Below are 132,478 nucleotides of genomic sequence, written 5' to 3'. Positions count from 1 at the left end.
AGGTGTTCAGGTTCTTTCCATGTTACAGATGATTCAAACTCAAGAGTGACTTCTTTAAAAAAAAGTGGGTTTGTCAAGTTAAAAAGAGGTCAAACTTCTTGTCTTTTCTCATATTCACTTGAATATATATTAGAAGAAATGAGTCTGCCAGGCATAAAGACACACTTTATGTCTCAGACATATTGATAATGCTATTGAGACTTAATGTGAATTTGTATTTTGAGCTTATTTAGCTCTTGCTGAGTTGAAAGACTTGGTCCTTAATTTAAATTGGTTATTTACTTTTAAAATCATTTTAGTCACTCTGAAGAAAACTTCCATAAGGGAAGCGCTATCAGTCTTTTTTAACTAAAGTGGAGCAAGTAGTATCTTTTTAATGTGGTGCCTATTGTACTTAAGGCTTGAGCTACAATAAGCACAATGCTCTTTCCAATTGCTCATCGAAAAGAAAGGTGATTTTCTTTATTCAAACCTCTTGATCCAAGAAAGAAAGGGAGAGGAGATAAATACAGCTCTTTGTAGTACTGCTTAGAAGTAAAGGTTAATCATGAAGTGCAGAGCTGTTTTTAGATGTTTCAAAATGTAAAACAGATGAATTCACACCTTCTTCATAAATGGGCTGCTCTAGTTAAAACTTTGAGAAATGAATTCCTGGCTCTGCTTCTTTTTACAGAGAAAAATAACATAGTGGCCTTCTGGGGCAAGATCTTTAAAGATTTTCGATGAGATTTATGTGGCAGAAAGAGCTCTCAGAGACAAATCGATATAACTAAGTACAGCACTCTCATACAATCACGCTGATCAGGAAAACTGGCTGCATCATCACAGGGCTGTCATTTTCTCACTTGCACTGTGTGAGATTGCCTAAGGTTTCTTACAGCATTGAAATCAAACCCTCCAGTTGACAGCAACCAGTGACAGCAGGGGGTTCAGGGCAAAGGAACTCTATCTTCTCGAGCTTGTGCCTTGTTAAACACATTTCTTTTTCTGACAAACTCGAGATTCCCATTCCTTAGCACCGTATTACCTGCACAGACACATTCTCAGGTTGCATCTCTCTGTCTATTAGATAATTTTTATAAACAAATGTGAGGCCAAAGATTTCAAGGAAAAATACATTCTAACACTTTTTATACATCCAACACCTTTCCTTGTTTGTGGTATTTTTAATCAGTCTGTTTGCAAAGAACAGAAAGACAGTACCTCATCTTGAAGTGCTAAGATATTTCTGATCCTCATTTCTTCACTCCCTCATCATCAGATGAACCTGTTCTGTGGTGTGCTTTTACTTGGCTCCTTCTAGTTCATGCTAATTCCCACTGCACGTACCCTGGGCACTGTTCTGGTTTTGCTTTGCTGTTGTTAAGTACAGTCACGTTGGTGCTGCTGAGGAACTGGTTACAGCAGGACTCTACTGTTTTCAGTATTGCATGGAGAAAATGGCAGTTTCCACCCCAGCAAACTACGGATAGCAAACATATGAAGGAATTCAGGTGCAAACCAGAAAAAATCAGCAAATGAGGAGCTCAGCCTGCCTAGTCACTTCTGAAAATCCTGTTAGACGTCTGTATGCAGGGCTTACATACACTTACATACTGTATGTATGTAAACCTGTAAACCCGGACGGGCATCCCAGAAGCATCTGAAGGAGGACATTCCCACTGAATGCCATTCCAGTCTTTCCTAGCCGAGCACAGACTCCACTTGTTCAAATGCATGCACCGGTCTCATGTATGTACATGAGTTATGCAGAACCTGTTCAGGTCTGGGCAGTTTGAATATAAGATATGCACCAGTGAGCTGTTAAAGAAATGGGAACAGAAAGTCCTACTTGCAAAAAATGAAGGCTAAAGATATGTATTTGTGTATGTGTGTGTAACTGTAGCTTAACAATTCAAGCTTGCCACTGATGGACATTAAAACCACGAAGCTGTGTGGAAAAGAGACACTATTTGGTATATTTTATAGAAATGTCCCTCACAGATTCTTAAGGTCAGTTCTGCTACTTAGCTATTAATCTTAAATACATGAAAAAAAAATCACATGAAAAAATTAGTCAAAATGTTAGCTGTGCTGGTAATAAGAGGTGGAGAGCATACAAATTAGGGAGAGGGAAGGAAGAAGAAAGGAACTGAAGGGATCGACACAGGGGAAAAGAGAAACCTCAAGAAGAAAATGAACATTCCCTGTAAATATCTTCAAGGTAACAATGTAAATGAAGGAAGGAAATTACACCAAGTCTCAGAAGACAACAGAAAAAGAAGTAATGGCCATAAGCAAAGAAAGAAAAAGTTCAGCCTAAACATGAGCAAAACTCTAAGAGTAATTAGGCTAGTGAAAAATTCAAAGGTAGCTGAGGTGCAATTAATGCACATATTCAAGAAGAGTGGACTAAAAATAAAAAGATGAAGAGAACACATCCATTAAAGTTGAGAGGAAACAAATTTGAATTTTTGTTTGAGAGGAAACAAAGAAGAAAGTGTTCTCTGGCACTCTGTTGGTGATTTTTCTCCACAATGACCTGGTAAACTTCAGATCAGCACAGTGATTAAATTGCGTTATTTGCAACATACCTGTTTTGTCATGGAGCCTGCTTGTTCATTATTTAATATTTTCTTTTTTTTTTTTCTTTTGTGACAGCTGACATCAGAGCTATTCTTTTTTTCTTATTTGACTTCTCAGCAGTTTTAAATCAGCCACAGCATCTCCTTCTCTCATCGTTTTGTTCCCTTTCCATCCAGCTCCTTCAATCATTCTGCAGACACAGATGCTGCTTTTGCAGTGAGCACCGATTTTGCAGTGAGCGAGCACAGAATGCATGCTCCTTCATTTGCACTTGCCTCAAATGTTTTGAATTCTGCCTTGTTCTGAGAGAGCCTGTAGCTGTCCAGGTGTGGATGACTGTTAAGAGCTGTTCAAATGAATGACCCTAGTTTGAAAACATGGTTTTCAACAGGCATTTTCCTTCTAGAGACATCTGTGTTTCACTAAGTACATTATGATTTAGTATGTAGCATAGATGCTGTTTCTTCAGCAGTATCTCCTTGATGTTTTGTCAAACTGTAAATTCATGTTTTTAAAATCTGAGTTACCTGGATGCCAAGGCTTCATTTCAAGGTTCGACTTTCAGCTCAATATAGATGCTCATTAAAGTCAAGGGAAGGACCCTACTGACTCAGATGAGTTAAGAAAGAGATCTTATACTTCTATTCAAGCTTAAGTAACCCTGAACTTAAATTTGCCATTTGGATCCTTCACTGTGCAGTCAGTACAACAGCTTCCACTTCTGCTGTCACAGATGGTATTCAAATTCCACAGTCTGTTTTAAGTCCTCACACAACTCTCCATACCTTTGTATGCGAGTGCTCAAAAACCCATAACAGACTTACCCTTCCAATTCCCAAAGTCAAGGAGTGCTTCTTTCTGCCTTTCCAGATGGGTGATAGACTCTCATTTAAAAAAGGAGTTGGGCAGCTACATAACGTTGGTGACCTGTGCCAAAAGAATTTTGTGGTGTCCTAGAAGCTCTTGAGATTTTCCTGGAAAAAGTGTTTCCTACAGTGTAACAAAGAGAAATAAGGATAGAGCCACAGCCCTGCCCTGGCTGCAAGGGCAGGCAGGCTAGGCAGTAAGGAGCTTGTGCCTGCCCAGGGACACTGACAGGAGACAAAGGGGAGAGAAAGAAAAGACAAAGTTCATAATCCCTTAACATTTTTCTCCTCATTTTGCCATTCTAAAGTTGCCCTTGCTGGGGTTAATTAACAACTATGAATGCCAGTGCTACAGGAACAAAGTAGATTGCAGTTTTTACCCCTCTCCCACATTTTCCATCACTGTGACTGGACCTCAGGATGTGACCTCTGTAAATGCTCTCTCATTACTTTCCTACTAATTAGTCTCATTTCATTTATGAGTTATATTAGCTGGGGAATTTATATGGTTTAACACATTAAAAAATAAAGCTTCTTGACATTTGAAAATACTCTCACTTTGGAGAAACTGTCAGTCCTCTTCACATCTGCACATAAGGGGATGGTTGAAAGAGTCATCTGGGGATAAAGAAGCGCTCTCCTCACACCAATGGCTATGCAAAGTGTTAAGGAGGCCATGCCATGCTGGCTTAATGTGAGCACTTGTGTCTTATAGCTATATGCCACAAATGTTTAAAACCTAGATTCAAGCTCATATAACTATGGGCATTAGACTGTTCAGACAGATAAAAGAGGTGTCACCCTTTGCTTCTCAGACAAGAGGGGGTGATTCATCCTGCCTAAGCCATGAACTAGTCTCTGGAGATGTGGCTTTCTCTCTGCACTTATCACAGCAGGGGCCTGGGGGGGGGGGGGGGGTGCATAGCTATGACTTCAGTGTCTGCTGCTTGGTAGGATGTGATTCAACCTTAGAGTTTAGTATGATAAAAGAACTTACTAGAAGTTCTTGATTTCAGAGCATTCTGTTTTTTCTACAGGTGCAACTGACTGCAAGTTCTAGCTTCAAACATGGTCTCTAACAGCTGGTTGTGCTCTCCACCCCTCTGTGTGCATACATGCATGTTAGCTGAGGGAAAATATCACTGAAAATTCATCCTAGAGCAGCAGAAGCCAAATCAGCACATTTCCTCCCCTATGCTGGCTAAAGCACTTAAAAAAACAGAGGCCATTCTGAAGAGCCAGGTACACTCACAGCTTGCTGGTATTCACCTTTAGCAGAATAACAGCCTTCCATCTGTTCTCCAATATCAACTCCTCAGAAATTTGACTGGGATTAAGAAGGATTAAACTTCTGATAGTGCCATGCCAGAAGTCAAAAGAGGAGCTTCTTTGTCTCTGTTCACTGGAACATCTTCTGAAGGGGTGTCTCCTTCAGACTTGCCTTCTCTACACATGCCTCCTTGTACGGAAAAATTGCTGAACAAAAGAAACTGAGTTAAGGTGAACAACTTCAGTTGTATTACAAGTTTTAAGACATAAGGATGTGATCTATTCTGAAAGTCCCTGATGATTTATTTAGTGGGAATATTTCTACATTGTTTCCTTCAACATCAGAGAAAATGTGCCTTTGGAGAGGCACAGCTTTTATCTCATCCCTTTTAAAATCACACCACTGATCTCAAAAGAAAGGCTATGCCATGTCAGAATTTAAAACATTCACCTTATGGCTGTCACCCAAAGTAGATGAAATATATGCCATTGAGTTTTAAATGACTGCTTATGCTGCCAGTCACAGTCAGATCCTGAACTGAATGATGTAAATTCCCTCTGTTTCCCCAAAAGTGATGAAGCTGAATCTTTTTATACAGGAAAAGGACCTGGCCCTTAAGTTTCAGAGTCTTCCAAATCCAAAGTAATTTTATCCACTTGAATAATTTATCATCATAACCTATTTTTCATTAATTTGACTCTGCTCTTGTTCCTCTCGGGCTTGGTACTTACAGCATAGCTCTACTGCGAAAAACAACAATGTGAAATTAGCACTTTCTTACTCAGCAGATCCCTTTCCTGTGAGAAGTCAGAAAGAGTGCTGCTTAACTTACCATGAAAAGTACTAAAATCTCTCTTTTGCCCCTTCCTTGCTTTCCTCCCAAAAGGACCAGTGGAGCCAGGGGGAAGCAAATGGGTCAGGATTTTTGGCTCTTTTATTTATGTGACAGTCAACCAAGCTCCGGGGCCACCTGGGCAGCCTGTGAGTCTCTGGGTTGTGACCGGCATGACCCTCCTGCTGCCTACAGTGAAGCTGTAGCTGCCAGCAGAGCTTGCAGAGCTGCTGCCACTGATGGCAAGTGAAAACAGCATGATTTCCCACTTCCAGCTGATGTGCTCAGCTCAACAGAGACAGACAGTCATGTGTTTAAAATTAATCCTAGGCATAAGGATTGCAGGACAATGACCACTAAAATTCAAGGGACTGGAAAGCAGATGAAGCTGTTGGTTGATGTGCTGTAAAACATGTCAAGTGTGAACACTTCTGTACTAATCCTGAGGAATTTGTTTAGCTAAAATATATTCTGGAATCAGATTGGGGGGGGCAAAATCAAGTAAGATTTGGGGACAATTTCTGAAGAAATTGGTTTTCATGCAGAGACTAATAAAGTAATATTGGCATAAGATCTCTCAAGGATGACAATACATTTTGAGGCAATATTTCCCCCAGTGTATCCTTCTCCAGATAAGTCCTCTCTAAAACTCACACTGAAAATTCAAGATTAGTATTCCCCAAGAAAGCATATCAATACATTGTAAAAATAGGAACTTTCAAAAGAACTTTGAATTTTTCTTTGCCATAGGACATCATTTATTATAAGGATGTTCTTCAAATTTAGACAGTCTCTAACATATGACTAAGTCTGAAGTCACTTTGTCTGTCAAAAGGTAAAGGGCAAATGAGTTATCAGGGCAGCTGGGTCATCAGAATTCATTCTCTTTGGACCCGATGTGGTAAAAAATATCCTCAGTCTTCCAAACAACTGAAGTCCCAAAAGGCCACAAATCCTAGCCTTGCAACAGGCCAACTTATCCAACAAAAAGGTCAGCATCATTAAACAGAATAAACAAACCAATCAGAGAGCCAGAAATGACAGATCTGCCTGGGAGGGAAAGGAGTCATGCAGCTGTCTCCCTGGGCCTCTTTCATTACCCCACTTGCACAGTCTCAAACTTCTTTTCACACACCCACCCACCCACCCACAGTTGCTCTTCTGTACAGTGTGCACACATAAGCCTGTACAATGGGTGCACGCATGGGACCAGACAAAAATCCCCTCAAAACATGGGAATCCATGAGATAGGCCATTACCAAACAGTATGGAAACAGCAGCAGATGGAACTGAGCCCTTCTGATCATGTACAGACCTCTGTCTCCCTAGCCTTACTCCTCACTGCCTTGCAGGAAATAGTGTTTTGGTCAGGAGTTAACAACAGCTTGTAGAGTGGAGAACCTGTTTCTACTTCCAGCTCTCACTACCATCTCACCAGTTTCTGCTAGTCAAGGCCGAGCTAAAACCCATTCTCATTCCTCTGCTTGCCTTCTCACAGCTGAAAAGGCACAGGATGTGTTGCCACCAGCCCTGGTACTGGCACACAATACTCCCAGCCCAGGATCATGCTCCAGCCACACCTCCATCTTATCTTACTGTCCTGGAGCCAGCAGCCACCAATCCTCCTGAAGCAATCAGCAGACATGGCAGCACAAGACTAAGAAGAGAGGATGCTTCTCTTTTTTTGTGATGTTTACTCACAGCCCTCTCTACCTATCTACAACCCAAAAATCTCTCAAACAAATAATTTTCAAGGAACCAAGGAAATAATTTAGGCACTTTGCAACCAAGTACTTTACACAGACGAGAGCACAGCTGTTTGCATGCTTATTTCCTCTGTCACCACACAGGAAATACATCCTGTGCTTAGAGTCATACTAACCTCTAATGAATTTGGTGAGGATACAGCCTTTAAAAAACTACAGGCATTAGCAGCAGGCTGTGAATCCAGAAGGGAGACCTGCTTTCTCCTGTGTGTATGTATAATAGGGCCAAACTTCAGTTCCAACGCAACATAACAATGCTGCTTGTTCCTACCTGAGTGACGCCTGTCACACACTGTCCCGAGGTGCTGAGCAGTGGCCTTGGAGCTATGAGCTCGAGCTGCCACAGCAGGAGCTCAGCAGCAAATGTGAGCATGCTGGCTGCAGAGAGAAGCTCCCACCATGCTGGACCAACCACCTGAGTTTTCTTTCATTTTTTAAAATTGCTTTCATAAGCTTTCAGTATGAAAGAGATTAGGTAAGGCCCCATTCTAGGCTGCTGTGCATGAAATTTAAAATACCCATATTAATGCAGAAATAAACCAACTACAACATCTAAAGCTAAATGCTGTAAATAAGTAGCTGTGCAGTACGAGGAGAGGACAAATCTCAGCTGGGACTTGACAGATTCAGGTTTTGTTCTCATTTCTACCCTTGACCTGTTCAGTGACTTTGAGTAAGTCATTGCTTCCTTTCTATTTCTTTCTGGGTCAGGGACTGCCTGTCATTTTGTGTTCATAGCAGCTGGCATGAAAGGCCCCAGTCGCAGTGAAGATCTCTGGACACTACTTCAATAAAACCAATATCTAAATACCTGTTAAAAATAGACTATAGGGAGATCTTTTTCCTTCCTTGGTAAAAAGGTGGCATGTTGCAATGAGTGAAAATTTCAGATGTATCATTAAGTAAATAAATATATACGTGCATACCTGCATTTACACCAAACACACACATATTCAACTATGTTCCTAATTAAAATCTAGAAAACTATCACAACTTTACTAGATTACTTCCCACTTCTGTATCTCTAAGATACTGAAGTTTTATCGTCTCACTTCTCATAGATTTGCTATATCTTACCAATAAGATTTATTTTCTAGCTTTGCATAAAACTCAACTCTGAATGCATTTTTAAAGCCATCATTATCCCAAGCACATGGCACAGAATTGTATTTATGTTACAATGAAACCTCATATTTTTCAGTCCGTATTTGAAAGTAGTTAACATTTTTCTATCCAAATCAATCTGCTTCTCAGCAGTCAGTGCTGAAATAAGCTTTTTTTCTAGTGTTTTCGGCATCTTTTCTGCCTTTTTTTACCTCTCTCTCCTTACTTACACATATAAATGTCCATTTATAAGCTTCCAGCTGAAACAGATGCCAAACTTTATCCAACTGCATAAATTCACAACATAAGTGAATTTAGTGCAAAAAGTACATCACTGCATGCCTCAAGAATTCACAGCCTCTCTCAAAACCTCTGACAGAATGCCTGAAATTGTACTGGAAAGATTCAGTACTTTTGTTTCCACGGATGTGCAGCAAGGTTTTTGTTTTTGCTGTGGGCGCTTGATTTCTGATATAAGTGCTGAGGTGTGACTTGCAAGAGCAAAGAGTTCAAGGTCATTTATTTTCTAGTCTCAGTGAGCAAGGCATTGATGCCCTATGCTAAGCAGAAGTAAGGATCAGGGAACCTTGAAACAGAAGATAGTAGTGCTACAGATCACATTAAGAACAAATAAACAATGAAAACAGTGAAAAATAGTAATAATAAAAATAAAAGTAATGGGAGCAAAGGTAATGGGAAACTTTGAAAACCTGTTTTTGGCTAAAACCATTAAGTTCTCTGAAAGTTTTGAGGTCTTACAAGGTAGGAAGTGCCACACTATTTTGGATGTCTGGTCAAGTCCTGGTTCAAAAACTAGAAAGCAATAACTTACAGATTGATTTTCATTATTGATGTACAGACATCAACTGAGATGGGATATTGGTTGTAAAATCTGACACATTCTGACAGGTGGAACACACATTTAAAATGTTTGGGTTTTGGAAGAAGGAAGCAGACAGCAGCATTGAATGACAGAAATTTTAAACATCAAGGATAAAGAATTTTTTTTTCCTTCAGATGGTATATTTATTTTTTCCTAATGATAAAGTTTAAAGACACATGTATTTTGACAATGTTTTTCATCAGAAGAACAAAAGGTAAGAGCAGCAAATGACTTATTCAATGAGATCATTAAAAATTCTTACCTTACAGAATTTAATTTTTTTTAATTTAAAAAAGAAATTTATAATTGGATACAGAATAGTATTAGCATTTTCAAATGCTGCTGGATTGAGAAATGGCTGCTTTTTGTTTGTCAGTTCAAGTATCCCTCTGGAAACAGCTGCAGTACTTGAATCGTAATTCTAGTTGGCAGCAAAAACTGGTCACCATGTCAGAACTGCTCTGACAGAGTAAATGACTGAAGGCGGAAACCTGCAGGGAAGTAACTTTATTTTTTTTTTTTTTTTTTTAGAAAGAAGTAACTTTATCTTTTTTTTTAGAAATGTTGGCTGAGCTTGCATCAGTGGGTCTCATGGGTTCCCCTGACCACCAACCCCCTCTTTAGCTACCTCCAGTGACAAACACTTACTCACCCATCACTGCAGCAGCACTTGTGGACCACTGATGCTGCTGCCACCAGCAAAAGTTCACAATTTGTCAGCTCAAGAGCCTGTCCTTTGCTAATGGATGACTTTTGAAATGTCTGTGCAAAGTGGAAGGTTTTATTTATTTAAAGAGGTGTACAAGCAACACACTGTTTGGACTCTGGTTTCTTGTAGTAGAGCCCCCAATCTTCTTGATGATTGCTTTCCAAGTCTCCACAGGAAAAGGCGATGAGGGTGTCAGTGCCCAGCCTGCATAGCCAAGTTCTTTTTTCTCCCTTGAAGACCTTCTCAGGTGTGGCAAGAGAAGGCTTGCAAGGACAATACTAAAGCCACAGACTAAGTCATCCACTGGATGAGGCATCACTGCCCTCCCACAGACATCCTGAGCCGTGGCCCCCAGTAACAATTTCATCCTTTTCATCGCTTAGTAACAGAATAAACAGTCCCTCCACAAAGGTGCTGTGAAGACACGACTGACACTTCCAGGCACGATTGTATTCTAAGTCAAGTCACAGGCAAATCACTTCTACCCTTATTCAGGAAAGGCTTTCAAATCCTTTTGAGGAATGCAGTGATGACTGAGGCAAAAGGAAATACACTTAGTTAGCAAGACTCTGGGTGCAAGTTGGTGCTCCCTTTGTCACCTGTGGCAGGCAGGTGAAGAAAAGGGCCTCTAAGGTAAGCCTGCTCCCTGATGGATAGAGAAATATGCACAGCTGGAGCATGCAGCTGATTTAATCTTAGTGCCCCAGAAAGAATTTGAATCTGTGATGTGGGGAGTGGGTAAGAAGGAGGAGAAACAGGGTGGATGTATGGGTCACAGAAATTTCCGTTGCAACACCATCCTCTTCAAAGACAATGCACAGAGGTAAATGATGCAGATGAACAACTCCCTGAGCTCTTACAGGGCTTTACAAACTTCCACCAAAAAGAAACTTTTTACAAGTGATCCACTTATTTCATTTAAATATGTAGCCTGTATAATCAGAGTCTTTGAAGTAGGGAGACAGATGATCAGGATTTGCCTTTTGATCTTTCCAAATTGTTTTAGCAAGTAACAACTATGCCTGAAGTCTTTTCTGGGAAACTTTATTAGCAACGATGTTCACAACAATCTTAGAGACCAAGGTTCTCTTAGTACTGCTGTTAAATAATCTTCCAGAAACTGAAATCTTACAAAGCCAACTTAGGGTCTACAAATAACATAATGAATTTTATGTAAATTCAGTTGAAATCCCCAATCAAAACAGCTACAATTCTATTCAGTGTTCTGTACATATTCACATTACAAATATTCACAGGATCTGTTGGATTCACACAGATCCCAGTTTTGTTCTCTATTCATCTACTTGTACCCAGCTCAAGTCAATTGATCTTGCAAGATAACTTCTAGCTCAGAGAACAGAGGACAGGCTCTGAATCAAAAAAAGGACTGACTTTATCAGTAAACCAGAGACCCCCCCCCCCACACACACACCTACAAAGGAGCAGCACAAGCTGACTAGTTATAAGCTACAGCTGTTCCACTGATCAGCATGAGTGCAATAATTCTTACCAAGGCAACTTGAAGAGGCTTCCCCTCCTTGGTGGCCGTTGTAAAGGACTGTGCTCATATTTCACATTCTACACAACTCCTGAAATCACAGCCACTGCTTTTAGACAGTCCACACACAGAAAGACACTGCGGTTTGAAAAAAGGAAACAGGAATTTTTTTTGCCTTCTGTTTTTTGTTCTGAAGACAAGGAAAACAAAATTGCTTCAGGTAATCTTCCTAGCCCACACCTATGCAGCGAAAAAAGAAAATAGCCCCCTTGTAAAAACACAGTTACCACCAACACTTTATGGAGGAAAGCCTAAAACTCATTAACTGCAGTAACTGGAATGCAGGAATTATTTTAAAAGTTTGTTTTTTCCAAGGAATTTCTGGGTCAAAGAAGAAAAAAAGAACAGTCCTAGGTTCCTCCCCCAAAACAGGCTATCTGATAAATTCAATCTAATTTAATGAAAATATTTATGAGTAAGACTGCAGTCTTACAGCTGAAAAGTGAAATTGTATATAGGAATAATGAAAGTAATGTTAAAACTATGAACTAACAATTCCACTGGGGTTCTTTGGTGATGTCAAATACGCTGAAATTCGCTAAGCAATCATTCATTATTATTCATTATCACTATTCATTAAACATATGAAACTGGTCACAATTAAGAGGGAAAAATAAAATAATGGTTTACACAATCACACTTGACCCTCTAGCACCGCACCATTTCATCTTACTGCTAGAAGCAGATGGGCAATTATACAAAATTATTTGAAATACAAAAGTCTTGTGGACAGGACTTGCTGGTGCTTTTCAAGCTTCCTGTTCTTGAGAAGCATTTCAGCTTTTTAGTTACCAACTGAAGCTAAAAGAAGTAACAATCACTTCTCAAAAGTCAAATGGCAGCAGCATTCAGCAGAGAGCAGCTCCTCGCCTTTACCTTGATTTTGTTCCCTCCATTATTACCACTCTCTAAATTAGAGAATGTGTTTGTTTTTTTCCTCTCATCCTCTGAAATGGATTTTAAGCATCAATCCATTAGGAAAAGGCAAATTATAGAGCTGGAAGAAGTGAGGTAGTATTGTGGGCTAAAGTGTAAAACGCCCCCTCCCCCCCTTAGTTAAGTGCATCTCACATTGCAAGTGTAGAAAGGTATGCTTCTGAAAATACACATATTGATTATCTCAGAAGTGAAACTCTGGGAAGACATTTGTGTAGCCTCAATTTTTCAGCTTCATTTGGTGTCTACTTTGGCACCTGCAATGAAGTGCTTCTCCTGATGTCCATCCCACACCTATAGAGAGGTGCTTCAGACAATCGCTGAAGAAGCTGCTCAGTGCTCAGTGCAGAGTGGCTGTCAGGCAGAAGTTTTCTTCTGTGAGTTGGCACGAATTCCTTGGGCAAGATTTGTGCATCCATGCTGCCCCATACTTTAACACATACAACTGTGGGACATGCTTAAATAATTGGCCAAAAAGGATCTTTTCTTCTTTCAGGATGAAAATGCGTGGCTAAGGAAAATAAGGGTTCAATCTGTTTTGCTTATCAGAAAAGAAAGATGAAAAATGACGACACAATACCTACCAAGGGATTGTATTAACTGAGAACTAGCTTAATGGAAATTAATGGCTTGAAGCAGCAAAATTAAAAGAACAAACAACACTGATAACCAGTGGGAAAAAATACCAACACACACAGTGGACTTTTAATTTCTGGTGCTGTTCAGAGCTTTTATAGAAGAAACATCTGTCTGCCTAATACAAGCCACAGACACCAAAAAAACCCACGGAAACTGGGTGACTTAAAACTGCACACCACATTGGGGATAAATTCTGCCCTTCTTTTGACAAAAACTGTTTTCAATGAACCTCTCTGGAACAGCACCCATATAGAGTTTCTAATACACCATTTCACAGTAATGGCCACACTGGTATCTTCCTGTCAAAGAAATCCATTAAAGCAGACACCAGCCTGACAGAACAAAAAGCTCAGAAAGAAACTAAACTTGTTAATGTAAACTACGTGTACATTCTCTACAAAAACTGCCATTCTCTTCCTTCATAATTATCTTCTCCTTCAAGTCTTATAACAGTGATTTAAAAAAAAAAACTACTCAATCTTCCACACACATCTGCACCACATTTCAGATGTGACATCCACTGTCCATAGGAAAACTGAGTGTCTCCTTTTAATTACTGCACCATTTTCTGTAAAAAGGGCCTGAACTTTAAAGCTCTGGTTTAGCAGACTCAAGAAGTAAATTTAGCTGCAAAACTTAAGTCAGGTACATGCTTAAGTGATCAGCTGAGTCAGTTTTTCATTATGCTTTCTTTCCCCTCACAGCAGAGTTCATGCAATAATTTGGCTGGTCACTGACAACACAGCACTTAGACATAGGAGACAACTGTTAAACAGCTTTTCCTCCTATTAGCTTTGGAAATTAATACTTTATTACTTCATACAAGACAGTAAAAAGAATAAAAATAATCAACAACTTTTCATAAAAATTAAAAGTATTTAAACCCAAGTCTTATTAAAAAGCCAAACTTAAAATCAAGCTAAAGAAATACTGTATTTGCACACACTTTTAAAGGAAGATATTACAATTTTCTTTTTGATATCAACAGGCACTCTTCATTCATCTGCAAGAAACTAGGTTAGGTCTCCATGGGCCATAGTCAGAGTTATTAAGTAAGTAAATATGCCACTGCTTCTGTGCCCTCCTTTTATTTCCTTGCTTCTTCAGTCTCCTCTGACTCTCTCTCTTGATGCTCTCTTTCCCACCTCAATTCTTTCAACTCTTGTCTGTACTTCCGTTCAATGAACCGTTTCTGATGGGCCATCTGGGGAAAGTTATCTGACACAAGAAGAAATATTTTACATTAATAAACAAACTGGTAACAGAGAAAGCTTCAGCTTGTTTTGTTTTAAACTTTGATGCTATTAGAGGTAGGGGGGAAAAATGTTGTTCCTATTTTTACTCATTTATTTCTTATAATATATAGTAAACCAGGACTGTTTCATAAGACTTTGGTTTCTTCATGATTTCTTTACATCTGTTTCTCCTGCTACAAAGCACCACCAAATCTAATATACTCACGAAAACAAAATACAAAATCCTGGTATAGCAACATGGCCAGGTATTACCTGGATTTTACATTCTGTTCCCTTAGCAACAGGTGGTTGATACTGAAAAATGAATGTGAAACTACTGTCAATGCTGTCAGGGCTTTCTGTCTTGCTCTGACTCTGAAAAGTACGAGCCACTGGTTTCAAGCATTGCACAGATGTTTCCATTATTTTTATTACTGTTTTAGACCATGCAGAATCAACTGTATGCCCCACACTAAGGCGGGGATCCTAATGGGAAAGTAATAGTGTAGCAAGATGGAATGCAGTTGAGTTTGTTCCTGAAAAAGTAAATGCTTGCCTATGTACCAGAAGGCTGCCTTAGCGTAATCTGAGAGCATGGATGAGGGAAGACTGCCTGAAACAGACTGAACAAGGCTGAGGTGATGGAGAAATAGCTGGGGAGATGGATGCTTCTGCTTTTAGGCATTTGTCCATTGGCTGATGTGTAGGTACACATCAGTACTGAGACTGCAAGAACAGCTTATGTAAGTGAACAGAATTGCTCTCACTTTAGTGCACGGCTCACAGAATGTGATGTTTTCTGCATGACCAGGGTGCTGACATCCACACGTGTCTTGTGCTGTGGAGACCTGCACCCTCCAGCCAGTCAGAAAGCAAAGGGGTGGCAGAGGATGTGACAGGCTGCAGCTGATGGTGAATCCTGCTGGGATCACAGAGAGCTCTGGGATCAGCACTGGCTACCTGATCAGTCTGAGATGAATGCAAAAGGTTACTACACTGATCTTTAAAGCCATAAATTTGGTAGATGTCTCAGCAAAGGACTGCTCTCTCTCTTGCTGGCTATTGAGGGAGAATTCAGCTGAGGCTTCTCAGGGAGGAGTACGTTGGCATCAAGCTTTTTTCTCCTTGGCACCAAGCTTCTTCCTCCTTTTTCTTGGTCCCAGGCAGCACAGATTCTCAGCTAGAGAATGTGGTGCAGAAGCCACATAAACTGCAGGAGTTTGTAGTAGAGCAGAATAACTTTCTACTGCTTTGCTTTATTGGCCAGTGAAATTTGTGCCCTTTATTATATATACTACAGGAATAAAAGGTTTATTCATCAGTTATTTACAACTTGAGCATAGGAGAGTATATTTATTTAAACCAGAAAGCAATCTAAACAAAATTGGTTTTAAATTGCTGTTGTTTTAAAAAGCACTAGTGCTTTGTTTAATGGAGTTCTGGGATATTTTGTTGCTCATGTGCTCCATAAAATGAAAATCAGATTTTCAGCACTGCCTGTAACATGATTCTTTAAGAACTCAGCTTGGTAGCAACCTGTTCTAATATGTTTAGAATGGCAAGAAGGAAACTCATATAATAAATTCATCATGGCTATCATATAACTAGGTGTATGAAAACTACTTTCACTTGAAGTTAACTACTCATGCATTAAAAAACCCAACAAACAAACCAAACCAAACAACTCTACTGCACCACCATATACATAATACAACAGGGCCCTTAAGGGGCCCTTAAGGGTTGTGTAACCTCCATGCTGAAAGACAATTAAAACTTGACTGGCAAGGCACAGAGAAACTAACTTGAAAGAGGGCTCTGTTTTGAATTGAAGGGCATCAGGAGCACAGACCTCTAGAGTTCTATGGTATTTAAACAAATATATATGTCAGAAGATAGCTGTGAAGTCCTTGGATTGATAGGCCATGAAACTCACAGCTCTCTTGAGTGGTGATACTGTCACAAGAAAATTCACTCAAAGAAAACTTCAGTAACATCTCGCAGATACTCAGCGGAGAAGGGAAGTTACATTTTTCTACTTGTCAAATTTACTGGTGGTGAGAAGTATATGCTTAGCAGATGGATATAAAAACATATCTGAACTACACAGATTCATTGCCTTCTGAAATATTTAAGCTCTTGAATTTCCAGATGCAGAGATAACAGATTAAAAACCTTTGACATCTGAGGAACTGCATGTGTTTCCTTTGAATGAAATGCAAAAACTGGACTTCCCATGTTCTTCTCAATAGAGAATTTCTGATGCACAAAACGCTCGTAATCTATTTGCTTGCAGGTCACCCACACCTGGTACTTTAACCCAACTGACCAAAGTTACTTAACAGAAGAAGCTTGCCCACACTCATTCATATCTGGGACTACATTTCAATGAAGGACTGCTCCCATGCTGGCTATGCAGCATGTAGTTTAGAGAGATGTATACACAGCTCCCTGGATCTGCAGCTGATATTAGCCCTTCTTGAGAGATAAATATCAATTTAAATTGTTGGGGATCTGCCTCTTAGATTTTAATCTAGTCTACTGATAATCTGGGATCAAATTTTATTTTCTAAGGTCACATTTGGCTCCTCCCCTGAATTAAAGGGCAAGCATCAGAGACTATGCAGTCTCATCCCACTGCATGCATAAGCACAGAAAACCTCAATGAAACTTTACTGTACAGAGTTCCCTTGAAGTTGCAGCCTCTGCAGCTGATCAGCTCCCGCTAACAAATACCTGTTGGGATTGTATTAACTTCAACTGCTACAAAACTGTCTTGAATGTACTAAGAGAAAAACCTGCTGCTTAGAAGCTGACAGCACTTAACATATGTGTTCTGTTCAAAACTTATCCCCCACAAAATCTGCACCTTGCCTTGCCTCACTAAAGAACACGGAAATAAACTATGAATTCTCAGTTGCCCAAATATCTTACATTTTTCAAGTGCGTCCATTGCAGCTCCCATTTCTGCTTGCTGAATACTGTAAAAGCCAAACAAAAACATGTTACATGAGATCTAAGCTGTACAGAATAAACTAAAGTTCCTGACAAAATGGACTAGTTACACTTTTGTAATGAAACTTTTTGGAAAACCAGCAGCTTCTAAGTCCCAGAGTGTATGATAGACCAGCCATTCCATAAATATGTAAGCAATAGTACTACAGCTCCAGTAGAATTTTTCTTAACTTAGACCATTAATATTAACAAAATATTCCAGTCCATTCTTCACTAAAGCATTTGCTTTTACCGGAAAGGAAAAAAGGAACAAGATCACAGATGCATGAATGATAAAAAAACAATGATATTTTTATAACTACCACCAGATTTGATAGCATAAAATGAGGTTTTTGGGGTTCATGGTTGAAGTCTTTGAATTCTTAGAACCATTCCAAAATGCCTAGAAGTAGTAACCTCAGGAAAAAAAAGTGTAATAGTGTGGCACTCTTAACTTGCTACTGTAAGTTGCATAGTAATCCAATAGCAAATACCAAGATAAAGACACTATTTCCTGGAAGCTGTTCTGCAGTTACTACTCCAAAAGCCACAAATAGTTAGCATTGCCAGCCACCTTGAAGGCAAGTTCACCAAAAAAGTTTAAGATCCAAAATTATACCAACATTGAACCCTTCAGATATTCCTAAAGCAGAGACGTTTGAAGAAGGCTCTACAGCTTTCCTTTCCTATGGCAAACCATGCAACAATCTATCTCCCACGGCAAGTTATTTTGGACACCACCACACTCTAACACCATATGATTAATTTTTTACTATACCTTGGACCTTTACCACATCCTATTCTTTCCCCTTTGAAGTAGACAGCTACTGTGTATGTCCTGGCATGAGAAGGTCCCACTGTCTGCAGGGTCCTGAAAGAAGAAATATTTTAGTCAAGCAGGGAGTATTAAAATACAGAATCTGTTTGTGGCACATAGCTCACCAAGCTTTCAGTCTGGTCAATACATAGAGTACAATTAATGCAAAATGTAGAGTGAGGGTTGAAGGATGTCTGTATAGATCACATTAACCCAGAGATCACTGGAACAGTATTTATATTGATCTCTTTTATTACTCCAGGCTCACTCAGGAGCACCACATGAAAACTAAAACTTTATTTAACTTAAAGGCAAAAATGCAAACTGTAACATGAAGTGTTCAAACGCTGTGAAAGCACTTGTAACAAATTAATAAATTATGCCCAGCTGTGCAATTGCAAGCAAACAGACCCATACAATTTTGTGTGCACTAGAAGTTTAGTCCCTGAGAGTTTTGCAGGTAGCAAGGTTTTATAAGGATTTTGTATTAGACATGGTAGTTCTCTACACTGAAATATCACAGTACAAAGAAATTTTCCATCAGCTTTGAAAAGTTAGTTTGTCACAAAACAAACTTTCCATTTGACCTTAAGTCTAGGACATTCATCAACAACCATCTAAAAGGGAAAAGGTAATTCCCCAGATGTGCAATGAATTGCTTCTTTTGCAGTTTCTTACCGCTGTCCCAAATCTCTCCCCACTTTCAGATCAAGTTTTGTCTGCTACCTTGTTTCTTTTTAGAGGGAGCACAAATTTCACATCAATTTTTAAAGTATCTAACTAAAGTACTCTATCTCTCCATGCACTGCGACAAGAGCAAATAAAACCTATCCTAAATTTAAAAGCAATAGTACTGACTGCAGTGAAACAGATAACCCCAAGAAAAGGAATTTAACAAGATAATAGGAAGATAACAGCGTATTACTAGGTCTGAGCTGTACTATAAAAATCAATTTATCATCACAGCAAAACAAAACAAACATTTGGTACTTGATATTAAGTGGTTTTTACAAAAATGGGAAATTGCTTTTTATTGAATTTATCCCCCTCAGCCAAGACAAAGCCCTGAACCCTTACACAGACAGACAGAAGAGTCAGACCTGCAGAGCACTGGCTGCAGTGTTAAGGGGATGGCACTTCTGAAGCGCACTGTGTGTCACTGAACTGCAGCACTGCATTGGAAGCCTTACTTCACTACCTGTGACAGATGCACTTATACTTTCATTCTTCATATCTTTTTGATATAACAATCCCAACAACACAAGCCTTGAATAGCGTTTATCTCTTCTTTTGGGGATAATATTGCACCCTTTCCTACATTAATTGAATGGATATGGATGCAATATACAGCCTAAGGTTTATTATTTATTATCTTTTTGAAGCAGCTATTACACTATTTAGCAACTGGAAGTGAAATGGGAGATCTATCCTGTCTAGCTTCAGGTACGTAACCAAGGTGTACAAGTTACAAGGTTCACTGCCCTGAGCTCTTTCTCACTGAACACGGGAACATTTGTGAGCTGAACCACACAGCAAAAATGTCCAAAACTTGTGGTGGCCTTCAGTGCCTGACTGTGGATGAGAAACAGTGCCTATAATTGGCAGGTGTAACATAAGGCATTATTATTTTTGCATAATAATATCAAGAAACTCCATATGTTAGTGAGACTAGAATGAAGATATCTTGACCTCATAGCAAAACAGCCATTTCTTTAACTCTTTTCACTTAATACTGCCATTCCTTACATTAAAAGAAAAACAAATACAGAATTATGCCCATTTAATACTCCACTCCAAAATAAAAACTCTATTTTCCCCCTACAACTGTACAGGTAAAATGCTTAGTAACTTTTCCTTGTAATGGCTTAAAACACCTAAGGCTTAGAAAATAGTATTTTCCATCTTCAGGCAAAGAAAGACTATAGGGCTTGGATAACGACAAGAAAAGCAAACTATGGGGAAAATGCATGGTGACTGATCACATCTTGCTCCATGTACAAGGAAGATTTATAATTAGCTGGTATCCATAAGGAGCCTGTTCTTACTTGTAGAGAGGAATGTCCGGCTCTTTTCCTTCTGTCCTGAGAGTCAAGCAGCACTGCTGAAGCTGAGATTTAGGATCATTCCAATCTTGATTTAAAATAAACTCCTGCAGGAAGTCCACAAAGATGCTTTTATGATTGAGAGATTGTAGTAGGGGTTTCAAATGCCACAATGTGTTAAAACACAGAGGCAGGAAAGTAGGAAATTGACTGATCTTACCTTTAGCCGTGGAAAAAAGCAAACATTCATGAAAGTGTGAACATATTCCAAATCTTTATCAATGTACAGGGCAGCAATAAAGGCTGGGGGGAAAAAAAGGTACTGTCACTCTTCCAGGGAGAGACTTATTGGCTTGCATGTTTAGAAACAAGTATCTCTGAGTACTTTAAAGCCATATTCAATGATGTTTCAGGGCAGTGATCTGATGAGGCTATTATCCGGCATACTCGGGAAAAAAAAAATCAGGTTGACCAAGAGATTAAGTGATTTACCCAAATCCATCCAGTCATTTAAAGCGCTAGAAACAACACTCTGCTTCTAATCTCATATTTTAACTGGGAGACCGTGAATACCTACAAACACATCACTACTGGGTACCATAAAATAATTTAGATATAAATCACTCCTGTTTGTGTGCTATTTCCATTTGTTTACAGGATTTTGCAAAAGACAAGTGGTCTGAATGGCTTGCAAAATACATCAAAATATACAAGACAGGGATTAACTTGCTTTGCAGAATATTTATCACTGTTTCTGTTTCATGGGAAAGAAGGCAGCACAAACTTCCAAAAATTGACTAAAAGAAATTTCATTTTCATGTAGCCTTTCCTCTTGTGGAGTGACCATTTTAAAACCTCCTCAAATGCAGACAAACGAACCACAGAAATATTCACCTGCTGAAGGAACTATCTGGTCTTCCAACAGTGTCAAGAGGATACTAATTAAACACTGAAACTGCTGTTAAATAGCTCAACTCAGAGTATGAGCTTTAACTTTGAAGACGTGCTTTTGACCTGGTCAATTTCGACCCCTTAAATTTCTAAGCCTTCAACTTTCTATCTGCAATTATGCCTCCTTTATGCTTTTATACAGACTTCAGAAATCTGGGTTAGTCTTCAAAAATCTGGCTTTCAGAGGTATGGGCATAAATCATTTGGAAACCTGAACATACATTTTTAACAGCAATTTAGGAGCTTTCCAATGGCTTTCTTAAACAAGCCCTAAGGAAAAGGAAGTCATTAAGTACGAAGTTATTATAACCAAATTAACTCACATTCCAAGAGATCAGCCAAAGTCTTAGTTCGAAGAGTCACAGGTCTTTTTGTCTTGTCGTTAGTGATGGCAAACTCTTGCATGCCCAGCTCTTCTGCCACCTTGGCCTGTGTCCTGTTGTTCACCAAAGAACTTCTTAACAGCTGCAAAAGAAAGAAGTTCCATTCCTTAGTAACAATTACCAATAAGAAACTACAAAACCTAGGAGAGCTGGGGAGAAAAAATTACTTTTATCCTTGAAGTTTCTCACTTCTTTCAGTTTACTGCCATTTTGATTCAGAACATCAAGTAATTTATATAGAGACACACTCTGTCACTCTTTCTACTGGTGATTTTTATTTCTGTTTCCTCTCACCAATCTTTACTTATTCTACCGACACATTACTTCTGTATATATGTCATGCATTTAAAATGCTTGTTTGTGAGCTTCCTTGAAATTAGGTACCATGTCTTCATGAGGCCTGTACTTTCTCAGCTAATCTGAAGTTTTCTAGTTTAGGTAATACACAGTTGTATACATTTTCCCATATAAAGTGTAAGTAAACAATATTCTGGAGTTCATGGAACAGCCCCCAGTGTCCACCAAATAATAAATAAATAGGTGGTGACTGAAACAAATATACATTAAAGCAAGATAGTTCAGTATTTCAGAAACAGCAGATGAGGAAGCTGCTCCATTCCTTTGGCCAAAGAAAAAAACACACAGATGGACAGCCTGTATGCACTATTTGCTCTGCTAGAAGGCAGCACAGCTGAGCCAATGCATCCTGGACGCAGATCTGCCCTAACATGTTCCATATATGCCAATGTCAAGGATGTGTAATGAAAATACCTAACCTTGGCTCCACACAGGACACAGAGCTCGCATACAGCTTAAAGGAGTATTTTAGAATTTTAGGGAGAATTTCTGAACCTTTGGAGAGGTCAGTATTTTTCCTGCTTGTTTGTTTTTTTGCTTTAAATGGAACAGCACTAAAGAAGTTACAGCTACTATAGGAGGTAGGAGTGAGAAGTAAAGAATGTCTCTCTTTTCCACAGTTTATGTGCAATCTAGAGTTGAGATGCTGCATACACATTTTTTTTTCCTTTTTTTGTCTTCCATATCACATTTTCTCAGTTTATTAGATACCAGTTATATGCTACCTAGCTCCAGCACGTCAACTGATCTTATGAAAAATCAAGATTTATTTGCTGCACTTGATACTTCATCTCTCACAACAGATAAACAAAGAACAGTATGTTCATAATTTGTTTGTCAATGATGTATGAAGCAGATACTCATAACCTGATCTTCGTAAACTACGCAAACTGCACATAGTATTATTACCTCTCTACCTAACCTTTGTTTAAACTCATTTACTACTTGTTCCTTTTCAAAATTCTTTCCTTTTATTCCTTAAGATAAATAAACTATACTTTCCCCAACAATATCCTCAGTACAGTATCCGAATATGTAACCTGTGAGACAGAAGTGCAGCGTCCCATGACAGAAATCTGTTTCTTGTAATGGGAGAAGAATGACTTCTTTTGTTTTGTTTGCAGACTATTTATTTTGATAGAATCCATAATCATGATTAGTAGTATCATAAAACAAAGAGCAACACATACACTACCCAGTGAATTAGAGACAGAAGAAAAAGCCCAGCTATCCTTTTAGCACTGTGTTATCAACTTGCTCTGTATTACAATTTGCCTCCTCTACAAGTGTGATCAGACAAGAAACTCAATTCCTCTTAATGATACAGAGAAGACACAGCCCCTGTGCCTTTCCAGCAGCTTTTTTAGAGTTAGTCTCTACACCAGTAACACACAGCCTGCATCACTGCAGATGCAGTGATACATGATATGCTCAACTGGAGCTTGGCTTTAATTACAAAGCAGTTTTTTTCCTAATTCTTCCATCTTCACCCAACATACCACTACTCACAACTGTACCAGAAGAATGTATCCATAACTCAGTACTGGAGAAGCTGTATCTTCCAACATTCAACAAAATGTCAAATTCTCTTCTGGTACATTATTTGGCTATCTCAAAGTATGTAGATGAGACTATGCTCGTCTTTCTTTTTCTCAAGTATAGTTATTTTACAGACATCTCTCCACAAGCAATCCCTCCACACTGGGAAGCCACTGCATTGCCAGTCAAGTAGAATCCTTGACCAAAATTGCCCTCAACACACCAGACACCATTTAGTTATTATTACTTCAAATTTAGATATATTCCCAGATGACAGGAGAAAGAGCTTAGTGTTTGCAGTTTTTCTTCAGATTCCATTTAATCAGCCTCCTTTCTCAGATGTCTCATTTCATTTGTCATCAAATTTAAAAACATTTTATGATTTTCTTTTTCTCTACACATGAACACATCTCCACAGTTCAAATTTTATTTTAGGCATTGCTTGCTTCTTTCTATTTTTATGTGTTTTAAGCATCCACTCCACTCTAACTTTGCAGTTTTGCCTAAAAACTGAAGTGTGCAACTTGTACTTTCCAACTCACTAATCATTACATTAAGCAACAAAAAGACATTGTAATCATTGTTCTGAGCATTTACACCCATTAACAGCAACATCCCATATTCTTCTGGCCAAATAGTTCTTGCAGGAGTTATAAGACCACAGATGCCTACATTCTTAAAAGTCATGTAGAAAGCAAAAAACCCCACCAGGCTTTATATCCTGTCTCCTCAATGGTGCAGAAGAATCCATACAAATATAACTGAAACTTAAGAAATGGTGAAGAAAAACTCAAGTAACTTTTAGTCACAGCATGTACTTTTTTCTTCCTCTTGTATACAGCTTTAGCCCAAAAGATTCAAGAACCATATTCTTGATAACACATTGCCTGCTAGAGACTCAGCATTGTCATGCCTTGATTGATCTGAGGGAACCACTCTAAAATAAGGCTACTTCCTAACTTTAACTAGAAAACTTGACTAACCTTCCTGATATATGTTTTGCTTTGTTGATCAAGTAAACTAAGAAAATTTAGTAAGCCAAAGAAAATCTGTTACTTTCAAACAAAGCCACAACTCTCCAGCTGCAGAGCTAAATGCATCAATCAGGAAAAATCTACTTATACTATCATGCTGTGTTTAAAGTACTGTAAACTGTTGAAAGGTAAAAGCCCACATAAGAGAGGCTAAAAGCCTATAGCAATCAACAGATTACTATAACTATATTAAAATTAAATTCAAAAGCTACCTCTGGAAGTCCAGATTGAGACAAGAGGAAAACCAGACTAAAATAAATTGTAAAAATCTTTTATCAGGATGTATAACTCTGCCTGTATGCATGTTCAACAGACTAGAAGACGAATAAAAAAAAGTCATGTGATACATCTATTTAAATAAATGGTTTAAGACACCCATCTTTAAACAAGAACTAGTCTTAGCCCTCAATTTCATCACTGACATCTTTAAAATTTTTGATCCATTTCACAGACTGAACAGAAATTATTGCAGTGGGCTCATAAATCACCATTTTCTATTCATTGCAGTTCTCATGACTTAAAATTAACAAAGACTTATTAAGAGCAGTGGTTGCTGAGGCTTCTTTTATTAATCAAACTCAGAATAATTCACTGGCTGTTCCAATAATTTCGGTCTCCATCCCACTCTTGCTCTTATGGAGAATATGATTGATGGCAGTCTCACCGTTAAGTGCCCTTCATGATGATCGGGGAAATGTATGAATAAATACTCTGTGGCTACCAACTGCATTATGGAGTCACCCAGGAATTCCATCCTCTGGTTGTGGCCTCTGAAAAATGAGACATCAGTGCAGCAAAATCAATAAGCACTCATGAGGAAAAAACCAAAACCAGCATGCACACACAAATTAAAATGAAGAATGATCTGAAAGTGAGCCTTGCTCATTTCCAAACACATTTAAGACAATTTTTCAGTGTTAATCAGGTGAGATGAAAACACAGCTCATTACTGTAGTAACACCAACTTACAGGCAAAAAGCAAATAGGGATAGCTACAAATAAATGCAATCATTAGATTACAGATCACAGACTAAATGAAGGAGAAGAGCAGTTAACATCAAATCTGTATTGGGATAAGATCTCTATCTCAAACTTGTTTTAAGAAAATGAACTAATGAATGCAACACTTCAACAAAGAAAGTGTCCATTCACAAGAAGGAAAAGGATCAGGATCATTAAACTCATACAAGATCCTGGAGAAGGTAAGTGCTGATATGAAGTTTAACAAGGGCAAGTGCCAGATTCTCTGTCTGGGACAACCCCAGCTGTGTGTATAAAGTGGGGAATGAGATGCTGGAGAGCTGCACTGTGGAAATGGACCTGGGGGTCCTGGTCAATGGCAAACTGAACATGAGGCAGCAGTGCCCTGACAGCCAGGAGGGCCAAGTGTGTCCTGGGGGACATCACACACAGCACTGCCAGCTGGACAAGGGAGGGGATTGTCCTGCTCTGCTCTGAGCTGGGGTGGCCTCACCTCCAGTGCTGGGGGCAGTTTTGGGTGCCACAATATAAAGACAACATTAAGCTGTTGGAGAGTGTCCAAAGGTGAGCAACTGTGATAGTGAAAGGTCCTGAGGGGAAGCCATATGAGGAGCAGCTGAGGTCACTTCGTTCAGCCTGGAGGGGACTGAGGGGAGACCTCACTGCAGAGGGGAATGGAAGGGCGGGTACCGATCTCTTCACTTTCATGACCAGAGACAGGGCTCAAGGAAACAGCATAAAGCTGAGTCAGGAGAGGTTTAGCTTGGATATCAGGAAGAGGTTTTTCACCCAGAGGGTGGTTTAACACTGGAAAGGCTCCCCAGGGAAGTGGTCACAGCACCAAGCCTGTCTGAGTTCAGGAAGTGTGTGGACAACACTCTCAGGCACATGGTGTAATTCCTGGGGTGTTCTATGCAGGGCCAGCAGCTGGACTTGATGATCCCAATGGGTCCCTTCCAACTCAGTATATTCTATAATATTGTTTGCTTGAAAACAGTATTTGCTTGCAGCTTTGCAAGCAACAGGACACAAGGGCTGTCCTTGGACCAAAGAGCATAATTTTACTTCTTTTCTCTGCCCAAATGTACCTTCAAGTATGTCTCAGGAGTGATGTGTAAGTATCAGTCATGCAGAAAGCTCAAAATAAACACCAGGATCGGTCTCTAACAACTTCTACAGTCTTTCCCAAGGTATTTGCTACTGACTACTGTCAGAGGTGGCATACTGAGCCAGGTGGCCTTGTGAAAATAGCTGCTCTATTCTAGGAAATAAATGTAACATAGTTTGTTTACAAACTAGGCAATCTGGGATAACTCCTAACAGAAGGGCCAACAGAGCTACATGAGGACTCTTGCTGTGTACTCACAGAGTCAGATGGTTAAAGCCTACTGTCCTCAGAGTGAATGCACGTGCTAGAAGGCGGACATGAGTAAAGATGACTCCAATTGCCTCCTCAAACTCTGTAAGCTTTTGAAGAACTGGAGAAGTCTCAATGAGTTGTCTGTCAGTATTGGACTCCTGCAGCTGCAAGAAAAATGAAGTGTAAGTAATGACAAACTCAGACTGCTGCAGAAACTTTCAGCGAAAAGCAAGCATTCTTTAAATCAAGGGCAAAGAAGACAATGAACAAGTTCCATGGACAGGTGAACTGAGAAAACCACATTTCCTCTGCCTTTTGGTCTTGAATAATTACCACTCAAGGAAGAGATGAGCTCTGATGTATGCTTCTTTAACAGCTGAGGCATTTAAACACATCACTTGCATGTCTCTATATGTGGATGAATTGTAGCATAATACAAACTTTCTCAAAACATGTACAATTGTATATTTCTGAATTTTCTAACATTATCACATTGTTTGCAACTGAATAACAGATTCAAAAATTACTAGAATAGGGTTGGCAGACTGAAAGCATGTCAAGATGAGACAAAACCGAAATCAATTTCTCCCACTTTCCTTAGTATTAAAAATCAAGAATAAATACTTTAAATATGAAATTCAAAAGGGCACACTAACACAAGAAAATTAAAATTATTGCTTTGGGGCAATATCTTTTCTTATCAGTTTCTTGTCTGATATCCTTATTGTGATGACTCTGGTAAATGCCTTTGTGGAACTGGGAAATGGCTTAAGCCTTTCCTCCACACATTCTGAGCATCTCTTTGGTATAGTAATGCCTTAGAGGAGGAATTATCCAGAAGGATGCCTAAAAGAAAAGTAAGAATAACCACAGCTTTTTCAACTGGCATTGAGATAATTTTTGGTTTGTTGTCTGCCTCTTTTCTATTAATTAATTACATTCAATTTGTCTTTTTTGCTGTACAGAGCGTTCAGTTCACACTTTCATAGAGGTACATACCCTTGCACCACAATTCCACACTTGGGTGATAACTGTCATTTCGGAGTTCAGCTGCATGTGGAGCTGAGACTGCTTTTTGCTTCATCATGCACAGCCCTTTCTATTTACCTACACTGCTTTTTAAAACTCCACAGTGAGTCACCCTCGCATTCTCACAACCAGAGTGCAATTCTTCAGTCTGCTGTTGTCCCTGCTACCTGAAATAATTTGGTACTGTCAACAAACTGCCACCTCACTGCTCATCCTCTTCCCTAGGCTGTCAGTGAGAACAGCGTGTACTTCAGCAAAGATCCCGAGGGAAATCTGCCAGTGATCACCATTCCTTGCAAGATGTGGTCGTTTCACTCCTGTTCTCCATTTCTTATGTTTCAGCCATTCCTTTTAATCTGGTAGGGACTAACATTTTTTATTGCAGTTGCTTTTTTTTTATTGCTTCTTAAAAAAAAGATAAAAATTTTAAAAGCCTTTCCTGACCGTCCTTCCAACAGCACCTCAGGAAACCCAGCAGACAGTATCATCTGCATTAGTACATGCTGTTTTGCCTCCTAAAAATTCCTACACATCTGTAAGGCAGGACTTGTCTTTACATGTTGACTCTTTCTAGAGTCCATATGTATCCAGATGACCACTAATTATTTTTCAGACCATTTCTACAGCCTTGGCTACTGCCAAATACACAGAACTACAAATACATGGAACTGTTATCTTACCCAGAGGTTTTTTTCATTGATTGGGATTTCATTTGGCATATCATTACAGTGTTTTTTAGTAATTTTTAAAAATGCCATTTTTCAGGCTAGCTGTGCCAAAAGGCCAGCCTGAGCTGCCTGTGTTTCACCTACTGGCAAAACCCCTAGGATGGTTTTCGGATGTGGAAGAAAAAAATTTTCATCACACAAGTCAAAGTAGTAGTAAGAAATTATAAGCTTCCTACACTGACTTGCTAATTTCTAAGCAGAGTGCAAGTATGTGTGAAAGCAGGGATGAAAAGGTTAAAATAAAGTAAGAGAAAAGAAAGAAATTCACAGTAAAAACAATCTTCTTTGGAGCTGCATGTGCCACAGCACAGGACAGCTAGTGCTGAATCTCAAAATGTTATCTTCCAGTACTACTTCCAAAGTACTTAAGAGTACTTTGTATTTATACTCAGAGGGATGTGGTTACAAAAATTCTTCACATGCACTGATTTGTTACTGAAGATTTTGTCTGTGCATTCACGGCTCTTCTTCCAGAACCCTTGCACACTCCTGCTTGCACTGAAGACAAGGACAGAGTGCAGAGAGGCTCTGAGACTTGCTCTATGTCTGCCCAAGAATTCAGTAAGGGAGAATGAACTGGGACATCAATCTCCCAACTTCCAGCCTCATAAACAGCCTGTGGGCTTGTATCCTTCAATACATGGAGGATAAGTTAGCCTTCAGGCACCTTCATAATTTTAGTGTTTACATGGTATTAAAGTTACTGGAATCACTGAAAAAAACACACTATCTTTGCATGGGCACAAAAACACAAAACCAAAATAGAATCAAAACTTCTATGGCATTGAATTAATGCGCCTTCCTACTATTAAGGCTTCAGTCCTAATTTCAGGTTAAGAAAATATGTTCATAGATTGTTTCTGCATCCTTTTCCTCCAACTTTGAGAAAACAAACAAGAAGCTGTCAAAACATTACCTCTCATTGGATTTACTGTATAGGCACAGTTATACAACAAACATGGGCCAAGGAAAGGTGAATGATTAATTCTCAGAGAGGCAAAAACTCACTACTTATTTAAAAAACCAACCAAACAAATCACAAGCCAAACACAAAGGAAAACATATATATATTCCTTTGACTACCCTTTAGCACAATTTCTGAGATGTCATCACAATGGAAACCCATGGAAAAGCATCCCTGAAAATAAAACAGAACTGTAAAATTTATTACAGAAAGGGATACACTTACTTGGAGTGGGTGTAGTGGATAATTAAGCCATACATCCCGCAGGTCCTGCAAACATTGAGAGATGCCTTTAATGCTCAAGGGAGTCATTTAACAAATTCCACAGTACTAAATAAAATGTCATTACTTGAAATACTGAACTATTTCAGATGCTGACTCTGCTTATTGCAAATTCAATAGTGCTGGCAAACTAATTTTTAAAATCATGTATTTGCTGTTCAAACTGCCTGTAGTTCTCCCAATTAGCTTGTGTCAAAGAGGTGGAAAAATCCTTGAACCACATAAAAAGTGGTTAAAGGAAGAAAAAGATTTGTTTAAGCCTCAGGACTAACTTTATTTGCAAGTACTCCTCAGTAGCAAGTTTGACTTCTCCAAAGGAAAGGACTGAAAAAGGAAAAAAAAAATCCCACTTATTTTCTTCTACTTCATAAAGGCTTCCTTCACTACAGCCACCGAGCTACAGCAAATAAACAGTGAGTTACAATGGGCTTCCAAATACTTTTATTTCTAATAAGCTTTGTCATTTGACAGACTTAAAGGAAGGAAAATAATACACAATTCATCCTCTCACCACTACCATGTGTGCTGTCCCAGCAGTGGGTACTTCCCTTCACCTTTATACAGAACATGTTGTAACTAACAGCCATCTAAGATACAGCCTGATCTATTCTTGCACACTGTAATTGTGCAATTGGGTAAATGCTGAATGAAACACCCTTCTTTTTTTTTTTTTTTCTCCAAATATATGTTTAAAGCTTTTAGGGTAGGATGATTTAATTGATGAAACAGAATAGTTGCTCAACATGAGCATCATTCCTTCAGAGTCAAACACCTGGATCTGCAGCGCCCTTTTATGTTTTCAGAGCAACACTCTGAATGGAAGCTGTCAGGTTTCCCACACCAGCCACCCTTTCCCTACCTAGGCCAAGCAACCCAAAGCACACCTGAGAAACTACCATAATTTTTTTGCCTGGATCAGTACAGCTTGCTGTCCTAATTCAATTTCCAGGAACTGCATAAAACAGTTTTTCTGTTCATTTGTGATCCTTAAGTAAAACAATGGAGACGAAAGCACATCAAGTTATTTTTGAACTGGAAATCAAATCATGTAAGTACATAAATACCTTTTCATTGAAGAGCAAACGTCCAAATAATTGTTTTGCTTCTTCTAGGCTTCCCTCTAGATAAACAGCTCCTACATGAGGGGACCAATATGTCAAAGGTCAATAATGCAATTAGCACTTAGAAAATTACTAAGCATGAGAAAGTCAAAGATCTTGGACTTCTTCAGCTCCAACACATTCATTTTTAAAAGCATGCTTTCTAAAGCAACACATTTTTTGGAGAAATTTAAAGCACATTGAACACCAGTGTAAATCAACAGTCATAAAATGCAAAGAAAAACCTGAAATAACTAGATCAGTGATAGAAAATGATACATCCAAAGAGCAAAATTTATACAAATTAACCTATACTTACAGAAGTACTTTCCAGTAAATAGCTAACTAGACAATTGTGCTAGGGATAGAGTTCATTTTCTTTGCAGTGACTAACTAATACGGGGATATGTTTTCCATTTTTTCTGGACAGAGGTTCATAAAACAGAGATGTTTTTGTTATTGCTGAGTAGGGCTCACATAGAGCCTTTTCTGTTTTTGGTATTGCCACACTGGAGAGGAGACTAAGGGGTGCTTGTGACGTTGGGAGGAGACACAGTCAGGACAGGTGACACAAACTGACCAAAAAAATATTCCAGACTGTATGACACCATGCTCAGTATTTAAATTCCAGGGAAGAAGGAGGAAAGGGGTATGTTGGGAGTGATGGTGTTTGTCTTCCCAAGTCACCATGATGTGTGACAGGGCTCTGCTTTCCTGGAGATGGCTGAACATCTGCCTGCCCATGAGAAGCAGTGAAATGATTTCTTGTTTTGCTTTGCTTGTGTGCACAGCTTTTGTTTTCCCTATGAAACCGTCTTTATCTCATCCCATGACTTTTCCAGCTTTTATCCTTCTGATTCTCTTCTCAATCCCACTGGTGGAAGAGTGAGCAAGCGCTGCATGGGGCTTTGCTGCTGGCTGGGGATAAACCACAACACCACTTGCAGATAGGGAAACCCATAAAATACATTTCAATAACTAGCAAACAATTACCATTTATTCTATACTTGCAACAAGATTACATTCTGCATATAAACGATGTGCCGGGACTATTGCAAAGCTCAAGGTCTTCCTCGAGCCTCCTTCCTTAGTGGTGTCACAATAATATATTGTCTGAACTGGAAAGGGCATCAGTGCACGTCTCAGTTTCTCAAGATCATGTTTGTTTTTTTTTAAACTTCACACACAGCCCTCATTAGCTCTCTCCACATGTCCATCAGTAACAAGCTCTGCAAAACTTTACATATTTTTGGGTGTACCCTATATACTCTATATCTGCACAGGCACTTCTTAAATTACTATCAACATTTTGTCCTCTAGTATGTTTTACAGCAGAACTTCTGAAAATCTCAAACTTGTTATTGCAAGCATGAAAGCAAATGGAATACACAGCTACATCAAGAACACAGAGAAAGGGAGTGCACGTTCCCACACACAGGAAGAACATGATTTGCCTTGCCTTTCCCTTGCCCTTTGATTCCTCAATAGGTCAACTACCTACTTTGGACTCTTCAAAGAACAGTTTGGGCATTTATAAGACTAATCTTGAAGAGGAATATTATGAGAGCACAAATTTTTAAACAATTCCCAGGCAGCCTGCTCATACTTCTGTTTTTTATGTTCATTACAGGGACTTTGTAATGAAGCACCAGACTTTGTAAAGAGCTTCAAGGAGGAGCTCCAGACCCTACATATACTTTTATAGCCCTTAACAAGCACCCACATTTTAGCTACAGCACTGACAAAATCTTATTGCTCAATTAACTTGCTGAACAGCTTTGTATTGGAGGTTAAACAGCAAGCCTGCTCTCTCAGCAAATCTCAGTGCTTGCCAAATAGTTCTCATCACTACATCCTAAAGAAGCTGAAGCCTATGAACAAAGACACAGATACATATCTAGTGTTCCTCTTCTGTTTGCTTTTTATTTTTAAATTAAAGATCAAAGCGTACATGGAAAGCAAAACAGAGTTAAAAAGAAACTCTTATTTCTTGATAAGAGGAAATGCAATCTGGCCCAAGGCAGAATGCACAGAACTATTGACAACTAAGCCAACTATGATCTATTTTTCAAAGCAGGACAAAATGCTTTAGGAGCTCGTGTAGTACATCAAGACCTGTATCAGGGCTAAACCATTCCCATAGCTAGTAACTTGTACAGTACATCTCAATGAATATGAAGTCAAACCAGTGAGACTAACTCGCTTTGTGTACTCAAAGCAAGTAAAGGTTCATAAAAATTTGCTATTCAAAATAGAGCTTGTGCAGATATAACCAATGAGATTTTCACCCTTCTGGCTTGGTAACTGTGGTCAGGCCCTGATTTCCTCTGCAATATAAACCTATATGCCAATGCAGCCAGTTACTAATCTCCATCTTAGTGCCCACAAGCAAATTTGACACAACTCTCCTTCACCTTCAGCTAGAGGGTAGCTTTATTACACCAGCCATGGCATATTGCCATACTTTTTTACCTGTAGGAAAAATGCAAATACTAAAAGGTGTTTACTTTGCAAATTCACAGAAGGCTAGCAGGGCACAGAGGAAGTAGTCTGGTGACACAGCTGGGAGTGCCTGATACATTCAGAAAGCAAGCAGCAGTTTAAAATGCAGGGTTGAGCCTGCAGGTCTGTTCAAGCACTACTGGAAGCAGTGAACCTGCTTATCTTCTGCCAGGCCACAGTGACTGAACTGCTCCTCTCAGACAGGGGGCAGGTGTCATGCCATGTTGGCACAGGAGAGGGGGAGTTCTGCAGTGACATGAAACGGCTTCACCTGCAGTGTGTGGGAGCCAGGATATGGAGGATGAGATTTTCATTGTTGTACTACACAGTCACTGTGTTTATACTCGTGGCCTATGTGCAGGAGAGGGGAAGGGACAAAGATGATGCAAGAAGCTTTACTACTGCCTACTCCTTCTAGCACTACTCAACAGGCCCACAGCTCCTCCACCACAGACAGCACAGCACACAGACATGTATAAAATGTACCAGCCTGCACACACAAATGCAAACACGTTACCTATTAGGGCTTCAAAGCAGTTGGCCATGGCATGGCGGAGATCTGACTCCCTGCAAAGGTCTGGACCATGAGCATAGAGCATGAATCGTTCTAGTTCCAGCTTCTGCAAAATACGTAGAAAGTTAAAACCATGGCTTTAGAAGTACAAGAGTAGCAGTTTAGTCACTAAAGTTCAATTACATTGTCATCATGCAGCTACTAGGTTTGAAGGAACTATGAAGCTTTTCCCTATAGTTTCAGTTTAGACACAGGCTAAAATTAAAAAATTTCCATTGTTTATCAGAGGTAAACAACTGGAGTGTGATACCATGAAGAAACTAGAATTATCACACTAAAAGAAGCTAAAGCAGAACAGTGAGGAATAGGATTTCTGGTAGACACAATCCATTGAACATCTGGCTTTTTCCTCTAAGACCATCAACAGGTGGTAGCCTCTGGGCACTGCAAGAGAAAGCTCATATTTTAATCTGCAGTGCCACCTAGCTTCCTTCTTCTTTTCAAAAGTGCATCATTAACACTCATCTGTTGCCTGAACTAGAGTTCTGTTTGCCAGTCAAAATCTCAGACAGAAAGTCAGATATTTTCTATAATATATGATAATTTTGCTGTAGAAATGCAGGCAAGAGCCCCTAGGTTCTCTTTACATATTTGTCTTTTTGACACAAAACCATTATTGGGAATTTTAAAGAAGAGATTTATGCATCTTGCAAAGTTTGTACAAGAAAAGGCTCTTCCCAGCTGGGTGTTAAGTTTCTACTGATTAATTTCTTGTTAACTTTTAACTTCATCCTACCAGAGTATATTTAAGAGGTAAAGCTGGAGACTAAGTTGTTTGAGATGCATGGTTTAGACATGTCTAAATTGCCAAAAAGTTTTCCATTTTCAATGAATGGCAGCCTGTTCACTGCTCCAGAACACTGTGAATTACGACTGACATTGTTCCATCAGATTTCATAATGCACAGTGAGCACTTGCTAGAGTCAATGTAAGAGTAGAATATCAATTATTTTATATAAAATTTCAACTTCTTATACTCATCATTTGTTTCTTAGTTATGAACAGCATTCCACAAGTTCAAGAGACATTGAGAGGCTGAGAATTACATTAAGTGAACTGAATGCAACATGACACTGCAGGGGAAGAAACCAGGAACATCATATAAGACACATGAGAGGAAAATTTGGAATACACAGATATCTAATATTTACAAATGCATCTACAGTTTTTAAAATATTGCAATAAAAATTTTTCAAAAATTGTTTTTGTACAATGATAAAGGCTATGAACAGACTTGAAGAATATATGAGATTGCCTGCTGCAGGTTTAAAAATAGTATCATTAATTCAAATATCAGGCAATACCATATTTGTAAACATGGCCCTGATAAGAAATGTTTCAATCAATTCATGCTTATCCAAATTAATAAAGACATGGAAGAAAATTATTCTGTTCACTGCCTACCCCATGCCTCTCCTGAGAGCTGAGCAAAAAGATGGTATGTTAGAAATCCTGTAGTTTTTACCAAAATCCCAAGATTGGATAAGCTTGTTTAGGGCACTGTGTGATTACAGAGGGGAAAGATTAAAAGAGCCTCTTGAAAACTATCAGCAGTACACAGTGGACAGCATGTGAACATGTGTGGCATAATCAATTACATCAGTAAGTCTTAGACTGTTTCTTAAAAAAAAAAGCTAACAAAATCAAGAATGAATAAGGGAATACCTACCTATTTATGAATAGATTAAATCAACTTTATGTATCATAATACCACGCACCAGTATCATATACAGAAATACAAAAAGCTCTGTCATTCACAGAACTAAATTAAATAAAATTCTAAGGCATCTTAATTTTTCCTAGGAGGTAACACAACTCTTCTCCAAAACCCTGTATAATATACTGCTGACTATTGTGACAGTCTACAGTGGACCTGAAAATAACTGTATAGGTTATGGAGCAGATGTCATTTTCCCTCCCATATTTTCTACCTCCTGTTGCCACATTCTCCCTACATATTCTATTGGAAAGTTCTCTTATAAACAACATGTTTATAAGTTTGATTATTTTTATTTACTGAAGTTCTACTGTCATCTTCATTACTTGTGCAAATTATAGGCACACCTTCAACAAAGGCTAAAAACTTATCTTTATGCCTGCAAAAATCACTTTTCCCAAAAGCATGCTTTGGAGAAAACACAAAGTTTTCCTTTATCTTTAAAATCCACTTTCAAACTGAAAAGGTTTCCTGCATCCCTAATCTTGTACACAAAACACAGCAAAGAAAGTGATGTTCAAAGCAGGCAGCTCCCTCAAGAAGTAGTCCAGACACACAGTATTCTACCCATGGATGTCACACACAGAGACACAGAGAGCTGTACCTTAGCCAGCATGGCCAGGTGTTGGTTCTGTACAATGGCAGTGCGGTACGTAGCTAATCCTCCTTCCTCCAGAGTGGGAAACAGGTAGTATAAGTGGACACTGGCAAAACAAAAAGCAAAGCAGATGCTGTTAGCATTTGATTAAAGAGGAACCACATACACCTGTAAAGAACTGTGCCCTTCCCTCAGACCCTAGTGGGTAATACAGCTGGGTCCCTTCCCAAAGTGGAACTCAGCTTGAAGTAAGGTAAAGATACAAACATTCAAACAATGCCCAATCCCATCTGACGGGATAGCATTGGCAGCAGAGCAGGAAGAGTGCTGCTTCTCTGCTGGGCAGAACATAATGTCTAAATCCCTGCCCCAGCCTGCAGTTCCCTCATCTCAGGTTTCTGTCTATCAGCAGCAGCGGCAGAGGGTTCAGCAGAGCTGACACCTAGAGGGTGCTGAGGAATAAAGCACAAGGGAAGCCTCAGCCGTGAGAAACGCTGTGCTGTGTGCTGTGGGCACTCAGTGCTTTCAGGCGCTGCTGCTGCTGCCAACAGTTTCTTAAAGTACTTTAACAGATTCTGATGGAAACAAAGAACAGAACTCAACAGCCTGGATTTATCAAATGTGTGAAGTCATTATTCCACAAACAACCCCCCCCCCCCCCCCCCCCCCCGAAAAAAAGAAGTAAGAAATCACAGGCTTTTAACATCCTTTAATGGTATTTGTCATCATGCTAGCAAGGTACTTCATAAAACAGAAACAAAACAAAACAAGTAATTCACTGATCCCTTCAAGATCTGAGTAATGAATAAATGATTTTGGATACTTTCATGTATGACTATCTAAACCATGTCGAAAAAGGTTAACACATAGAGGGTTTTCAACATTCTCCAATTAAGGCACTGTATGGCACTAATTATTAAAATATTTTATTAAGCCAGTGCACAGGGAGAAAAATGCAGATGGATGCAAGATTATTTAAGGAGAAAAACTGCTATAAAACTTAGAGGCAATCCAATCAAGCATCATAATTCACAACAGCAGACACCTGAAGACAAGTAGAAAAGAAAAGAGAGGTAGAAAAAAAATCAAACTTAAATAGGTGCTTACATGCTCTATTGAACAAAAATGGAGCTCATTTTTTTCTGAATCGAGACAAAAGTTAGCTCAGAAAGTGAACTGATGGTTGATGAACAATGACAATGAAAAATGCAAGACATTTTAATCAGCAAGTCTTCCATCTTATCAGCCTGTACTGTTGTATGAGAGAAAAGGCCATGAGTTTTAAGGGCAGTGGAGACCTTTATAGGCTAATAGTTGTTACTATCACATAGCTAATGGCTAGTAGAGAACAGAAATATAAAGGCACTTTTGTTGTTCATGTAACAAACTGGCTTAAAGAGCGAATTAGCAGTAAACAAGACTACACCTCTATTAAAAACAGTAGAACAAAGCAGGTGAAAATAGATTATAATCTTTACATTGTGCAACCTGTTTGCCTCTAGTAAGGAAAGTAGAACAATAGAGGTAACTAATAATATGCCTGTATTGTTCACTGATTTCAGAACACTCAGGCCAGAACTGGAGAAATTTTGGATGAACCATGGAGTTTTTTTCATTATTTTTCAACAGATTGCATTTGTGCTTAACTATTTAAATTGTTATGGAAGCTACAGCCCTAATTACTGGAAATACAAGAACTGCAACACACTCAACATTACCCATAAATGCTTCTCGCTTGCAACTAGACAAAAAGAACCCATGGAAACAAAATAGCATGCTAGGAAAAATATCTTTCCTTTAAAAAAAAAGGGTGTAAAGTTCAACTTGTCTATAGCTGAATAATCTCTAACCCAGATCAACTGCACTCCATAAAACAGAAACTCTAACTTTCTATTTTGTAATCTTTCTTGTTTTATCATGACCACTGGAAGAATTATCAAGAGAGTTGTCTGCAGGTGTGCAGGTCTAAATATCAGGCAGGACTGCAAACATTCACAGTAAAAAGTAGACACTGGAAAGTTCAATAAACACAACACTATAATAATAACATACAAAGGTGAGAACTGTTGAAGAATTCCCCATTTACCTTGTTAAGAACTCCACCACAGCATCTCCCAGAAATTCTAAACGCTCATTGTGGTTAATCCTGAAAAAGGCATTTTAAAGTTCACCACAACCTAAGTAACACATACTGGTTATTTACACAACACAATTAAAACAGAAAAAAATCAGAGTTGATTGCTAATCAGTCATGATACTGATTTTTGCAGCCTCCCACACTCTCTCTGGATTACAATCCTTTCCAAAACAGAGTAATAACTATGTGAATGATGAAACTCAGGACTGACACCACCACCTTCGAATTTTCTGTATGTTCTGTTCTGAGCTATTATCAAAGCTTCACAAAATGGGAAAAGGAAACAGAACTGCTGGCTGGCACCGAAGTCAGGTTTCTCTGTCCATCAGAGGGCACCAGATGATTGAAACAAACAGCCTGTTACAAGCCTTGTGCATGACACTAGGGAGCTCTACCTAATTAACATCAACACCATGCGGGGCAGGATGACCCTGCAGCAGATCGTTGCTGTGGCAGAGAGAATAGGAACTTGGATTTTTCATAGCACCTTTAAATGCCTTGTTTTCTGAAACTTCCTCTGAGCTCAAAAGAAAAAATGGCTGTACCAGGAGATGCATCCAAAGATGCCACTAAGTCATTAGAATCTTTTATTTCCTGTTTTCTTTCATCACTGCTCCTGATTTACCTTTGTTTTACATAAAGTTTCATTTCCTTCAAGCTGTCTGCCTGCTTATATTCAAAGGACTAAAAGGGCAAGCAGCTGAGGAAGAATGTGAGTTTGTCTTTGAATACATACAAATTTCTGCTCCAGACACCAAAACAAGTAAGCAGCACCATTTTTGATTTCACACACGATTGTAACAGAATCAAGGCAATTGCCACAGGATTTTTTTTTTAATCCAGAAGATCCTCGTCAAGTATTTGGCAGCTTTTATTGTAATTTTCACTCCTCCAACAATTATATAATTAGTGTAATTTCTGAAATAGCAGGCCTTTGTTATGGGCTGAAAGAATTCAAGTACTTCTGCTGTATAAAACAGGAATATGTGAGCAAATCTACAACACTCTGTGTGGCAACATTACCAAAAAAATATCTCTCTCAGAAATGGGACTTTACATTTTTGTGTTATTTCATAAGAATTAATGCAATTTAGCCTTATGTTATCTTTAGAGGACTCAAATAAGCTTGAAGAGAAAAGGGCATGGTCTAGCTGAAACAGCATTTAGGGAACAGTGCAGAATAATTTATGCAGAATTAAATTTCTCCTATTCCCAAGCTTCTTTGGAAATGATCGCTCTTGAACGGTCCAGCTACAGCACTAGCTGACTAAAATACACACTGCCATCTAGTTCATGCGTTTAAGAGATTTCACATGCAACTGTTTCTTGCATTAGCCTTGTGAGCTTTGTGTATTCAACTTCAGCTCAATATGGTGCCTGTGGCTGTAAACCACACCTTAAACTATATTTATACACACAGAATTCTTAGTGGTCATTTACGGATTATTGCATTAAAACATTAATGGGTTTTACATCTGTCTTTAAATTGGAGCAGTAAATCAGCAAAGCCCATGCTCAGCACCACACTCCTGTTAACAAGGTGCCAGCCAGGAAAGTGCTACTGTGAGAAAACATGATGAAGAATCCAATTTATAGCACTGATAACAACAACAACAAATCTTATTTTTTTATTCTGCAGAAAGCAAAAAGGTAGCCTTTTAGTCCTCCTCACTTCAAGGATCAACAAAAATGATAGAATTATCTGTTAAAACCTTCCTCAGATGTTTTCCGCAGGCATGACCAAACATTTACTATGTCACTGCTAATGGAGGTTCAGCACACCTTCATAATATAAAAGTCAATTCAAAATGACTTTTTAGTTCAACTATTTGCCAAAGCTGTTGCTGACAATAAGTTGGTTGTTTCTATTAAATATCTCCCTTTCAAGCAGCTTCCCTACTTGCAAACAACTATTTTCATTACCTGGAAGGAGCTGGATCATCCTGTCCCAAACGGGACATAATATTTATCAGGGTGTTTATCCCTAAAAACATAAACAATGCACTATTAAGTAAACAGCCACTAATTCACTTTGAATTAAATGTAGAAAACAATTACTCAAATGTTACTTTGTAATTGCTGTACACAAGATTATCCCGTTATTTACAGGGCTCATTACATAAAGTATAATCCTTACCAATGCTCTCTGCCTAACTGACCGCAGTGCCATTACAACAGTATTGAATTTTTGCATTCAGGGAGCCAGATAAATACCACCTTTGCATGAAAAGGACATTCTAAACATTACATAAGCAACAATTCACTTCACTATCACTGAATATACTTTAAAGGGGTTAGGAATATTTTGCAGCAGACAGATCACATGATCACATTAGTAAGACACATTTACAAAATATATTCCAGTTCGTTCACCATGTTGAGCAGCAAATTAAGAAAACAGTACTTGCCAAAAATCTAAGCAAATACATCCTCCCATTTATTATCCTTGCTTGCTCTCAGCTCTTTACTTATTGACTAATTTGCAAAACCCAGTCTTTTAGAAAGACCTCACCAGTGTCTACATATAATCATTGAAATCCTCTACTGAAGGCATCTCTCAAAAGAAAAATGGCCAAGGAAATGATAATGGAACAAAAGGGTGTTCTTACTGATTAAATGTGAGGTAAGAGAAAAATGTTAGAGGTGTAAATAGCATACCTTTTTTTCTCATATGTATATGGTGAACTTTTCTATCTCCATACTTGGGCTGTCGAATCCCACAGTTGGATAAGGAATTTCTGGCATGATCCGGATTCATCCCAAAATTTAAATGATGGCTTGGGTGAGTCATGGCAAGCTATAGTGTAACACATACAGGGGAAAAAAAGGGTTAAAAGTATTTTTGCAAATGAAAGAAAACATTATCTTAGACCGGTAGCTAGCATATTTATTTTTCAATTTGAAGAAAGGTTACAAAGTGATGCAGTCAATCAGAAACTTGGTTTCAGCAATTTAAATATAGGGTGAGCTATTTCAGATGTCAGAAAGAGGCAACATTTATGCTCAATCATCAATTTAACTAATTAACTTTCATCATTTTTTTCTTAAAAGAAAAATTAGTTTAGAAGAGAAAAAGCATGAACTGTCAATTTGCCTTAAGACTTTTGCTTACCAGCTTTGCTGACCTGATTTCAATACATTTGCTTATTTAAAAATATATTCACTCTAACACTGAACTATATTAATATTCATATTAAAAATAAGCAATTAAAAGAGCTTCTCAACCATCCATATTTACATTATTTAAATATCTATAAAACTCTCGTAGCTCAAAAAATGAAACAAGTACATTATTCCTGGCAGAGTTAATCACAGAAGAACTCTTTCCCTCATGACTACAGAGGACTTATTCTTCAAATGGAAGAGGAATGACAGGATTGGTCCTCTGTTTTACCTTTGTACCACCAAGGATTACCAAAAGCTTATTCTGCTGCTGTCATCACCACTGCAGAAATGGCAGCAGTAAATAGAACTACAGTTTGCTTTTCAGAACTCCATCCTGCAAACTCACACATTTTCTCCTTCTTTACACATACACAGATAAAAATATTGTGCATGTATAAAAAAAGAGGAAACACGGAAAATGCAAGCTGCAGAAAGTTACTTCTGACACGTGCAGGACTGGTGCTGCAGACTGTGAGCAAAAACATTCAGTAATTCATTCAAACATTGTCTGTTGCTTTCTAAGCACAAAACTTAAAGAGTAAATTACATTTAATCAAAAATAAGAGCCTTCTCCAAGTCCTTTTTAATTCCTTGATAGTATTACTAAGTTTGTTGTAATTGCACATTCTCAAATTCTGCTCCATCTGGACTAGATGACACATCACAGCTTTTCTGAATAGATAATTCACTGTAATCTTTTTTAACCTGCCTGTACTTTAAAAAGAATATACTATGATAGAATAGGTAACAATCAGAATTATGCATCTAACATTGCCTATGCTCAAGCAAATTACTGACACTATATACATTTTTAAAAAGCTCTTCCTGTTATGGAAGATGCTTTTAGGTTTTAAATAAATGAGTATAGGGACAAAGCATTAAAAGCACATTTGTTATAACCAAACATGACTAACATTTGATTTTTATGTTCTCATCTCTTTTTGATTAGAATTTACTTGTTGGTTTGTGTGTTTGGCCTCAACATTTTGAAAGTTTCCATCACTGCATTTTTATCTTCAAAATGCAGTGATGGAAACTTTATCTGTATCTTCATCATTTTTATCTGACATTAAAACAAAGACAACCTGCCAACAACCAAAATCTAGAAAACGCTCAATGTTTAATGTAACTTGCAGTAGGAAAAGGCCTGGAAAACAAATCCTAGAAACCAGAAAAGCTGTGAGAAAAGACATTTCCTCAAAATAATTTGGGAATAAAATATGTAAAGAAATACAAAAACTGCCATGTTTTGAATTCAGTCCAGTCATTGCAGAGAGATGACACTTACTTTAGAAGGAAGTTCTGAACAGAAGTCCCCATTTTCCTTCAGTAAATTCAGAAAAAGTCTAAGAGGAAAGGGGCCACCATGCAAAGAATCAGCCTCAGAGGTTATCAGTTCCAAATATGCACTAACATAAAAGGCTGGTTATGTGACATGGATGCATCTAAAACACGTAAGAACTTCTCCTCTCCAGTTCCTGCTCTTGCTTGTTAATAAAAAAAAATTCATCATGTGCTTGCAGAAATCAAGAGCTAAACAGAAGTTTGCAAATTTCTATTCACTGGCTACAAATGAAAAAAAAGGGCAATGTTTTAACTATTCTCTTTTGGAACAACTGGCTATAAAAACAAGAAGCAGGGCACATCCACTCATCCCCAGAATAACATGGTATTCTCTATAAACACCTGAAAAAAAGGAACTTACCCAGAAATAAGTACTTGACAGTCTTTTCAGTAACTGCATTTTAGTCTTCCTACACATTACAAGCAAATCCAGATCTACCATGGGAGCAAAGGTAGGTGTAATATCTATGTGAACAACAGATATCTCTATTTAGAAGTCCCTTGGGAAAACTGAAACTTTCTAAAGATCTGCAGTACAAGTAACCAGGTCCATCCAAGCTGTGGCAATGCCATGCATTTCAGCACTATGGATGAGCTCAGTAATATCACAGAGAGAAACCAGCAAGATGTTGGGGTTTTCTTTTCATATCCTACCTGCAGTAAGCACCTATCTCGAAAAGTGTAGCCTATCAATTTGTCCAAGTGCATCAGACACTGATGGTAGCGGACGTGGTGGGTGAGGACAGGAAGCATCATTGCATGCTGAAAAAAAAAAATGCAATAAGCAAAATCAATCAACTTTAGTGTACAGAGAGTTCAGCTGACTGAGCTAAAAATACAAACACTTCCCAATTATTACTCTAGTTTATTGTTTTGGTTTAAATGAGGAAAAAAAAAATCATAGTTTCCCATCCTTCACTTATCAAAGCACTTAATTCATCATATGTTTCTATCTCCACAGCCCCAACCAGACTAAAGACATAAATAGATAAAACCAGTCTTCAACTTAACCAACTTCAATGAAGTAAAAAATATCTGGTCACCAGCAACAGCAAATTTCAAGAAGCTATGATTGAATACAATACTGTATGTTTGTACCTTTTCATTTAACACCCTGCTTTAAAAACGAAGAAACACAGCTTCCCCTCTGCCTCATTACATTAAGGAAGAAACACTTTACACCACTTTAGCCAGCTTTCACCAAACAACAGTAGGTACTCAATTTTCAAGCACAGTTGTGCCTTGCTTCACTTCCTTTTGAGGAAGAATTATGGGATTTTTGAAATGCTGTAGTCTGGCACATTTAATATGCTAAAAAATATCAGAAAGGTTCCTGTTTGTCTAAGAAACAGACAATGTTTTTCTGTTGGGGAAAATGTCAATAAAATTGATAAAAACAACAACTCTATTTTGTAACAATGGCAGTCCCCCTCTCTCAGTGTTTCTAAGGAATTCTCCACTAATAGTGACATCAGATGCATCTGGGTTGAAATAAGCAATTAATTGTATAGTTTATCAGTAGAGTACTATATCAAGTATGATATCAACATCACTATTCTTGCACAAGAATGAAGAGAGAAATAGGAGAAATGCAGGATTTGAAGACTTTTATACCTATGACCATTTGTGAACTAGTTTTTTCTAATTTTTCCTATTACTAACATGACATGAATATATTTAAAATAAAGGTGTGTTTTAAGGGCATTAAAATCTGAGGGCTATCATTATTAATTCAGGAAAAGGATTATGTGTGATTAGAGGAAATGAGTGTATAGCATGACAAGAAGCAAGGAAAACAAGCACATGAAGTAGAAGATGTACAATTTACAGAATAAAAGCTGTTAAAGATTTCTGCAGGTCACTAATGACAGAACAGCAGAAAATACAAACTGATGAATGTTACAAGATCAAAAATAAAGACTAACTAATGGCAAGACTTTCTGTTAAAGTAAAAGACCATGAAATTTCTGAGAACTGAACACAGGGCTGGAAGGTAATCCCAGAATCATTAAGATTGGAAAAGACCCTTTAAGATGATTGAGTCCAACTGCAACAGTAAATTCCACCAACTAAACCATGTCCCACAGACCTTTATAAATACCTTCAGGGATAGTGACTTCACCACTTTCCTGGGCAACCTGTTACAATGCTTGATCACCTTATCTGCAAAGAAATTATTCCTAATATCCAATCTTAAACCCCCTTGGTACAACTTGAGACCATTTCTTTAGTCCTGTCACTTGCTGCCTGGGAGAATACACAATCTGCCACCTGACTACACCCTCCTTTCAGGCAGCTGTAGAGAGTGATAAAGTCTCCCCTGAGCCTCCTTTTCTCCCAGCTCCTTCAGCCACTTCTCATCAGACTTGTGCTCCAGACCCTTCACCAGCCCCAGTGCCCTTCTCTGGACATGCTCCAGGTCGTTCAATGTCCTTCTTGTATTGAGGAGCCCAAAACTGGACACAGGATGCAAGGTGCAACCTCACCAGTCCTGCAGAGGACAATCCCTACCCTGCTCCTGCTGGCCACACTATTGCTGATACAGGCCAGGATGCCCTTGGCCTTTCTGGCCACTTGGGCACATGCTGGCTCATGAACAGCTGGCTGTTGACTAGGAAGTTTTTCTCTCAGATGAAATAACCAGCTAAAATGCAAGAAAAAGACTCCCTGGATCTCCAAATAGTGGAGAAATATAAAACCACTGCAAACAGAATTAGGAAATGTTATTAGGAAGTTTTATTTTGTCACCATGTCACTCATTTACAGGTTTTTTTTTCGGGGAATTTTTAAGAACATCCCTTTTATCACCATATAAACTGTACAGGTGTGCTACCTATGTGTTCCTTCATGGAAGGAATTAATTGAAAAACACCAAAACAACCAAACCTGAAACTGTTTCACAGGACAACTGTGCTTCCCTGCCTCCACGCTCCATCATACTAGACAGAAATAGAGTCTCCTCAAGCAACATTTAACACTCTTTACACCAATACACGTGTCCCTGCATTTGAAGACTGAGATACCAAGTTTCAGACTTTTATCAGCTGTGGGGCAGTGAAAAAAGAATTGACAGACTCCTGGGAGCACACAGAAAGATTTTAATTCGACTCTTGAAGTTATACTGACAAAATGCTCCTTTCCTGGAACTAACTATTTGATTGATTGATTGATTCAATCAACATCTGTCATCTTGGACTATGGCTATTCAATGTTTCTGATATTTTATGTATTTATCTTTGTAGAAGAGATGTTTTTAAAATATGTATGATTTCAAATATTTTGCATGTCCTTTTCTTGCTGCAGGCTAGCACGGCAAGGCAGAGACTCTCTCAAGTGCCCTCAGACAGTGCCCGCATCCCCCAGGACAGCAGGTGCTCCTGACCTGAAGCTACTAAGGGGAAGCAGGTGAGCTGAAATATTTTGGAATGCATGAAATGCTGAACACTCTACACTGCTGTTGAGGGCTCACCAGCAGCAATGGTGTGGGTGGAGAAGAGGAATAGAGGTGGTGCTTCTCAGCATGGCCAGATCCTGCCCCGCTGCTTACTACGTGCTGCCCAGCTCAGTGGCCAAGTACTGCACTTGATATACTGGGTAACCTCAAGTGAGCCTGTCAGAACTCAGATATTTTACACTATTTTTGAACATTCCAACCACTATTCTTCCCCCCCTTTCAAGCAGTTCATTTCTGAGACAGCAAAGACCAGTGTCATTAAGGCTACGTGAAACTCAGAGCAAGTATAAGCTATCACAAGTGACTTAAAAGAGTTTCAATCTTCTAAACTGCAATGCTTTTAAAAGCAGTAATTTTAAATTACTGCACTTGAGCTCTGCCCCCAGAGCTGATTTATGCGTATTTAGTTTTAGTCTTCTTTAATCTGGGAAAAACCATGTAGCAACAGCAGCAATCTTTCATTTTACAGACATACAGTTGCCTATTCTTGGCCTCTCAAAGAAATTAAATCAAAGGACCTTCATACCAGAACTGGCTGATTTAGATGTTACAGCTGCAGACGGGCACAAAAATTGTGAAATAGCTTTACTTTTATCATTCTTTGGTGTTTTGCTGTCCTTCAACAAAATGAAACAGGAATATTCAAGACATTAGGAGATGAATCACAAAAGGTATTATGAATAACACAGAACAGTTTCAAAGTGCCTACACTGGAAATTTACACTGTTTACTTAAGCTGTAAAAATATATACAGTTCACAACAAAAAAATTAGGAAAGGGCTGTGATGCTCCTGAGCTATGTGAGGAGATATTGTGCCACTATTCTCCTTCTACTTCAGAAGCAACAGTAGAATCACAAGAAATGTTTCAGATGGAAGAAAAGCAATTTTAGTTACTAGCATTTCTCTCACTCTACAATTTCCCCTTTTGGCCTCACCAGACTTCTATGATTATAATGGAATTTCTACCTATACCCTTGCCTAGCAACCCCCCTAATTTATACTTCCCATTGTTAAGCTAATATTAAGTTGCATGCATTTAACTCTTAACATCACCAAATCAACAGTTAAAAATAATGCAAGTATATCTCTAGCATAATTATTTGGCTGTTACTACTACTCAAATTTTTTTTATTACAAAATTAAATAAAAATTGCATTTATTCTTATCATATCACAAAGCTGGTTGCTGTCAATTGCTTCAGAATAGGATCTGACAGAGATATATTCCTTGGAGATGTCATGCATATGAAACAGAATATCTGAAAGACACCCTTCCACTGAGGCTCACCTCAAAAGGTAATTGTGGTGGGGTTTTAGGTTTTTTTTACTTTCTTTTAAGTAAAAAGATATTTCTTCATGCTTTACTGTAAAACTTGGGGTGTTTTTAAAAGCTATCTAAATAGAAAAATATAATAAAATTAAAATATATAAAACCAAGCCAGCTGATGGATTAAGAGTTCCACACTAGACTCAACATTTGGCAACCCTCCAGCTGCAAACTGGCCATTCCTAACCTCTCTCCCTTGCACTAATCAACCCCTGGCAGAAAATTTTAAATTACCTTTTTTTGTGTGTATAGAAGAGGTGGACAGAAGACTAGAATAGTTTCCCTAGATCAAAAGATATTACTGAGGTATTCATTTCCATTTGGTTCCTCAGTCTAGAAGAAACCCCTGCAAAGGTAAATGGCAGCTACCAAGAAAGAAAATATGGTTCAGTCACCTGGCAGACATCAGAGCGTATCCCTGTTTTCCAGAAGCCCTGGCTGCTCAACTCCACAGTCACTTCACGTCTCATTGTGTTCTTCTGGCGAATTTTCTGCAGTGCTTCCTAAGCAGGGAGAGAACAGAGCTCCTGTGAAGAGCTTGCTACAACAAAGCACAGCAGTGCACACACCAGCGCGTTCACAATAGCCATGTGAGGTTCAGTTTTGGCCAGCAGTTTCTAAGGCTGGTACAGATCTGATAACTCCCAGACACAGAGGGGCAGATGTGTTGGAATATAGTGTAGACAGGGGATTTTGGTAGACCAAGGAGAGAAGAGAGGTGACTACGTTTTCTTTGCTGCAAATGACAAAACAAACCAGTCCAACTCATACATGCAAGATGATACATGAGTAAGAAAGGTAAAGTCCTTATAATGAAAGCACTTTCTTGACCAAATGTACAAAACAACCTCTTCATTCATGTTCATCACTGTGAGTACTCCTGGTCTGAACGTTCAGGAGGAGCAGAACAGGCTTTGCTTTGTCATCTTGACTACTTTGCAACAGTTCCTGTTCAACTATGTCACTCTGCACAGCCTGGGAAAGGGGTCAGCATTCACCAGGCCTAGAGACTATGCTGATTGAAATCCACCAATTTTATTTCAATAAAAATTATTAAAAATATGTTTTACCTTGACTACTGGCAATTTTGGTGGGGTGCAAACAATGTGTCTCTAGAAACCATGATAGGGTCAGAATCATTAAAAGATTTTGACAGTATCATTGAAAGAAAATATTTTCTGTAAAAATGAAATGAAAGAAAAACAGATAAAATAAATCACCCCTGGATTAGAATCTCTTGGTTCCAATACTATAAAGCCCTGGGTTGTGCAAGCTCCCCATGCAGCATGAACTAACCCCTCAGTGCTCTGCCTTCTTCAGAACACAAAGCTCTTCAAAGCTGCAACTTATCCTGCCTCTCCTTCTCCTTTTCATCTCAGGGCACTTGTTCAAAGCTGTCTCTTCCCAGCTCCCAGTCTGAAGCCTGTGAACACACCTGGGCAGAACAGGCTCTGTTTTCTGATTTGCAGAGACTTACAGAGTAGTTCCAACAGGTGCATCTGTCCAGACACAGATTCATCAAACCTCAGACACCTCAGCAAAGAGATGTCTAGAGTAGGATGCTAGATAGCCCTGGCTCCTTTTATATTCAGTGAAGGGGATAAATGGCTTCAAAAATGCATTTCTCCCTCCACTGACTTCAAAGTGAGCCTTCAGGTCCTAATTTATGCACCTGCTGTAAATGCTCAAAGTTAGGTTAGAGGAGCAAAGCCCCAGGCGTGACCTTGTCACAAATAATATCATTTTACAGCCTCACAGTGGTGGATGACTGATGGCAGAGGGAACAGAGATGCTGCCAGCACTGCACCCCTTGTGCATTGTCAAAGGTGTGTCATTGAGTTTTCCTGAGAAAGGTGCTACAGTGTTTGCCAGACCTGGCTGTATTTCAGTCCGACTGGCTCAGAAACACTGCTTAATATATGATTCATAATCTTTAAAAGCCCATGTACCAGTCAGGTACAGTCCTACAGCTCCTTCTACTGACACCTCTACTGGCAAATACATAGATTATCCTCACATAAAGCTTCTGCTTCAGCCCTGTATGCCTCCCTCTTGGCAACCTACTTGTAAAACTCGTTATCCTGCATAAACAGTCTAGAAACAAAAATCAGCAGTCCACAGCAAGTGCTAAATTATAAAGGAACATTTTATCTTCTGGAGCAAAATATGATCACCCCCTAACAAACAATCCACTACAATGTTACAAATGAGCTATCCATCACCCCCTAATGAAAATATGCCCATAAAACAATGATCTTCTACTTGCTCTGTGTGTAGTTGTGGCAAACAACATCACCTCTGTAAGGGCAAATAATCTTTTTCCTTTACAACTGTGGCACAGTTCAGTCACAATGTTGTGGGGTTTTTTGGCTTTTTTTTTCCATTTACAAGTAAGGAAGCCAAGGGCTTATTTAATATCAGCATAAATAAAATGTTTACTAACACTCTTGCTCACACAACAGCATACTATGCTTTGCAACAATGAAAAAAATCAGGTGCAGTGTCATATGTATCAAACACTTTCTGTAACCAAAAGTAATTCCAAAAGTGCAATTTCTGAGACTTCCCCAATAAACTGGGGAGGTCTCAGGAATCACACTCCATGATTCTCAAGCATCCTTCCCAAGGTAGTCTATGATTTTATAAATAATTAGTGTTTCTAATGAATAAATAAAAATACAATACCTCTTAATTAAATACCATCATGTACTCGATAAGTTAATCTCTCCTCTGTGTATTCTTTAGACAGGTTGTCAAATTAAGAGTGCCCGATAGACAGGCACCAGACAAATTCAAAGCTTCAGTCCATGGGTTTGTAGAAATGGGTTGGTTTAGGCTATATTTAGGAGTCTTTGTTTTTCTGCTTTTAATTCCCAATTGGTTGAGCATTTGCATTTAGGAAATGCTTATTGCTCATCACTTTGCAGGGAAAAAAATAAAATGAGAAAAATATCTTGTCTATCATATAACAACCAGATGATTTCAAGTCAAAGATCCTAAGCAATGTCACTATACCACCTAATAAATTATGGTTTACACACACAAGTGTGGCAGTTTTTATTTCAGAAGAGAAATGTTTAAAATTATGAGCCATTTTAAAGTACATCATGAAATAAAAAGTCCTTCTCTATGCTAATTCTTGAAACCATTAATGGCAACAGCTATAAAGAAGTTATGGTTCCATAACAATAATTTCTATAATTGGGTAAAGAACTTGCAGAAGTTTGACAGCTGAAAAAAGGAAAAAACCTCCATTTAATAACAACATAGATAAAAATAAAATCTGTGTTAAGAGCTGGGAAAGAAAATCTTTTGTAAAGGATTTCTATTGTTTCCATAAACAGGGCAGTCATATGCCTGTATTCCATCCCGAATTACAATGCTCAGTTATCAGTCACAGGAAGGTCCAGAATACCTCTCTTTGTGATAATTTCTGTTTATCAGCCTGTTTGACTTTGGGACTATTAGCCAGTAGGTGACGCAGCTTCACATAACTCTTCCACAGCTTTTGGTATCTGAAGGACAAAACCAGAAAACAAGTATTTTGGTCAGTGAACAGAAGTGTCTCCCTGTTTGTCATTAGGAACACACCAGGTGCTAATAATGCACACAACGTACACAAAGAATGTCTACAAACACCTCTTTGCTGCAGAAATAAAATAATCTCAATGCACTTTCCGAGAGGTCACAGTGCCTGGTTAGCTGCTCCAGCAGGGTGGGCCAGGTAGCAGAGAGGAGGCATTGGTGCTCAGAGTGAGGTAAAGAACAGCAAAGATCCAGGCAGACCCCAGGCCTCCCAGATACCCACCCATCCTCTTCAAAGGGCCACCTCTGCATGCTGAAAAGACGTGCCTGCCCTTTAACTCAATTCAGGCAGGTGAAAACTCCTCCACACGGTTTACCTATCACTCACTGCAAAAGGGGAACACCCTTCCCCAGGAAGCGTCTGTCCTTACACCAGCTCAAACATTTCAGTGAAGCACATGAGGAAGAGCTCTACAAGTCACATGCAAGTTACTCTGTGAAAAGTGAAATGAAAGTTTTGTTCCCTATGGATTTGTGCTGAATGGAAAGAACAATTCAAGTTATTTCTGTGATTGGCACATACTTAAGTTTTCTGGTTTTCTCCAACCATCTAGCCTTTTCTTATTTTGGCACTGTCTAATTACACATGAACCCCAATTACAATGGTTTCCTTGGTGGGAGTCCCTCTAGCACAAACTTTCACCAGATTTGTAAGAACTTACTCCATTTGAAGACAACATCCCAACATTATATTCAGCTGCAATTGACCGACAGGTTCAAAAGTCACAATGGGAGGAGCAACAAAGAGAATCGTGACAGGGACCCTGTGTCCTTAGGAAACAATGCTACCTACCTTCAAAATGTAACCTTTGTATTCAGGACAACCATAAATCAGACACAGGAAGCAGGGAATTAAGAGGCCAGAGGAAAGAAGTTTATCCAAGTTAATTTTTACTCATATTTACATTAGAAAAGACCATCTCCCCCAGCAACAACTTAGAGCAGTGGTTTTATTAGGAAGTTGCCATGTTATTGGCTTAGCAGCCAATGAAGCAGCAGCTCTTTTAGTATTTCATAATCTTCCCAGCATCCCACATTCACAGACACATAAACAAATCCTTTCTTATTGGCATTTCTTCCCTAGCTATTTCTCTGCGGCCTTCTTGAATGTATACTCTCTGCCTCTGGAGATACTGATATTTTTCAGTCTACAAACACATCTGAAATGGTCAATCCATAGATTTTTCTCAGGCTCCATTCAACGCACTTTTGCAATCTGCAGAATAGCACATCTATTTTTGATAAATCACCATCCGAAAAAGAAAAATTACTTAATGAACAAATCAACCAAAACAAAAAGAACAAATGCTGTGAGGAAGTTTCAACCCAAAGCCAAGAACCTAAAACTGTGATCTACAATACACATTCTTCTGCAAGCTTTGAGAAGGGTGAAAAAAGCTTTGTTATTGCAATTAAGTTTGAGAATTAATAAACATAATACCATTACAAAATTTCTGTGTTGGAACATCACATAGAAAAGACACATTAGAGGAAAATCTCTTCTGGGTGCACATCCACCAGAGTTAAGCCTGACATTTATGACAGCACCACAGAGGTCTTTCACAAAAAATGCTTTGTTACTTTGATAAAACAAAACATACCTACATTCTGTAGGCAGCTCCAAGGTTAAAACCCAAAACAAAAACCATACCCATGAGTAGATTTTAAAGAAAAAAAAAGTGTGGTAAGAATAACTTTTGTCCCTTTATATTATTTTCAATTGAAATACTAGAACTTTACAAATACTAATAAATTCAGCATCAAAGTAGAGATAATTCCTATATTTTTGGGTGTAGTTATTTCCTTTTTATGGACAAGAAAACTAAATGATAAAGAGATATGTTTTAAAGATAAAACTAATGATCAAAGCCAAAAACCCCCATTTTTTTATCTGGATTAGCACTTAATATTCCTACTTTCTGCCATGTTGGATTAAAAATTCTCAGCAAGCAGTTGCAAAAGAATACAACTGTCATACATGCATGTGAGTGTTTGGGCCTCAAAACTGCAGATCTGTTAAGCATTTTGCACAAATCATCCTCTTTTTCTACATTTTTGATTTTAGTATTGTTGCTGTTACTGTTTATTTTCTTGTCTCATTGCTGTTTCCAGTAAATAATTTTTCTCTCAAGCTGTGATCTCTGCTTTTCTGTGTCTCTCAGTGGAAGGGCAAGGGAGTGGCTTGTGGTACTCTCATTAGTTGGAGTACTAAATTGGGGAATATAATTTTTAAACTACTGCATTGAGGAAAAAGACAACCTTAAATACACATACAGCAGGGGCAGGCTTTATACTGTCATCATGCAGAAAGCAGATGTCCCAATCACTGGAAGAATTCCCTGAAACAGTCAGAGGTTAAGAAAAGAACTGGGAAGAAAATCCAATCATCACTTTTGCCTCCCTTCATCAATCCACAGTGAAACAATATTTCTTGGTCTGCCTGAAGTCCTGATTCCCTCTCCACTCCTTCTCTATATTCCTCTCAAACTCTAACAGGATATAAAAAGCACAGAAAAGAGCTTCCAAGAGCCTCCAAGCTAGGAAACACTATGTAGACATGATCCTTCAAAGCACAGAAAGAGATGATTAAGCAGGATATAGCAGTATGCAAGAAACAAACATCATGAAGTAATCAAACAGAAAATGGCTATATTATTCCTTATTACATGTGAGACCTGAAGAACATCTAATTAAACAATCAAGCAGCAGCTCTGAAATAAAAACCACTACTTTTGCATATGATGCACAGTAGTACTGGTGAAGTGATTAACTGAAATTTCCTCCCTGCCAGTACCATAAGAAGACTCAAACAGTGATTTGAGAAATTTTAAAACATTCATTCGGGGCTGTTTAACAAAATGACCTAAATGCATCCTCAGATGTCAGAAGTCTATATGCTACAGAGATAAGGAAGCTTGGGTAACAACTTCTCCTTCTCTGCCTTCCTGTTACGCTATTCTCTCTCTGAAAACTGGCCTCTCAGAGAAATAATGTGGAGCTTGAGAAACCACCTTTTGCTGGAACCAAAAGAGCTGTTGTCAGCTTAAGTAGTTTCATACTGCACACGCATGCGTGTTTACTTCAGCACATCCTGAATGATTCCAGAGAGAAAGTTATTCCTCATATTTTCTAACTTGCAGGAGCTTGTGTCCGATACCATAAGTGCTGTGCTTTATACCAGACTCAACTAAGCACATAACCAAGCCCTATTTAAGGCACAAATGACAACAGTAATGAGTTCCTGAACAAAAGAAAGAAAGAAAAGCATCTTACTGAGGATCTCCAGCATAACTGAGTTGAGCAGGTCGTATCCCAAAGTGCACAATAATAGGGAAAGTAATTACATCAGGATTGAATTGTTCACGGTCTAGTTGATCAATACGAACTGAGCTGGGCTTCTAGGAGAAAAAAAAAAAAACAAAATACAACTAAATTGACAGCAGCTCCATGGAAAATTTACTGCCTCAAGCCCACACTATCGAGGAAACAAGAAGCAACAACATTCCAAACTTATTAAGATGCACATTAAACTAATCATTAATACTATTATAAACATTTGGCAACAACAATAACTGAAACAAAGTTAACTGACCTAACACTCAAAGAAAAAAAAAACAAAAGGGCCTTTTAATTTTAAACATCTGGAAATTTACTTTTACTATTTCCAAGAACTGAGAACAACTTTCTCTGGTCAAGCATCACACCAGAAATAAAAATTAGGATTAGCATTCTGGCATCCAAAAACCCACATGCCCAAACAGTTTGCTAAGATCAGGTCACCTCTCTAATTTTAGTTCATGATTTCCCAAAGCAAATGAAGGCGTTATTAGATCCATTCAATCACACTGACTAAACAGCATTAAAAAAAAAATCTGTCACACTACTCTCAGAAAAGGCTCCTAGGCTGATGTGTACAAGGAGAATACAGTCTTGTATAATGAGGAGACTTTTGCCCTTTTAACAGTTCAAAACAGAAGTTCTTTTCATTGTTAAAAAGGACAGTGCAAAAGAAGGCAACTTTTGCTTCAGCTCTATGAACGCAGAGAGTAAGTAATTGCACATCACTGTAGCAGACATGCTGCTCACAGAGCTTTTGATCACTTACCCAGCATATTTAAAAACTCAGCTGAAGGTGCACAGTTTGTCTCCAAGTAAACAACTTCTCCATTACCTGTCAAGCTGCTTTGTAAAGTGCCTGCTTTCTCCCCCCTTTGGAATCAGCTGGATGAGGCCAATATATTTTGCTTGTCTTAGGTTTCAGAAAAAGGGCATTACTTCTAGTTACCTGCACCTCAGAACTTCTCATTTAGCACTGTAAAGATGCACTCAAAGATGAGTTTCAGTGTTACTGAAACAGCTCCCACCATTCTCTTCACAAAACAATAAAAACTGTGTCAAGAACAAAGCTTTTACCCTCCAAACCACCTTGGTATAACTGTTCACAGGAATAATTTTCTGCACGGAAAAGCAAAGTCAATTCTATATATGGCCACAGTGCAATCTATTCTAAAAAAAACCAAAACAACTTACTTAAATGCTTGACTTTCAGATAAAGAAATATTTTCCAAGAGAAAAATGTTTATCAGCTTCCCTTTAGACAAGATGACTGAACATAAAGTTACATCTCCCCAGCCAAAAAAAAAAAAGAGGAAAAAATATTTATGTTAGTTAATAGTTAATTTACTATTACTATTTACTTAATAGTTAAAGCTGATGGTTTCACAAAAAAAAAAAAAAAAAAAAAAAAAAAAAGAGAGAAAAAAAGGTCTTCCCCACAGCACTTTTTATAAAAAAGGATTAGAACAAAAAAAGCCCTAAAGAAAATAATGGGCAAGATTTGTACCAGACAGAATGTTGTTCCCTAAACAAGAGCTAAAAAGTCCTGATTTTTAAGGATTAAGTTTATTTTTTAGGGGGTTGTTTTTCTTTTTTTTTTGGAGATTGCACAAAACCAGCTTGAGAAGTTTTTGTCTCTGCATAAGTTTTTGTTGAGGTTCTACCCACTCTTAATAATAACCTGAGGAACTTCTCCCATCTCTGTACCCCTTAAAAAAGCAGCCTTGACACACCACTCCTCTGAGAACCAGGTCAGCAAAATACAATTAACAGAATATTAAACAATAATTGTACTCAACATACCAATTATAATCAATTCAATTAAAAAAATAGAGACACAATTTAGATACTTCAACAGAGGCAATGAAATACTCATAACTGCAAAAAGGACATCTTTCACTATGCATCTAGCAGGGTCTGTGTTAAATGCGTGACCTCAAGACTACTCAAAACCAGACCCCTCTTCATTTCCATGACACTGCCTTGCAGTTGCCAATCAGTTCCACAGCCGTTCACAGACAGCTGACAGCAACCAGGACAAAAGAACTTCTCCAAGACCTAATCACAACTGCTCCCTCACTGACAGTTATGAGAGGGGTGTAGCTGGGTTATGCTTTTTTATTTCATCATGAACACCAGCCTTCTCTCCAGTCCCCTTTCTGAAGGTTAAATGAACAAACAGCAACATACAGAAACATCGAGTATAAATTGCACAGCAGCAGACAGGATGCAAGCAAATTAGATGTTATTCTTCCAGAGCTTTATCCCTGTGCTCTTTAAAAAGTACTTTGATAGACTATCCAATAATCACAACCTTGCCTTTAAAGTCACATCAAAACCAAAGAAATTCTAACAGAACAGAGGCCTGTTATTTTTGTTTCCTACTCCAAATCTCATCAATCAAGGCTCTGCTAACATTAGAACAAAGTATGAAATAGCATGCAGATGCAGTTTAAAAGTATATTAATATATACATATATCTATGTAGTAGCGAGAAAACCATCCATATCTTAGGAAGAGTGAAGTATGAAAGATGACTAAAATTTGTCAATCACTTCTATTCCAATACAAAGTTTCATAGAACTAATGAAACACCATGAATAAGCAAAATAATTTTAAATAATGCTGAAATACTGTTAATTGTTTAAGTGGGATTCATATCCTATTATAAGTTTTTTCCCTTCTCCATATTGCACATATATACACCTCACACTGAAAAAAAAATGAAACACACACATAAAATCTAGATTTGATCACGAGAGGAATTATTATTTCTGAAGAGCTGCTGTGCAACAAAACAAAATTCAGTGTTTCTACTTTGTTGTTTCAAGTGGATATAATTGAAGAGCTGTCATTTTCTACAACAGTTTCATACTGTCTCTCCAACAGAACTATTTTATCTTCTAATGTTGTAAAATGCATAGGTAATAGTTTCATACTCTGTTTTTCACTTACATTCATAATCAGTCCAGTATGCTACAATGTACAGGAAAAATCCACAAACTAAGAAGAATGTCATTGCAATCTTGAGAGAAAAAACGCATTCTAATGATGCCGTTACAACATGACATTTCAAAGCGCTACAGATTTCTTTTATGCTTACATATTTTGATGTCCCCACGTCTCTAAAGACGCTGCCTTGTAGAATGCAAGGTTTGCCAGTAAAAAATCACACAAGATCTCAGAATTAACGCTACGGCTCACAAATCACACTGCTTTGTACTTACAGACATTTAGAGTTCAGTGACACAAGCAAGGAACACATGTGCGTTCCTCCATGCTAAACAAAAAAGGGGAGTTTTCAGCTAGCTGAAATCAGCATATCTTCAGCAAAATAACTGAAGTTATGTCAGTGCATAGCATTCAAACGCTGACAACTTGTGGACAGGCTTGTACCTTCTATCACAGAAACCACAGGCAAGTTAAGGCTGTCCAGGTTTTCTAACAATTTCTATTATGGGATTCTGGTTTAGCAATCATTTAAAGCAGCTGAGGTAGAATTTTCCATAGTAAGAGTTTATGTGTACTTTTGTATTTCATGTTTCCAGAAACCACCTAATTTTCTTGTTGTTTCAAAAGTTTTACTTCACTTAGAATGAAATCAAAGGGAAAAAATTCTGACCCAAGTTATTATTAGCTTATTAAGTAGTTTATTAATGTTATGCTTCCATACTTAAAAATATGAACAGGAAAAATGTATTTAGCAGGTCACCCTGGCTGCAGTTTGGGGACAGGTTTTTCAGCTGAAAAACTAGATTCCTTCTTAGGCATGGTACCAAGTTACACTTTTTCTTCAGAAACTAAGAATTTGAGTTATAAGAAAATGAGGTAAATAAAGTCAGAAAAAGAAAGGTATTACTACTGATAAAGCTGCGTGTCAGTCTCAAATATTAGGTCCAAAATCTGCCTCTAAAATGCCCTTTTGCAAACTATACAAATACAATCCTGCAGTTTTTAGTGGACATTCATCTATTCTTGTGACCCACATTTCTTAAAAGGGGAAGTCAGAATAATGGGCTGAATTCACATACACAAAGGAGCTGTGTTCAGAGAACGTGTGCTTTAAAATACCAATTGTTTCAAAAATAATAGGGCCACAGGGGTTTCAAACTCGGCACTGAAAATTACTACATGCGTTAATTAATGAACACAAAATACCTAAGTGTGAGTGAGAGCAACACAGAAACAACGTGAAAAAAACTACATAGGCAGAAAGCACCTTTTCCATACTCAAGCCAGTGTTAGCACAGCACACATTAAATACAGCTGTCAACAGGGGGTCAAAAGAGGAAGAGGAAAGCAAATAGCAAATAGTTACTATTTCTCTGGTTCTGTGTCTGTGAAAAGAGAATGAGATCATGCATATAAAGATTGTCTGAGAAAACAGGAAAGTTTTACATCCATAAAATATAGCTCTTCTTTCTAACATGCACATTGAAACAGTGCCCATCTGAAAACACACCCTTTAGTACAGCAGCAGAGGGGAGAATTCAGAGTTGAAACCAGTCAATAAACTGTTCCTGTTGCAATCTGCAACTGCCGCTGGTCACCTTTTCCTGCTCTAATTTAGCCTGTAACAAACTCTCAGAAAGAAAACATGTACATGTCACTGCATTGCTCAAAAAACCAAAAAATTATTTATTTGTTCTACCATGCCAGGGCTGGTAACGATCATCCCTTTGCATTCTTCTGCATATTTCTGCCATTCCAGTTCTTCCCACTGAAGCATGTTGGCAATCTCCTCCTCAGGCACGAGAGCTTTACTGCATCGTAACAAGTAGAGAAGAATCTGATGCATTGAGAGTACTTCTTTTCCTCCATCTTAAAACCATAAATAAAAAAAAAGCATTTCAGAGATGCACTCCTAAAGCATGAGCATAAAAGAAAATATGCAGAACACAAAGCATTTGTATGAGCAAAATAAAATGCAAAATACTTACATGATTTGACAAATATGAAGGCAAATGTTTTACTGATGAATACTGCTCACGCATAAACATAATTGCTAAACTAAAGCAGTAACAGAAATGGTGGCAAGAGTATCAGTTCTATCGTGCTGTAAACTTGAAGTTTCTAACTTGCTTGAATAAACTTTAAAATGAGTAAGCAGAACAATCAGTTATGCTGTCCAGTTATATCTTCTTTTTCACAATTTTAACATTCTTTTCACAACAGCAGTTAAAAAGCCTTTAGGTGTTATGCAGCTTTTTTTAAGTATACTCAAAGTTTTACAGATACTTCTGGATGAATGCAGTAAGCTATCCCAGCACTTTAAACTCATCTGTAGTTTACATGCCATAACTGCAGTAATGAAGACTAAAGAGCCTCATGCTGTCTTCTGTCACTAAATTAATCAAAGGCATGTGAAAATTACTAAACACCTCTGAGATCCCAGGAAAAAAGCACAGCAAAGGTAGCTTGTAACAAAAGAAAACACCATAATCTGACTGGCTTCAGGTAGCCAGGTTCAGATGTGAATATGCAAACAGGGAAGGTGAGTGATGGTCCTGACAAATCACCACTCAGTGATCACTCAGATCACTGCCTATTCAAATCCAGTAAGTCTGCTCATGTCAGTAAAAAGTCACTGCATGTTCCCACAATGCTTTGATTTTGACATACATCTCTCTAATTCCCTCCTTTAATAACAGTGCTAATTTGCAGGTATGGAGGAAGCTTCGAGTTTCAGCCCCACAGAACACAAACGCTGATTTCCTTCCCTCAAGGAGCAGAAACAATCTAGTCCAGCCACTGAGTATGTACTCTCTATCACTACATCCACAAAAGAGAAACAGTGATAAACCAGAAGTAAAACCTGAGAGCAATATCGGGGACGACACCACAGCACAAAGAGTGTGATCCCAGGCATGATGGAAAAGCCTTGCAGAGCTGCTGCACAACAGCAGCACTGTGTAAGATGATGTTCTCCACAAGGTATCTGAGGAACCAAGCCCTTCTCTTACTTCTGCTGGGATTACAGCACTACTGCACAGAAATGATGACAGGCAATGGTGTAACTTGGCCTCTCAGAAGAGCTAACTCACTGCAACTCCAGGACGGAATCTTAAGCGGGGAAAATACACCCCAAACCTCACTGGAAATAGAAAATACTTCTAAATAGCTACAGGGACAGATTTTTACACATGTAAAGTTTTCCTTCAACTTAAAGGGGTACTCCACTTACAAGACTTTGTCAACAACTGGATTATATTCTTATGCAAGAGGTAGCCCCCACCCACCAACCACTAAAATGTAAGTGTATCCTGACCTATGGAAGATTATGTACAGGTTGCTACAGATGGTTGTGCTAAGTGAAAGTCAGAGACCCTTTCTAAATCAGAATATGCAGTACTTGGGACCTCAAATGTGTTTTTTCAAGGCTTTTACTCTCTGAATATACTTATCATCATAAAAACCTATGAAAATGAATACAATACATCAACTGTTCTGCATGCTATGCATCTCAGTAAACCGGATATGACTAGGTCAGAGCTACTCCAAGGCCTGTCCCTAAGTAAATCCACATAATCCACATCCCAAACCTCATTATTTTTAGACAATGTTAGGAAAGTAAGAAAGAAACAGTAGAAGGGATAGGAAATCAGCAATTCATTCCTATCTTTAAAGAGAGAGCTGATGAATGTGTGGAGATCTGATGCACCAACCTCTTCTTTGATTAGACTTAAGAAGTGTTCTGCAAACATACCTGAAGGAAATAGATTTCCACTCTCTGAAAATTAAAAATCTTCAAGGATACGTCAAAAAATAATAAATAAAAAATGAAAGCTTGATTAAAAAAAAAAAACTGTCAAAAAGATGCTAAAAGGCAAGTACATATGCAGAAATATCAGGAAAAAGACATTTTTAAAAAAGAGTTAGAAGGCTGGGGACCTTAAAGAAGAAGCAGCACACAGGAATATGTATTACAGAGACTTATCTCTCCCTATCAGTAAACAACCCAACAGTACAGAAAGAGCTAACTTCTAATTTAAAATTAAAAAAAAAAAAATCAGACTATAAAAACCCTGAACAGGAAAGCACCTTCAAGCTATACAAACTAGGCAAGACAAACTTGTTCTCATTTTGTGATGAGGTCAAGTTAATCAGCCACATGTGGCTTGATGGCTTATTTTGTAAATTGCTTCAGCAAAACCAAATCAATGTTTGCTAGCAAGCCTCAGAGCTCTGCTTCTGATTGAGTACTGTGTATCCAGGAAGGAACAACAATTAGAAATACAGTCATCTCGCCATCAGTACTCTCCACAGTAACAAGCCAAAACTCATTTCACACCAGCTATAATTAATATCCCAATAAAATTTCAAAGCCCAGACCAGAAAGCACCTCCAGGTCACAGCCCTCTTGATGAGGGTTGTTCCATGTTTCATCTGCACCCTAAATCCCACAGCTGAAACACATCCTTCTGTCCACACAACCCTCCTGGAGCAATCACTGGCAGGATCTTAGCAGGACACATTTTCAATGGAGCCGTGACATTTACATCAACTGAAAGTCTGTCCTGGAGTCTTAGGATGCGTTAAATGCCTTCATAAACTGTTCACTCAAAATGAGTGCAATGCTCCACATGGAATCTTCCTTGGCTGGCAGGCCAGGATTGAACTGCATTGGAATGATGGCTTTTGTCTTTCACTATTTGCTAAAAGGTCTAAACTTGCATCAGGATAAAGAAACTATCAGAAAAAACATGTGCTCGGGGGTGCTAGTGATGCTGACCCTTGCACATCAAGAATTGCGATCTAACCAGATGGTACCCTGAAGAGCTGGGCGCACATGGAGCGTGCGAGATTAGATAACAGCACTCCTCAAATGTCACTGCTCCACCACAGAGCAGGCCAAGGAGGACCCAGCACTGCCTAAAATGACTACAGACACAAAAACTGTGGAAGTGAGACTTAGCCTCTCCATCTGAATTCCAGGTCTGAGTAAAACATCCATACTGCCAGCAAGCACTAAAGACTTCAGGTAGAAGCTTTAGATCCCTGAACTGATTGAACAATTTACATTGAAAATAAAGGTTTCCTTGTGGAGGTTTTTTTCTGGGGTATAGGTTGTTTTCTGTTTTGGTTTTAGGTTTTTTTATAAGATTTTTAGACCTAATTTGTATAAAGCTATATAATACAAACATTACCTGGAAGAAATCTCACAAACCGCGGCATGAAGTGGTATCTGGGACAGGAAATAGAATCATTTTCAAGTGAAGGACCTTAAATATGAAAAAAATACAGAAAACTTATGAACAGCAATATATTTGCAAAAGGAGAACAGATGCAACTTTGCTGCACATAAAATCAATGAATAGTGATTAAATTTGATAGGGCTTAAGTTTCAATCCAAAACGTAACAAAAAAAGAACAGAGAAACAACTTGTAGTGAAAGCTTTCACACAGACAATTTAAAAGAAATCTAAAATAATTTAAAAATAATAAGAACCTAACAAAAAACCCCACTACTTTTAAATAAAACAGTAATAGAAAAAGATTTGTTTATATAATTAATTAATTAATTATTACACTTAAGCCTTACAGGTAGAAGCACAAGTTTATCTCCTCCCAATTAATGGGGTGGTTGTTGTTCACCATAACAAAGAGAACATGGAAATTTCCACAGTACTGTTCTGTGGGTCTTTTTTTTTATTTTCCCATTCATCATATAAAGCTTTGTAAGAAAATAAAAAATTAAATCTGTAAGTACCTGGTGTTAAAAAAAAGAAAGAACAATCAGAAGCAGTGACAGGAGAGACAATACTGATATTGGAATATATTTAGTATCAAACCAAAGGCTGCACAAAATGTATTAAACTTGTGTGCTTCTGTTTAACTGCATAAAGTGCAAAGTGCAACTCTACAGACAAACTCAAGACACCCTATAGATGGTGAAATGCAATTCCTCTAATACTCTCATTTCTCTTTCAGACCATGAGAAGCATTCTCCTTTGTTGCAGTCTTCACAGAAAGAAGCATTTTCATCTTGTCAAAAGACAAAAACATTCACCTATAATGATAACCTTAACTCTCTACAGCTGTCTGTATGACACTACTTTCTGAGTTGACTGCAGAGAAATACTGTATGAGCAACTTGTTGTTAGCTTTTAAAATAAGAGAACAGTCTACCTGACACCTTGATTTTCAAAATACCATGCACATGATACTCTGTAATATTAAACATGCAATAATATTTACTGTTTGATTAAAGAAAAAAGTTCTGGACCAATGTAGAAATTCAGTCTATTTGTGAGCACACAGTGCCAAGTTTGTGCATTTTCATTGCTACAGCTCACACTATTGAACTCTAATTTCATGTTCTTGAAGAATAGATGAAGTTTGTCCCTCTCATGGAAAACAACAGTTACATTGCTATTTTGAGGATCCTCTCAAAGAGAACAATACCTTTAAGATTCCAGTCATACAACTCCAAAATATCTTTGAATAGATATGAAGAGAACAGTTCAAGGCCTCTCACACAAAAATTCTGGGGAAACAAAAAAAAAAAAACAGAATAAAACTATAAATATATAATATTGCAATACAAATAATGACAGTTATATATAGTTAAATAAAACACAATGAAAAAAACCAGTGTCTTCATATATGCCAACCACTAGATCCTGGGTTCTGGAAACAGTATTGATATATTTGTGATCATCTACTCTAACGTAGCACAGCAGTCTGATCAGAAATAATTGTCAAGAAAGAATGGTATTAGCCCTTTTCACTCAATGTCCAAATCAACAGTATAGGCAAAAATTACAAATCTGCAATAATCTGCCAAGTACTAAAACCCCTTCCACCTGAACAAGCTAAGCAGATGACACATTTCTGAGAAATATTCTTTTCATAGTTCACTTTCTCCCACATGCTCATAACAATTATTTATAAATCATGATCTGTGGTATCACGATCACTTCCGTAGCAAGCATAAGTACAACACAAATTGAGGATTATGACCTAAATAGCCAACAGAAGAAAAAGAAAAAAGACTAAATGGGGAAAAAAACCCAAAACCAGATTATTTTCATCAAGTGAGGAAGTGGGTCCTTCAGGGAACAAACAATTAAACTTTCCTAAACAAACAAAATCAGATCAGATTGATATAAATTGTGCAGGTACGATATTGGCCGTAAATTCCAAACTCAACACCACAATCTCTTTCAAAACTCATTAGTAAAGATAGTCTGCAAATAATGCTGCAGCCATTTACCCAGAAGCCCTCCCAAATGCTGACTTCCCTATTTTGCTTGGTGGCCACTTGTTGTTTCAGTTCAAGATCTGCAGACAACATAGTACATTCACTAACAAGAAATCAACTGTTTTGATCACATTATTCTTTCTGAGGCATTTCAGGGCTGTTGCATAAATTTAGATGCTGTTGAGCAATAAAAAAGGGAGATAACTAGAAAGAAAAATGTAAATGTATATATGACTAAATTAAATACTGATCTAGTATTTGTAGTTAATATGCAGGGGTGCTTCTGTACCTCTACACACTGTTCCACTGCAGCAATTTACTTTGCAAACTGGCTCCAGCAGGCATTAATTAGTAATAAAAAACCCCACCACAAACAGATTATGAACTCAACGTGCTTTGTTTGTATCCACAGGAAATTTGTTTTGGCAACAGCTTATATTAAGTACTGATAAGCAATCTTCAGAGCTTCAAACTTCTGATTAAGTTTCAGCTCTGCCATTGTCTTATGTGGTCCTGGCAAAGGAGTACCTCCACACGCCTTATTTTTGTCAGATGTAAGAGAAGGGTAATGCCCACCTTCATTTACAGATATTGCATGTAACTTAAAATGAAAGGAACTTATGATATAAGCACTTCTTATTGTTTGATTTTAATATATGATAGCCTAGGTAGATGGATTTATGCTAGTACCTATAAGTCCAGGTTCTATTTCAGCCACTCATTCAGAACAGAGCCAGGCTCTTAAGATCCTACAAGGTGGGACACTAAAGAGTTTAATCCATGAAACATACCAACAACTCATAACCCACTCTGACTTTTAGACTAATTTTCCATCTTACCTCAGGCATCATCTCCTCAATGAAATGAATTGTATAGTCAATGTTAAACCTGATTACTTTGCATAGAGGAATCTGCAAGGAAAAGAGAAATTCAGCATTAAAAATTAAAACTACACAGCATCAAATGTATAGTTAATACAATTCTGTATGCAAAGGTACTACTGTCTGCTGAAAAGGGCCCTTACTAAAACAGCTGCTCTGGGGATCATGCAAAGAACACAAGCACGTGTAAAGGGAGTACCAGCTCCAGCCTTCATCTCAATAATAAAACATAGTGCTGACAGGAGGGATGGTGAAGGAAAGTTAAATAATGCCATCTACTGGACATGAAATTTTCTTTAGGAGAAAAAGTACACCAGTAAACCTCAGCAAACCTCTATCTTCTCTCATGTGGATATTTGCAAGTGAATTTTTTTGTGACACAGCATGTCAGATTGACAGAGTGATCTCAAAGCAAGGAGTTTTTAGCACACTGCCAATTGTGTCAGCTGTACTGTCTTAAAATGCAGTTTTAAGTCAAATCTTATAGCTTAGGGATAAATTGCAGTTTTATACTAGTTTCATGCCATAAATATTCTCAATTTCATCCAACTAGCTAGCAAGACAAATATTTAATTACTTTTTTACACCTTTTTACAGTCCAATTTGCTGAAAGTGTTTCATTTTTTATGGGAATTTCTGAGAAAAAAAGCTAAATTCCTAAAAGACTACAAAAATGCCTGAGTTTCCTTACATATCTACAGCTCTTACCAAATTTTACTACTCACTGGCCTCAAAGGCATGAAAGAATGTTAGAACAATTCTATGATCTGTGAAAGTGAAGCAACCCAAGGTTATTTTACATTTATAAGCACATAAATATCTGAACAGTGCTGGGGTTGCAATGAAATAAATGTACATACTTTAAGTGCAACATTCTACTTGCATCTTCTTACAGCCCACTGTCAAACATTAGACTATTTTGACTACAAAAATCTATTGATATCTGCATGATAAATTATGAAGCTGCACCAAACAAAACTGCATTTCTTACAATTTGATACAGTATTAAATGTGAATACAGAATCTTCCCAAAACCTTGGAAGCTAAATACCATTTAGAATCTGAGCAGGTGAAAACCTGTCACATTTAAATCAGTGAGGTTTTACAAAAAACCCCAGAGATTGTTTACTTACTTCCTAACGCATTATTTAAACTAGAAGCTGAATACTTTAGAGAAGTGACCACAACTAAGATCTCCTTGAACTGGAGTTCCATGTACACAAGCAAATACACATTAAACGAGCACACAGTTGGTACTGTAAAATTGGATTGGTATTTATAATATGAAAATAATTTTCATAATACGAAAGTAAGTTTCATTTATAATATGAAAATATTTTTTCCTATGACAGTACTAACCATTTTCCCTAGTACTTGAGCTGCTCAGTTATTACTCAGTAATAAGAGTAGTAATTCAGTAATAACCCTAATTATGCAAACTTAAGACTACATACTACAGATATTGATGTTAGTGTTCAGATCTCTATTTTTACTACCTTTTGCTACCTCCATTTCACTAAATATGTTCCAAAGTGTCCTTCAAAGAGCAGGTTTTATGTTGTATGCCAAAATCATCTCATGACATCAAGGGATTCCTTCCAAAGGGCTTTATATCTGTTATTAACAGGAACTGGCACCACAGTGTGGCTTTTTATTCAACTATTTCAAAAGGAATCATTTGTAGCTGATCACTTTCCCTATCTGGAAGTGCATATAAACATGCATTTTACAGTAAGCTTAAGAGCTTCAAAAACTACTCATATCAAAGAAGTTTTCCTTCTTGCCTGTATATTGAAGATTTCCAGAACCCTCTGCCTTCTTGTCATACATTAGACACAAAACTTTTAAAGATAAGGGGGTCTCTTTATTATTTAATGTGAGTAAAACAAAACTGCTCCTTTTTGCTCATTTGCAAAGTGAAAACATAAAGCCTTGAGATAAATTTGCCTTGAACCCTGAGGCTGAGTTAATGCTACTGGGCAGCAGTGCTTCCCATCGCCATGCCAGAGGCTGAACTCCACTCTCTCACTGACTTCTCAACAAGACTCCCTTCCCTTGACCACCAGAAGTGAAGTGTTATCATATCCATTATGTAAGCAAACTGTCAGGGTCAAAGTAATTTTTTTCTCAGTGCCTCTCAGTCCCGGTATCTTTACATCCCAGTCCTGTGTTCCATCCCAGTCCTGTGTTCAAACCCATTCTTACACTGAGTTGTGGCATTGGTGATGTAGCTACTAACAGGTATAAAAACCATAGAAACTAACACACATGGAACTTTTTGAGAAAACCTTGAAATTACCAAGATTAAAAAAAAAAATCTTCACGTGTACAGAAATTAAGAATCTGCATATTTTCCATTCATGTTTGGCTAACAGCTTATATTGCAAAAGCAAGGCAGTTGGGTACCAATCAGGTCCTTTTCTTGTTAGATGTGCTTTCAAAAGACAAAAATAAACCCCTGTACATATCTAAAACTTTTACTTAAAATTGTAAGTTGCTAGATCCTGAAGAAGCTGAACAGCTGTTACAAAGTATTGGGAACATCTAGGTAAGTTTTAAAAGAGAAAACCCTTTAGAGTGGATCTCTGAAAAATTTCATTTGTCACTTAAAAGGAAAACCTTTCTTTGTTGTTATTGCTATTTTTTTAAACTCTGCCAACTTAATAAACCCACTCAGCTAATTTAAATCCAATTAGAAGTCTTGAAAAGTTCTTCCACAGTTTAATTCACTTCCAAACTGTGAAACACATACAAACATTACTTCAATGCACATCACAGCTTCAGTCCCAATTTTATAGACGCTGCCTACCACAATCAGTCAAGACAAAACCTGAGATTCATTAGTACAAATATCTTTCCCCTGTGCCCAGTGCTGGTAAGATGTTTGTAGCATACATGTATAGTTGTTTTAGAGATGTTTTGCTTCAGGGCAGAATAAGCACCTTCTAAAGAAATCCCCTGTGTGAAACCTAAAGTATGTAGCAATGACCATACTTACGTTTGTCAGCGGGGCATGTGCAAACATGGAGAACCCTTCAAAGATGTATTCATGGTCATCATACTCAATAACAGTAGGTCTGTCTGTCTTAAGGAAGGAAACAAAACCACCAGGGAGTAAGTAAGAAGCAGTATGACTTTTGTCACAGAAAACAAAATCAGAGTCCTAGTTTGAATTATTTATAAAGTACTTACTAAGAAATTTGTGGGAGGTGACACAGTAATTCGGTAGTGGTATAGTCTTCCAGCATTGTTGGTCATGGGACGACATGGTTTAATGGGCTTAAAGAAAGAGATAAGTAGAATTATCTGTAGAGTCAAGGCAAATTTAGATTAAAAGAGAGAATAAAGCATTTCTAATAGCCATGAAATATGCATTAGGAAAAATTAAATAAAAGCAGGTAGTCATAATTAGGCATTCTGGGAAGGAAGAAAGTGTGGCCTTATCTCCATTTTCACATTAAGAAATATTTTTAAAGCTATTCAAAAGCAAAAAAAAAGGTGCTTTTTTTTCCATTTTGCATTTAACTCTCCATCTCTCTTACACACAACAGTTAGCTCTTAATCTTCCAGACTGATTTCCCCTCCTATATAAATCTGTTTCACCAAACACATTTTAAAAGCTTACGAAGAGGAGGCTGGACATCACATGAGAAGCTCCCAAAGTACATCATCAAGATAGACAGGTATCAGCTCATTTGCTTGGGGGAAATCTGAGGCCTGAAGAGAAGGGATTAGTCTATCACCACAGAGGTGGCTCTGGCAACACCAGTCTATCTCCCAGGCTGTAATGCTTGACTTTGAGATCCAAAGGCAGCCAGACACCTGTGATTTCACATTCCCTTCCAGCTCTGAAGCAGTCCTGTGTAAAGACCTAAACCCCTCAACAGTCAGACAAAACCAGTTTTTCATATGCCCTACATACAACTTGCTGCAGTTCAGAGGCTGCCACCAGCCTGTTTGGAATACTGGGAAAAATAATAAAACCACTGCAGTGAGCAGGGTACTGTTCTGAACTGCAGGAGAAAAGCTGGGCTGTGGCAATGGCAATACAGCTACACCACTATGCTGCTCTGGCAGTAAGGTGGTTCTTCAGCCCCAAAATAAGCTTCTCACAGCTGTGACAAGGCAGCTGCAAACAAGCTAGTTCAAAAGTAGGCAGTTTCACCTACAGGACACTGTGAAAAGTATCATATCCAAGGAGATTTTGTGAAACCTGGGACTCCCAGATGGCATCGTTCCAGGGAGCACTGCCTTCATGCTGCAAGTTTTATATATATTAGTTTTGTCCTCCTAAATTTTCTTCCTTTTCTGCAAGAAGAACCCTAGATGCAACATGGGGAGGAACACATCCTGAACTGGAGAAATTTATAGTAAGTTTCAGACCAAAGCGAATTTTCTGAACTCAAATAATTCACAGAAATGTTTGTAATTCTTTAACTGCAGAGAAATAAACAATTGCTTCAGCAAATATATGTAAGAAGGTCAACCGAAAAATAAAATTTTTCAAGAAAAACTACGAAGATAAATGGTAAAGTCTACATACTAAGGCAAGAATGCCTCCTGAAAAGCCTTCTGCTTCTTCCAGAAACAGAATTACTATTTACTTTTCTTTTAAAGCAATCACTTCACAAAGTGGGCCCTTCACAACACATTCGTCCACTTGAAGACAGCAGATCTTTGTTCACAAGTTCTTTTCTATTAACACAATAATGTTTTGGAAACTTAAAAAAAAAAAAAACCAAACCATACTAAAACTAAACAAACACAGGCAAAAGTTTTCTATAGTTTCCAGGCGGATTTCATTACCAGTATTGCATAATGAATACGAGGTTACACAACTAAGTGATTTAAAGTTTCACAAGAGATTTTTTTCACTCAGACTGTAAATCATGGGAAAACCCCCTCAAATCAACACAAATTGGAGTATAGAGCTGCAAGTTTGTATTCATAATTGCAATCCTTAGAATTACTAATACCTCTTCGCCAGGATAAATGCCATGTCTTATTCCTGTTCGTCGGGCTTTAGCACTGCATTTGCACAAAGGTCCATCATTCATCTGTCAAAAACAAAATAGGATTCTGGTTTTATTGAAAAGTGGTTTTGGAAAAGTATGTTGGTTTTAAAGCTCCGAGTGCTGATGCTTCTAAAAGCCTGTCATGCTTAGATAAAGTGGATGTTCTTAAGCCAATAAAACCAGAAACACTGATGCACAGCAGCAAGGGAACTTCATCACTGTTTCAGAAGCACAAAATGGAAAAAAACATTCTCAGCAGAATTCTACCACCCTGCTATGATATACCTCTTTTCCATTGCTTATACACACAACTAGCATGCTGACTGCCTAAAACAAAGTCCAGGTCCTAAACATGCATGTGTCAATATTTACATGCTGAATTCTCCATATTCAAACAGCTCCACTGAGTTCTCTGACAGAAAACTCATCCTTGACTAAGCCCTTTGCCATAGAAAAAGGCTATCCTCTAAAATGCAGGCCATTCAAATATTTCACTTGGTTCTTTAAAGAACTGTAGGAACACTTCAAATCCATCCTGTGAATAGATCAGTAAAAAAGATAAAAGAGGAAAAAATACCCACTTGAGTATTCTGTATGGGTGCATCAAGTGCCTATTCCAAAAAGGGCCAATGCAATACATCATAAAGCTGGTGTCTTTCTTTTCACTTTTATGACAAATATCAATGCAGACTCTCAGCTACTGCAACAGCCTTAAGCTTTCTGCTCTTATATTATGCTCATTGCAGAAATCCAACATAAGAAGTCCACAATAAACCAGAAAAACAAATTAGGTACCCAACCCCAGTTTTTAATCAAAGCTTGAATCTAAGAAGTTAAACTTCTTTTGCCTTAGGGAAGAAATCTAACCAAACAAATAATAAACTTGCAATGCAATAGAAAAACCAGCAGAACTTTCCATGCTACTACAAGCAGTCTGAAAACATAAACAGCATCCACGTGGGGCTAAATGGCATCATCACATGTTAGATATAACGTGAAGATACCACAGGAAGCAAGAATCATGAAACCACTGTCATTGTTAGCTTCAGGCGGCCTTCTCTGACCAACAGAGCAACACAAACAAGCAGATCACATTTGTAAGGCAAAAGCCATGGTGGTGGCATTGAATTTAAGAATTTATTTTCTGGCAACTGTTAGCACGGCTGGAGATTACTCAAATTAACAAACAAGCTTCTCAGATTGAAGGGTTGGGAATATCCATCCCATAAATCTAGTTCCATGTCAGATGGTGTACTTGTACATGTCAGAGTGCATGGCAATCACTCATTGACAGAAAGCAGATAAATACCTATGAAAACTTCATGAAATGTTTTCACATAAAATCTACACAGAAGGACTACAGCACTGACAGACTCACCATGATTGATTTTAGCCTTTTCAAGAAAGATCAAGAGTAAGTCTCAAGAAAGTTTTTGGTAAAGTACATTTTTCAGCAGGAAATTCATATACCAAACATTCCTGGATCTATTCCTTCCACAGTTATTTTACTTTTTTTTTTCTGTTAATATTCTTCATAGAACATTACTTTGAAGTGTGCCCAAGAGCTACACAATTTTTTCTGTTAAATATCTAAACAGTTTGCTAATTTTGTTTTCCATACAAATAAAAACAGCTAGCAATGCTCAATCATTTTTTAAACTAGAAGCATAAATATGAATCTGTAATAGAATATTCAACAGACTTTTGAATTACCACAGTGGCAATATGAATTCCAGTATCTCTTCACATTATGATTTGTTGCACGCTAAACTCATACATCACACAAAGTGACAGAAAAATAAATTTACTGAGGTGCCACATGAAATGAGAGAATAGATTGTAAATACTTAAGTAAGAAAGATGAGGATGGTGGATTTGCAAACAAAAACTAGTCTTCTGTGCAATGTGTACATTCAAAACAGCACTTCATGAGCTCAGCAATTACATTTAATGAGAACTACAATCTCCATGCAATTACAAAAGAACCATTAGACAACAAATTAGAAGCATTAACTGCATATTTCAAACATTAATCATTATGAGCTGAGAGCTTAAGGTAAAAAATTTGTAAAGGATGTAAACATATTGCCTTTTCTCCAGTTGTGTACCTTTATCTCAAGGCTAAAGGATAGCATTAGCACATTGTTAGAATTCAGTTTTTATTAACACTGTCAGACATGATTTTAACTGCATAAACCCCAGGATTAATTAGCTGGAACTACACTCTTGAAATCAAAAGTGAAGTGCTTTGAAGAAGATGAGAGAGAAAAGGGAAAATGGGGTAAAGAAAGCATTTTGAAATAGAAGTCACTCTGCATGTTTGACAACTAAATTTTCAATTTTTTGGGAGAATGACCTTTGGACACCCAGTACTTTTCCTTCACACCTTACCTGTCCTGGATCATTGTACCACAATTCCTCGTGGAGACGATCAGGGTGTGCTTTTTTACGCTTAATTTCTGCAATGACGTCAATAACATCCGAATCTGAACTGCTGGAGCAGCTGCTGTCATCTTCAGAGTCACACTCTGACTCACTGGAGCTCTCTGATTCACACAGAAGAAATAAAGATGGCTGAAAAACACTTCCCATGCTCTCTTCTCCATAGCAATGCATTCTCTATCATGAAGCAATGTCTGGACTTAATAATAACAACCCCCTGCCAAAACCTTGATCTCAATATCTCTAATCTCCTGTGGTACTGTGGAGTGACCCCCTTTGTTATGCACGTAATTTTAGTCATTCACTTCCACAGATATCCCAGCTTCAATTTAAATAAATGCCTTCATAGCCAAGACATTTACCAGTATGCAAGTAAAGCTTATTTTATTCTTGGAATAAAATGCAAAGTTTCCTCCATTTGTAAAGCTTCGACATAAGAGCAAATATATTACTATTCAAATACTGTGAAACTGTGGCTTCAAAGTGCACATTTTCACTGAATATAAGACTCTCCTTAGTTGAAAGAAAAAGGAGAGAGAAGAAATGAGACAACATCAGTAGGAAAATGTTCTCCCTTTTTTTTTCAAGATGTATTTTTACATAGTTCATAATTTGGCATAAGGTGTTATTAAAATATGTCCTTGGAACACATGGTTTACATAGGTCATCTATGCCCAGCTGAAATAGAGCTTCCTCACTAAGTGTGCATATGTATTCCTACAAATAACTTAAGTTTCAAAAGTTCTCTGATATACATTTGATTATTACTGACAAATATTTTCAGGTGCAAAATACGCATGGAACCTGTGAGAGTAAGCTGGAGTTTCAAAAGACTAACTAACAGAACTTTATGATGTAATGTATTGAAATTATACAATCATAGTATTGTTTGGGTTTGGAGGAGCCTTAAAGACTATTTAAATCCAATCCCTTTGCCATGGAGAGGAATACCTCCCACTAGACTAGTTTGCTCAGTGCCCTATCCAGCCTGGCTTTGAACATTGCTAGGGATAGGACATCCATAACTTCTCTGGGCAATCTGTTCCAGTGCCTCACCGCCCTCACAGTAAAGAATTTCTTCCATCATCAGTCTTTCATGATCTAAAAGTGCTCCCGAAGGGCACTGCTATCCCACTGCAACACATGATTGCTCCTAACACAAGCCAGAACAGAGACAGCCTTTACTAAAGTACAAAATAAGATAAACTACTAGACGCTACATGGCTATAGAAGCTGGCACGGACATCAAGTCAGCCCAGGGGAACAGTGAAGACATGGAGCCTTAGGGTTCTCCAGAAAGAGTGGAAAAAGGAAATGCAGAAGTTGTCCTTGGCCCTATGATATTTTAGCCTGGAGCAGCAGTCTTTCTTCCTCAGAGATCTAAGGAATGAGGGCTTTACACAGGTATGTTGAGTGTAGCAGCCATGTCCTTGATTCATCCACATATGAAAAAACACCTCCTAACAAACCCTACAGTTAACTTTGCTAGAGATTCTTGAAGGAGTTTAAATATATGCAAATTCACTCTTCAAATGTGAAGAACTCCTTTAGAAAAGCGAGCTCACATTTTATTTCATCTGTATTTAGTTTTTTTCTTTCCTCTTCATTTCATCCTTTTATACCATCAGCATGTAACCATGTAATTATGCCTGTATTTCAGCTTTGGAATTTTTGATATGCAACTTTTTAATGAGTTACCAAGATGAGACCTGAGAGTTTGAAGCAGTTCACATGGCCAACATGAAGCAATATTTAAAAAGCAAGCCCAACAGAGTATCTAAATTACTGTGATATGCCTACAAATTTCTTAACTAAAGCAACTGACTAAAAAACACACTATGAAACACTGAAATGCTGAAAGTATGACAATTTTCACAAAGCAAACTAAGAAAAATAGCTTTCACTGACTTCTGAAGAGACAAATTACTGTGAAAATCTGTGCCCTGCTAATTCAACTAGTATTTCCCCAGTACTTGATGCTGCTGGATGTATTTCACTCTCAGAAGATCCATGTAGGTGGAACAAGATAAAGCAGATAATGTATGTTATGAAAACTGCTACTTTTGCAGATGTGTGATCAAACTAGGCAGAGTTACACAACAAAAATAAAATACTGAAGAAAAACTCAGATGTTTGCTTTTACAGCACAGAATCTATCACCACTATATTTGCTTGCTCTTTAGAAATGTAAAACCAGGAGCTACTTAAAGCCTCTCATGTGCCATTCTCTGGACTACCTGATCATGCTCAGGGTGTTTTATGCCATGGAAGAAACTAGCATTTGGTAGTGCTCAATACTCTCTATTTCCCCCTAGGATTTCTGGATAAAGAATCTAGCTCTACTTCCATCAAAAGCTACAATAAAACTCCCATGGATATGAAATACAAAGGAGGAATTTAAAATGACGTACCAATGTTATTAAATACACACAACTGCCAAAACTGGTTAACTACAGATTATTCAATTTCAGAGCTTTATCATCATTTCAGCCTACCTAAATCTTCATCCAGCTTGGTTTTTGGTGGCTCCCATGGTGGCCTGGCTGCTTTGGCCTTTGCCTGGCGCTTTCCTAACTCCTCGTCAAACTTTTCATACAGATCCCGGAGCTTGCTTGTTCCTACCACAGTAGAGTCCCCCTGTTAATAAAAAAATCAGAACAACAACAGAACAAAAAAAAGGACAGTGTTAAAATAGCACAAGAAGTCAGCATCTACCAGCATTTCACAAAAAAAACCAAAAAAGGTGGGAAAGACGGATCTTTCAGTGAAATATGGGAATACTTCATAAAGCTTTAGCATATTATTACATTTCTTCGCCAGGTGAACTAGCAGAGAAATTATTTCATTTGCTGGTATAGCACTTCTCCAAGTTTGCAGGAATATACAGTGCTTGAGGCATCTTTGTTCACAGGTTAAACACAGTGTATAACAGGGAAAAAATAGATTTTTCCCTCCTGGAGACAAAAAAAACAAGTACACCTCTTCCATGTACCACTTATGTGAATGCTAACAGACAGAAGAAACAGAGGAAAACAGTGAATAGCAACAAATGAAGCTCCTAAGAGGGTTAAAAGGCTGAGATGATTGGGAAGAGAAAAGAATTACATGACACAAAATGATGATCCTGCTGAAGGGTTCATATTATAAAAGATGTCTGCAGTCATTTTAGAGTTCTCACTGACATACCACTTGATCCATAGGGTCATTGGAATAATAGCTTTCAGAATGGGTACAGCGAACCCAGACTGGCTTAAGCAATTCCTCATCTTCCTCTTCATTTTTTTCAGATGCATTCTCTTCTGTTTCTTTGTCTTTGACAGCAGTATAATTTTTCTCTTTATTGGAGCTCTGGTTCTCAGACCACCTCTCTCTGTCCTCCTCCCATCGCGTTCTCTTTCTCTCTCTGCTTGGAGACCGGCTCAGTGGGAGAAAGCAAACAAAAGCAATTCTCTTTATTATTTTAAAATGAAAAACAGTTTACTTCAGATCAGTAAGTCATTTTATCATATAAATTGCAGCGAAATCCAATTGCCTTTCCAGCTTTTAAAGTTTTTTACTCTTGCACCATAAAGAGTACAAGAGTAATTTGTAGTTTTGAACTACTATAAAAATGACTTAAAATTCGATGTGCTTTTTATTTTAAGCCATATTCAATGATTACAATAAAAAATACATGCCATTTTAAATTTAAATTCTTACTTGCCTTCTAGGTGAATTTCTTTTATTTTATGTTAGGAACTCATTGGTAAAAACTAAGTCACATTATCACAACTAGAAGTTACAATCAGAAGTTTCAAAGCACAGCTCATAAACTATTGGCATGACAAAAGAACTTGAGTTTTGTTAACAGGATTATACAGAATCCACACTTCTGTTACTCTAATACACCTTTGAACAACACAAGGTGCCTCACAAGAGTAATGCTTTTGAAAGAAGAGTAAGGAAACTACCTACTTTTTTTTTAATCTCCTCTGCCTACAAAACCAATAATGTTGCAATATTTTCAACTATCCAGCATTCAGAAAGGAACAGCAATATAAGAAAAGCTTCTAGAAGATAATCTAGAGTGACTTTAAATAATTTTGGTACTTTACAGACTAGAAGACTTAAGAGAAAGTCTTTAGGACGCAGCAGTGAAACTCTCTTTCTCCAGAGATTAATCCTGTTTCTAACTCTACAAGGTCTTGCGATAACTGGCATGTATCAGTAGATGACTATAAATTTAAGACACTCATTTTTTCTGCGTTTCAGATGCATACACAAAACCTCATGTGAGTGGATGCACAGAGCCTCAAATGCTCATGAGACCACATGCAGCCTTCCTTACCTTCCTGCTCTCTTGTAATCCTTTTTGTAGGATCTGTCTGGTGATGGTGATCTTCTGCTGTCACGGTGCCGATGCCTCTCCCTCTCCCGCTCCCTTGAAAAGTTCAAAAAATAAGTTAAATGAGAAATCTAGCATTTCTTACATTCTACACCTGAAAGGAACACAAAAGCAGCCTAAGATCATGTTATGCAAAATGACATCCACATGCTGACTGCTAAAAACACAGATGTTCTTAACATTGACCTTCAAGAAACTTGTAAAAGACAGTCAAGCATCCATGTCCTCCAACTTTGTCACAAAGCCATCTATCTCAATACTAGAATTAATTCACACCATGCAGTGGTGACATCCATGAATTCCCCACAGGACTTATTACCATTTTTCTTCTTCTCCTGTTATGAATGGCAAAGCAGTGAAGGAGCTGAGGTTGTATCACCTGGAGAAAAGGAGGCTCAGGGAAGACCTTGTTGCTCTCTACAACTGCCTGAATGGGGTGTTTAGCCAGGTGGGGGTCAGCCTCTTCTGCCAGAATGAAAGGAAACAGCCTCAAGTTGCACTAGGGGATATTTTATTTGGATAGCAGGAAAAATTTCTTCACCCAGAAGATTACTGAGCAATAGAATAGGCTGCCCAGGAAAGTGGTGGTATCATCAGCCCTGAAGGCACTTTAAAGAAATGTAGATGTAGCACTTAGGGACACGATTAAGTGTAAGAGTTAGCAGCATTAGGTTACAGGTTGGACTTGATGATCTTAAGGATGTTTTCCAACCTAAATGATTCTATGAAACTACTGTATTTATTAGGCAGGAAAGATCACACAGGCAGTTTTTATACTCTGCTAACAGCTGGTAAGTCACTGTCCATCTGTTAAAACTTCGAGTCTGCTGATACACCAGGAATTATAAACAGCTGCCTCAAGTGGCTTGGTGGGTTAACAGAATGAGTCAAAATTATTTATGAACATGCATATATATATGCTTGTTTCCACGCTTATAATATGAAACAATGCAAATTTGCAAAGCAAAAAGTTCAGATAAATTAGATATTGTTTTTCCCCAGCCCCGTTTATTGGTGCCTTGTTCAGGCATGGATTCAGTCTTCAGAGAGAGCACATTCTATGCCATCTGATTTGCTTAAGAGACAGATGCTGCACAAAAAAATCAACCCTATCCAAGTCTGGCAAACAGTTCTGAATCAAAGTAAGTAGACACATGATCAAGTAGATCTGCAAGCTGTTGGCCTAAAGCAGCAATCCAAAAGTGTTTGAGAAAGAAGCTACTGAAAACATGCATTTTCAAAACTTAAAACTGAAGCCTGAAATTATGCAGAAAAAAAGAGAAAACTCCACAAGCACATTAAACAGAAAAGGCCAATGCCTTAATGCTGGTTGCATTCAGTTGTAGGAAAATCTTTTTTTGGAAAATCAAATAAACCTACTGAGTGTGAGACTCAGGTTATTCTTTTGAATGCAGATGTCTAACATTCTGTAATTAAGTCTCTCCATATCTAAATCAAAGGGGCTTCATTTACACAGGCTTTATGTGTAAATTCATGCTCCACACGTGGTATGAAAAAATTCTGAGCTTTTAAAATTAAGAGCATGTGATCCGGGAACTCCGATAAATACTTACCTTTCCAGTAGCTCTTTGAATATTTTGGCAAAGCTCATTAGACACATGAAGAGCTACAAGCAGAACAAATCTAAGACATGAGAAAGGTTTAACTGATGATGGTTTGCTCTAAAACACGTCACAGCAAATAACACCAGGTCAGCCCAGAATTTCCAAGCTATTTGTGTCCATAAGAACACATAAAAGAAGATGGACAGACGTTTCATGATGAATCCCAAAAGAAGTAGTGCACACTCTGAATGACATCTGAATGACATCAGTGAAGCCTACAACTGACCCATACTCATTTTCACCTCAGTAGTCTCTTGAGATCACGGGTTGGCTTACTGAGGTCTTTACTCTGAACACAACATGCTCTCGACTAAAACACCTTACTGCAAGTATTAGCTATGGGCTCCTGTCAGACTATAAACCTCACCAAGTCAGTGTTCTCTGCAAATACAAAGCTTACTGAAAGAAAGTAAAACCTGGCATCCTAACTCTGGTACCTAAATCCTGAAATTTGAAGTGCCGGGGCTTAATTGCTTGGAAGACTCAACCTTCTATAGTCTTAGAATGTCATCTCTGTTTTCCTGCCACATGTGCATAAATTTCTAAGGTAAATATGTTGAGCGCTACTCAACAATCCACTCAGTGTGATGCAAAGAAGCTCTTGTTTGAAACCTATTTCCGTGGACAAGATCAACAAGTCTGCCGGCTCACAACTGTGAGGCAAAGCAGTGTACCTGAAAGGTGTCTAAACAGTAACTTTTCCCATGAGACCTGACTACTGGCTACTTCCAGAGCTAGAGGGACAAACAAGGGTAAGGGAAGAACATTGATGCAAACACATACTGATGATGACATCTCTCCCCTGCAGGTAGATAACAGTCACCTGTTTCGCTCGTAACTTCTGTGATGAGGTGATATCCTTCCTCTGTCATAATCCGTCCGGTGCCGACTGCTTTCCTGCCTCCTCCTATCCGGGCTGCGGCCCCGATCCCGACGATCCCCATGGTTAGCGGAGCGATGCCTGTCGCCGTGAATGTGACCGTGCTCGCGGTGCCGGTGCTCATCGTAGTGCTTGCTCCTGTCCGGGGAGCGCCGGTCACTCTGGGACTTCTCTCCCTGGTACTGCCCCGTGTGCCGGAAGTGGCTGCTGCTGGCGCTGCTGCTGGCAGTGCTGCTCGGGAAGGAGCCGGAGCTGTGCTGGTAGCTGCTGAAGCTGGGCGGCGGGAACGACTGCTGCGAGTACCCTGCCGAGTACACGGGCTGGTAGCTGACTTGCTGTGGCATGACTGGCGGGGGGGGAGGGTGTGCTACCGTGGGGGGAGGCATCATGTAAGGAAAGGTGCTTTGTCCAGCAGGTGCTCCTGGCACGGGAGTGTTGCTAGGGTTTGGCACTGGTGGAGGAGTGGGAGGGAAACATGGAGGCACTGGGAAGCTCTGCCTCATCTGGTGGTTTGGGAATGGTGGCCTCATAGGACACTGGCTGATGGGATTTTGTGTGGAAGGGGGCACTGGAGGAGGATAGGGCACAAAGTCTGGCCTGGGAGGCATGTAACCGGTGGTTGGAGGGTTGGAGTAGGTTGTCGGAGGGGCAGTTTGCTGCTCATACTGGTACTGCACGGAGGGCTGCTGTGGGTGAAGCTGCCGGAGGTTCTGAGGGCGGTAGGTCTGTGTTGAAGTTCTTGCTCCTGGTCCCCCCTGGCCACGGGGACATCCTCGCCCAGAATGGAAAGACATGGCTCACCTTTATTGAGGAAAATAAAAATCCAGAGTCACGCAATTTTTGTAAGATGCCCTCAATGCATCTGCAGGAGCTACTCGTGAAGTGCTGAAACTGCAGTTTCCTTTAACAGAAGCAGTAAATTATAACCACTTTCACTGGGAGCTTTGTGCTCCTCAGACCTTCAGTGCAGGCCATTTATGCCCCTTTTGATTCCTTTGAGCCTCTAATCCATGAAAGCACTTACTGTCTTTAAGCCAGAACCCAAGCTGGATCATGCTTTACGAGTTAGGGCAATGTAATTTCAACAAATTATTGTTATGATGACAGGTCAAGGATACAAGCACCTCCACTAGTACTTAGACACTTTGATATAAAACCTTTGTTTACCCCGCACCAAAGAAACCATTCATTCCTAGTAACTGCAGTGGTCATCCAAAGTTGCATAACAATGAGTTCTCTCTAGAACACAATTCTAAACGTTGGGCAGAATGACTTGACTAACACCTCATTGCATGCCACCTGGCCCAACAAATCATGTAAATTTTAAATTAAATACTAGCAATTTACACTCACTATTGAGTCCCCAATGTACTAAAGGACTGAATTCAACAGACTCTTCAAAGTGTTTTAAGTGAGGTAGGTATATTTTCCTGGAAAAACAGGTTACACATCTTACAGGTCACGGAAAAAAATCATGTAGACTGTGCTATTCCTTAATTTTCATTTAAATAAATGATTCCCAAGAAATCCCTCAACTGCCTTCTCAGCCCTGTTACCCTTGAGAAACTATCACTGCTTAAAGTAGGCTTAAGTGTTGCTCAAAACTAGGCATGTATTTAAGGCATTAACTATTATAAATGAAAGCACTGTGCTTCATTAAAGTTTAAATTGATTCTTTAATAACAATGTTAAGCTTCAAAACCTGAAAAAAAGGGGAAAAAACACTAAAAAAAATCTATGGCTGGAATGGAAGGAGAGGTGAAATAAATGATCTAAGCACCTCCAGAAGTCAAATCCTGTTTTCCGTAAGGGGAAGTGAGAAAGAAAGGGGAGACACACACACACACACACAATTGGAAAGATCACCAGAAAAAAGAAACAAAGCCTCCCTTTCACTGAGGCTTTGCTGATGCTGAAGTACATGCACAGAATATTCTCCCACCTGCTATAGTGCAGCATGGCCAACCTGGACTGCTCAGAGCACTACTCTCAGCCGCATTCTGGTGACACTGCAGTAAAAGACGTAGCACTTGCTCAGAGAGTGTAGACAGCTTCTGGTGAACTGGAGGGAGAAAGGAAAAGAAACACAGGGGCAAAGGACTGATATCAAAGAGAAGGAATCAAGAGGACCCTCCTTACACATGTAGGGCTCAGTGGAAGCCACTGGAATTCATGGTGGTCATTCCCTCTCCAGAACAGCCAAAGGCCAATGTGAGTGAGAATCCTACACTTTGAGGAGATAGCAGCCATGATGGTATAAAGCCACTTGTTCCTTCCAATCAGCCTGTACCTGCTCAGCACCCTCCAATACTGTAAGGGCTCTCAAAAAAAAAAAAAAAAAAAAAAAAAAAAAAAAAAAAAAAAAAAAAAAGCCACAACAAACCAAGGGAGAAAAAAAGAAAGTCAATGTCCATTTTGTGTGGCAATACTGCACCCTTTTGATATTACTAATTACAATCCATCAGAAGCTGAATTAGTTTTGCTTTGGTTCTCCTGCTGTGCTCTACACAACTCAGGCTTCTAACAGAAGACTGTTTTAGACAACGTTCACATACACATTTTATTTAAACAGGCTGTACCACAGTGCCTTGTCTTTAGGGGTGTTCCTTTCTACATGGCACAGCATTCAAACAAACTGTCTTGTTTATCAGCTCTCAGATCTCCCTGACACCAGAGAACTGTTCTTGTTCTACTACTTCAATTTCAGTCCTTCAGGATGCACAGAATCACAACTGGAAAAAAAGAGTCAAAAAGACACGAAATTATCTAACATGGCCAAATTATTTTAAAGCTCTCTCTGCTGCAAACTCAAGTCACATTCAACTTTCATTTAAAGTTAAGTAAGTTCGAAAACACGGAAAAGGGCAAACTACCCTTCCCCTGTCACCTAAAGAGGAATTTTGTTGCACTGACGGGAGCCATTCCCTTCTAAAGCAGCACTGGTCTCCTAATAAACTCGCCTCTCCCTGCAGATGCACTGCCGAGAGCAACTGGGCACTGACACATCGAGAAGGGAGCACTGAGAGGTGACATCATCAATGTCTGTGTCTGAGAGAGGGTATCAAAGAGGATGGAGGCAAGCTCTTCTCGGCAGTGCCGTGCAACAGCACAAGAGTGAATGGGCAGAAACTGATGCACAGGAAGTTCCACCTGAACATGAGGAAGAACTTCTTCAAGTGTGCGGGTGCCCGCGCATTGAACGGATTCCACAGAGAGATAGCGGAGTCTCCCTCACCGGGGATATCCAAGAACTGTCTGGACACAATCCTGTGCCACGTGCTCTGGAATGACCCTGCTGGAGCAGGAATATTGGGCCAGATGACCCACCGTGGTCCCTCCCGACCTGACCTATCCAGCGCCACCCGGCCTAATCCCACCGCCGCCTCCCGACGGCCCGGAGGGCGGGGGCACGGAGCCGCTGAGCCGCCCCCGGCCGAGCTCCGCTCCCCGCTCCGGGCTCTGCTCGGCCACACGGCCCCGCCAGCCCGACCCCGCCAGTCCTGCGGAGCCGCCGCGCTCCCGACCCCGGGACCCGCGCTCCCGCCACGCCCCGGCCGCGACCCCTGCGCAGCACCGCGAGCAGCGCGGAGCGGCCCAAAGGCGGCCCCGCCGCCCCTCCGCGGGCAGCCCGGCACGCCGAGCCCACCTGGCGCCCTCGCCGCCGCCGAGGCCAGCGCCACCCGCAGCGCCCCGGCTCCGGAACAGGAAAGCGGTGGGAGGCGCTGCGGGCGGAAGCGCCGCCCGCCCGAGGGCTGCGACGGCATGAGCGGAGAGGAGCCGGGGCCCGGCGGTGCCTCCCGGCCCCGCGGGGCCTCCCGGCGGCACTACCCGGCCCTGCCCGTGTGGGTGGTGGAGGACCACCAGGACGTGAGTGCTCCGCGCTGGGCTGCCGGGGGATGGGGACTCTCTCGGGTGGGGCATGGGGAGGGGTTTCGTTTGTTCCCGTTTGTGTGTGGTTGTTGGTGCTTCTCCGCGGCGCGGATGCTCAGTGGGGCGCATGGAAGCGAGGAGAAGCGCCCGGTGCGGTCCCCGGCGGCCTCCCCGGGAGATTCGCTTTCCCGTCTTGTGTGCGGGTTCTCCTTGGGAACGGCCCTCCCCTCCCCAGCCACACACAAACTCTAAAGCTGCCTTCCCTTCCGCTGCTGAAACATCAATGAACTTCTGCGCCCAGGGGACCTGATTTTCGTTCCCGATTCAGCGGCTGAGCTACTAATTGCCATGATAGCATTTTGGCATCTTTTAAAGCAATCATCGCTGAATGTTTTTTTTTCTTCTTTGTATCATTAATTGCTGTGATTTAAAGGAGATAATACCTACGTTACACTGCTGTTATAATTTGCTAGCTATTAGTGGGGTGCTTGGAAACTCAACCCTACCCAGTGTATGACATGTCAGCAGAGGATGAGTAAGTATAATCCCATCCCAACTAGTAGATTGACTCCCACTTGACGAGAAATGTTAAAAATCTGGAGCTTTGCTTTTTTTCATGGAGTCATTGAAAAAGGAAGTAAAGGAGGAATTGCTTTTGAACTGCTGCTTCTGATTTCTCATGGGTTTTTTATAATAGCATAAACTGAGGCTTTAATCCTAAAATAACAGATTCTTTACTAAATTATTTGCAAAGAGCAAATTATAGTGTAGTAAAGTTTTTTTAAAGACAGTAATGTTACAAATTTGCAAGTAGTTTAAGGTAATTCATTTTTGCTAAGACTCACTGAATATGTGATGTGACAGCTGATTTTTCATGGTAGGCAAGGACTTAGAGTGTCACTGTGGTAGGAATTCTGAGATAATGCGTCTTAATGATCCTTCTTTGTTTTTGTCTCTATATTTCTGTTTCCAATTAGCTTAAAGTTCTAATAATACTAAATACTTGATTTAAAATGTTTTCAGTATAGGAATGTGGATGAATTGGTCTATCTTGCATAAAACATAAATGGCTTTTTGTCCCAAACTTCACCGAAAATTTTGTATCAGCCTTGCTGACAGTGATGTTCCCCCAGAGCAAGTTGTCAGTAGCTGCATCATGCACTGATTAATAATAACAGCTGTCATGAGGGAAATTTTGTTCTTAATCCCAATCAGGAGAACTTTCAAGGTTAGAAAACTTAGTCTCTCTTGTCTCTTGCAATCAGTAGCTGCACTTAGCTGAGGTGAAGCTTCAATTTCAATTGAAAATACTGTAGGTTGTTTAGTAGGCCAGATTGCTTTCTTTTTACAAAGAAGTAAAATCCATGGGTCAGGGAAACCATGTTGGTTTTAGTCTTATCTGTCGATTTAGTCTATCTGTCTTATCTATTTTTGCAATAATATACATATGATTTATGGTTACACCTATGCAATATGCAGGGGTTTTCATCTTATTCAGTTTTATGCCAAAAAAAGTAGCTCAGTTGCTATTGTAATGCAGGGGCCACAGATAATTTTTGTTGCTTCTTACAGTCTTCACATTCCCTGTATGATAGGGCTGTGATTCACAATCCTTGTTGGATTTGCTCTGGTAGCCAAGGCAGTTGATGCCTTCTAACTGTGGACGAGACTCTGTGTACTGCGTCTCCAAGAGGAATCAGCCACCAGTTTTCTCATTTTTACCACCCTATGTTATTGCAGTTCAGTGGTTTGCTATGCTGTAAATTGGTGAGTTAACTCATCTGTTTTTCACACTTCTGAGTGAAGAACTTCAGCAGGGAGTGAAGTTGGGCAGTTGAGAAAAGTAGTCTCTATTGCAAACAGTCATGGAGGGATTAGGAATTAATTCTTCAAAAGGAATAGATTTAATGGTCAGCTAAAGTTTAAATCATGGTGGGGTCAGTTTTCAATCTTTATCAGTTGACTTACAAAACATAAGGAGCAAACTGTTTTTACCTCCATAGCACCAGTGCATGGTGAGGAAGCTTTATATCATGGGGAAAGAAGTGCACAGGCAATGATCTGCAGAAGAGGAAGGGCATTCCTAACTCTTAGTTATAAAGGGAAAAAAACCTCAAGCATCTAGGAATTGAGTTGAATGGCTAGTGAGAAGAGCTGCTGCAAACAAGACTTCCTATAAAGAAAGAAGAAGGGTGTAAAGCTGTGACTTTTCAGCAGTTTCTCATCTGGAATGCTTGGTTTTATAACGATTACTGTTCATGAGTTATCTTGCCCACTGGAGTTATTTCCCCTTTGTATTGTTTTCTGTCTCCTCCTCCCTCTAATCCAAATTCTAAAGGAATAAAAGTGGTACTGGTGGTTTTGCTGCTAAAGCTGTTGCATTTTTCAGTCCACTGGCTATCATGAAAATGTTTTTATTTGTGTTGCTTTAGGTGCTGCCTTTCATCTATCGTGCCATTGGTTCAAAGCATCTTCCTGCCAGTAACATCAGTTTTGTTCATCTTGATTCCCATCCAGACCTTCTTATTCCTGTGAATATGCCTGCGGACACCGTATTTGACAAAGAAACTCTTTTTAGGTATGTCCTGGGTAGGATCATAGAGTAGGATCCTGGGTAGGATCATCAGAGTAGACTTTAAGTCTAATTCTTGCTGCTTTTGATTCACAGTTAATATTGCTATGATTGCCTAGGAAGGATGAACAAAAGAGATACAAGTCAGATTCAAGTTGTATCTTCTGTCTTTTCACTTTTGCTGAAACTTTATTTTTTAATGGCAAAAGTTACCTTGCATATCAAGCAATTTTAAAATTTTAAAATAAATAAATAGTATTTAAAATACTGTTTGCTTCAGTATTATGGTGATTTACAGCAATTACAAGCTGATGCATTTGGTATATTTGAATCACCTTAGCCAGAGTCAATATTTCATTCTCTTTATTGGATGATTAAAAGGTTTTGTGGACTTTGTCACAAAATTATTGAATGCTTTGGGTTGGAAAGAACCTTAAAGATCATCTAGTTCCAACTTCCCTTGCACGGGCAAGAACACTTTCCACTAGACCAGGTTGCTGAGGTCCCCATTCCACCTGGCCTCGAACACTTCTGGCCATGGGTCACCTACAACTGCTTGGACAGCCCATGTGGTGTGTCTGACCAGACTCACAGTGGAAAATTTCATCCTAATATCTAATCTAAACACAGTCTCTTTCAGTTTAAACCCTTGTCCTATCACTGCATGCCCTTGTAGAAAGTCCCTCTCCAGCTTTCTTGTAGTTCCTTTTGAGGTATTGGAAGGTACTATAAGGTCTCTTGCAGCCTCCAGGCTGAACAACCCCAACTCTCTCTAACTGTCCTCATAGGAAAGGTATTCCAGCACTCTGATCATCTTGGTGGCCTTCTCTGGACCTGCTTGGACAGGTCCATGTAATTGTTATGTGGGAGGCCTAGACCTGGATGCAGCACTCCAGGTGTGTGGTTTCACGAGAGCAGAATAGGGGAGAAGAATCCCCTCCTGTAACCTGCTCATCATGCTTCTTTTGCTGCAGCCCAGGATACAGTTGGCATCATACACCTAAAAAAATAGGATCTTGATAATGAGGAAAGATGCTTATCCTATGGATGTGGATTGACTCACTTTAATTACTGGGATGATATTTAAAATACACTTGGAGCAGTTTACAATAAAACACTCTCATGAGGTCAGTTTGAAGTTATTTACAACAATGTTGATGATGTTCCTTGCACTTTCCTCTGTCTGATGTATCAAGAGATAAAGGGCTTAGAATCACAGAATCAGTAAGGTTGAAAAGGCCTCTAAGATTATCGAGTCCAGCCATTAACCTAACACTGCCAGGTCCATCACTAAGGAGTTTTTAATCAAAGTGTCACACTAAAAGTGAAGCTAATTCCACTCTATGTCCAAACCTTTTTATACCTACTGCAGACATTGTTGATTTGTCTTGTGAATAAAGATTTCCTTCTTTTTCTTTCTTTGTTGATGTTACCCTTACATGGAGTACTAGTTTTAGATGATTTGCATGGGGGCCTTCAAGATGTGGAAGATGTTTGTGGTGTTCTTGACCATTTTTATTTTTAGGGAAAGTAACATTGCTATCTTCTGTCTTTCTCTACTGATTACAGTGAATTAAGTATTGAAAACTGGATTATGCCTGCTGTTTATGCTGGCCATATTTCTCAAGTAGTGTGGCTTCACCCACACTGGGCTCAGCAGATCTCAGAAGGGAAACACAGTTTTCTAGTTGGGAAAGATATATCAACAACAACGATCAGGTAAATTGTCTGCTGACATATTCTAGTAATATAAAAGCCATTCTATAGCTTTTCATTGGAATTTTTTTGTTTTCTTGGATAAAGATGAACATTTAATTTGTATTTCTAATTTCCTTAGAACCTAATGCAGTTACATTTGTATCAATTTAGTCTTTGGTCTAACTAGTAAAATTGTTATTTGGTATCAGCCATGACTGTTTTTCTAGTGTGGGGTGGTTTTTTTTGTTTGTTTGGAGTTTTTTTGGTTTTTTGAAGTTAATCTAGTTCAGCACTGAAACAGGCACTCAAGTAGTGAATTCTCCATCATTTGATAGAGGACAATTCACCTGAGCAGCCTTATCTAGCTTTGAAGTCAGTTCTGCTTTGATCAGATGATTGACTAGAAACTTCCAGTTGTCTCTTTGAATCTCAATTATTCTGTGATTCAGGTCTGAATCAGAGCCCCTCATCATTCTGCAGGATGCAGTCCATAATAATTTTGTTTTCACCATATTCACAGTGTTGTGATTTTGTGCAGCTTTAGGGGTTATTTGCAAGTCATGTCTCTTGTGAGCGTAACAAAATAAATCTTTTGAAGCAAGTTTAACAGAAAACAGCAGAGAAATACTTTGTTTTACTACCTGAAATAAAACACTTAAAGCTCTACAATTCTGAATCTGAACCCTAAAGGGAACCTAAATGATTTTTTTTTTAAAGCTAGTGCTTTCTATTACATTTAATCATTTAGCCAATATATAGGAATAATTCACAATGGTCGAATAGCTCTCTCACTGGTAGCCTTAGCAGGCATGCAAACAATGTTTCAGATTTCTTTTTGAAAACGGTTTGGTACATTTTCTTCAGGTTCTATTCTTACCAAAACCATGAAGGAAGAAAGGGAAAGAGTCCTCATAAATACAAATGTCCTAAAAGTTTTGACAAGAAATGGATAAGGCGATAGATACAGCCTCATCATTAGTGGACACTAACACTCATTGTGAACCCTTCAGAATTTCTGGGAAGATGTGCTGTGATTGCCTAGTCAGCAAGATGGGGTTGTAATCCAGCCCCAACCTTGACAAACTGAGGGTAATCCACCCACAAGACCCTGGGGAACTAAACTTCAAATTTCTCCTGCTTAGGAAATGATTTGTCTTTGTGGTTGATTGATGGTGATACCCTGTATTCAAATGAGGCCTTACCACAAAGAAGCAGTTCACACTTCTTAATCTTTTTTATAATTTGAGTTTATGATGATTAAGGCTTAATGTACTGCAATACAGATTGAAAATTCTGTTCTTTAAATTTTCACTGTAAGCAGAAGTTTCAGTGTTGCTTTTGGTTGATTAGTTGTTTTGTGGGGTTTTTTAAAGTGGATTCAATTGATTGTTAGCTATTTATCTTCTAGTTACCATGTTTATCCCTTGTGGAATGTGTTGGGGGTAAAAAAAAGTTTAATTCTACTTATGAATTCATAATATTGTATTTCCACTAAGTCAATATTTATGCATTTCAGGGCACTTCACAAACCCAACTATCATAATTTTCTCAGAAAATTATAAAACCAAGACAAAATATCCATAGGTTTGCAATCTTACATGCCATAGTATTGATAACATCTTGTCAATTCTGGATGTTGTCTTTAAAATGAAATTCAATTTCAAATTAATCTTAGTAGCACATAATGCATTATCTTTTTCTTATGCATTAAAACCTTGTAGAGCTATCATAATAAATATAGAGTGAATTTTAGTATATTCCACAAAAATAAGTAGAAAAAACGTTAAAATAATTTAAACCTGAGGATTAAAAAAAATAATTTTGTCTACACAGTTTTTTTGCTTTTATTAGCCATCAAACATCTATTCATTCTTCTCTGGATCCCTAAAGTATAAAATGCTTTTTCCTAAGCTCTTTTCCAAGATGTGTATTGACTGGGAGTTATTGTCAATTGTAGGGTTACAGGCACAGATAATTACTTCTTAAGTGATGGTCTTTATGTTCCTGCTGATCAGCTAGAAAACGAGAAGCCTTTAAATTTGCACGTCATTCTCATCAATCCTACTGAATCATCAAACAGCCGTGAAGGAAATGGCGAAATATCATCTGCTAAAAGACTGAAGTTAAATACAGATGACACAGCAAGTGCCACTTCTGCCTCTTCAGTGGCTCCTGGTGACTTTGATCAAATCATCCAGAGTGTGAAGAAAAAGGAAATACAAAATGCAGATGCCCTAAATGGGGCAGAAACTTTGGCAGAGGGCTCAGCTTCAAGCTGTCTTAAAAACAGTGAATGCCCAATAAGGGACATTGCTAAAGATGTCTGCCAAGTACTGCAGAAGGGGGATGCATATGTTTTGGACATCGACTTAGATTTTTTTTCAGTTAAAAATCCATTTAAAGAAATGTACACACAGGTAAGTATGGAAATTGAGTAGCCTCGTACCACTCACAAAAGAGTCCCAGCCTTAATATTTATGTCTATGGAGAAATTCTCATCTAAGCTAAGTTAGCAGATTAGCTGATCATGGTTAATGATTCGTGGTAATATTTTAAAGAGGTATTTCCATTTTAAAGAAATATTTCTAAGGGAACATATGTGGTAAAAAATTTCAACCACCAAATAGGGGGAGTTTCTTACACTTGGTATCAATATTGAGTGTATGTTCAGACTCAGGGGTATACTCAACTTCTGCTTGTTGCTTGGGACATAAAAGAGATTACCTTCCAAATACCCGCAGCAGGATTCATCGGGGGAGATGAGAGCCTTTATCATTTTTTACCCTCTCTAACCTGTGCTTAGAAAGCCATGAGGGTACCAGGAGACTGCCTTTCAAAAGGCACAGTAGTGTTGATTGTCCAAAGAGTGGTAGCCTGTCCTGATGAGAGGCTGTTATACTCATTATTGTCTGCCATACTAGAGTAGGGAAATGATCTTTTTTTGCAGGCGTTGAGATTTGGGTTTCTCATTTGAAGTGTCATTTTATTCCTCTTTTTTTCTTTTTCAAAGACAGAGTATGAGCTTTTGCAAGAGTTGTACAATTTCAAGAAGCTACATAAAAATGCAACAGAGGTATGATGCTTGGAACAAATGAAGGAATGATTCTTTTTATTTACCCAATGAAAATGAGTTACGACAACAGGAAGGAACCTATCAAAGGTGCTTAATGAAGTGGTCTCACATTAAGCTGTGCAGCCGAATGCTAATCAGCAGCATCTTAGAATTTTTTTTCTATTAAATGTTTTGATTAAACACGTGACTTGCATAAATATTTAGCATGAATGTGAAAAATTGTTTCTGTAAACAAAATGGCAATTGGCATGGAAGGAATGAAAACCTAGTAAGTCACCAGCAAACTTGTTCTTTTTATGGTTTAACTGGGCTTAAGTGGGGTGTTTCTTTTTTGGTTTTTTGGTGGCTGGGTCTTTTTTTCTTTTTTTTTTTTTTTATTCCTCCTTCCAGCTTCTCCCATTGCTTCCTTTGTTGCTCTTTTCTTGATAGTCAGAGCTGTGAGGAATGTGTAATTGGTATTTTACCTTTTTGTTTAGATGTGGAAAGGATGGTATTATGCTGTACTTTAAGTACTGCAAAAAAGTACTGTAATGTACTTTTCATTTTATGTGCTGTGTGCTTCTAAAACATGGAATACAGGCTTTCATAATCTCATCTGAACACTAATACAGAGAGATTCAACACATTTAATTGTCACAAATAAATGAAACCTAATTAATATGTGTGAATAAAGAAATGAGGATATGTTGAATATTGGCAGATTGATTTTTATATTTCTTAGTTAACCAGCAATAAAACCAGGTACATATTTAAAAGGTGGCTTTTTAAAATTTGTAGTGGGAAAACCAGAACAAATTGAAATTATTTATTCTGAAGATATAACAGTTTCTGCAGGCATTTGTTATGATCCTCTTGAAAATATGTGCTGTAGGAATGAATCTGTTGTTTCTGATTCCCCACTTCCAGTAGGTCAATCATTACAGAAATTAAATCATAGGATAAGTCATGATGTTCTTAGTTCTTTTTTTTCCTAACATAATTTTGTATATGCTTATTTAAAGGAAGACTTGCTGGATTGTGTTGAAAACCGTGTTCATCAGCTGGAAGATCTGGAAGCAGCATTTGCAGATTTGTGTGACAGTGATGATGAAGAAACCCTACAGAAATGGGCTTCGTATCCTGGGTAGGAGGTTTCTAAAAGGCCTAAATTGCAAATAGAAGTTTGAGAACTGATTAGTCCAGCTTTTTGATAACAGAGAAGTATAGGATCTATGCCAGTATATGATTTTTTTGTTTAGTCCTAGAGGAGAAAGAGACAAAACAAAAGGAAAGGCAGTCTACTGTCTTCAGCACTTTGGAAGCTCAGTCTTGTACAGCCTCATGCAAGTTTTGTTGCCTGTGGATGGCATATTTGGTAACTAAAACCTTGGTCATCAATGTGTAGCACAGCTCTCAAAAAAGGCAACAAACCAAGGGGGGCATGGAGAAGCAGTTCTTTTGTGCTCTCAAAGGTTCTGCTTTCTTTGGAAAAATGGAAATTAATGGAACTGAACCTGAGCAACAGTCTCCACTAAACATCTGAACTGCGTCACTCTGCTTTTAAACTAGGTGTTTTCACATGGAAAGTTTTCAGATGGAAAGAGACAGGGAAAGTCTGAGCTTTTCCTTGATAGGAAAATCATTAATTTTCCACATCAAATGCAGCAGTTACTGTACGACCTCTGTAACAGTGACAAGAAGTATTTTCTATAAAGTTCATACGACTTTTGAGCTGCAACAGCTTCTCCGCAGATATACCCTAAAAGGAGCACAAGGAAGACTTGCCAGAGGCAGGTATAAATATAGGGACTTTATAAGAAAGACCTGGTGAAATAGTACAATAATACTGATAATTTCCATTTTTGCAGGTGCAAGGTGACAGAGGAGCAAATTTCCTTTTCAAATCCTAGGTCATCATTTCTACTTCCCTCTTTTTTCCTCACTTTTTTTTTCCTAACCATTTAAGGTATATAAATGCTTCCAACTGTTTGTAACAAATTTTGGTTTTGTTTTAACTCCAGAATGAAGCCACTTGTTCAACTAGTTCACAGTTTGAAAACCAGGATGGAAAGCCCAGACTATGAAATGGTAGGTGACAAAAAGCAGAAAGCAGGCAGATATCAAAAACATAGCTTCAGCAGAGAGGGAGAGAGTCATACTCCCTTTCAGACTTGCTTCTTGATTCAGGACTTGGTGCACTTTTGGTAATTTTCCTCAGGTTTTATGTCTTATTACTTAGACCAGCTTTTGCTTTCAAAGCTGCTAAAATTCTAGTCTGCTTGTCTGTCTATATTTAGGCAACTTAAGTGTGACTTCCCAGGACTGTGATGTCTTGGGCTGCATCCTGTGAATGGAGGCTAAATTTTATCAGTCTGTTGATCTCCTTTGTAGAACTTACATTATAAATAGGTATCTTATTTTATCAGAGATATATCATCTTTCAAGGGCTGCAGCATACTCTGAATTCATAAGTAGAGGTACAGTGTACTGGAGATAACAATCCATACAACCTCCAGAATTGTACTTGTTTAAAGAACAAGCTGGGGGGAAAACCCCCGTGTCTGAAGAGGTGCAAGTTACCTGTTGGGTTAGGGAGCCTAAAGACTTTCTGCATACATAAGCTATATTGATAATTCATCAACAGACATTAAATCTGTCTTTAATTTACCCACAGGTCCATCAAGCTGGTCTAACCTGTGATTATGTGGAGCTTCCTCACCACATTAGCACTGAAGATGAGATTGAAGGCCTCATACAATCCATTAAAGTTCTACTGACAGATCTGCCCAAGCCCACACTGGTGACAGTTGCTCGGTAAGACTGTGCAGATATTTTCACTTCAAAATGTCCAGACTATACTTGTAAATCTAAACAAAACCAGAATCATCTCTGTAGATCTTAACAGATAAAAAATTCAGGAAGTCAATTTTTAGGAGTATCTGTTTGAAGTTCATTAATAGATACTGTAAAAAAAGCTATATGCCAGGTATTGTGAAGATGTTTTTCAAGTTTTCCTGCCTACGTCACCAGTAGCATTTCAATTTTGCAATCTAAATTTTCCATGTGTCCTTTAATTAGATCATTTGCTTGAACTTTGACTGTCATTGTGTTCTGTGCTAGATTCAGAAAGCAAGTATAACAGGAAAGATTAGATCGTGTTCCTGGTCAGCTGCAGACTTTCTATTACACTTAAAATGTAGTGATAAGAAGCACAGCACTATGCTTCAAAGGGATACTAGGAGGCAAAATTTGCCACAGTTTGAAGCTTCAGCCTAGCCACAGAGCATTGCAGGAGTACACAGTGTGGTTATGCTTGTGATATCTGTATTCTCATGTTTCTTTATTTCTTTTTTTTTTTTTCTTTTTTTTTTTTTTTTACAGATCAAGTTTGGATGACTACTGCCCTTCAGAGCAGGTTGACAGCATTCAAGAGAAGGTTCTCGATTTACTTCGTTCAGTGTATGGCTCACTGGATGTGCACTTAGATTACTCAAGCACTTCATCTTCTTCGTGACCCTTATTCGTGTGTTGCTGTCTAATGCAGAGGATTAATTTAAAGTGTTCATTAGTTGTGATTGCAAGGGGAAGACTGCTGTTATGTCAGCAGGTGGCACTAGAACCCAAGCTGACCCAGCTAGGGTTTGAGTTGCATTGCTTTCTCCACGTTGGCTGCATCTGAACTGTTACCTGTTTGGCTTTATTCAGATTAGTGCTGTAATTCTTATTTTTACTGTCTTGTTTCTTAAAATTGGTGCAAGAGAAACGACTTTTTGTCTATAAATTGAGGGGTTTTGTCCCATTTCTTTGTGACTGTAAAAAAAAAAAAGTAATTTCTTAAAATGGTTTTCTGTTGTGTATGTTTTTTGTAATTTGGTAACAGATTTGCTCCTGAGTTGTATTATGTCTTTTAAAAACTGGTCTTAAAAATGCCCTTAAAACTGTTGGTCCATGTAGTGATCTTTCCTATGTGTTGTGCTGAGATGACCCTCTCATTTATCTAGAGCAGCTCATGGCTTCTGCCCCATCCATAGAATGTCATTTATGTACATTTTCTGGTTTGTGTTATTTTGCCTTAGAGTATTTTATTGGTGGCTTAGATAATATCCCTAACGTACAGACATTGGGCTGATATTTTCATTTTTACATTATTTTGTGGATAAAAAGGATAAAGGAGGATAAAAAGTATGTGTGCATGCGCATGCTTTTATGTTTTAAATCCTGTAAGGAATTGATGGCTTCTTCAGAAACAAAGATTTTGCTTCACTGAAATCAGCAGCAAAACATTCTGTACTAGGTTTTCACTCATTTCGGTGTTGCTATTTAGGAAATAACAGTTTTAGAACTATTTAATTTAGAAATCAATATAGTTATAGAGAAAACTGTCACTTTCAGAGGAAAAAATCCCACAGGATTTATTGGGAATGAAACTGAAACAGGAAAGAAAATGGTGCCTAGAATATGGTGTTTTATTATGAATAAATTTTGCTTGTAATTTCTTCTGAAATAACGGAGTTCATTTACTTTACTCTTTGCTTTACAGAGACTTTGGGCACTCTTAGAGTTTTTTAATACTTCTGTTGTTGGTAAAATGACTATATTATAGATTGTAAATATATCATTCCTTTAAAATATTTGTTCTGTACTCCAATAAATTCCATGACCATGGATCCGTTTTATTTGTGGTTTTGTGACATGTCTGTCACAAGGAGCCTTGGAGCCAGTATCCTTAATACTTCATAAATTATAAACAACCATACATTGCGTACAGCAATGAAGTGCAGTCAGATTATGTGCTGCTTATGTAAAGATTTGTTTTTTTTAATGTTAAAGATCCTTCGTGCTGGGCTTTTCATAAGGTTGTAGAAAACAAAAAACCCATATGGGGCATGGCTGAGCCCCTCCTGGGTGGGCAGGTGCGAGCTCGTTTTCCTTGTGGAAAGCCTGGGGGGCTAGGGAGGGCAAAACGCTGCCTGGCAGTCAGGGCTGAGGGATCCAAGTGAGGGAACCTTTAGTATAGACCAAATCCAACAGTGCCTGCATCTCTGCCTGAATGCTGCTCTGGGGTGCCTTGTTTGGTGAGGTAACAAAATTAAACTTACTTCTTTGCATTTTATCTGTGGTCTTGTGGTTGTTCCTGTGCCCTGCCTGTGCTGGTTCATGCACACGTGTTCACCACAGTTGTGCAGAATCAAAATAACATCCTGAATTGTCTATTTGTTATCCAAGTTAATTAAGAGATCTTTCTTTCAAGCATAGTGTTTGTTTATGAATGTCAAATTGTTGTCATCTGAAATATCTGACTAACACAGGCTGTGTATGTGCCAGAAAATGCCATAATAGCAAACACATCAATTTCTACATTAAGGACATTTGTAAGGTCGTTTTTTACTTTGGTGAAAAGTAATGAAGTCAGGCCAGAAACAGGTGTCTCTTATTTCTTGCTTTTGCCCTATATGGCTTCTTTATTAACCAGATGCACAAATCCTCCATTCCCTATGTCTGCCTCATTTCCCTCTCAGCTTATTTCAGGATAATGTATTATGCAGAACAAGACAGTGAAATTGCAATGCATAATTCCTCTAATCAGTGCTGCAAGGATGGGACATGAAGGCCCATTAGAAATAAACCCACCTGAGGTATTAGCATAGCAGCACTGTCTAAATCAGCAGCTTAGTATTGTCTCTTGTGTCTACATGCCTCTGCCTGCTCTGCTGCTCCCTTTGGCAGCACTTTGGAGGGCATTTGCAGATATTCCTCAGTGGTAGAGATAGTTCTGTTGTAATTGTGGCTCAGCTTCCAAGATGCACCATCAACCTGAGTAACCACACACACACATTTGTGTGCAGAATGAAATAGAGCCTTAAACTAGATACGCTGAGCAGCCTCTGCCTTCCCTGTGCATCATCAGCTCTGCATCCCAGCCGCAGTGTGGATTCCCAGCTTGCCACTGTGGAACAAAATGAGTTGTTCCAAGAAGAATGAACAGGGGATGAGTCAGATGGTGGAGGTTACTGTATTCTCTGTTAGCATTTCGTCCCTTCCTTGAGGCTTCTGTCTTGGTGGCAGCTCTGACCATTCCTCTCTGTTGGTAATGATGCTGTGAGTCAGTCACCCTAGACTTGGTCAGAGCTGGACTGTGGGGGCTGAAGAGTCAACTCCATAAATATCTTCTTGCTGCTGCTGCTGAGGAAGAAGAAAATAATTCTCCAGCAAAATCAGTCTTGGGGGATGACACCTTTCCCTGGAGGTATCTAAAAGATCTGCATATGTGGCACTTATGGCTATGGTTAAGTGATGAACTTGGCTGTGTGGGGTTAATGATTTGACACAATGATCTTAGAGGTAATTTCCAATCTAAACAATTCTCTAACTATTTCTAGGAGACCCGGAATATGGGTCCTTTCTCCTTATCCAAGGAACATCCAAGGAACAGCCCTGGAAGGCTCCCTCTTGTCCTGTTTGATGGCCCCTGTTATCCCAATCAGTGCCACAAACCCTTTGTAAGTCCCAACCACTCTCAGGAGGAAGGATGAAAGACATTCATTTTCTGCCTTCAGCTTTCAATGTCTCTTGCAAGAGGAAATCCTCTGTCATCACAGCAGAGGTGCAGCTCACATTCCCCAGTGTAGACAGTCAGGGACCCAGTAAACCCAGTCCCAGCTCCTGCTTCGGCACAAATTCCCTCACTGTCATCAGGTTCAGCCACAGACCAGTCCTGGGAGAGAGGCAGTCTGGCTTAAGTCTACAATGACCCCAAGGGAGAATCATATTAGCCCCTCAAAGATGTTTTTATTCCTTATTTACCTTTGAGGCTGTGGACCACTGTCTACCCTGCTTCTCTGTCACAAGCACAGCTCTGGAAAGTGCTAGGTCCCTTCACTGGTGCTCATGTCCCCACAGACTTAAAGGGACTCCCAACTCCCCCCTCTCTCAGATAAGGGAGCTCTCATCTGCAAAGAAAAGCTTTACTCTCTGTAGTCCCATGCATTCAAGATGTGGTTCTGGTCTGGATTTTTGTCTGGTTTTGTGTAGTGGTTGGGTATTATTTTTACAGTTTTATTGCAATTTCCTTTGAGCTTAAATAATTTCAAACAGGGGTACTTACACTCTCAAGGAAGAAGCCATCTCACTGGAGAGAGAAAAGCCATTTCAGCCTTCCCTTGCTAAATGCTAGTCATGTATTTTCAGCAGCTTCCATGAATATCCTGATGGTTTTGCATATCTTCTACCACAGGGGATTGCACTGTCTGCTGGGCTGCATTCTTAGGGATTTCATGCCTTTAGCAGAATTGTTAGCATACCGTTTTACTTTGGAAAAACAAATAAGTACTAATTTGTGTTTGTCTTTCATTGCTTTACAGAATGAGGTCCATTGCAAACTTAGGGCTAGGTCTCCCAAAACCAGTCTAAAATATGTCCATCTCTTGCCTGCCCTAGGCAATAGTAAATCTTATATTTATTTAATGTACGATGTCACAATGTACAGTCAATAAATATCTCCCAGCAGAGTTACTAATATGGAGCTGAATATTATACTGAATATCACTGTATTACATTATTTTCTAGTGTTTATGTCCTTTGTACTCTGCTTGCTACCCAGCATCTCTTCCAGCCTTTTTTGTAATTGCTTCTCAACATGTTTTGGACAACACAAATTTAATAAGACTCCAAGGTGTACAAAAGCCTTCTGGAGCACTGTGCCCTGCACCAGTTGGTCCTTCCCTGCTGCTTGATTTTGCTCAGCTCTGAATACTAATGGCCAAGCTAACTCAAATCCCTGACTTTAATGTATCAAAGCCTACCTTAGGACTTTCTTCTTTTTACTTCATTTATTTTCTCACTATAAGTACAAGTCACCAGCTATCCAATTCCTACTAACACTGAATGCTTGATATCATTTGTGTAATTCCAATTGCCCAGACTCAGATGCCCCTTGTTCCAATAAGACCACTAGCTTCTCTGAGTTACTCCCTACCTTAGCTCAAGGCCAGTTGTTAAAATGAGACCTGGCTGATCCTCCTCAGTAAATCCTTTTTTTTTTTTTTAAGTAGCATTTTAGAAATGTCTGTAACTAAAGTCAGAATATGGATGCATTTTGTTTCCATGTTTCTAGGTGCTATTTTATTTCAATTAATATGGCACTGCTTAAAGCTAGCTCATAAGAAGTGTGAGCTCATAAGAAGTTCCTTTGAAGTGCAAGTCAAAAGCTAATGCATTAGTGGCTTCCATTTCCCAGATAGTCCAAAAGTCTCAGTGAATGTAACAATATAATGTCAGACAGAAATACTTCACTGATAAGGCTTTGAGTTTCCTTGATTATAAGTTGCAGTAATAGAAATACATTTGTGAAATACATTTGTAAAGTACATATGGTACTCTGGTTTTTATAGGAAATTTGAAAAAATGGAATCTGCAGATTTAAAGTTTCGCCTTTGATAAGGTTATGGATGCTGCTTCTTTTCTAACAAGTCACTCCATGTATCATTAGACAGTGCAGGAATATAGAAGAAGTTCCCTTTTCCCCCGTTTCTCAAATTTCAAGGAGGCTAGCAATTCTAGCAATAAAACTCTGTTCCCTCCCCTCCTAGCTACTCATTCTTGGATTTTTCAAATCTACTTCCTTGCCTTGGTTCTCTCCTTTTTTCCTTCTAAGCCTTTAATTCTTTTGATATTTTTTTTTGCTCTAGACAGCAGACCAATATTAAACTTTAAAACCATATAAGGCACAAAATACCTCTACGCCCTGAATGCCTCATTCTTTGAATCATAACCTGTGCAAAATGCAAAGTGACACTAAAATCATCAAACAAGAAGTCTTACTAAGAAACTATTTATACAGCCATGCTGCTTAAACATGTTGCCAAAATACCCTCATAATTAGGTCCAACAGCTGAAACTAAGGACCATTCAGTGAACAGAATACCCGGGACTGGCCTCATGGAGAAGAAACACTTGTGAAGCACTGAATGCTATTGGGGACGTGTTCCCACTAGTATGTTTGTTTTTGCTGCTGGCTGTGATTCATCAGGTTTCTGAGGAAATCCTGGTAAATGCCTTGCTCAGGTTAACAAATGTTTGAAAACTGACTGGAAACAGAAGACAGTCTGCTTACTTAAAGATTTTTTTAGGAGAAAATTCCAAATACAAACGTGATCTATAATCCCTTTCTTTTGTGTCTTGCATCTTTTCCCAACCTGCCAAAGATACTTCCTCAAATTTTCATTTCGCCCATTTGTAGTTTACGGTCTTATTTCTGGTGCCTAATTTTATAATCAATAATTGGTAATTATTGTTTGGGTAACTAGAAAAATTCACCTTTTCTTTGATTCACTGGCAATAAAGAAACTTTGGCATTTTTATCTGTAATTTTATTAATCTGTAAAAATTTTTCATACTGGGTTAGTCAACATTGTTTATGTTTTTAATGTATTTGCTTCAATGTGGTGTCTAATTTTTTGTATGATTAAAGAAATGTATGAATGTAAGTATTTTCATCTGAAAAATTTAGTATATTAATTGAAATAAGATCAAAATGTTACAACTTGCATACTTCAGAAGAAAAATATATTAAAAAAAAAAATCCATACAGTAGCTAAGAACGAGAGTATGGCTGGGACAGCTGACCTGAAACAGCCAAAGGGCTATTCCATAACACAGAATGTCATGCCTAGGATATAAACTTGAGGAGTTACACAGAAAAGAGTCTGATTGATGCTCATGGACAGGCTGGGTATCAGCAAGCAGGTGCTGAGCAATTGGGTTGTGTATAATTTGTTTCAATTTGGTTTTAACTCTCTCACTTCCTCTCCTTCAGTATTATTGTTGTTGTCATGATCATCATCATTATTATTATTATCATCATTCTATTTTCCTTTGTTATAATTATTAAGCTGTTTTTATCTCAGCACAGGATTTAAAAATTTTTTTCCAGATTCTCCTTTCCATCCTGTCTGGACAAGTGGCAGCACTTTTTATACCTAGGTATACAAAGAAAATTATCATTGTATTGTATGGCATATTGCTAACCAATTAAGACAAGTAAATATGCAATTTAACTTGTAAACATAGGGTAGGTATGACAAGAATGTCATCAATGTCTTTAGATATTTGGCCATAGAAAGCATTTTAAAGAATTGTCAACAGCTTATTGATCTCTGGTCCTAGAAGAACCTGTAGCTAAATTCCATAGCTGGAATCTGTACAATGCAACCCCGGATGAGTACATCAGTGTGCACCTGTAGCTGTACTCACAATCTGTAATGATACAGTGCACAGCAGTGCATCTTTTATTAAGACTAATTTTAAACATACATCAATCTTCATCAACCTATGCTTCACTGAACCTTCACAATCACAGTGAGTGTTCCACTGAGTAAAGGAGAAAAGGAAGAGGGAAATGTAATCCCATTATTTGCCATGTTTGTTACTGCAAAATTTTTGTGTCTGTGATTCTTTGTATTTGTGATTTAGCAGTGAAAACACAGGATCTAGTAAGTTGTTTATGAAAGATGACGACTAAGTACCTTTGACATTATCTCAAATTTGTTTATGCTCTTAGAGTTCTCCTCATGGCCAGTAGGACCAATGCTGTGGCTATGCTTTGAAAATTTTGATTTTCAGAATTATGTATTTCCTGAGGCTGGAATAAGATTAGATGCAATCAGTCTGCTGGTAAAGGTCAAGTTGTATATATATTTCTTTTTAAACAATGATAGCTATAGAAAGGGAAAACATATTTGTTTTCTTTAGATAACAAGAATGTAAAATTAAACACAAAAGGAAAACAATGTGCTGTTTGTATTTGGCACATTGGGAAAACTGATTTTCCAGTAGCAAAGCATAAGCCTGAGAAGAAATTTCTGGACAAAACAATTTTCTATGTTTTCCCAGGAGCAATTCTATATAGTCACACACATAAGTCACACTGGTATTTGATGGGGCAGAAAAATAATCCCAGCTTTAGTCTAGATGCCTTAATTACACAATAAACTGAGGAAGATTTCAGGACAACAAAGGAGTTTGGTGATGATTCTCCAGTCCTGGAAGCAAAAAACAATATTACTCGCCCTGTATAATAAAACATCATGTGAAAGGATGTGAATTAACACTTTAAGCCCTGTTCATCCATAGATGAAAGACCAAGAGAAACAATTTGGTCTGTAGCAGAGCTAGAGAAGTTCTCAAAAATGTGTAGCCTTCTAGAGAAATGAGACATCTCTCACCACCATATGGTGGGACTGAGTGTGACGATTGTGCTCCATCTTCCTTTTCCCCAGAAGAATGCTGACTGGCTCTGTTGACCTTCTTCCAGTTAATTCTGGGGTGGATTAGCAGAGGTGAAACGGAAATTCATGGATCAGCAAATCAGATGTTTTTGGAACCAAAGACAGCTCCAGAACATCTGCAGCAGGAAAACTCAGTTAAGGTCAAGATCAGCAACAACACGTGCAATGGAGACAGTGGTTCTCTGAAACAGGTTGCCCAAGATAAGACATTTCCATGCAACACTGAGCCTGTGACAAATACGCACTTTGATGACACTTATCTGTGAATATACTTTTACTAGGTTTGGAGGTTTTCCGAACAATTGGATAGAGAGATGAAAGAAAAAAAATGTGGGCTCTTACACAGTGTTTTCCAGGTAATCTGAAATTGATGAGTTTCACATTGCTGGAGAATGAGAATAAATTGTCTGATAGTCTGAGGAGAATCTTGGGCATTTTAGCAACAGCAGTAGCAAAGGCAAAACCATCTGAATCGGCCCTTTACTGAAGACAAGTTATTTTCTATGGGTTAAATGAAGGTCACAACCAGCATGATCCTTTTGCAAATTGAGCTATTTTTTTTTTTTACTTTAGAAGTCTATTTTATTGGAAAATAAAACAGCTGCTAAAGGTTGTCTCACCAATTTGACTTGAAAAGTGAAACCTGGGACTTCAAGAAATTTAAAAGGGCTGTACATTTCCTCCTACAAAATTAAGTAATCAGTAATATATATGTACAGCAAATTTCATTTCCACTAGTTTTTAATTGCACACTGAGACTTGGGAAGAGAGCCCAAAAAAAATCAACCAACCTTTTTTTTTATTCTCCTGGAGTATTAAATTTTTTTACTAATTTATGTCAGGCTTTCCTTTTTCAACCATCTGGAAGTTTCTAGATCTGTAAACAAAATTACTTTCTTTGGTCTTATGCAATCTTACACTTCTTTGCTGACTTGAGAAAATGAAAGGTTTTTCAATGGCTAGCTTAATGCTTCATTTACTTTTGCTTGCAGTGCTCAGTGTGCCACTTAGTGATGTCTAGGTACTAAGTAATTGCAGTCATTAAAGCACCTGCTGTAAGGGCAACAGCTGCTTTACCCAGGGGGTATAAATTATTTTCTTTCTGTTTCCCCAGCTCAGTATAACTAGTTATAGATCTCTTTTTAGCTTTTTTGCACTTCATTGAATGTGTATATAGTTTAACATTTCTTTAATAAAAAGGAAATAGCATATTAAGAATGGTGACAGACCTTTCAAAGGAGATGACCAAAGCTCTGCTTCTGCTGGGTAAATCATATAGTTGAGGGTCCAGTGAGTTCAGCAGGTGAAATGGGAGTTACATGAGGCAGAAGTGGTTTTTAGTGGCTGAGGCAAGTGGTAGCTGATGAAGAGGATGTCTGACACAGTGAGAAGTGAAAAGCAAAAGGGGGTGAACAAACTGTGGTGTGGGTCACAGGAGCTGCTTGAAAGTCAGCCTCCTCTCTGGTTGAGTGCAGTGAGGGGCAGAAAAGACCCTGACACAGTGTAAGTACTGCTTAGGTGTCCCCTACCAGGAAAAGTTCAAGGTAAGACTGGATGTGGCTCTGAGGAACCTGAACAAGTTGAAGGTGAGCTGGTCTTTTCAGGGATGTTGAACTAGAAGGCTTTAAAAGGCTCTTCCTAGCCCAAAGTATTTTATCATTCTATTCCATGAGAGAAATTAACATGAGGCTGTTTCACAAAAGTTTTTCCTGTATTTGATAGTTAAGACACTTGATGTCATGTACCACTAAATTCCTGGTAGAAAGGAAAAATGAGCTATGGTTTGCAAAATGTGTGCATTGTGTCCTTGTCACTGAGATCTTTCTCATATTAATTATATCTAAAGTGAGGTTTTATTTCCTGTACTACTTCATCACTGCTGGTCATAAATTGCTCTGCCTTCTTTTCATGTCCTTGAACAATGGCATATACTCTTCTACTACTCACTAGTTAGGGGGATTGGCTGCTATTTCTGAAGTAAGAGAACTTCAATCATGCAGAGACTTGGCATATGAAATCTTCTGATTCCTGATGAGGTTAAATGGTACTCAATGTCTATCTTCTCAGGCAGAAGCACTTTGGTGTACAGTTTATAGCAGGGTAACACAACCTGGAAGCCCAGTCTGACTCCAGACTCTCCCTACATGAGCCTTCAGGAACAAAGAGATCTCAAAACACCAAACAGAAAGAATCAAGTTGTTTCATTGACCCCTGAAAGAGCTGAGGGAGAACTTTTAGGTCATCTAACCCAAAGTTTCTTGGGGAACTAACCTGTTACTAACAAGAGTTGGTTCAACAGGACCAAGTGCAAGGTCCTACACATGGGTTGGGGCAATGCCAAGAAAAGATGTAGGCTGGGTGGAGAACGCATTGATAGCAGCCATGAGGGAAAGGAATAGGGGGCGTTTGTGGAATAGAAGTTCAAGGGAGCAACCCATGTAAGTTCCATGTCTTACTTCCCTCTGATGACAGCTGTCCAGGAGGTGCTCTTAAGCTATGAATTGAAATTCCAGTGAAGTAATATGGGTGAGGATAAGAATATCTATTTCAGATCAGACAGAAACCTCCACAAATTTGCAAAAATATATTGTACTCTAAAGTCTTTACTTACTAGGTCTTACAGACTTTTCTAGGGGACCTGGAATTTCTTTATTTTTTTTGAAAATTAGGATGCTTACCTTGAGAAAATGTATATTCATCCTGTTTCCTCTCATTGCTTGTTTCCTTCTAGATGTAAATGTCAGTGAAATGCATTCAAGGGAGATTATTCTGAGTGAAATTTCAGGATGTTTTTAGAAAGCATTATCTTTCACTAAGTATACCAGAATTCTTTGAAAGATCCCAAGAGATGTCTCATTGTCCCAAGAAATTTTGTCTTGTATTAATTCATCCTGGTGCATCTGTGTAAAACGGTGAAACTTTGAGAGTTTTGAACCCACCAAAACAGACAAGGAAACTCACCAGGAAATATGACAGCTTTCTTAATTTTTAAAATATGTGTAAGTACTGGTTCATACTGTGTTTAGCTGAAATGGCTCAAGAATTGGGAAAGAACTGTCATGATGTAAAAACATTTTGCTAGGAAACATTTCTCCTGGTACCCACTTATTGAGGCAATTGTCCCCACAGGAAGTAATGTCTTCAGACATAATTTTAACATTCCAGGTTAAACAGTTCTTGTTATCTTTGTTCACTGCTCAAGAGGTTCTCATCTGAATGCTTATGAGAATAAAATTATACTAGAATAAATGCAGCAAATTACATTCAAATAGGAATATTAAGAGTGTAGGGTAGCTTGAGATTTCACACAAAAAGTGAATTGCTCTTTAACATTCATTTAATTTGCATTGTTATTTTGAAATCCATCTGTACTGAATCTCTCCTGTGGAGACAGGTTGAATGAAGCTGGCATTTCTCAATTCTACAATTACTGTACCAACTTATTGTCTTCTCCAAGATAAATTATTCTTCAGGATGAAGAGAAAAGTGCCTTTAATGCTTACCCATTGTTGCTCCATTTCAAGTAAAAGCAATTTAAAACTACCATTACATTTTGACACAGAACAAGCATGAAAATGTTACTGGAACCCATAAACCTGATAGAGTAGGATTAGATTTTCACAAGACAAAGAGAAATTCAGATCTGTGTTGCTTGTTTGAAAAGGTATAACATCCAGCAAAAGGCTATAGCAATTAAATATAAGAATAAAAATAGAGGTGGGTTTTCTTTCCAGACATATATGGAAGGGAATAACATTTTTAAGATGTGCTTTTGGGCTATAGAAATAGAGAAAGAAGAGTGTATTGCAGAGAAAAACTAAAAATGGGCTATTTTCACTCTTCTTTTTGTAAAAGCTGCTGCTGCATGGGAATTGTCTATTTAATTGGCATTAAATTCAACAGTGAACTTTGATTTCTCCAAGGTATAAATTATCATAGTTCTTGTCCTGGACAAAACAGCTTTATGTTTTTTTTCTCTATACAGTTGTACATGCTGTCTCAAAATGTGATATGCTTTCTGAGTTTTGGAGCAGGACGGCAAGTAGGAGCCATGTTGGCTAAATCAGAATTTGCTGCCATGCAGATAGGAGTTGACTCTAGGCACAGTGTCATTAGCTCCAAAGAAAAAGCAGTCAGACATCCTGGAGTTGAAGGCTGTTTCCCAGGCTAGAGACAGTTCCCAAGTGCTATGCTACAGTGTTAAACCCTCAGTATGGTCCTGATCTCTATCCTTACAGCCTCGATTGAGATTAACAATTTCTGGCTTTGCGATTCTTGTTTCATGAAACAAAAAATGAAAGGAAGGAGGGTTAAAGCAAAATCTTTTGAAGTTGTTTTTGTCTTACTATGCCTGGGGAAAAGTTGCTCAAAAAAATCCCTGTTCAGGCTCAAATCCCCCAGTATCCAACCTGTCAGGAGGGCTATGATAACTGGCTGCAGTTATCTTTGGTGAACAGGGTTTTCTTCATTACTTTCTGCTTAAAAAGTTTTTCTTCAAAATATATCTGTGTGCTGTTGTGTATCCATGAAACACGTGTGATAAACATTATCTTGCTTTAACAGTTCAGCAGTGGTTGTTGCTCTTGAAGATAACATTATATATATATATATATATATATATCTGGAATCTCAACTTTTCTGTGCACATCCTTTCATTACTGTAAATATCTTCATCTCTCAAATCTGTGAAGTTTGCCTCTTCAGTTAATATTCCGTCTTCATTTCAGGAGTTGGAATTTGTTATTCTTTTGGGTCCCTTCCAATTCAGGATGCTCTATGATTCTTTCATAAGTAAGGAGAAATTACAGAGTTCAGAAAACTGTCTCCAAAAACTCTGAGTTTGGCTGTGCAGATCTCTAGCCTACAGTCACAGATACAGCATCACATTTCTTCATCTGATTTTATCCTCTATCCACAAGGAGCTACTCTCTACTTTATAGCAGTTTATCTGAGCTGAAACTCTACCCATGGTACCTTTCTGTTTAAAAGCTTCTTTGCAAATTATCATCTCCTTACTGCTACTTCTGGGATTTTTTTTTTCTGAGTACATTTTAGAAAATTTTTCAGCCATTTCTAATTCTACTCCTTCCAGTAAACCAGATGGTTTAGCTGACTAAAAACCATTCTGCACTTCAAGCTCTGTTTCAACCTGCATTTCTGATCCCTAAGTGCATTTTTTTAAGATGTGTACTCTGTGCATGTTGAGAGGTCTACTAACTGCAATCTGAAAGCAGTAAGTGATGGATAAAAGTTAAAATGGTCAATTTGAATAAATGGTTAATTAGATAAAATGGTAAATTTGCTTATATGAAAGTGAAAGGAAATGTAACTTTTACTATCTGTAACCATCACTCTTACTATTGCAGCATAATCATTTTTTGGTTATTGCATACAACTGAAAGTCAACGGTGCAGTAGGTGCACTGAACATAGGAATGTAAAATACATGGTATTAGCAGTGGCCTATAAGTGGCCTCATTAAAAAAATACTAGGTATGAAATGAACTGTTCTTTCTTAGGTATAATGTTCAAGTAATAGAGTGGTATTAACATTCACTTTGGAGGACAAGACATGACTCAAAAGTTAATTGACTGTTTAGTAGACTGTTGTATTTGAAGATCTGAAATGAATTTTCCCTCACAACTAATGAGCTAGAGTTGTTTTAATTGGAAAAATATTAGTTAGTTCTCCAGCTGTTTATATTATAAATTCTTAGGGCCTGCTCTTGTTTAATTTGCTGTGCTCTCATTTAAAGTTCACCAGAATGCATTTTAAATAGTGACATCTGAATCAGGGGGAAAATAAATCACCTCCTGCAGACGATTCTTCAAAGACTGAACAAAACCAAACTGCAAGCCCTGACAAAACTATAAAGCAGACTCTAAGGGCGGAGTATTGCCCTATGGAGGAGGACAGGTCTTATGTCAGAGACAAATACCACAGTTTGAAAAAGGTTTTTTATTCTCTAAGGAATCCATCTCATTGTTTTCTTGCAACAAAAAACATACCTCTGGGATGCTGCAGTTGTTATTAGGTTAGAAGGGCAAGGGAAAAAAATTGTATTTTGGTTGTATTTCAGTGTATTTCGGTTATAATTCCAAAACATGTCCTTGATTCTGTTTGTCTTGTAAAATAAAAATGTCTGCAGAGTTTCTTTTTTCATTTTCTTAACTTTGCAAATGTACAGTCAGGGTTTTAATCTGAAGATATGTGAAATGCTGTTGAGAGGAATTGATTTATGCCACCATCATCCAGTTCTTTCCACACATCATTATTTATGACAAAAATAATTATTCACAAGCACATCTCAAAATTCTTCTTGGCTAGGACAGACGCCTGTAATTGAAACTTATTTCACATTTTTGGCTCTTGATAAAAGTGGTGGCATAACTAAAGAAATAATCAAAGTTGTCAGAACTCTACTTCATCTAAATTTGTGAATTGTGCTTCATAACTAGAAACTTCAGGGCAGGCTTTCTCGATATAATCAGGGCATTTACTTGATCACAGACTAAATGCATGGCTTTGACTAAATGTTCACATTGTGGTTCAACATGTGTACTTACAGCAGAAATATCTGAATCTTTAAGTTTCTGTATCTTGTTTTATGCCCATGTGTTCTTTTAAAGGAAAGAGAAGTGTTAGTCACAGTGTACATCAAGGAGGAGCGACTGTGTTACTCTCTTGAGTAGAACCCTCAAGCCAAATAAGTCCAGAAATGCTATGGACTTTCCAAAGAAAGTCATAAGAACACATTGAGTAAAAGCAAACCTCATTAAATTAGCTGTTTCTGTCGACAACACGGTAACACTGTGTGTCCATTCATGGCCCTGATAACATTTATAACCTTCCTAAATCAGTTGATGCATGCAGTGAAGAGACTGCATAATCCCTTTCTTTTTACTGCATTATGTGCCCTAATGTGGAGATCTTTGAGCAGTAAACATGGATGTGATTTTCATGGGCTGGAGTATGAGTTCTTCAGCACACATCAAAATGTAGAAGATTAGATATCTGACTTCAATAAACAAGATCATTAAGTTACAGATCATCTGTTTTGCAAGATATGCATTCCCTTTAAAATTGCTGTGCTTTGTAATGCTTTGCTTGTAGCTGTTTGGTTGTGGACTTAGCATCATTAGCTGCTTTGGAGGCAGTAGAACTCCTGCCTAAAGCTAATTTAATCAAGGGCCACTTCAAACCTCTTGGCAGAAGTAGTGGCACCATTTTGTAGCCAGTGCATTTCCTTGAAATGTACAGCTCATCCTTCAATTCCCAACTGTGCTGTGATTTGATTTATAGCAGAATCACATATACTCATGAGAAACAAAATTAGCTGTAATCCTCAAAGGCAGCTGAGTATGAACTTACACTTTTTTTTTTCCTTTGGTGAGACAATGATGGCATGAGTTCAAGAGCCTGTTTCTAGAAAATAATAAATTGATTGTGGTATTTATGCATAATGGAACATAATTTTTCACCCATCATCCTTGACAGAAAGAGTTGCCTTGTATTTACTGGGTCAGATGTCAGAAGCCTGAAGCAAGAGGGTCTAATCTACTTGGTACAATTTATTTATTCAGAAGTAAGACTCTACATTACAGTACTTCAATGTGAACAGACTGAGACAGGTCATTCCCTTGATTTGTTTTTCTAATGGAGAAGAAATATCTGTAGGTCAATATGCTTCAGCAATGGATGAGCTGACTTCTTACTGAGAGAAACCACTTGGAAATGAGAACTTGAGGCCTGTTGAATAGATGAGTCTGAAACCTATTTATTATTTCTGCAGGAAAATACAGGCCCCTGGCAGTTGTATTTGATGTTCTGCTGTGTGGTGATTTGTCAATGCCATGACAATTGCTTAACTCTTTTCGGATCATCAGATGTAATGTATGTATTTCATCATTGCATACAATCTGCAAAGCAAATTTGCAAAACAAATTACTCTAAACATACTTGCATCCCCTTGTAATCTAATTTTACAGCTACCTCTGGGTATGTACTGAAAAGTATCATTAAAAGAAAAGGGAAGAAAGTGTTCAGTTCTCACCAAGTTCTCACATTTCAAACAGTCTTTTTCAGGGGCACAAGGAGGGTGTGTGATATGTTGCTGAACTTAACAAAAAATACTCATCTTTCCAAGATTTCTTAAATAAATAATAAACTGTGGATATAGTTAAACATAATACTGCTTGGCATTAAAGCATAGAAAACTGCAGCACGGAACAGATACAAACCAAAGCAATGACCAGAGGCAAAATATAGCAGAAATCATAAATTATATCTAAAATGCAGATTGACAGAGATAATGGATATATTAGAGCTTCTTTTCCATGTACTGTGGCACTTGGAATTAATAGTATCTCTTGCTGGTCTCTGGGAATCTGAAATGTTAATGAAATGTGTGCTACATGTCATGTGACAATAGTGTAAGTTCTGCAAATCTCATGATATATTGACTAGAAGACGTAACCTCAAGCAATTTTCATGATCGTCAAAAGGAGCTTAAAATTTATCATCTATAAGTGCAGGTTTATCTGACCTTGAAAAGTTGAAGTATGTTTGGACTGAGAACTTAACAGGTAACTAAAATTTTCAACATAAAAATGTTGAAAATGTTGTTGCAGTCTTTTCCAAGTGTATTCACATGGCATGTTGTGGCAAGCAAGGGAAAAAGGCTCACCCCAAAAGTCTATTCAACAAGTATCTCAAATGTACTGAGACAGTACATTTTTTTCTGTTTCTAACTTCCTATCTGAGCTCTTGAGGTATGTGTCACTCTCTCAAGAGTAATGAAACGCTGCAGTTTGGTTCACATTGTCACCATAACGTCCAAAAGCACTAGGAATTTTTAGAGCTTCATGGAAAAGAGAAAAATCCTGTGTCAATGTCTCCTCACCAAACACCTTAGATCTAGATATTCTTTTGCCTGAGCTGAAGCTCCCTGCCAAGGCTGGAGAAGAAGAGCATGACTGACAACTGACCCTATTATTCATTAAGCATGGAAAGTTCCATCATCCTGCCCTTTGTATTCTCAGGTTTCTGAGCAGAGGTGGTAGAAAAGAAGCCATATTAGCAACGTCAATATAAAGTCTTTAAGAACCAGTATTGACATTTTAAAATTGAATTTTACTGTTACTGTCTTTGGTAAGGAGTTCTTCTCTTAAAATCTAGTTGTCTGTACCATACTTCTGAAGGTTCAGGGTCAAAACCTGATTGCAGTGAGGTTTTGAATTCAGGAAGGAGGTTTTATAACTGCATCAGAAGACATAACCTTTAAAGAGATGAAAGCAGAATAGAGTTGCTTCTCATACACCCTGACAACCCATCACAAGGGGTATCAAGTCCATTTTTGTTTAGGGCTGTGAAAGAAGGACATGTACCTCCCACTGCTGGAAGAGAGCAGTGCTGTGTGTTCATAGTTATGCATTTTTTAAAAGTCTGGGATTTTTACCAGCAGCAACTTCTGATAAATCAAAGCTAAATAGAGGTATCAGGGCCTAGTGACTAGACTTTTGCCAAAATGACACATGAAGAAAAGCACATGATATGATTAAACTATCTGAGGCATGAATGGCTGTAAAAGGCAACCTTTGGCAGGTCATCAAAACTGGTCCTCTGTTTTCTCGGCATTTCTGAGGGTGTAGCTGTAATGATGAGGAATCAAGATTCTGAAGGCTCAATTTCCTTCTACATATTCTTCTTGCAGCTCTGAAAACTGGCAGTAAAGTGCTCTGTTAGCACCCCACTCAGTTCTACTAATGAACAGACTCCCTACTTCCCAATAATGGTTGCTTAAGAATCAATTGATTGGGCTTCACAGTGATGCATTGTGCTACTGCAAATTCTACCAGCCAAGAGGTGTTTGGCAGCTCTAGTCTGAAAATGTAGATATCTATGTAGGACTTTCTTGACAGTTCAGAGTGGCTCCGTGAAATGTACCAAGATCTTAAGAATTGTTTAAATGTCACACCTCTGTACAGTAAGTTAGAAGTCCAGTGAAGCTGGATGTAGAGCTGTCAGTTTACCACAAGAAATAACATCTGTTAAGATTTATCTTTACTGTCACAACCCAGCTCAACTATAGAGCTCAACAATATTTCTTAACCACAAATTAACACAATGGCTTCAAATTCAGCTAAACCTGCGTGCTCATACATTTGAATATGCTTCCTGTATAGCTGAAATAATCTGTTTTCTTGGTTTTAGTAGCATTAAAGTCAGGATGTCATGGTTAACTTTTCTGTACAGTGTTATCCCTATATGTGTGTGATAGGTAGATTTTAAAACCTCTACCAAAATTACTTTACTGTAATTAATGAATTCATAATGATCTAAAAAATCAGTAAATGCTACACAATTAGTGTCCTACAATTGTGAAGTCGTATGCCTTCAGTTCAAAAAGAGTTTGTTTTAATACATCAAAATAACCCATATTGAGAAAACTATGTAAAACTGTTATATTAGTGACCTAGCAAACCTAATAACAGGTGTTAATTGTAGTGCAAACATGATTTTTAATGCTGAGGGATATGATAAAAGAAGTGTCAAAACCTCTAGTTTAATACTAACTACCACTTTGGTTAAATGCTTGAGTGGGGGTAATAACACAGAAGACAAGACCTGGGAAAAGATTGTGAGCAATGATGTATAGTGCAAACGAGATACAGCTATACTGGAGATTTATGGCTTCCATTAGATACAATTTCTCAAGGATAAAAGCACTCAGTCACATGGTAGCAGTGGAGCCAGTGACTTTCAGGACTCTGCTATGGGTTGTGTTTGTGTCAACAGTGTTATGGTTGGTTCAAAACCAAGCAGCAGCTCAACACCATGCAGTTGCTTTCTCGCTGTCCCTCCAGTGGGATGGGGGAGAGAACCAGTGAGATAAAAGTGAGAAAACTTGTAGGTTGAGATAAAGACAGTTTAATAGGCAAAGCAAAAGCCACATATGCAAACAAAGCAAAACAATGAGTTCATTCAACAGTTCCCTTGGACAGGCAAGTGTTCAGCCATCTCCAGGAAAGCAGGGATTCCCCCCTGGTAGAAATGGCTTGGGAAGACAAACACCATAACCCCAAATATCCCCTCCTTTCCTCTTCTTTCCCCAGCTTTATATTTTGAGCATGACGACATATGATCTAGAATATCCCTTTGATCATTACAGTCAGCTGTCCCAGCTGTGTCCCCTTCCAACCCTTTTGCACCCTCAGCCTCTTCACTGGTGAGGTGGGGTGAAAAGCGGAAAAGGCCTTGGCTCTCTGTAAGCCCTTCTCAGCCAGAACAAAAACACATCTGGATTAGCAACTCTGTTTTTAGCACAAATCCAAAACACAGCTTCATACCATCTACTGTGGAGAAAATGAACTCTATCCCAGCCAAACCCAGCATAAACACCCATTGTGTAAATGCTTACTCTGAGTTATTTCACCGGATGTACATCTCTCAGATTAATCCAGGTAACCTGTGTTAGAAACACACAGATATTAATAAACCAGAAAACTGTGGTGTTCTTTGTCATTATTAGCTTCTGTCTGTCCGCTCAGCTTCCAAAGGCACAGACACATGGATCACAAAAAATATACTGTAGCAAAGCTACAGTTTGATAGCTGAAAATCACTTGAGATAAAACAACTTGAAGTCTTCAAATCATAGTCCTTTGACCCTCTGAATCACATAGTCATAGTCAACAGGTAAGCTTTCAGCTGCTTTATAACTTCAGAAAGATGTGAATTTACTCTGGCTAGCCTATACATCACTGCCCCTGGCCAATGTTGCTTTGTTGATCTAAAACTTCCATACATGTAAGTAAATGTACCTTATACCTGTCTGACACAGCTAGAAGCAGCAGGCAGCTGGGTTTTTGCCATTTGTGGTTAGTTTGGTTTTTTTTTTAATTTATCTTAATTTCAAAAGACTTTACATTGTTCAAGAAAAGCTTTGTATCAAAGTTTCTTCAGGAAACTGAATTTTCATTGTTATTCTTCCCTGTCTGTTGCTACTTGTAGAGCTTGATGAAAAGAAACACAGGGGTGAGGAAAACACTGTACACTCAAACTTCAAACACCACTCTGAATTCAAAACTACGAGAATTTTCTTCAAACATCAACAGAATTTGGGCTAGCCATTTATCTAATAGATTCAAAAGAATTGCCTGGCTAGGGCTTAAACGTGCTTAGCTGAGATACAAAGTAAACCATTACTCTCAGAATAGATAAGGAGTACTTGGTAATTCTTCAAGCCTATGAAGAAGATGTTGACATATCAGGCAAGCACAAAGCTTCTGTCACAATGAACAAAAAAGAAAATCAGTTGTCACAGAGCAGTTATGGAAGTGCAGCTGTGTCTGGCAAAGCATAAAACCAGAAAGGCTGTATTGCAGGGGAAAGAAATTATATGCAATTAAGATGGACTTCACTTTAAAGTCTGGTAAGTTCAAATGTAAAACATGGGGTTGGTTCTCCAAGCTACTTCTACATATTTACGTTGAATAGATGTTCTAAGTGAACTTTAGAAATTCACATTATATATTAGTCTAAACAGAGAAATGGAGACCCCACCAATAGCTCACTTTTCAGTCTCTGCAAAATGAGTTGTTTCTTGTGTGCATCGTAATGACCTTTCAGTAAACATGAAGATCTAGGAACAAAAGCTGCCTTTGTTACAAAAGCTTTGTTACTGTGCATCTTCATTGCACTGCAGCACGAGTGATTCCAACTACTTCTTTTATTTCTGGCAGTCAAAGTTTATCTGGTTGATATTGACAAACTCTGGTGATGGTGGTGAGCTCTCATTGAGAGCAACATTTGCTGGAGTTTAGTTCTAAAAGCTAAATTCTCTTGCCTGCATTTTACTTAGAATCTATATACCTGTTCACATGGCAACATAGGTCAGTTCAAAAAAGCTAATTATTTCAAGGTCAGTGAGAAGCCAATAGTCATGCAGGGCTATGGGTGATTTACTCCTTATCACATAGGCTGAAAAGCAGGAGGAGAGATTAAAATGAATACATCAGCAACTGAATTGATAAGTTCTTCTGAAGTGTCACCCAGAAGTTGCAACTAAATCTATGAAATATTAATATTGTTGTGAGACTTTGCATGTTCTTCCTACCCCAAAGGCACCATTGGAGTTTTGACATCTTCCACACTCAAGTCTCTTGCTGAGTGGTTGCTGAGGCTTAGTGCAGACTACATAAATCTCCAGTGGATTTTGTGGCACCAAGCTGGTAAACAAGGTTAGAAGCTGAAGTGCACACATTTCCTAAACTGTCTACCTTAAAATTATCAGTTATCTAAGCAAACAGAAAAATATAGAGATATTGCAGGGTGAGGAGGTGTGTTTTATATGGAGATTTTGTGGTGTGGTTTTTGTGGGTTTTATTGTTTGGTTGGTTTTTTGTTTTGTTTTGTTTTGCTGTGGGGGTTCTATTGTTTTTCTTTTTTGTTTGGGTAGTTTTGGTTGGTTTTGTTTTGACTTGTTTTGGTTTCTTGTTATGTTTTTTGGGGTACTTATGCCTTTTTGTTGTGGCTTTGTGGGGGTTTTTTGTTTGGTTTTTTTTGGTTTTTTGTTTGTTTGTTTGTGGTAACTAAAATAAAGAAGTCTTGTTTTGAAAAGTATACAAGCTCTGTCTTTTATGTTGAGATGCAGTGCTGGGCACAGCCCTACACACAAATTGTGAGTTCATAGCTGAGGCACCCTGGTATTTTCAGCTCGTGCTTCTCCCCACTGCTACAGCACATGCCAGGAGACGGCAAGACATCCACAGCAAGAGAGGAACCCATTTGCTTCCGTCTGGCATCATTTTGGATGTGCACCCTTTGCCTTGTGCCTGTTACAGGGTGGTGAGTGCAGGTCTGGCTGACACACTGCACATTGCAAAGCCCTGCAAAACAGCTTTTTCAAGTCTGCTTTCTTTATGTTCTTAGTTGAATAGAAAACTGTTCTTTCTTTATCTCAGTCCCTTGGAATAGTTGTTGTTTAATGCTCTAGCTCTAGCTAGACATGAGCATGGCTTTATGAAGTACACAGTATGATCACATTTCTTTTCCCTCACCGAGCTGCACACTGAGAACTCCTGCAGGCACTCATCCTGTAGGGACCAGCAGCAAGGCAGAGGTGACTGCACCATTGGCTGAACTTCCTGAGGCAGGGAAGGCACTTCATGCTTGGGAGCTGCCTTGGAGCCCCAAGCCCGGCTCCTGTCCCAGCCACTGGCCTCCCTGACTGTGAAGCCTGGCCCATCATCCCACCAGGACATCGGGAGCTCTGTATATAGGAAAGGCCAATGTGATAGCAGTAGGGGAAAGATGCTGAACTGCATCCCACTGAAAAGGATTTTCAGGAGAAAGACATATCCTTTTTTTCCTGACACCTTCCATTCTCAGCAGATAGGAGTGTTGTTAAATCTTCCTAAGCAAGTCAGCTGTCCTAGCTCCTAAGCAAGTCAGCTGTCCTAGCTCACCATCGTTTCCTTCCTCCTGCCTGGATTATACTCACATGGACCATAAAGTGCAACTCATCATTCCATTGGAAAATACACTCAGATGGCTGTGGTTGGCTGCTTTTTTTCCTTGCTTTCTCAGAGTGGGAATGACTGTGCTTTCTCCTTATAATTCAGAGGGAAAACAGCCAGAACCAGGGGGAAAATGCCATCCTAATACCTTTCCATGCCAGCTGGGCGAGTGGGGAGATCTTGGTTTCAGCACATTTGGGCTGTTGCTCTAAATCCCCATGTGGGAAACTCATGAGTTGTTTGATCCACAAGAGAAGTCTGGCACACAAAGTTATGACTCTGATTTTAAAATCAGGATGAGGGAACTGGTTGCTGTTGTATTTCCTTATCAATGATTTCAATGACTGTTTGTTGCCTCTCCATGTGGGTTGCCTTTTCAAATGAATTGCAGTCACTGAAAACACACACACACAAGTATACAACAAAAAAAAATTTTCAACTACTGGCCAAAGGATTTTTCTATTAGATAATAGTCCTTGATTTTTATATTAGATAATAATTCTTGATTATCCCTCTATCAAAAGTGCTTGGTGCATGCTGATGCAAGCTGAACAAAGCAGACTGTTTTACTGCAGTGGAAGAAAAAGGCCAGTAATTACACTTCCTAAATGAAGTGCTGTCAGCCCAAGTTACAGCTTTGCAGCTCTTCCAAAATCCTTAGACTCAAATTTCCAGATACTATTGATTCTTTGATATTCTGAGCCTGCATTCCAGAGTGCCCAAACTGCTGAAAAGTAATTGCTCTGCTTTTGAACTGTCTCAAAACCACTCTGCTAAAACCTTTGTTTACTTCTAGTATTTAGAATCATCAGGCAGCTCAACTAAGAAAACAACCAGAGGATGCATGCTAAACAGCCACTATTTTGCAGAAAGATATTGAGAAATACTGTGAGATGAGATTCTATCAGTTTTATGTTCCACTATGAGAAAAAATAAGCCCGATTGACTGTCTTCCTTGTTGTGCTCCTCCAAAAAGGTTTTAGGCTCTCTTAATAGGACTAAATTTTCAAGCCTAGTGATCAGAAAGCCAAGCATCACTTCTCATAGCAAAAAAGTAGAAAACTCATGGATTGCTATCTCTCATCCTTCCAGTGAGTAAATTTTATGGACTTTTTCCCAATTCTACTGAAATTTTTTGCAAAAGAGCCGCTTGGAGAGATCTGTTGGAGCTGTTTCTTAAAGGAGTATTGCATATTAAAATTTGACTTTATAAATAGCATTACTGTATGCTTGTAATACTTCAGTCTGGCTGAACAAAATGAACTATTGCAAAGTAATTACAAGAGTTCACAAAAGTTTAGGGTTTTGGGTTTTTTTTTTGTCATTTATGGACTCAAAGTACAATTTTGTTGATACATTCCTTTTGCTTTTGAAACTTTGGACATGATTGGACACGGATCATTGTACTACCACAATGATATTGTCTGTGAGACAATCATAGAAAATCCAACTCCTATTGCTGACAAGCCTCAAAGCTTCTTCCATGTAACCTTGCTGGGCAGAAATGTGTTAAATTGCATGTTTCTCTTCTTATTTCATCCATTTTGGTGTATTACATCAAATAGTTCTGGAAACTACAATGTCTGCTCTTTGGCCTGAAATGCATTTTTTGGCTCTGCTGCTAGAGCAAAGGTTGAAAAGGAGAAAAGAAGGAAGCAAAAGGGGAGGAATTAAATGTATTATAAGTATGTAAAATGTATTTTTGTCCTTACTGAAATTCATAATAATTTTACAAGGATAATTTTACTTTAATTTATTATACAATTTTATGAGGTTGACACAGATTTACAACAGTAAATGGATATATCTTTTTTATCATAAGCATACAATTTTATGTGACAAATAAATGGAAGGACAGGGACAAGAATTAATCAAAACTGTAAAAAATAAAATGAACATGCGTGCGATGCATATTTTTTCCGTTTTTAGACAGTTATTGTTTTATATGGTTATTGTAATTCTACATTGTACTGGGAAATGCAATTTCTTCTACCAAAGATTATGAAAATCTGCTAATAGTATCATGTACCAAGAGACAATTTTTTTTTTCTGCTCAGCCATTAAAAATGTTTGAATTAGTTGCCTGTAATTGTAAAGCTTGATACCAGACTATTGAGAAGGCAATATATTTTGAATTGAAGGAATATATGGGAAGGAGATTGATTCTTTAAATAATTTGACTTCAACCTTTACAAGTAGTTTGTAAGGCTACATGTAGAAAATCCATTGACTGTATAGCCTCAGTTAAGATTATACAGTTACCACTGTCCCTAGAAAGTTACTATTGTGTGTACAGCTGATGTGTAGTTATTCTACAGCCTTTTTCACTGTCACTCAAACATGAAAATCAAGACAAAGATCACTTTCTGATAAAAGTATATGTCCCGTTTACTTAAACTTTGGGAAAGCAATGTCCCATATCCTTTATTACCAAAATTTGATCTGTACTGCTTTGGATATAACAGATTTTTTAAAAATGCAGTTGCTTCTGTCAACCATTCTGAAGTCTTTCATAATTTTCTTCCCTACCTTCTGTCCTTCTTCAGTTGCATTTTGAAAAGAAAGGAATGAGCAACCATATAGATTTTAAGGGATTGCATATATTCCTAACAGTTTTAAACTGAAGTTAGCTCAGTAAAAACCCTCTTTTGTTCCTATATGCTAGGTCAGGAATAATATTTTCTTTTTCATGCCATTCTTTTACTACCTAAAACTAAACTGACCCTACTCGTTGCTATAAGTCTTAGTCTTCATTATGATTCCTTTCTTTGTTTTCACTCAATAAAATATATTTTTAATACATTTCTATATAATACAGAAGGCTGCCTCACCAGTTTAAACTGTTTACAAAGCATCTTAGTAGCAAACATAATGGCAAAGATTTTAGGCTGAATATGTCAGTATTTTACTACAAGCAAAATTCTCAAAGGGCTCCAAAATTCCACTTTGCTAACCACAGAAGCAGAGAGTCTGACTCACCTAAAGTGTTGGCAGAGAACAAAGCACATGAGCAGCAGTATGGATGGCAATAACAATTCCCAGGTGATTCCATTCACTGCCCATGGAAAGATGGACATGATAAAGCATTAGCAATTTTCATCTGTTAGCATATCTAGTGTTTCATTCAGACTTTCTCTCTGGGGAGGGAAAATGTGCTGGAAATTTTCTACCATTTGCTCATTTGCCTTGCTACACATGCAACTGCCTGACTGACATTCAGCTTGGCTGCAAACAGAAATGGTCATTTATGTGTATGTCTCATCTGTTTGCAGATGTGACCCTTAGCTATGACTTCACTTGCAGATTAATGTCATGCTGATGTAATGGAAAATGTTCGTGCAGCCCAAAGCTCAGCTTTTCAGGCCAGGACAAAATAGCAGCTGTTCATGTTTGGAAGGGTAGTCTTTGCAACCACAACAGACAAGCAGTTTTCTCTCTCTCATACGTTAGGATGGGACAAGATTTATAGAACATGAGGCAATTTTAAATTGAGAGTAACAAAAAATCAGATTGCTCATGCAATTCCAATTAATCTTTATTTATAATACCTACACAAACTTATCATATCCTACCTTTAGCAGGACCACTGGCTTGCTCTTGTTTAGAATATTAAAAAAGGAGTTACAGTGAAAAAAATCTGTTGGATACAGTTTCTATTTGATGCTTGTTTTGGAATCCACCTACAGTAAGACGATAAGGAACCATTTTTTTCTGTTAAAGGGGGTACTAAATGCCCCTCTGAAGATCCTCATTTTGCAGCAGAGTTCCTATAAGGTGTTTGGAAATTTCTTCAAGTATTTTTGTGTTTGTATTCACTAACAGCATGTTCCCTCTATTCTATATGACCAAACTGATCCAGCTACAGCTACATTAATGCCAACCTGAGATTCTCTACAATTAAGATTTTGAGCAAACCCAAAACATATTTTGCATGATACAAGTGTTCATAACAGTACCAGAAGTATAGTTCCTTAATTGGAAGACAGATGCAATTGTTCATAGACTTCACCTTCCAGTCCTGTTAAGTAAATAAAATGTGTAAATAGTGTAACAAATTAAATTTTGCACTGACAGGGATAAAAGATCTACAATACTTTTAATACTTATTATTCTATCCAGTTCTTTCTGGATGTTCTGCATCAATTCTGATGGGTGCTTGAGGACATATTACACCGAAAATTCTATTCTCAATAGCAAAATCATGTAGGTCACTTATTATTAAATCTATTCAACAAAGAGCTTGTGGCTGTCCTCCCAGTAAAAAAGGAGCAACCCTGATATGAACAACATATGTTGGCTGGAATTTTCCACAAGTGTTATCAGAAGGTGCTTCAGAATTTGATTGTGCCCAGCACCAAGGATACTAAGAATTTCTCTATCAATATATTATCCACTTACTCAACTGCCACCCCTCCCCTGGAATACTTACTACGTTTCTATGGTGCATCAGCTATAAAGCATGAATTATCCTGATTTCCCTTAGAGTATTTACCTTTAGGTTTATATTAATTAGATATTTTCTTTTAAATACTAGTCTCTTCTGTACAGCAGTCCTTTTTAAAACAGTACCTTAAAGAGAAGATAATTGGAAATAGATAAGGAAGCAAAAGTATCATGAAGATTGCCAAACATTATTTTTTCTATGTGCTACTAGGATTTCAAGTAAGATTCGGTTCAGAATATTAGTGACTGGGAAAGCCAAACTCCTGAGATTTACTTCACCATTGCAGCAGCTCTGTGTATGTTACCATGGAAACATATTTGGGAGGGAAGAGGCAGCTGGGGAGAGGGAACTAACTCTCTCAATATAGCAGAAAATAGCTGTTACAATGCTGATCTCCTTCCTCTATTAATCTCTTTGCAAGACAGTAGATCCAGACCAACACCGCTTCATGATTAGCCCCACTCATAAGGGCAATAATCAACCAGCTGTCTATAGAATTGAGCTCATTCTATAAAATGGATCTCAGACAAAAGGCTCACATTTGGGCCAAATAGGAAAAACCACTCTAGCAGAAAAGTGCAATGCCAAATCACAGCGAGGAAACAACATGAAATGACAATTTAATTGGTGAGGTACTCTGGGCAGGGGTGGGTGGACAACCTCTGTACAAGATAGGAGCAAAAAGAGCTTTGGTCATTTGATTCTGTCTCCTCATGGTTTAAGTCAGCTTTGATCTTGGAAAATTTCATATATATGAAATTTTATATATATATGAAATTTACTTATATATATACATACACATATATATATTTCAGTAGTGTCTTAATGTTCTGAGGACCTCATACTTGAGGTAAACTAAATTTAACCTGACAATTAAGTGGGTATTATATAGCTAAAGGTGCAGAAGTACACTTTGCATATTTTCTTCAAAAATACAGTAACACTAAGGCTTCTATGTGCTTTCGGATGACTCCACTGCCAGTCCAATGTAACTTTGAAAAAAGTTAAAAAACACTTGAATTACTGCTCCATAAAAATGTTGCTGAAAAATTCAGTTTTGGTTTTTCCTGGTGTATCACATTTCTCATATGCCTTTTACAATATTTACTAAATACCCACTTAACCTTGGGAGGTGCTGAGTACATTTCCTTCAGCATGGCTATCTTAGCTGGTAAACCTTAGCCACCTTATCTCTCATTTCATAATTTATTATCTGAGAATTTAGTCAAGGGGGTTGAAAATGACCCTTACTTATTGGAAACTACTTTTAAAAAGCCTTTTCCAATACAGTTCAGTTGTTTGGAAGTTGCAAAATAAATCCATTTTTAATTCTCTGTGTATGTTATCAGTGAGATGAAAGTGACAACAGTATGTCAGGGCTGAAATCCTACCAAAAGCTGAAGAATTTATGGGAAAGGACAGAAGTCTAATGCTTAATTTCGATCAATTAACCCAGAGTGTATGTAGTATCAGCATGTGCCAGCATAGACTGATGTATGTTCCCCAGTAAATCTAATCACCCATCCTAATTAAAAAAAAATTAAAAATTCTCCTGACTATATCTTTTATTACAATGTGTCTGCTTGTCTGGTCTGAAAACAAGACAGAACTTAAATAACTTTAAAGAATTACTTAATCACTTTTATAGCTTCATCAAAAAGGAACCAACCTAGGCAGCCCATTAGCTGGGGCAAACAAATAACAAGCCAAAACTTAAAAGAATTGTAATAAAAAATAATTAAATAATTAAAATAATTAAATAATTAAAAGAAAATTGCACATTCCTCTCCCTACCTAAAATAAACATAAGAGTGAATAGCTGATGAAGTTTTGAGATGTTTGATAACTTAGAATATCTTTCTACCTTAATTATTGTCTCTGTTCTGAGGTTTCATTCCACTAATTCTGAGCCTATCCCTGAGGCTGAGTTAAGGGTTCTTGTGGCTCACAGCATTATCTGCTCCCTAGGAATTGAAAATGAACTTTCTAGCCAGTGGCTGATGATGGCATAGCTTAATCAAAGCTCAGGTCACAAACTGAGTACTGGGGGGTCATCTAGATCTACCTCCTGCTCAAAACCAGGACTGCTGCTGAGTCTGGACCAGCTATGGCTATGCCTAACCAGGTGTTTCAAAGCTTGGACATGGGAGATGTCACAGTCTCTGCATAACCTCTTTTTGTGCTGCACTACTCATTCACGGAAAAGCTTTTTCACTTTTTCGAAAATTTTTTCCTATTTCTCCATATCCCTTTTGAGGAGGGAGGTGCATGACTGGTTTGCAGTCTGCCAGAGCACTCTCACCAGTGCTGAGCAGAGTGGGGATAAAAGTTTTCCTAAGCCTGCTGGTCATCATTCTCCTAATAGAGCCTGGGGTTTGGTTTACATAATTTGCACTGAGCTTAATGTAATACATAATAAACTCAGAAGAAATTCAGAATAATAATAAATTCAGAAGAAATTCAGTATGGCTCACAAGAAAGGAACCGTAAGCAGCTGTGTGAAAAATAACTGGGATAGCAGTTCAAGGACAAGAGACGGAGTTAGCAGGAGTTTCAGCTAGATGGAGTAACAGTGGCATCTGTGCACAGAAAGTGATAGGGAAGGTATGAAACAGAAGTGAGGAGACTGAGGAACACACTGAGATATGTTATGAGAGCTCTTTTGAGAAAAAGTATGTAAGAGACAGTTTAATTTGAGTGACTCCTGTTCAAGTAATGAAAATGTAAACAAAACAAACTAGATTAGTCAAAGAATTCTCAGTACAGGAGGTTCAGCTTTTTGTTAACCTGGAGACAGACCACTGAAATAAACGTCTTTAATACTTTGCCCTTCTGTAAGGTCACTAACTACATCATTATGTTGATTTTAGGTTAGGCACCATTTTGATGCCTTCTATTCCTACATTCGACTGTGAAGTGGTTGAAATAAGGACAGAGAGAGAAAACTCACCAATTACAATCAGTAGCAAAACTGACTCAACCTCAGGAAAATTAATTTAATTTATTACCAATCAATTCAGTGTAAGATAGTGAGAAATTAAATCTTAAAACACCTTCTCTCCCAATTTTCCCTTTCTGCCTGAACTCAACTGCATTCAGAATTTTCTGTCACCTCCTCCTCCGTGGGAGAGGAATACAGGGAATGGGGGCTCAGATTAGTTCATCACATGTCTCTGCTGCTCTTTTCTCCTCAGGGGGAAGTTTCCTCACAGTATTTCTCTGCTCCAAGGTGGGCTCCTCACTGGGCTGCAGTGGATATCTGACCCACCATGGACTTCCATGGGCTGCAGGGGCACAGCTGCCTCACCACAGTCTGTACCACGGGCTGCAGGGGAATCTCAGCTCTGGCACCAGCAGTACCCCTCCCTCCCCCTCCCTTTACATTCACCTGAGTGTCTGCAGAGCTGTTCCTGTCACATATTCTCACTCTTTTCTCTGGCTGCAGCTACTCTGTGTTATTTTTCTCCTTCTTGAATACATTATCCTGAAGCACAACCATGGTCAGGGCTTGGCCTTGGCCTTGGTTGGAGCCAGCAGGCGTTGGCTCTATCAGAAATAGGGAAAGCTTCTGGCAGCTCCTTACAGAACCCAGCCCTACAGTCTCACCATCCTCTCACTATCAAAACCTTGCCATGCATCCTACTGCAACGTAAAATTAACAAAATAAATAAAAATATTCGCTCCTCCTCTCTTTTCCATCTCTGTATAACCAAAGATGAAATGAGCAATGCACAGATTAATAAAAGTGTGGAAAAGGAAAGGGAAAAAAGTTTGAACCCTTGAAGTGTGAATGTGGGATGATTTTTTATCCATAGCTCCTGCTTAGTGTTATGCCCAAGATTTGTGTTGACAGAAATCTGCTCAAACCATGGGCGACACAGGTATCAATAAGATTCATATTTTCTGTTTAACTGCACTGAAGGTTTAAGGGTTCTTCTACCAGAAAAGTGTAGAAGTGTTTTTTGGGTTCACCATGCAGCTCTAGTCTCTTAACAGTGCCATATTTACATAACTAGTTACCCCACAGGAGAAAAATATTCAAATAAGCAGTCATTGATACTGTGAGTAGCCTGATCCCACTGAATGCTGGAACCAGCGAGGGAGCTGCTAACACAAAATATTTGCAGTTTTGTTTTGTTGTTATTGTTGTTGTTGTAGTACTAGTTTTTTTTCACCCACCTGAAGCCTCTTGAATATTAAACAAATGCTTTTGCTTGACAAATTCACTGCTGAGCTCTTTGAGCTGGATATACAGAGCATGATTAATCTTCATTCAGATTTAGTCAAGAGCTGTAGCTAATGGTAACTGTGGCATTGAGATTAATAATTCATGTTTACAAAATATGAATCAAACAGCTTGATTTTTCTACCAAATCTCATAATTTGGAGCTAAGAGTTGTTTGATACTGACAACAGCTGAAGCCAGTCAGGTAGAGATGCTACTATTTTGCTTCTTTTTATCAAGAATTTTTCCTTTTGCTGCTATCTAAGTCTTCTTGCCTCTTGATGCAAAATACCATCTGAATAAAGAAAAGGTAGTTGAAAGTTCATGTGTAGAGACTAGGACAAGACAGCAAATAAACACTTTGAAAGAGATTACTCAGGAGAAGTGAGACAAGACAACAGCTTCATTCCCACTTGTGTGTGGAAGGGCCATTGATTCCAAGGAGAATTATGAGGCAGGATTTGAGTGAGGCAGTGAAATGGAACTAGATCCTTAGAGGGCTCCTTCCACTCCATGGTGCCAGTGCAGAGACAGAGGACTGAAAATGAAGAATATTTGGTGATAATAACCTTCCTGGTGGTACAGAAGACAGGGTGATTTTCAATATTTCTCTGTATAATATAATATCCACTGCTGTTAGCCTGTGTCTCTGCACTGTTATGTGAAATATAACAGTGTTTATCTGAATCAGGTCATATAAAGTTCAATAGTTCTCTTTCAATAGAGGAAAAACACAAGTGGGTAGAAATGTATCATTACAGCAAATGAAGCAAGAGCAAGACTAACAACGAATACCTAAAACAGGAGCAGGATGTGGGTTTCACATAAATGGCACAGTCTGAGAGTGTGTTGAAATGAGGTGTAGTTCAGCAGAAGCATTCTGCAAGTGAAACAGCATAGTCCTTTACAGTCCCATATTATCTTCTTTTCCAGCTGCTTATATGGATGGCAGTGTACCAGGACAGAAGCTCATCTGTACTTTCACAAATATTACATCTTGCATGCAGAGTCGTGGAAGTACTTGTCTGAGCACTGCTGACAAACTGCACACCATATCTAATACTGCAAATGTTGTAAAGAGTCCAAATTTATTTGGTACTTCCCGATTTCAGAAGATTGTGCTAGATGAATTAATTTGAAAGGGAAACTCCTTTTTTGCCTTGATACAGCTTGCTGAAGGGGCCCTGGGGATGAGACTTGGGCAAAGAAGCAAAGCCTATTAAAAATCATTAAAATGAACAGACTTGATGAGGAACATATTGCTTCTATGAGCTGATGAGAATTCACTGCATGAGAAGAAATCTGATAAGGCAGAAGATAATATGTTCTTAAATGGGAGATCAGGAGTCTGTCTAGTGGAACAGGTGATCAACAAAATTTGGCTATTAATCTTTGAAACTCTTCTCACTTTGAGAACAGTTTTCCATATGTGAAAATGCTTCTCTGCATGGCCCATCAAGGTGGAAGTTAAACCCTTTGCTCCTCACTATGATAGGGAACACTGCAAGTTTCTGTCCTGGTTTCAACTGGGATAGAGCTAATTTTCCTCTTAGTAGCTGGTACAGCTCTGTAGTTTGGGCCTAGGATGACAGTAGAATTGATAACATACTGATGCTTTGGCTGTTGCTTAGTAGACCTTACCCCGAGTCAGGGATTTTCAGTTTCCCATGATCTGCCAGTGAGGAGATGCACAAGAAGCTAGGAGGGAGCATGGCCAGGACACCAGCTGACCCCACCTGGCCCCAACTGGCCAAAGGGATATTCCATACCACAGATGGTGGTATGCATGTGTATGCATGTGTATAAATGTGTATGGCCATGCATAGTGTATAAACTGGGGGAGTTATCCAGATAGGGGTCTGATTGATGCTCAGGGGCAGGCTGGGTATCAGTCAGCAGGTGGCAAACAATTGTGTCGTGCATCACTTGTTTTTCTTGAGCTTTATTTCTCTCTCCTTTTCATTAAAAATATTAGTGTAATTTGTAACAGTAGTAATAATAGTACTTTATTTTAAAGCATTCTTATCTTAACACACAAAATTTTCCCTTTTCTTTCCTATTCTACTCCCCACCAGGAGTGTAGTGGGGGGTGTTTGAGTGAGTGAGAGACTGTGGTGCTTATTGCTGACTGGAGTTAAACCACAACAGTTTCTCACCTTGCTTCTTGAAAGTGCAATCTGGGAGAAAATTTACAGGGAAGGAGCATAGTTGGGTAAATCAAATCCATTCTGTATTGGATCCTACTGCACAGCAGGGTCCTTTTGCCTTCTGCTTATTTATCACATTGCTCTAACAAGAAAAAGATGTGTCTCCCTCAGGCTGTATATGTTTGGGAAGGAAGGCCAGATTAGTTCAAGACCTGAGATTTGACCATAGACAGTTCTTATTACTCTCTCTGCTGCCTGTCAGCCTCCCTTACCCATGCTTTCTTGCAGGAATGCCCATGCCCTGCCTTTGCATTGCTGACCCTGACTTTGTTTTTCCCTCTTTGTTTTCTCTCTTGAGAACTCATGGCTGCAGCTTAACCTGGCAATTGCTGGACTGCAACCAACCCTGGGCCCCAGCCATGGTACCAGCTCTCCTTAACCTTGGCTTACTGGGGTATGGTGGGGCTGTGCCTTGTGAGAGAGGAAGGTATGGTCCTGCTGTTGTTGGCATCTGCTGTCACAGCTGACCTGTGCCTTGTACTTTGACACCCACCTGCTAGCAGAGATATTTATGTGAGCCTGTCTTAACCAACCTAAGCAAAAACAGGGGAATTGTTTCAAATGAGAAGTCTCTGGTCATTTGGCTCTTGCTGGCTGGTCTAGTTTAGGGGAAAAGTGAGCTCATCCTATGTGTCCCCTCAGATGAGGAAAGTTGGTGAGCAGATGGTGGTACACTTGAGATGATGGCACATCTGGCACATCCATGCCAAGAAGATATATCCATGCCCTTCTCCTTTCCTGGCAAAGGATGGCTTCTCAACTTCTGCCTAACCCAGAGCACTCAAAGCCAGCTGGGTGGGTGGGTGTGTTCCCCATGTTCCAAAGTCCCTGTAAGCATGTCCAGAGCTGCTCTACTGAGAGCGACTTGATGCTCTCATATTTAGATCATCATGGTGATGCTCTCGCAGTGTTTAGACCTAGAGCTAAAGGTCCTAGCATAGGTCCTAGGTGTTCCTCAGTATCTCCCCTCAGGGTCCTTGCCTGGAAATTATGTCTGAGATATCAACTAGAGCACACAGCTCATCAAATGGAGCTGTGGCCTATTCTTTTTCAAACCACAGGCACCTTTTTTTAAGCATAACACTAGAGCAGTAGGTCATGAGGTTGAAACTTACCTATTTTCCAGTGAGAATTTTTTATTCCTGGCCCTCCAAAAAGTGGTATACAAAGGGTATGCAACTGTGTAATTTTCTATTAATTATCTTTCAGTATAAAAACAATGTATTTTTTTCCTTTTCTACCATCTTAGTACACCAAATAAGATTTGTTCTGGCAAATCTGAAAGCAGGCTCTCTTTCCTGGTATTGTGAAAGAGTTTCAGAGGCTCTCAAACAGGAATGGGTTGAGTGCTTATTTTTGGTGATGCAAAAATGCTGTGAAGTGTGAGAATTGGGTCTCTATCCCCAAGAAATTTGTGTGAAGTGAACTTCTGTACAAACACCTTGAAGCAGAGTTTGTGATATATCATCTACTGGTGCACAGCAAAAATAACTACTTTCATTTAAGCTTCTTATCCCAACAGAGATGTAAGAGTGCTCCAGTGTACATTCTGAAAGAAACATGCTGAGAAATTTTATTTTATTCAGGGATGAGACTCACATGCTACTTTATTTTGAATATCTAATAAAAATCCTCTTTTCCGACCTTATTCCATTTTAATATCTTTCAAATAATTTTCACTGTTTCAAATTTTGGCACTGACTTTTTGGCCAAGTTTCATAATAAAATACAACTCACAATGAAACCTTTCTCCAGACAAATAGGAATTGAAAACAAGTCTTCTCTGTTGCACCAGTACTGCATCCTGTCATAGGCATAACTACTGTGTTTAGATGTTGTTCAGTAAGGTGAGAAGTCTAAAGGGAATATTGTCATTTCTATTAATGAGAATTTCCAACTGCGCAGAACTCTGAGCAGTTTTTCAGCTGTCTCAAGAGTAACAAAAGAACTATCAGTAGGGCTACCTCATTGAAGATAAAACATGACAAAGGTCTACTGAATCAAAGTCAGTCACATTTCTGGAATCTTTGTGCATACTTGGAAGTTTCCACATTTTTAGCACCCTCTGTTCTTCTTTCTTTGGCGTACAATTTATGTAACTTAAGTACAAACAAATTATTTGTTGTCAATATTCATAATGCACTGCTTCCATCTGCTTTGTACAAAAGAACACCTGCAAACATATTAGCCTTCTTCAGCTTTTTATAAAGTGGCCTTAACTCTTCTCGTAACAAACAAGATTATTTTGTTTACACTCCAGCGGATGAACTATTGCTGTGTAATAGCTAGCCAATGTACATGGAATAAAAAAAACCGGTTCCCTTTCAGCTCATTGGTGTAAATGTTGAGTGTATTGCTATAGCAACAACCTGAAATTAAGAATTCATTAGTTCCTCCCACTGGCATCTCTTAAATTACTTAGTGTTTTGGAGAGGAAGAAGATGGATTTTATTGGTTTTGCTCAGCAGCAGGTTATTAGCCCCTTTGATATGATCCAACACTGGCTTGTGCATACTAGTGCTACCAGACTTCAAACTAAGACACTTGAAAAGCAATCAAGAGCCCTGTGTCTGCTGGGCCAATGCCTTAATCCCAGAGAAGTCCAAGGCTTGTTAAAGTCTGTATTTGGTAAATGCATGAATAGATGAAGGTCTGCAGCCCTGAAGGAAATGATGCAGCTTTCCCATTGGCACTGCCCAGGATGATGGGGTAGCTCTGGGTCATAGAGTTATTTATGTAACAGTATTGTTGCAAATACACCTTTTCCCTTGTCCTAGTACAGTTCCCCCTCTCACTTATGAGGATGCCCCAGAAGATTTTGTGATGAAATGCTCTCCTGTGCTTAGTTGACCGCTCCTCTCTAGAGAGCTCACCTGCTTGGTTCACCAGGAAAATTAAATACTTGAGGTGGTTTGACTAGACTTCTCCAGACAATTTTCTCAGTCTAGCATAGTTCCTTAGTGTGACATTTGGAGATCTCTATCAAAATGAGAAGCAATTGGAAAACACAAGCATCTGCTGATTAATCAATCATATCTTTTTCCTCACTTCTTAAAATGCCCATGAGCAAGATAGTGGCAAGAAGGCACCTAGCTTAGAAAGGAAAAGAAGGGGGACAAGATTGTCAACCTGGAAAGAAATGACATTGCTATAGCTCAGAATAAATATTTAAAATCAGTACTTCTGGATGACTTGTGTCAAATCTCTGCTCTTTGTCAGGAGCACAGATGTCAGGTTCTTGAACAAATCTTGACTTTGCAGGTGCCTTTGTTAGCTGAAGTGATCCTCTTCCACTATCCACAACTTCAAGGTGGAATCTAAATCAATAGAGTAATAGTGGGACCAGAAATTTCCTGTCTTTCCATCCTCATTTAAGAAAAGATCATTTAGAACTCCAAGCAGGAGCTTTTAGAAGCATCTGATGAATTGGATTCAAGCCTGGATATCAGGTTTTTAAAGACATATATTCCAGTTTCAATTTTGTATAAAAGCACTGACTCCAAAAGCATGTCAGTGGCAAGGAGAGCAGAAATCCTTGTTTCGCTAATCCCTGGAGTAGGAAACTGGTAAGCACAAGACTGCTAAGAGTTAAATGAACAGTTGCAAGTATGTTGCAGTGTCTGCAGTTGATTTGCAAGGAGACTGTGACAGTAGGAGTGAGATTTTCAGTTTCAAAATATGAGGCTCAGTACTTGAGTGGACACCAGGGCAAGAATCTATTTCCCGTTCTGTTAGTTGCCTAATATTTAGATCAAATGAGCAGTGTGTTAGATCTGAGTTTTCTGTGGTTTCTCTTACATTCTTCTGAAATAATAGCAGTTCTCACACTGGTGGAGAAATTGATGCTTTAACCTGTGTTGTGGTTCTTCCACCAGCAGAGAGATAAGAAATATTATCAGCAGGTTCAGTGATGCTGTGTTAAAGGAAGAGATCAGAAAGTGCTTCATTAGATGTACCTTTTTTTGAGGAATAGGAAAAATAAGTGTTTTATTTTAGCAGTTGATGATCTCTAAAACATACAATTCAGGGGAAAACCTGAATGAAGGCACCTCATTTTGAAGAGTTCATTGGAAGAGTATTCTTCATACCTACTCTGCAATCCAGCCAGTAGGTTCCTACTGAATTCAGTTAAAAACCTCAGTCTCTAAATCCCTGTGTTACTTGCTGCTTGATGCCTACACTCATCACCTGGTGCAAATCATGTGCAAAGTTAGACGCCTCTGGAAAGCCTTGCAGTATGAGCAGCAAGTCAAATGACTTTTAATGCATGATAAAATATCTCCAAATAAATCAATTAAAGATATAAATGAAAACAAAACTGAAAAAAATGCTCAGGAAATAAGGGTTCTTTTCTATCTAGAATGCTTTCCCTGACTTCCATGACATAAATACACTAGAATTATATTTCCCACTTTGCAGCATGTTCTTCACCAGATATATCTGATAACGGACACTTTATCCTTTCATTGAAGCTCCAGTCAATGTTAGCTTAAAGCAAAAATAGAAGCATCTCCT

At 38.5% G+C, this 132,478-nt stretch overlaps 2 protein-coding genes across 5 annotated transcripts; one reads left to right on the top strand and one right to left on the bottom strand.

Annotated features, from left to right (window-relative positions):
• Positions 1–11,637: 11,637 nt before the first annotated feature.
• On the bottom strand, positions 11,638–83,790 carry DROSHA (drosha ribonuclease III). 4 transcript variants are annotated; one of them, XM_038127097.1, is made up of 33 exons: positions 83,739–83,790; positions 82,035–82,154; positions 80,036–80,893; positions 77,531–77,623; positions 76,390–76,621; positions 75,699–75,840; positions 73,153–73,307; positions 70,723–70,803; positions 68,939–69,025; positions 68,745–68,831; positions 65,705–65,776; positions 64,067–64,148; positions 62,809–62,883; positions 59,313–59,482; positions 54,599–54,723; positions 51,156–51,255; positions 48,136–48,243; positions 43,613–43,720; positions 41,108–41,246; positions 40,373–40,433; positions 38,399–38,458; positions 36,319–36,418; positions 33,941–34,043; positions 30,886–30,956; positions 29,765–29,809; positions 26,825–26,982; positions 25,142–25,247; positions 21,488–21,629; positions 20,434–20,516; positions 20,217–20,320; positions 18,133–18,225; positions 17,295–17,341; positions 11,638–14,346 (listed from the first exon to the last, which is right to left on the bottom strand). In XM_038127097.1, the coding sequence occupies exons 3-33, from the start codon at positions 80,884–80,886 to the stop codon at positions 14,216–14,218; spliced, it is 4,011 nt and encodes a 1,336-aa protein (XP_037983025.1). In that variant the 5' UTR covers positions 80,887–80,893; positions 82,035–82,154; positions 83,739–83,790; the 3' UTR covers positions 11,638–14,215. The 4 variants fall into 4 exon arrangements, with proteins under 4 accessions (XP_037983025.1, XP_037983028.1, XP_037983027.1 ...); XM_038127100.1 differs by having other exon boundaries at positions 76,390–76,606; XM_038127099.1 differs by lacking the exon at positions 82,035–82,154 and having other exon boundaries at positions 83,739–83,787.
• A 14-nt stretch (positions 83,791–83,804) lies between these two features.
• On the top strand, positions 83,805–96,397 carry C2H5orf22 (chromosome 2 C5orf22 homolog). The gene is made up of 9 exons (XM_038127101.1): positions 83,805–83,959; positions 86,395–86,540; positions 88,104–88,253; positions 90,190–90,649; positions 91,243–91,305; positions 92,307–92,428; positions 93,306–93,372; positions 93,959–94,098; positions 94,666–96,397. Exons 1-9 carry the CDS (start codon positions 83,855–83,857, stop codon positions 94,796–94,798), a joined length of 1,386 nt encoding a protein of 461 aa, XP_037983029.1. The 5' UTR covers positions 83,805–83,854; the 3' UTR covers positions 94,799–96,397.
• Positions 96,398–132,478: the final 36,081 nt, after the last annotated feature.

This window comes from Motacilla alba, chromosome 2 (genome assembly GCF_015832195.1).
Source record: "Motacilla alba alba isolate MOTALB_02 chromosome 2, Motacilla_alba_V1.0_pri, whole genome shotgun sequence".
Lineage (NCBI taxonomy): Eukaryota > Metazoa > Chordata > Aves > Passeriformes > Motacillidae > Motacilla > Motacilla alba.
Note: the sequence above shows the minus strand (reverse complement) of the source record. Positions and strands in the feature narration are given on the sequence as shown.

What these genes read in the sequence shown, in the direction of transcription:
- DROSHA (XM_038127097.1), bottom strand. Translation starts at nt 80,886, where the DNA reads ATGTCTTTCCATTCTGGGCGAGGATGTCCCCGTGGCCAGGGGGGACCA. An exon ending in TACGCTCTGATGTCTGCCAG is followed by an intron (nt 43,721 to 48,135) that starts GTGACTGAACCA and finishes TTTTTTTTTCAG; the next exon opens with CATGCAATGATGCTTCCTGT. An exon ending in ATCCACTACACCCACTCCAA is followed by an intron (nt 26,983 to 29,764) that starts GTAAGTGTATCC and finishes TTTTTCTTGCAG; the next exon opens with CTGCAGGAGTCCAATACTGA.
- C2H5orf22 (XM_038127101.1), top strand. Translation starts at nt 83,855, where the DNA reads ATGAGCGGAGAGGAGCCGGGGCCCGGCGGTGCCTCCCGGCCCCGCGGG. An exon ending in AAAGCCCAGACTATGAAATG is followed by an intron (nt 93,373 to 93,958) that starts GTAGGTGACAAA and finishes ATTTACCCACAG; the next exon opens with GTCCATCAAGCTGGTCTAAC. An exon ending in ACACTGGTGACAGTTGCTCG is followed by an intron (nt 94,099 to 94,665) that starts GTAAGACTGTGC and finishes TTTTTTTTACAG; the next exon opens with ATCAAGTTTGGATGACTACT.